The 144,179-nt window shown below is 37.3% G+C and overlaps 1 protein-coding gene across 4 annotated transcripts; it reads left to right on the plus strand.

Moving 5' to 3' along the window:
- The first annotated feature begins 10,885 nt into the window (after positions 1-10,885).
- SLC14A1 (solute carrier family 14 member 1 (Kidd blood group)) lies at positions 10,886-113,141 on the plus strand. 4 transcript variants are annotated; one of them, XM_053701058.1, is made up of 11 exons: positions 48,523-48,630; positions 72,421-72,584; positions 84,367-84,489; positions 88,648-88,804; positions 97,585-97,774; positions 100,996-101,124; positions 103,541-103,733; positions 106,019-106,166; positions 106,920-107,054; positions 108,423-108,472; positions 110,538-113,141. In XM_053701058.1, exons 3-11 carry the CDS (start codon positions 84,454-84,456, stop codon positions 110,724-110,726), a joined length of 1,227 nt encoding a protein of 408 aa, XP_053557033.1. In that variant the 5' UTR covers positions 48,523-48,630; positions 72,421-72,584; positions 84,367-84,453; the 3' UTR covers positions 110,727-113,141. The 4 variants fall into 4 exon arrangements, with proteins under 4 accessions (XP_053557037.1, XP_053557033.1, XP_053557036.1 ...); XM_053701062.1 differs by lacking the exons at positions 72,421-72,584; positions 84,367-84,489 and adding an exon at positions 10,886-10,960 and having other exon boundaries at positions 48,487-48,630; XM_053701061.1 differs by lacking the exon at positions 72,421-72,584 and having other exon boundaries at positions 48,585-48,630.
- Positions 113,142-144,179: the final 31,038 nt, after the last annotated feature.

Consider the following 144,179-nt stretch of genomic DNA (forward strand, 5'->3'; position numbering starts at 1 on the left):
GGAACAAGTACAATGTTCTGGAATGGCCATCCCAGTCCCCAGATCTGAATATCATTGAAAATCTGTGGGGTGATTTGAAGCGGGCTTTCCGTGCTTGTCAACTATCAAACCTAACTGAACTGGAGATGTTTTGCAAGGAGGAATGGTCCAAAATACCTTCATCCAGAATCCAGACACTAATTACAAGCTATAGGAAGCATCTAGAGGCTGTTACGTCTGCTAAAGGAGGCTCTACTAAATATTGATGCAATATTTCTGTTGGGGTGCCAAAATGTATGCACCTGTTTTATTTCGTTTTGATGCATATTGCACATTTTCTGTAAATCCAATAAACCTAATTTCACTACTATATTACTGTGTCTTTTAGTTATTTGATAGATCAAAATGAAATTGCTGATCCAAACACCCAATTATTTATAAATGAAGATCATGGAAATTGTCAGGGGTGCCTAAACTTTTGCATACAACTGTATATGTATATATATATATATATATATATATATATATATATTCTGATGAAGTACAGGTACGCCTGCATGAAACATGTCAGGTGTTTTATGTCTGCTTATGTCTCCTCTTGTGGACGAATAAACCTTACCTGATTGAACAGCAATCTGGCTTGCAGTGTTTTCTTCTTCGTTGTTATTGTATATGTATATATATATATATTTATGAATAAATAGAACATATTCTGCTACGTGAAGAACATTGGAATGTGAAATATTAATATTTCATGTAAGATTGGCGCACTTGAATAAATGCAATTGGGTATGTGCCACTTGTTTAGGTTTGTTTTAGGACTTGTTAGTTTTTTTTCCAATTTTCCTGCTCCATTGAAAACTATAGCAGAATACGTTAATGAAGTTGGTATATTCAAAGTTTTATTTTTCACACGTCAGGTTAGTGCTCATGCAAATCCTTTTTACTTTCAACTTGTACTACATGCACTACCTGATGTGTGCAAAAAGCCTCTATCTAAAGAAGTTATCGCACGAGCGGGAGTGATAAATTGCACTCCAGTTATAATTCAGCCGTTAATGGCTGCCAATTTCCAACTTCCATGTTCAGTACTAACTGTTACTTTATTTATACACTTGTGGGTATAAGTTATGCTTGCACAAATGTCATGTGTAATTATCATTCACCAGATTGTTAGTAATATATTTAGATTTCACGGCTACTAGGTTCCAAAAGTGGTCCATGTAATTCAAGTTATACTTCTCCCAGTGAGCCATATCTACATTATTAGAAGTCCAAGAGTTGCTTCAGTAGGTGTTTAGAGACATTTATATTAATATATAAAAGAGGTTTGATTTAGATATTTCATGTTGGTTACCTATAGCCAATCAATGACTTGGATATTTGTGTGCTATACCCAATAGTTATACTGCAGTATTTAGGATGTATATGACTGGATTTCCTGATGAGTTGACTATAATATTTGTATATGTATGATGACCATGTAGACTTGTATTCTGCTTCTGCTTTGAAACCAAAATAAAAAGATTTTCAAAAATGTAATATATCAATTTGAATTACTGGATTCCTTTCCTTATGGATCTAATAATTAGCTGTTTATGACGGACCAGTTTAGTTACAGTGTTTGTTTGTCCTAATCTTGTTAAGTTACCACTAAGTGACCTAACAATAATAATCATGGTAACCTGTTCTTCAACAAAGCTAAGAATATGAGTCACTTACAGACCAAATAAAAAGCTGGTGTATACGCTGGTCTTAAATCACATTAAAATGTCAAGTAAATGACAAGTAAATGCATAGCACAATACAGGTACATTAGCACTCCGAATGCACCTTGATTAAGCTCTACCAGAGACAGACACTAAGGGCTTGATTATCTAAACCTCGCTAGATCAGACATGGTTTTTCTCACAAGGGCTACCTTGGTGGACTGATCGTAAAAAAGGGGCGCTGGTATTAGAGAGACAATTTTATACACCCATGGAACCCCAATGATCAGCCCATTTTATTTTTTTCATATAAGTACGAATTTCTGTGCATATTTAATAAAATTTATTCCAGTGTAATTTACATACAAATTTAACATTTCTGGTAAAATACTATTTTTGGTGAAGAATTTAGCTAATACTTTGAGATAAACGTTAAATTACTTAAAGAAAGAGAACCGAGGTGGGGGGGTGGAACTACCATGGGTGAAGCAGGGGCAGTGGCATCAGAGCCTAAGTGCTGGGGAGGCCATAGCAGCCAGGCTATAAATAGGTATGTGCTGAATATCTGCAACCTAATGCAGGAGAGCCTTTTATTAGTGCAAGTTGTAGGTCCATCTATATATCCAATTATCTATCTTGTCTCAAAATCATTATGCAGAGCAGCATGTATATTATTAATATTGCTACTGAGTTACCTTTGGGGGCCCCAAAAATAATTTTGCACCAGGGCCCTCTGTTGAGTAGGTCTACTAGAACCCTGACATTTATGGGGATTTCAAGCACAGACTAAACACTACACCCTAGAACACTGTTTTCCAAACTGTGTGTCGTGACACAGTGTGTCGGCAGCAGTGAGTAGGTTTGTCCCTGCTTCAATACAAATTTTGGGGAATTTAACATTTTTTTTTGGTTTCCGACTTTATGCCTGCGTGCTTCGCATATCACGTGGTTGACACCTAGTGGGTCACAGATCATCTTTACCTATTGGCGCAGCCCAGCGGGAAATGAAACTATTCCCATTGGCGGCTTTGGTGGCACATTGGCTGCTGACTGCACGTGTAGTCTCCTCAATCGGCTCGTGACTGCATGTGTAGTCAGTGAGTGGGACAGCAGGGTGTTTGCAGCGCGGGCAGTAGTCATTAAGACTCGCAGAGCTCTAACGGTGGCAGCTTAAATGCTGAGCTGAAGTCAGAAGTCAAAGGGTTTGTTTTTTTGCAGCTAGCTCCCAGTAGTGCATTGCTGCTCTTGATATATGGATAGGAAGTGGAAGCTTAAAAATGCTTGATGATAAAATGCGAGTGTCTTTATCTAATATTCCACCAAATATTCAGAAACTGTGTTCATTCCATCAACCTCATACATCCCATTAAAATATTAAGTAGCTATTGGTGTTATGGAACTTTTTTTTTTTTTTTGAATAATTTTTTATTGAGGTTTTATGATACATACAAAAGAAAAAGAAAAACATACATCGCCTCATATTGCCAACAGTAAACATGTCAATATATGTAGAACAAAAACAATTGCAATACAGTGTACATATATAGGAGAGCGAGGCTAACCAAACCTCTAATTTATAATTTTTAGATCTTAATTTGACAGACTGATTAGTAGGCCACTCATGGACCCTTTTAGATATGATAAATGAATCGGTATATTAGTCTGAAGGATAGCCGCTTTTGGGCTATATGATAGTTGGGGGGAAGTAGGGAACAAATCAGCGGGTAAGCACCGCTCGGAGCATGGAAGGGGGAAAAAAAGGGGGGGGTGGAGGTATCAGAAAAAAAGTTCCTATGACACTAGTTCAGAAATAGAGTGCCTATGACATTATAAGGAGTCATGACAGAATATGTTATAGTAGGTGATATGAAAACATATAAATATATTTTGTAATAAGGAGCCGCTCTGGGCACTTTATAGTACCAGTTGAACTGTTGATTATAGAACATACTGTGTGATAAAACAAGCGGTTCTAAATATAAAGATTTAAGACTATAGGTTAGTTAGCTAATCTAGTTTCAGTAGGCAGTACACCTGAACATACTGCACATATCCTGCTATAGCAATACATATATATAAGCCCTAATTAACATCACCAGTGTATAATATAGTAGGTAAAAATGCCTACTCAAACATCACATTTTAACATGAAACTACTGTCTATATATACACCTGTAAGTATACAGACCTGTGCACATCAGGTAATAAGAAAAAATTGATGCATGCATCCGCATCACTGTTGGAAACTAATAGCATACTGGAATATGGTACATAGTTATATAGCACAGGGAAGAAAATAGAAGTGCACAAGTTAGTAACAAAGTGGAGTTTAACACAGCTTTGTATTTATCTCGAATCCTCTATGCTTGATAGCAAACACTGGGAATGTCTCCTAGGAGGGTATATTGAAGAGGACCTAATGGAAAGTCAGGGCGCATAAGAAGCTGCCCAGGATATCTATGTGTCGGACATTGATAAACCTATTGACAGTGACCTATAGCCACAGGTATCATAATCCATATATCTTATAAATAAGAAAGTAAGAGAAGCCTGATATATGCCACAAAGCAGCAGCCCATGTGAAGTAGGTCAGGCGGAGTATGTGGGGGTGGAGTTGTATATCTCAGATCATAAGACAGTATTGGTAACAAAACCCCACTTATAAGAGGCTTACCAGTATTTCAGTAGGGAAAGCAATGAACTTATAAGCAAGACAGTGGTGTATTATCCTGGCTACGAGCACCACTCTATCTAAACTAAACAGAGGGGTATAAACTTATTAGTATTGGGAAATTACACTATGCTGAGAGTTTTTAGAGCTACTCATGTCAAGCTTAGGACATTACTATGTTGCATATATAAACATGTGTATACAGCTTTCTCTAAATCTATATAAAGTTCAGCTGTACATTAAATAGACACCTAGTTCAGCCACCCTGCATACTAATGTAGTACTTTGGAATATTAGACCCTGTCCTATGTGATATAAGCATGCCTGTTAGTACAAGGGTAAAACTGTACACATCTCTAAAAAAAAAGTACGTAGTGAACTAGGCAGTAAAATAAGCTAACATCAGCTAGATAGTATCTAAACATCTCCTTTCCACTATAAAAAAGAAGGTAGTCATGCGTTGCCACATATAAGTATTAGTTAGACCACACTTTGTAATATTTGGTCTAGAGTGAGAGAGCCAATAGAAAATTTTTCTGGCGTCCTGCCATATACATCATATAATAGGCAATTCCCACAATTATAGCATGGGCAAAGAAAAATAGCATGGGGAAACATATTTTCTATATATCAAAGTATAACATATAATTATAGAACAATTAACTTTCTCAGACAGCCCCTCAAACACAGCTAAAGAGGAAAACATTTAGGATGTAAACGAAATGGAACAACTAGTCAGGTGTTTAAAGTAGCGACTAAGAGCCTTGTCATACAGAACATTATCACTAAAGTGCTAGCTCAGTCTGTGGTGTCAGACTGTTAAGTATTTATATGCGACCAAGACCCTGATATTAAGCAACAAGTCTCTGCTGCTGCTGAACTAACAGCATAGTAAACATTTAAAACAGGTCGCTATTAATGTTAACTTGTAGGGAATAGGACAGTGCAGAGAGATGTCAAACTTAAGGGGTTAGCCCAAGATTCCAACACTGGCCAGTTTACATATTCTAACGGCTCAATAATACAAAACTGTAATTGCTATAAACCCAATTGTATTAGCTGGGTACTATAACGGAGGCTAACAAAAATGGAGTTGAGAGTAAAGTCTTGCATGTCTGCAAGTGCGTGTAAAACTATGTCATGCTTTCATAATTATAATTGAGACTGTTGCAGCTAGTTAACTCGTGGAAAACAACATTAATAAAACATCCATCTCAGAACTATTTATCATATTTTTCCCCTGAAAAGTAAGATATATCTGTAGGGAAATGATGACCCAATTTATAGCATTGTCCGATGCTGAGAGTTCCATAAGAAAAAAAAAAGTCTATTCATATCACAGTCTACAACTTGAAGGGCTGTCAATCCCCAGTAAATACCTGAGTCACATAGGAGACCGGCTAGGGGTTGTGTAAATAAAAAAAAAAGAGAGAGATTAGCCGATTCCCATTCTAATATGGCGTGGCTCTGCAGTTAATGTTCCAGAAAGGGGCAGCGCACAGAGAACAGAAACCATTCTCCTTCCTACAGCAGATGCGACACAGCTCGGATGGGAAAGCCTGCACTCCACTCCAGCATGGAACATCTGGGCATCCAACAAAAGGGCTAGTTCTTTCCTTATCCGGCAAGAAATAACAGACTTCGGTAATGGGCCATGTGACACCCGCTCGTGGCAGGGTAAGTAAGCCAACTTCCATACGGCCATGTTTTCACTCAGATCGCCCGACTTCATCTGGGTCTTCTCACGCCACCCTTCAGTAACATCCTCTGGGGCCTAGGTACTGGGACAATTCCCACGAGTAGTGTGTGAGGGAGCAACTGGGGTCTGACCTGATTCGCTGCCTGTTAGAAGCAGCGGAGCTAAACTTGGCTCAACCTCCGGTCTCCATATAGAAGGGGCCTCCGCAATATCACAGCTTCCTCCAGATAGCGCCTGTACTGTACACTTGAGCTCCTCTTCTTGTGGCTCCGATAGGCAGTACAGCATTGACATTAAGTCTTCAGTTATGTTCCGGTAATGTTTCTCCAGGAGTCTCTGCATGTTCAAATCCCATGTTTGTAGAGCGTCTATAGCGGTCGACGCAGCCATATGTAAACTGTGTCCAGAAGCTCCTCGTGGCTTAGCAAAACATAAAGTTTTCGTAGAAATAGCTCAATAATGATCGATCTCTTCTTGCTTTAAATGTGGAGCAGTTAAGATTAATGCTCAGCTGAACAACAGAGTGATTTCAAGCTTTGAAATATAATTTATTTGCAATAGTTTTAGATAAAAGCCAGGAGCTTTCCAAGAGCACGTCTGGTTGCTTCAGTAGCTGGCTCCGCCTCATGGAACTTTTTTTTAATTCTTGCACATACATACTGTTACTTGTAAATACATTTCATTATTATATAATTTATGTGTGTGTCTGTATCTCTTAAAACAAGTTAGTTTAACCTCCTGTTTGATAGCACAACTGAATTGCTGTGTCGCAAAATGATGTAGGTCTAAGAAGTGTGTCACCAACATGAAAAGTTTGGAAAGCTCTGCCCTAGAATAATAGAAATTATTTATTCTGGTTTCTAAAATATTAAAGAAATGAAAATACACATCATCACTTTTCCCTCTTCCCCATTGCACCACAATAATCATTATTAAAACCACAAAAGCAGTAAACAGAATATTATAAAAACAATATTACCAGACTAAGGCATCTATTTATCCAGCCGTCAACCCCAAATACGCTGGAATTCCGCAGCATATCTGTGGCGAGCCTGATTTGCCTTAGTTATCAAACCCTACAAACCGGCAAAAGTAGAATTTAGTGACGTAACATACGATCTGCCGGACTCAGTCCAACACAGATCAATGCTTACGTCACTACAGATGTTCCGAACGCAAGTTCGGCACAATCTGACTACTTTTGGAAGTTATCAAAAGTCTACTAGGTACGCTCGGCACTATTCCGACCCAGCGTACCTGGTTTTCAATGCCATAGGAATCAATGGGAGTCTGAACGCAGCAAAAGCTCATGTTTGCTGCTGCCCGATATCCAATTGATTCCTATGGGAATGTTTACACCTAACACCCTAACATGTACCCCGAGTCTAAACACCCCTAATCTGCCCCCTTACATCGCCACCACCTACGTTATACTTATTAACCCCTAAACCGCCGCTCCAAGAGCCCGCCACCACTCTAATAAACTTATTAACCCCTAAACTGCCGCTCACAGAGCCCACCACCACATACATTATACTTATTAACCCCTAATCTGCCCCCCCTACACGGCCGCCACCTACATTATATTTATTAACCTCTAATCTGCCCCCCTACACTGCCGCCACCTACATTATATTTATTAACCCCTAATCTGCCCCCCCTACACCGCCGCCTACATTACATTTATTAACCCCTAAACCTAAGTCTAACCCTAACACCCCCTAACTTAAATATAATTTCAATAAATATAAATAAATATTCCTAGCATTAAATAAATTATTCCTATTTAAAACTAAATACTTACCTATAAAATAAACCATAAGATAGCTACAATATAACAAATAGTTACATTGTAGCTATCTTGGGGTTTATTTTTATTTTACAGGCAACTTTGTATTTATTTTAACTAGGTACAATAGTTATTAAATAGTTATTAACTATTTAATAACTTCCTAGCTAAAATAAATACAAATTTACCTGTAAAATAAAACCTAACCTAAGTTACAATTACACCTAACACTACACTATAATTAAAAAAATTCCCTAAACTAAATACAATTAAATACAATTTAAATAAATTATCTAAAGTACAAAAAAAACACTAAATTACAGAAAATAATAAAATAATTACACCAAATATAATCCCCCTAACAAAATAAAAAAGCCCCCCAAAATAATAAAAAAAGCCCTACCCTACACTAAATTAAAAATAGCCCTTAAAAGGGCCTTTTGTGGGGCATTGCCCCAAAGTAATCAGCTCTTTTACCTGTAAAAAAAATTACAACCCCCCCAACATTAAAACCCACAACCAACCCTACTCTAAAACCCACCCAATCCCCCCTTAATAAAACCTAACACTAACCCCTTGAAGATCACCCTACCTTGAGAAGTCTTTAACCAACCGGGCCAAAGTCCTCAACGAAGCCGGGCGAAGTGGTCCAGACGGGCAGAAGTCTTCATCCAAGCCGGGCAGAAGAAGTCCTCCAGACGGGCAGAAGTCTTCATCCAGGCGGCATCTTCTATCTTTATCCATCCGGCGCGGAGCGGCTCCATCTTCAAGACATCCGACGCAGAGCATCCTCTTCATCCGGAGTCTTCTTGAACAATGACGGGTCCTTTAAGTGACGTCATCCAAGATGGCATCCCTTCAATTCCGATTGGCTGATAGAATTCTATCAGCCAATCTGAGTTAAGGTAGGAAAAATCCTATTGGTTGATGCAATCAGCCAATAGGATTGAAGTTCAATCCTATTGGCTGATCTAATCAGCCAATAGGATTGAGCTTGCATTCTATTGGCTGTTCCATCCCTTGCTAGCGGCTAATCTGCAGGGGGTGGAATTGCACAAGCATTTCTAGTGAAATGTTTGTTCAATGATTTATTGATGTGCGGCGGACATGATTGCTACAGTGGATCATGTCCGTTCGCACTTTCATAAATCGGCCCCTCAGTTTAAAATGTGTGCACAGAACATAAGTGCTGAGCCAACCCCTATGGTGAAAAGGTAAAATCTTCCACTAGAAATAGTGTAGTCTAATGAATTGTAGTCCAAACATGTTTATATTCACAGTTAAAGTCAATTAATGTACAGTGTATTTCTGAAGGTTATATCCCATTCACAGTTTCACCAAATGATGCCAATGTAACTGTTTTGCAATACTTTTCTAACCAATATAGCTTCAGCCCTCTCTGGTGGACAAAGGGTTAACACATTACTGCACAAGGAAAAATCTCTCATGAATAAGGGCTGGGTTTTATCCAGTAACATTGCTGTTATTGGGAAATATGTTCTAATAACGTACTTAAAGTACTTAATTTTACACAGTCTGGTTAAATCCTGTTATACTATAAAAAATAAAGAGAACAGTTCCCTCCTGAGACAAAGATAGCTATGTAAAAATGTCCTGAATATGTATTTAGTCCGGTGCATGTGACATGTAACCTGCCAATTTCAGCTCTATTGTTAAAGCCAAAGTCACCTCTTCTAATGCGATCTATAATGATGTTGCTCAGCTGATATACATACCACAATCAATACAGGGCATGAATCTCTTCTGAAAGCTGAGCTTGATAATTATTTATTAAATTTCCTCATTAGCCCAAAATGTATAACTAATTGCAAAGCAAAACATAACAGAATATTAAAGGGACAGTCTAAACTTCCATGATTCAGATAGCACATGCAATTTTAAACAACTTTCCAATTTACTTTTATAATCAAATTTGTTTTGTTCTCTTGGTATTCTTTGTGGAAAGCTAAACCTAGGTAAACTCATATGCTAACTTCTAAGTCGTTGAAGGCTGCCTCTTATCTCAGTGCATTTTGACAGTTTTTGACAGTTCGACACAGTTCATGTGTGTCATATAGATAACATTGTGCTCACTCCCATGGCGTTAGTTAAGAGTCAGCACTGATTGGCTAAAATGCATGTCTGTCAAAAGATCTGAGATAAGGGGGCAGTCTGCAGAGGCATAGAAACAAGGTAATCACAGAGGTAAAAAGTGTATTAAAGGGATTCTGAACCCAAATTTTATTTTTAATGATTCAGATAGGGCAGGAATGTAAATCTTACGAGCCGACCCATCTTTGGTCAGCACCAGGGTAGTGTTTGCCAATTGGTGGCTAAATGTAGCCCCCCCATCAGCAAGCGTTATCCATGTCTGTTTCTAAGCCTCTGCAGACTGCCCCCTTATCTCAGTTTTTTTTACAGACTTGCATTTTAGCCAATCAGTGCTGACTCTTAACTAACTCCATGGAAATGAGCGCAATGTTATCTATATGACACACAATAACTAGCTGTGTCTAACTGATAATGCAAATAAATTCTCTAGATTCTCTATCTGAATCATGAAAAAAGACATTTGGGTTTAGTATCCCTTTAATATAACAGTGTTGGTTATGCAAAACTGGGGAATGAGTAATAAAGGGATTATCTATGTTTTTAAACATTAACAATTCTGGAGTAGACTGTCCCTTTAAGTTAAATATTTTTATATCTAAAAAAATTGTAAATATTTGTAAATATTACACATTGCAATGGATAAGGTATTTCCACTGAATGTAAAATGATGTTTAATATAATAATTGAATATACTTTAGCAGTGTTTCCTCTTATGATAAGTCAGTCTAGTACTTTTATTTGATTTACAGAATCTTTCAGCCGCAGATAAACAAAAAAAATCACTGCAAAAAAGAGCTGAGTTCAGGAAGCAGATTAAATCCCTCCTGACACAAAAATGCTTTGTTTTAAGGTTCTGTGAAAATAGTTTCTCATGTGATCGAATTCCCAAATGCTTGAGGGTGCCTTATATGCAGTGCTAGTAGCTGCCATAGCTTGGTTAAAACTTCTCTATCAAAACCTGAAAGGAATAGCAAATAGGATCTAATATTGCTCTGGAGTTTGTAAGTAAACACAATTGCCTTTTTTCACTTGTTTGATTTTTTATTTTAATATCAGTTCCGTTTTTGTGGATTACATTTTATTTGATCTATTTTCCGAAACATTTAAACACCTGAGGGAACTTCCATCTGTCTTCAAGCTTTTGGAAAAATACTGCAACTCTAACATAGATTTTTTTATCTGATAAAGAAGACTCATCATGCATTATTTGTTCTTTTTGTATAAATATAAAACATAAATATATGGGTGCTGTGCACTGAATCCTTGTGTATTCTCCAGTTAACAAGCAAGGGGAATTTGCAGGGGCATAATTATGTAATAGTAATTATATCACATATAACTGATCCAGGGTATACCTAGGGGCATTTTATGGGGGAAAGAAGTAGAGTTTGTACAACTGAAATGTAATTAGAAGCCACTGAGTTTGTTTTGGGTGAAAACCCTTATTTTGTATTTTATTTTTATAATTTTTTTGTAACCTTGCAGCATCCCTAAATAATAGGATTTAATTGTTGCATCATATGCTACCTATTATTCCTCAACAATAGGGTGTTGATTGTAGTTGGCAATCATTTTAATGGTTTGTGAATAATGCAGCTTTACAGTGAAGTGAAGCAAAACTATATAAGAGCAGTTTGGACATGTTTTTTGCAATAGTACAACAACTTTGTGTTTATTATCTAGAGATTATTAGCTTACTGAGGTCCTGAATAACTATGATCTTTTTTATTAGTATTTCATTACATCTTTGTGGGATGTCACAGATTTTTATTTTTTTTTAAATAGTTTACTAATTTTTTTTTTAATTTCTACAAAATTTACTATTACATTTATATGGGAATTTTTTAGCAACATCTTGATACAGAGAACAACGATTGAAACAAAAATAAGAGAATGCAAAACCATCCGTAAGACTGATAGTCTATGACTAAGCTTCACATTATGGCCAAAACATGTGGACACCTGACCATCACACCTATTGGAGCCTGCTGGAAATTCCATAACTATGGATATTAATATGGAAGCAACCCCCCTCCACCTTGCAGCTATTATGGCCATAACTCTTCTGCGAAGGCTTTTTGCAGATTCTGGATTGTGTCTGTGGGAATTTGTGCCTATTCAGCCAAAAGAGCATTGCTGAGGTCAGGCCACTGGTGTTAGACAAGGTCACAATGGACTTCCAATTCCTCTCTGTGAGTTTGTATGGTCTAGCACTTTGTGGCTAAGCTGTTGTTGCTCCTATATGTTTCTACTTCCCATTAATAACACCTACAGTTAATCTATAAGGGCAGAAGTTTCACAAACTGACTTGTGGCTAAGTTGGCATCCAATGAAAATGTCATGTGTAAAGTCACTGAGACCCATTGTACTGTCAATGTTGGCTTATATAGATTTCATGAGTATGTGCTGGATCTTATGCACCTGGTAACAATGGATGTGGCTGAAACACGTGAAGTTAATAATTAGTGGGGGAGACCACATACTTTTGGCCCCACATTTTCTTTCACAATTCAGATAAAGGATTTTTTAAATTTTTTTTTATAATTTTTATTAACCAACAAAAGGCGCATTTATACAGTAATGCAGGATAAAGCAGAACATAAGAGACGTCATTATCTGCAGACATTATTGCAAAGTTGCAGGGCAGAATGTCATACAGAGCAAAATGTCACAAAGTAGAGTCAGCAAAACAAACATCTTTTATATAAGTGTGTTTAAGATTCATTCAGAGTCTGTTATTATGGGTTAGAAATTTGACACCCATATTAGCTATAACCAATATCCCATACATACCTATTGTTGAAATTTTTCTTATTTTAGCAAAAACAAAAATACCTTAAAACAAAACAAAAAAACAGTACATAGGCAAAACATTTTGGAGACGCAACTCTGCATTGATAAGAAGCTTGGACAATAGTCAGGAGGCGCAACTCTCCTGTTACACGGAATAAGCTAAAGAAATACCTCAGGTAGGAGTCCCAGCTCAACATCGGTACGCATATATTGGAGATTTTCAACCTATTTGGGTCCCACTAGATATCTTTTTTTGCAGTGGAGTGGAAAAGAAAGAAAGAAGAAGAAAAAAAAAAGAGGAAAAGGGGGAGGTGATATCTATATAGAGATACTTGAGAAACTTCTATTTTCCCTTACCTCATTTCTCTCTCTCCTCTCCCCCCTACAATGGTCTAGCTTCTCTATGGCTTAAAATAAATGTAAATAAAAACAAATGTACAAGATAATAGAATAAAATAAGCCTTTAGTGTATATCACCACAAGTTGTCTGCTACAAGCCAAGAGAATGTCTGCTTGCAAACCACTTGATCCTTCCTGCAGTTTTAGCATAAACGGAAAGCCCTTTGGTCTTGAGGAAGCACAGACACTCCAAGATGTTAGTATTTGTGTCGGCAGTAACTGTGGACTTGTTTAAGAACCTCATGTTGTTCTCTATCATTCCACTGCTTATGTTGTTTGGGATTAGAACTATTATGTTGGGGTCTAGCCCCCTGTCTATCATAATTGTGATAGTAATTAGTTTGATTATCTCCTAGTGCATGGTATCTATTGCTAGTGGGAAGAGATACATGCTGATGAGGAAATTATTTCTTAGTATTACTAATGTAATTATGCTTATTATTAGAGTGATAGGTTGTGTAATTACAATTGGAGTAATTACCCTCTGGTTGTGCCTGGAATTCTTGATAGGAGAATATCTAGCATTCTAAACGTACAAATGATTCCCAGAAATCAGTGATAGGCAAGGTGTCCGTGACTAGCCCTTGCAGTGTCCGCCACAACCTTAGTATATATGTATTTCTGATGAAATAAAAGGAATAAAAAAAATATGTAGTGTAAATAAAGTTAGTGGCTTGTCAAGAGACTGCTAGAGATATTGGGTGATAAGCTATGGAATAAATAAAGCGTGAGTGAAATACTGGATGTGTATCTGCAGCTGTATAATAACACCCAGCTCTATACAAAGACACAGTAGTGACACTGGCACATGTGTATAGCCAGACAAGGGCTGGTTATATGGTCAGTGGTATCTGCATCAGTATAATAACACCCAGCATTATATAATGACACAGTAGTGACTCTGGCACATTGGTATAGCCAGAGGAAGGCTGGTTATAGAATGAGTGGTATCTGCATCAGTATAATAACACCCGCTATATAATGACACAGTAGTGACACTGGCACATTGGTATAGCCAGAGGAGGGCTGGTTTTATAATCAGTGGTATGTGCATCAGTATAATAACACCAAGCACTATATAATGACACAGTAGTGACACTGGCACATTGGTATAGTCAGAGGAGGGCTGGTTTTATAATCAGTGGTATCTGCATCACTATAATAACACCAAGCACTATATAATGACACAGTAGTGACACTGGCACATGGGTATAGCCAGAGGAGAGCTGGTTATATAATCAGTGGTATTTGCATCAGTATAATAACACCCAGCACTATATAATGACACAGTAGTGACACTGGCACATTGGTATAGCCAGAGGAGGGCTGGTTTTATAATCAGTGGTATCTGCATCAGTATAATAACACCAAGCACTATATAATGACACAGTAGTGACACTGGCACATGGGTATAGCCAGAGGAGTGCTGGTTATAGGATCAGTGGTATCTGCATCAGTATAATAACACCAAGCACTATATAATGACACAGTAGTGACACTGGCACATTGGTATAGCCAGAGAAGGGCTGGTTATAGAATCAGTGGTATCTGCATCAGTATAATAACACCCAGCACTATATAATGACACAGTAGTGACACTGGCTCATGGGTATAGCCAGAGGAGAACTGGTTATAGAATCAGTGGTATTTGCATCACATAATAACACCAAATACTATAAAATAATGTTTTTAATTTCAAATGTACCTTGGTGTCCTTCACTAAGGTCTGTACTTTGGAAAATGTCAGCCAGAGCCTTTGTCTGTTCCTAACCCTGCCCAGAATCATGATGAAATCATACTTTATTGTGATGTTGGTTTTTATTATTATCATGTGGATTTTTATTTTTGTTTTTATTGTTTCCATATCTATTATGATATGTTCTTTTCTGATTATAAAAAGATGTAGATTTATTTTGAGGTTTATTCTCATCTGGTGTTGGGTCTACATACATTTTGGCAGATCATTCATAATTACCATTCTCCCTATTAGTATTATTGGCCTTTTTCTCTTTCTTATATGTGAAAACCTTGTTATTTTTACATATAAGAAAGAGAAAAGGGTCAATAATACTAATAGGGAGAATGGTAATTATGAAAGATCTACCAATGAGCAGGCGGTGTTACCCCCTCGGCTTGCCGAGGTTTCTTACCTAAGTTGAGCTTACAACTACTTGACGCCGATATTACCACATATACTTTGCTCAGCACAAAAAAAATCAGGAACTTTTGAACTTCAAAACTGACTGAACACACAGTTGGGAACTATGTAACACTAAAAGAAAGTGGCGACTATGGCAGACGCAGATCTATCAACACATCTTAGCTCGCATTTTGAACAAGTTGATAAGCTTATGAGTATGCTCATGGAAAGAACTTCATACGATATCCTGCTCAACACTGCCCAAAACTACAAAGAGTACCGAGAAGCAAGGAACTCAAAATGGCGCTCTGAAAAATGTGCACACCTCAGAAATAGTTACACAGCAACAAGAGCATACAGAGTGTAGCCATTCTACTCCTGCATCAGGAAATTCGGACACCGCTATGGAGCTACCTCTAAAACGTCTCAACCTACTTGATATTACATCTGATTCCAGAGAAAGGCGGCGACACACAGGAGATCCCTGCTCAGACATGACACCATCGGTGTACAGCAGCAGACTCCCTCCGGACTTTCAGCGACAGGATCATACAGAGCACAGTCTTATTTTCTCTACACCAGAACAATTAGATACCGCTATGGAGTTGTTTCTCAATCCCATCAATTCGCTAGACAACATCACAGGCACCAGAGAAAAGCAGTTACATGCAGGAGATCCCTGCTTAAACACCAGGAGACTACTGGTAAGCTGCAATAGGCCTTTATTGGATATGCAAACAAGCCAGAACTTAAAGCTGAGTAAGTTTTTGGGGGAGCTAGAGGGGTTCTCCCTACTAGTTAAGATTACTAATTTGCTAAGCCACCTGTCATACTCCATTCTCCTGACTGGCAGACAAAGCGACCTTGAGTTGAACACATCAGACTCGGCAAGTATAGTCTGATTATAAATGTGGTGCTACAGCATTCTGTCATACCAGAGACGGTGCTTGCTCAAATGAACTGGCCTAATACTATCCTAATAATAGCGTCATTGACTTTTATAGGTGCTGGTCTGTGTGCTCAGTCAAAAACAGGGGACTAATCTTGTCTAATCTTCACAACCGAGTTACAACATCATAATACAACTATAGCTGATTTTAGTAAAAGGCTTTGACCCTGTTTGATTGTGTATACTTAGTTTTTAAACTGTTTTTTGTTGCCATATATCTTTCTCCCTTACCATGCAGTGATAGCTGATATCTTATCATGATAACTTGGCAACCCTTCTTTTCTCAAATCTAAATATTCCCTTTGCAGCCTGCGGCCAGGACCGCAGGGGAGAGGATAGTTGAAAACATATACTTGAGGGGTCGCCTTTTTCTCTACATAGTTCTAAAACAAGATTATTGAATCGTAGTTTTATGTGTTCCCCTTTCTCTGTGTACCAAAGTTTATCGATGTTTAAAACCAAATGTTTAAACCATTTCATATTTTTAGCCCTTAGGCAACTGATAGCACAAGGTGTTAAGTATATTCCATGTTTCTTATAACACTCACTGATGACTCACCCTAGGTCTTTAGTTCTTTTTTTTTTAAGTATTTTTGGATTATTCAACTTTACTATTGTATATCTTATTTCAATAAGTAACCCCACATAACATTCAATTTTGCTTTCTCTAAGGACCCAAGAGAGGCCCATTAAGACAATAGGGGAAAGATAAAGGTTTATAAAATATTTTTCGTACTTTTTAAGCAATGGATATTATGGGGCCTATCTATCAAGCTCCGAATCTATCTATCACAAAGACCGCTGCTCAATAACCTGTCCGCCTGCTCTGAGCAGGCGGACAGACATCGCTAGAAATCAACCCGATCGAGTATGATCGGGTTGATTGACACCCCCTGCTGGCGGCACATTGGCCGCGAGTCTGCAGGGGGCGGTCGTTGCACCAGCAGCTCTTGTGAGCTGCTCGTGCAATGCTGAATACGGCGAGCGTATTGCTCGCCGTATTCAGCGAGGTCTGGCGGACCTGATCCGCACTGTTGGCTTGTTATTTGACTTGTGGACTTTTTATTATTTTTTGCTATGAATAAAGGTGTGATTATTTTTGCATTTCTCGTCTCAGTCTGATTCCGGGCAGCCTGACAACGATTTCATCATGATTCTTGGAATCATTTGTACATTCAGAATGCTAGATATTCTCCTATCAAGGATTCCAGGAACAACCAGAGGAGTAATTACTCCAATGGTAATTATACAAAGTATCACTCTAATGATGAGCATAATTACAGTAGTTATAATAAGAAATAATTTCCTCATCAGCATGTATCTCTTCCAACTAGCAATAGATACCATGCACTGGAAGACAATCAAACTAATTCCTATCACAATTATGATAGACAGGGGGCTAGACCCCGACATAATAGTTCTAATCCCAAACAACATAAGCAGTGGAATGATAGAGAACAACATGAGGTTCTTAAACAAGTCCACAGTTACTGCCGACACGAATACTAACATATTGGGGGTCTATTTATCAAAGCGTCAATCTCAGTGCATTTGTCAGCGTCAATACGCTCGCCAGACATCGCTGATGCTGATCTGAATACGATCCCCTTATTTATCAAATATTGTAAGCTGTCAAAAACACGCTCATCAAGTACGGTGCGATTAGCATTGGACTGTTGTTAACTAACAGTCATCAATGTCGCGGTTATTCAGGTTTTTCCCAATTTTATACCATTTCATTACTGTCCATGAACAAGCACATTTCTCTAAAGCTAATCTTTTATTTTTCATATGTTAATGTACAAGAAATAGCTACATTTATACCTCAACAAACAATATCTTTTATATAATACTTTCACATAAATTAATGTGTATTTGGATTTCTAGAAGTCATGATATGCTTTTATCTCATATTTTTTTTATATAAATTATTATTAATGCTATAATTTGTACATATATCTTTGCACATACTTGTGTGTATATATATATATATATATATATATATATATATATATATATATATATATAAAACAAACAGAGTATTACAGCGCTATGAACCTAGAAAGTCCCAATCAGTAAAAATGTGTACCAGTACTGTCCTATGTGTATAGGTCTCCCTTTCTTTCTTCCAATGAAGAAATTTAGCAAACATTGCACAAGAGTCTTGGGACATTGATTGACATTTTACCACTTAAACCGGTCATATGCGGTTTTTTAAAGAGACTTTTTAATGTTACAATTATGCATGAGATGCTAAATTAAAGCACACTTTTATTCAAGATCTCTGTGGTGTGTGATACCCATTCTTTCTCCCTCCATACACGCTTGACAAAGGATTTCCTCCAAGACAAACTTTGCAGCCACCTTTCAAAGTGGTTAATCTTCTGCTGGGGAGGTGAGGATTGCATTCAAGGAGAGAAATAGAAGTTTCAAGCACAAGGGGATCGGATTGCCTTGCCTAGTGGATATTCACTACTCAGAGTCTTATCTATACCTCATAAGGTTGAGGTGAAAACACGTGAGTTTGCATTTGTCACTGCACTACTAAAATTATAATAAGTGTCTTGATATACTACACCAGGAGGTTTCTTTTGCTGTGCGCCCCTCCCTCTTCTGTTCCAGAATATATATATATATAGTATGTGTGTGTTATGTCAGAAATCTCTTGCAAGCACATGATGTCCCTAAATTCCTTTTTTTGTTCTAAACAATGTTGTCTTTCATATTTCTGTGTTTATTATTTAAAAAATGTATTATTAAATTTATTATTATTCTGACCAGAAATAATTGCAAATATAACATGTAATCAGGAATATCATATGTATTTATTTGCAAACAATATATATTTTAAGAGCTGGGACAGTTTTCTCTCTGTACCTGTGTAACCCCTCCTGATTGCAATCTAGTTTTATAAACCACCTCTTCACAGGTGTTAGAAAATGGGCTGGCATATAAGATGACATTTCTTACCGAAAAAGAAATTCAAGAGAAGGAAGAAATACACTGAAAATAACATGAAAATAACAAGAGGTGATTTTAATTTCTGCTGTATCTGAATCATGACAGTTTAATGTTAAGTGGGCTATCCCTTTGAGCGTACAGTTTAAGATTATATTGAATCAAACATCAATTCGAATTTTAAAATCCTTGTCTAAAATATTACACTGTGTGTCCTAATGTCAGCATCAATGCTTATCTTTAATTCTAAATTCACATATACATACTTTCAAAATATAATACACAATGTAACAAATGGCACAAGTTCTGATAAGAAATCAAATAACACAAGTATCGAGCAATTTGATTTGTTAGTGATTGTTTAAAATGTATATTTGAATCAGATTGGCTGATGTCATAAATCATGTGATTATGCATATTCCAATCAAAAGTGGTAGAAAAATTCACTAGTGTGTGGGTTGTTTTGGAGTTTGCATCATAATTGGTGCGAAAAGTGTTGTTTCAAATTAGGGGCCAAGTGGAGAGTGGGACTTGTATTACATGGCTTAAACAAAAAATATAAAAGGAAGTTAGCTATATTATGTTGTGTATTTCATTTTTATGTCTATATATATTAGTGCGACAAGTTTGGGGCAAAACTTTTCAACAAATTTGTAGAAATAATATTGTCCCCTTGCTTTGTAATGAGAGACAAATTTGTAGCATAATCCATAAGTAGTAGTGTATTTTTCATTTTTATCCCTATATCTACTAGTGCACCAAAAAGGGAGCAATAATATTGTTTGATTTAGAAAGGGTATACAATTTTAATAGAGTTTCTAATTTACTGTTATTATGTAATATACTTCATTCTCTTGCAGCATCGAACATAAGCTTTCTGTGTTTTCAGACTCCCACATCTGTAATGACGCAAGCGTCAGATTGAGATCGCGGGATCATATATTACATCACAAATTTCAACATTTGCCGATCTTGACACTTTGATAACTATGGCGGATCAATCTTGCAAAAAATACGATGCAGAATTCAAGCGTATTTTCAGTTGACGCTTTGATAAATAGACCCCTTTGAGTGTCTCCGCTTCCCTGAGACCAAAGGGCTTTCCGTTTATGCTAAGTCTGCAGGAAGGATCAAGCAGTTTGCAAGCAGACAACTTGTGCTGATATACACTAAAGGCTTATTTTATTCTTTTATCTTGTACGTTTGATTTTATTTGCGCATTGTGATTTATATATTAAATACTTTTACTCTTATAGTGGTTGCGCTCTTCTCTTCTTTTGTTTTTCAAGTTTCCCTTGAGAGGTGGATCACAGTCTTCTCTGTGTTATTGGAGCAGCACCCACTGGTAACACTACCTGAGGCCACTTCTTTGGAGTTCAAACATTACTCCTTTGGAAAAAACATTCCATATACATCAGCTGTAAGGTGTTAGTTTCAGGGGGGGAGTTTCAGGTCAGGCCGAAGCCGTGGGCCCACTGTACCACCTGAAGCAGATGTAGATTATCTGATAAGGATATCCTTAGAACAGACTCAGACCACGCAGCAATGATCCAAAAACTATTCATCTTTATTGAACAGTGCAAGCATGTCTTATAGACTTCAGTAACAGCATATAGGGTTAAGGTTATGACCGTGACATTTTACACAGTTAAACACAGTGGGATTCTGGAAATTTACTAGCTCATAAACAATATCTGAACAACATTATATAGTCATAATAAGCCATGCATCTGTGAAGACAACAAGGTCGTTTGACCATCTTATTGAGATAATACTCTCCTGGGCCTAGGTCTAGGAACATTTACAAGGTTAGCTTGCTTTGCAGAATAAAATAACAAGCATGGGGGGGCGGGTCCGAACACCGACCAAGATGGCTGCTTTTCACTGAGGCTGAATTCTGGAGCTGAGGGAACCGTTGCCTAACGCTTCACAAGCATCTGACTCAAGCTCTAAACTACAAGGGTATTATAGTTTAATATACAGAGAACGGATACATATGTTTTTTAACTTTGAATTCCAGCCAGGCAGACTGGAATAAGTGAGGTGCACAGCGGAGGCCTAGCAATAGACCTGACTCCGCATTTACCCTCCCTGAATCCTGATATGTCAGGAATAACAGCCGTATGAGCTGTCTTGCTTTAGGTTAAATACAGTGAGAATTCCCAGAACACTGTAATAACTTTGAACACTCGCCCATTTACTGAACATAAGCTGCAACTTCTTATGGTCGCACTACAGGACACCGCTAATATGGAGGCAGTTGATAGATGGGAAACTTCCATAAAACAGGCGATTGCCGAACACCTTGAAGAGTTGGAACATGACATGTCCTTACTCTTATTGCGCCACAAGATCACAGCCAAACTACCTCTGCTGGATTGTAGCACAGCTATAGTCCCTGAGCTGGAAAAAGAGAAATATGGTGACTCACATTCCAACTCGAGAGGAAATGGTAAGGAGAAACCTGAACTCCCGACAGATGACACCTCTACTGTGAGCCAAACAAGCAACTTGCCTGAACAGATGTGTTGGGCAGTCAGAGAAAGTACAGAGGGCTCTATGGGCAATCGGACTGCACTAGCTTTTCCACGCGAGCTCCGTGAAGCTAAGAGGCCCCTACAGGTCCATTTTGTCAAAGGCAGCCTTCCTTCCCTGCAACGTCTTCCAGATGATAATAGTTCTGTGAAAATTGGCACGGGAGAACAAGTAGCTGTGGGTATTTATCTATCACACCCTACAACAATGGAGCCTGCTGAACATACCGAGTGGAGGGAAGTCAGGTTACTGTGTTTTTTCCAGCCCGCGGAGCCTCTCCTGAATCGCGGATCTGATCCCCCCAAGCTCTCAGCTTCCCTGAAGAGCATAAGTGGAGCCGTGGATGGCAGATTGCGACTATATGGTGCTTACATGGGACTTCACCTATGGAGAGTCGGTGTGAGGTAAGACAATCCTCTTTTAATCGCCACTACAGCTTGCCATACCCTATTCCCTTACTAAGACTCATTACGAAGCTGTCTTGCTAACAGAAGATTTCTCAGGAGACCTGACAGTCTGCATTTTAAGATCAAGACTGTTTTTGAGTCCAATGCCTAAACTGAGCGGTACTGGTATGATATATGGGGAGTGATTTGTTGTGCATCTGGAAGTGTACATTATACCTATACCCTTCTTAATTCACCAATTCTGTTATGTCTATGTAGGCACTGTTTGTTTCTCATAAGTGCCCTGTATACTGTACTGTTTTAGATGGCTTAGCATTCATGCCTGTGTTCCTACTGTGTTAGAAGTGCGCACCAATATCCCAAGCTAATTTACCATTGGTTAGAAATAAGCCCTACATACAGGACTTTAGTTTATATTTGGTACTCTGATTTTCAAAATAATTTTATGACCCTATATTTTTTGATTACTTAGAAGGCACAACACTACAAAACACCAGAGCTTCTCCCGTTTTTGTTGCTTCACATTGCGGGTTATTGTTTAAGGTAACTGGTTATAGGGGGTCTACCTAGCAACTTCTTGTTCTGTCGTTATGTTTTAAATGTTTAATAATACTCCGGGGCCTAGTTATCAAGCCGTCAACCTCAAATACGCTTGAATTCCGCAGCGTATTTGTGGCGATGCTGATACGCCTTAGTTATCAAAGGCTCGAGACCGGCAAAAGTAGAATTTTGTGACGTAAGCATCGATCCGCCGGACTCAGTCCGACACAGATCGATTCTTACGTCACTCCAGATGTTCCGCACACAAGTGCGGCACATTCTCACTACTTTTGCTAGTTATCAAAAAACTAGCAGGTACGCTCGGCACTTTTACGGCCCAGCGTACCTGGTTTTCAAACCGCCACCCCTGGATGCGGCGGATCCCATAGGAATCAATGGGAGTCTGACCATAGCGAAAGTACAAGTTCGCTGCTTACAGACATCCCATTGATTCCTATGGGAACTGTCTACACCTAACACCCTAACATGTACCCCGAGTCTAAACACCTCTAATCTGTCCCCCCCTACACCGCCGCAACTAAATAAAGTTATTACCCCCTAAACCGCCGCTCCCGGAGCCCACCGCAAGCTACTCTATACATATTAACCCCTAAACCGCCGCTTCCGGAGCCCACCGCAACTATAATAAATGTATTAACCCCTAAACCGCCGCTCACTGAACCCGCCGCAACCTATATTAAATGTATTAACCCCTATCCTGCCCCCCCTACACCGTCGCCACCTATAATAAATTTAATAACCCCTAATCTGCCCCCCTACACCGTCGCCACCTATAATAAATTTATTAACCCCTATCCTGCCCCCCACTACACCGCCGCCACTGTAATAAAATTATTAACCCCTAAACCTAAGTCTAACCCTAACCCTAACGCCCCCCTAACTTAAATATTAATTAAATAAATCTAAATAAATTAACTCTTATTAACTAAATGAATCCTATTTAAAACGAAATACTTACCTTTAAAATATACCCTAATATAGCTACAATATAAATAATAATTATATTCTAGCTATCTTAGGATTTATTTTTATTTTACAGGTACCTTTCAATTTATTTTAACTAGGTACAATAGCTATTAAATAGTTATTAACTGTTTAATAGCTATCTAGTAAAAAAAACCTGAAATTTACCTGTAAAATAAATCCTAACCTAAGTTACAATTACACCTAACACTACACTATACTTTAATAAATTATTCCTATTTAAAAATAAATACTTACCTGTAAAATAAACCCTAAGATAGCTACAATATAATTAATAATTATATTGTAGCTTTCTTAGGATTTATATTTATTTTACAGGTAACTTTGTATTTATTTTAGCTAGTTAAAATAGTTATTAAATAGTTATTAACTATTTAATAACTACCTAGCTAAAAGAAATACAAAATTACCTGTAAAATAAATCCAAACCTAAGTTACAATTAAACCTAAAACTACACTATCATTAAATTAATTAAATAAACTACCTACAAATAACTACAATTAAATACAATTACATAAACTAACTAAAGTACAAAAAATAAAAAAAGCTAAGTTACAAAAAATAAAAAAATAAGTTACAAACATGTTAAAAATATTACAATTTTAAGCTACTTACACCTAATCTAAGCCACCTAATAAAATAACAAACCCCCCCAAAATAAAAAAATGCCCTACCCTATTCTAAATTAAATAAAGTTCAAAGCTCTTTTACCTTACCAGCCCTTAAAAGGGCCTTTTGTGGGGCATGCCCCAAAGAAAACAGCTCTTTTGCCTGTAAAAGAAAAATACAACCCCCCCCAACATTAAAACCCACCACCCACATATCCCTAATCTAACCCAAACCCCCCTTACAAAAACCTAACACTAATCCCCTGAAGATCATCCTACCTTGTCTTCACTCAGCCGACCAGCGATGGAACCGAAGTGGACATCCGGAGCGGAAGAAGTTAATCCTCCAAGCGGCGCTGAAGAAATCTTCCATCCGATGAAGTCATCATCCAGGCGGCGCTGAAGAAAAGTCTTCGATCCGGCCGATGTCATCTTCAAAGAGGCGCTGAAGAGATCTTCTATCCGGGCGATGTCATCTTCCAAGCCGGGTCTTGAATCTTCCTTCCGCCGACGCGGAACCTCCTTCTTCACCGACGGACTGCGACGAATGAAGGCTCCTTTAAGGGACGTCATCCAAGATGGCGTCCCCTCAATTCCGATTGGCTGATAGGATTCTATCAGCCAATCGGAATTAAGGTAGGAAAAATCTGATTGGCTGATGGAATCAGCCAATCAGATTCAAGTTCAATCCGATTGGCTGATCCAATCAGCCAATCAGATTGAGCTTGCATTCTATTGGCTGATCAGAACAGCCAATAGAATGCGAGCTCAATCTGATTGGCTGATTCCATCAGCCAATCAGATTTTTCCTACCTTAATTCCGATTGGCTGATAGAATCCTATCAGCCAATCGGAATTGAGGGGATGCCATCTTGGATGACGTCCCTTAAAAGAGCCTTCATTCGTCGTAGTCCGTCGGTGAAGAAGGAGGTTCCGCGTCGGCGGAAGGAAGATTCAAGACCCGGCTTGGAAGATGACATCGCCCGGATAGAAGATCTCTTCAGCGCCTCTTTGAAGATGACATCGGCCGGATCGAAGACTTTTCTTCAGCGCCGCCTGGATGATGACTTCATCGGATGGAAGATTTCTTCAGCGCCGATTGGAGGATTAACTTCTTCCGCTCCGGATGTCCACTTCGGTTCCATCGCTGGTCGGCTGAGTGAAGACAAGGTAGGATGATCTTCAGGGGATTAGTGTTAGGTTTTTGTAAGGGGGGTTTGGGTTAGATTAGGGGTATGTGGGTGGTGGGTTTTAATGTTGGGGGGGGTTGTATTTTTCTTTTACAGGCAAAAGAGCTGTTTTCTTTGGGGCATGCCCCCACAAATGGCCCTTTTAAGGGCTGGTAAGGTAAAAGAGCTTTGAACTTTATTTAATTTATAATAGGGTAGGGCATTTTTTTATTTTGGGGGGGTTTGTTATTTTATTAGGGGGCTTAGATTAGGTGTAAGTAGCTTAAAATTGTTGTAATATTTTTAACATGTTTGTAACTTATTTTTTTATTTTTTGTAACTTAGCTTTTTTTATTTTTTGTACTTTAGTTAGTTTATGTAATTGTATTTAATTGTTGTTATTTGTAGGTAGTTTATTTAATTAATTTAATGATAGTGTAGTATTAGGTTTAATTGTAACTTAGGTTAGGATTTATTTTACAGGTAATTTTGTATTTCTTTTAGCTAGGTAGTTATTAAATAGTTAATAACTATTTAATAACTATTCTAACTAGCTAAAATAAATACAAAGTTACCTGTAAAATAAATATAAATCCGAAGATAGCTACAATATAATTATTAATTATATTGTAGCTATCTTAGGGTTTATTTTACAGGTAAGTATTTATTTTTAAATAGGAATAATTTATTAAAGTATAGTGTAGTGTTAGGTGTAATTGTAACTTAGGCTAGGATTTATTTTACAGCTAAATTTCAGTTTATTTTAGCTAGGTAAGCTATTAAATAGTTAATAACTATTTAATAGCTATTGTACATAGTAAAAATAAATTGAAAGGTACCTGTAAAATAAAAATAAATCCTAAGATAGCTAGAATATAATTATTATTTATATTGTAGCTATATTAGGGTTTATTTTAAAGGTAAGTATTTAGTATTAAATAGGATTCATTTAGTTAATAATAAAAATATTATTTAGATTTATTTAATTAATATTTAAGTTAGGGGGGCGTTAGGGTTAGGGTTAGACTTAGGTTTAGGGGTTAATAATTTTATTACAGTGGCGGCGGCGTAGTGGGGGGCAGGATAGGGCTTAATAAATTTATTATAGGTGGCGAAGGTGTAGGTGAGGCAGATTAGGGGTTAATAAATTTATTATAGGTGGCGACGGTGTAGGGGAGGCAGATTAGGGGTTAATAAATTTATTATAGGTGACGACGGTGTAGGGGGGGCAGGATAGGGGTTAATAGGTTTAATATAGGTTGCGGCGGGTTCAGGGAGCGGCGGTTTAGGGGTTAAACTATTTATTTAGTTGCGGAGAGGTGCGGGATCAGCAGGATAGGGGTTAATAACTTTATAATAGAGGGCGACGGTGTAGGGGGGGCAGGATAGGGGTTACTAGGTATACTGTAGGTGGCAGCGGTGTCCGGGAGCGGCGGTTTAGGGGTTAATACATTTATAAGACTTGCGGCCGGGTCTAGGAGCGGCGGTTTAGGTGTTAATACATTTATAAGAGTTGCAGCAGGGTCTAGGAGCGGCGGTTTAGGGGTTAGTAACTTTATTGAGTTGCGGGAGGCTCCGGGGGCGCCGGTATAGGGATAGAACAGTGTAGTTTAGTGTGAGTGCTTAGTGACAGGCTAGCAATAAAGCTGGGAAAAAGCCGAAGGGCAGCGAGATCGGATGAGTGATAACTGTCACAGTCCGCTGCTCATCGCCCCGCGGCTTTTTGACAGCTTTATTTGATAACTTAGGCGTATTTTTTCAGGTCCGCGGCGGCGATGTGAGGCGAGCTTAGGCTGGCGTATTGGGCCGGCGAAGCCAGAAAAGTAGACGGCTTGATAACTACCCCCCTCCATGTGCAAACCCTGTTTAGAGGTGCTGAATAACAACCTCACAGTTAACCCTAGTGCTAATACGCTGATATAGATGATTATAATGGCCAGCAATGTTCAGATGGAGGAACAAATAATGTGCTATTACTGAGCATCTCATTTATAGCTCTCAATGTTTGCCTGCCAAAAGTTTATGTGTATGTTTAGGGCAGTCTTGATCCATATGTGCCTGTTATTTTGTTATAATATATACTTTAATAATACCAAGCCCAAGAGTGGCTATGGATCAATTTACCTCCATCAAATGTTACTGTTTTATTAAGGTCCAAGAGTGACCTACTATTACCAAAGGAGTATTATATAATTGGAAAAATTAGGTTATTATCTTTGTCCACTTAACTTTTGAATATTATGTATCCAAAACTGTACATTATTCTATCAATGTGAACGTTATCGCAAGGTCTGTAATCTTTAAGTTTTGTCAATTTTGCTAATAATGTTTATGTATTTATTTGCCTCAATAAAAATATCTGAAAAAAAAAAAAATAACAAGCATGTATTTCTCACTACAGAATAACCCATTATAATAAAGTTTAATCATTACAAGATGGTTGCAAAAGACAAAATGGCGCTACTTACGCTAACAATAATTCCTAATATCAGTTTATGCAGAAATTCACTCACCCACAGGTGTGACATTTTTTAACTGTTTTTCTATATACAGATCGGTTTATGACTTTATGACCTTGTTCACTTTTAGCATTTTATGTTTTAAATATTTTCACGCTGTAGTTGGGAAGCGCAGCCTATATCCATTTCTTTCTTTTTTTTTAAATGTATGGCAAAAATCACATGGGTTACCAGATTCCCAATAGTACTATCTCCGAGTTTCTAAAGGGATAGATCAATTGATCAATTTCGCCAGGAGATAATATTTTAATAAATGGGGCCCATTTCTTGAAGAAAACGGTTATATCCCAGTCTGAGTTCATATCTGTATTGAATTGTTTAATAATGCATTGTTTTTCAAGTAATTTTTGATTTTCGTTAAAATGGAAATTCCACTTTTAAAATATTAAATTTCTCACTACTAAGATTATAATGTTGACGTAAGTGAATTTCCCCTTTAAGGAAAATTATTCTTGAACGTGTAGGATCCACGGATTGATCTTCAGTACCTTTGTGGCCCAATAGTTTACCTTTGACCATAGCTGTCTTATCTTGGGGCAAGCCCACAGCATATGTAGTAGGTCAGCTCCTAATAAAACACATTTCTGACATTTATTAAAGTTAGAATTATGCAATTTATACCCTTTTAATGGTATATAATATGTTTGGTTTAGCAATTTTAGGTGGGATTCTCGCCATGATGCAGCAAGAGATTGAGTTATTAGGTGTCAGGGTGCCAGGAATCAGACTGAGACGAGAAGTGCAAAAATAATCACACCTTTATTAATAGCAAAAAATAATAAAAAGTCCACAAGTCAAATAACAAGCCAGGAATCAAACCCAGAGCTGGTAGTCAGACGAGCCGAGTCAGGAGCCAAAGCGAGTAGTCAGACGAGCCGGAATCAGGAACAAGGAGAATAGCAGAGTCAGGAACAAGCCAGAGATCAGGAACCAGGAAGGACGTCAGCAGCCAAGTAATACACAGGAGCTCTCACAAACAGGTCTGAGACAATGCAAGGGCAAAGCATACTGAACAGAGGCCCTTTAAATAATAAGTGATGACATCACAATTCTGAGACTGCATCCTGTCTCACACGGATGATGTACACCAGTCTGGCCATAAAAAGAAGTGCAGGAAATCAGCCAATCAGATTGAACTTGAATCTGATTGGCTGATTCAATCAGCCAATCAGATTTTTCTACCTTAATTCCGATTGGCTGATAGAATCCTATCAGCCAATCGGAATTCGACGGACGCCATCTTGGATGACATCATTTAAAGGTACCTCATTCGTCGTTCAGTCGTCGGCCGGGATGGATGCTCCGCGTCGGAGGAGCGACGAATGAAGATTGAAGATGCCGTTTGATGGAAGATGCTGCCGGATGGAAGAAGACTTTGCTGCCGCTTGGATAAAGACATCGCCCGGATCGGATGAGGAGTTCGGCCCGGTGTGGTGAAGACAAGGTAGGGAGATCTTCAGGGGGGTAGTGTTAGGTTTATTTAAGGGGGGTTGGGGTTAGATTAGGGGTATGTGGGTGGTGGGTTGTAATGTTGGGGGTGGTATTGTGGGGGGGTTTTCAGGCAAAAGAGCAGTTTTCTTTGGGGCATGCCCCCACAAAAGGCCCTTTTAAGGGCTAGTAAGGTAAAAGAGCTTTGAACTTTTTTTAATTTAGAATAGGGTAGGAAATTTTTTTTATTTTGGGGGGCTTTATTATTTTATTAGGGGGCTTAGAATAGGTGTAATTAGCTTAAAAATCTTGTAATCTTTTTTTTATTTTTTGTTTGTTTGTTTTTGTAATTTAGTATAGTTTATTTAATTGTATTTTTAGATAGATATTTGTAGTTTATTTAATTTATTGATAGTGTAGGTGTATTTGTAACTTAGGTTAGGATTTATTTTACAGGTAATTGGGTAATTATTTTAACTAGGTAGCTATTAAATAGTTAATAACTATTTAATAGCTATTATACCTAGTTAAAATAATTAACAATTTACCTGTAAAATAAATATAAACCCTAACATAGCTACAATGTAATTATTAATTATATTGTAGCTATCTTAGGGTTTATTTTATAGGTAAGTATTTAGATTTAAATAGGAATATTTTAATTAATAATATTAATATTAGATTTATTTTAATAAGAGTTTAGTTAGGGATGTTAGAGTTAGATAGGGTTATTATACTTAATATATATATAATATAATAACGATATTAACTATATTAACCCTAATATAATTAGGGTTAATATAGTTAATATAGCTGGCGGCGGTGTAGGGGGATTAGATTAGGGATTAATGTATTTAATATAGCTGGCAGCGGTGTAGGGGGATTAGATTAGGGGTTAATACATTTATTATAGCTGGCGGCGGTGTAGGGGGATTTAGATTAGATGCAAAAGAGCTGATTATTTTGTGACAAAGCCCCGCCAAAAGTAAAAGAGCAGTTTTCTTTGGGGCATGCCCCGCAAAAAGCCCTTTTAAGGGCTGGCAAAAGAGCTATTTACTTTGGGGTAATGCCACGCAAAAAGCCCTTTTCAGTGCTATTTGTAGGGTTAGACTTAGGTTTAGTGGTAGGGATAGTTTAGTATTTTAGGGGTTAAATAATTTAATATAGATGGCGGCGGGGTAGGGGGATTAGATTAGGGGTTAATAATTTTAAAATAGATGGCGGCAGGGTAGGGGCTCACTTTAGGGGGTTATAGATTTAATATAGCTGGCGGGGGGTCTGGGAGCGGCGGTTTAGGGGTTAATAACTTTATTAGGTTGCGGCGGGGTTTGGGAGCGGCGGTTTAGGGGTTAATAACTTTATTAGGTTGCGGCGGGGTTTGGGAGCGGCGGTTTAGGGGTTAATACATATTTTATTGTTAGGCTAGTGAGGGGGGATAGCGGATAGAGGGTTAGACGTGTCGGGCTATGTTAGGGAGGCATGTTAGACGTGTCGGGCTATGTTAGGGAGGCGTGTTAGACAGTGCGGGTGATTTCATACTTTAGTCAGGTTTTGTAGGCGCCGGCAGTTTCTAACGTGGCGCAAGTCACTTGCAACGCCAGAAATTTGTACTTGCGCAGATTTCTGGACATCGCTGGTTTATCCGACTTACGGCACGTTAGCAACTGACGGCGCCGTATATTGGATAGCTCGAGTTGCGAGCTGAAACTGCGGGCGACGCGGTTTCCCTCGCTTGCGCCGCAAACTACGCCGTATATCGGATCGCGCCCCTGGTTCCCATTAATTCTACAGATGCTGCCAAAGTCAGATCACAGGGACAATTAACCAGACTAGGGACAGCTGCTGTGCTATCTGTAACTGGCATGTATATGAGTTAAGCATAGCATATAATATATGTATGATATATATATATATATATATATATATGTGTGTGTTTCTCGGGAGTATCAGCCAGTGCCTCACCAGCCTCTGACCTCACCGCACGTCACTGGAGCTAGTACACTGCACTGACACTTTTATATACTGTTGCTCCTTTCTCTGATAACCCCTTCCTCCCTGTTTTTTTTCTTCCTTTGACGTTCATTTACTATCCACAGGTCCTCTCAGCCTCAGACAGGGATTAAAGGCACATTGTAAATATGTCTTTTTAAACAGGCTCATCCACAGCTGGGCTAGAAAGGGAGGTCTGTCTGTTCAAGGTTTGTTTATTTTTACAGGTCGTCAAATGTGCTGAAATGCTTTCAAGCAAACACCCCCTCCTGTGTCAAACTGCAAAGTTTTTGTTGCAGTCAGACTCAGGATGGAGGAGAGGATGAAACACTGGCAGCTGACCTCTGCTGTATAATATATTACTAGTACAGCACTATGCTTCCTTCATCCCTCCCCCATGGTGACCCTGCAGACCCACTGAACTTTTACTGAATCAAGTAAGTCTGTGCTGCACGGTGAGTATATGGCTCTCCGGGGAATTTATTTTGTGCACTCTGTCTCCCTTCTTTAAAATACACAAAACACATATTTATTTGTCATCACAGGCCATATATTATGTTTGTTGGGGAAGAACAGGGAAATACAGCAAGCAAGGCAGTCATTTAGTGAGTTAAAAAAAATAAAATCTTGAAAAAACATGTTGATGTTTATAATAATGGCCACTGTAATGTTCATCATACATACTGTACATACACATTCTCACACACACATATACATACACTCACTACACAAACATACATACACACACACACACACTACACAAACATACATATTCATACACAAACACATATACACACTACACAAACATACTGTAAATATTCATACACACATATACTCTACAGATACACACTACACACACACACTAAACAAACATACATATTCATACACACATACACTCTACATATACACAATACAGACTACACACACACACTACACAAACATAAATATTCATACACACATACACTCTACATATACACACTACACACACACACTACACAAACATAAATATTCATACACACATACACTCTCTCTACATATACACACTACACACACACACTACACAAACATACATATTCATACACACACGTATACACACACACACTACACAATATATATATATGTGTGTATGAGAAGCTGTGCAAACATATGTGCATTTTTGTAAAGAAAGAGCCATCATAGCAGTGCTTGCTACTTTAGTGATTGTCCATTCTTTTGCCAACTTTTTGTGTTAATGTAGAGACCCCTACAAATATATATACACAGTAACATATTTCTATGATATTTTATACTTTTTTCCAAGAATTTAGATATGTTTGTGCAGCTTGATATTGTTATGTAGACTACTACACTGATATTTTTAGATCACTCTAGAATATACAGTATGTTTGTACAAAAGCATCCATATTGAAGTCCTCCTTGTACTAGTAAGTCTGCAGTGCACTGAAAATGTCTGCAAGATTTGATAGTGAATTGAATAATGAAATTAAGACATTAAAGGTGAAGTAGAAAACAATTTGCAATTTTGGAAGCCTTTAAGTGGTTATGTGGATCTGAGGTATTATCAGCTGTTTCAAGTTGTCAGAATCCTTTGTCTACACTATTTTGGTGAAAAATATTTGACAGCTTCAATTATTACAAATAAATAACCCATCTCTTAAGCAAACTGCTTGCTGGGAACTTTCCAGACACAACGTATTTTACACAAGGAAAAAGCTTATTTTTTTTTTTTAAATGGCAGCAGACAACTTGCATGAATGTTCCAAATTGGAAGCTCAAATCTGCTGTCCTTTTACTTTCTATTTATTTGTCATTAATTACCATTCAGTACAGGCAAATTGTGGATATTTCTGGGTAATAAATAACAAATAAATAGAGGGTAAAAGGATTGTGTTCACTCAGCTGATAATACCTCATATCCACATAACTACTTAAAGGCTTCCAAAAATGCAAATTCCTTTCTACTTCCCCTTTAATGCCTTAAATCATTCAATTCACTGTCAAATCCGGAAGATATTTTCAGTGCACTGCAAACTTAACTACAAGGACTTCCAAATATGCTTGCTATTGTACATAAGCTAAAAATGAATTGTTTTAATTTATGTTGTGGAAATCATTCTGAAGATTAATTATATCTTAAATTGTACTCTTAGGACCATACTCTGTACAGATCTTTTCTTAACATTCAAGCATTCTAAGAATCCATTATTCTTTATTTAGCTTTTATATGAAACTATTCACACAGCTATCTACATATCTACAGAGTTGAAGAAGAAAATGTATGCAAATATTTTATATTAAAAACTGGAAACTGGAATGGATTCCACAACAAATAATCAACAACAGGATAATATTTTTTTTTTTTTTTTTTTTTTACTGATGTTGACGTATGGATGCAAATAGAAATCTGTCCTCTACTTAGTAGATCATTTAAAGTTAGTACCAATGGGCAAAATATATAGAAAAATAACCATATTCTAACTATAGTTTTAATTTAGTTTGACTGAATCCACATTGATTATTCTGGATCAATAAGAGCTCTAGTTCCCATTAACCCTACAGACGCTGCCAAAGTCAGATCACAGGGACAATTAACAAGACTAGGGACAGCTGCTGTGCTATCTGTAACTGGCATGTATATGAGTTAAGCATAGCATATAATATATGTATGATATATATATTTATATATGTGTGTGTTTATCGGGAGTATCAGCCAGTGCCTCACCAGCCTCTGACCTCACCGTATGTCACTGTTTTATAATTGCACTCCGCTGGAGACAATTTCTTGGAGAAGAAACCACACAGATGAAAGGAACCGTCAGGCATAGTACATTGAGACAAGAGGGCACCTACACCAGTCTCAGACGCAACGACCTCAAGAATGAAAGGCAGGACAGTGTTAGGATGAGCCAGAACTGGAGCGGCAGCAAAGGCAGTCTTAAGACTATCAAAGACCTTAATGGCAGTAGGTGACCAATGGAGTAAATCATTCTCTTTACGGGTCATGTCTGTGATAGGTTTGACCAAGGAAGAAAAGTTTTTAACTTTCTTTAGTAATTGGCAAACCCCAAAAAACGTTGAATAGACCGAAGACCAACTGGGCGAGGCCACTGCAGAACTGCAGATAACTTGTCAGGATCCATGGAGAACCCTGCAACGGAGATAACATAACCTAGGAAGGTTACTTGAGTATGATGGAACTCACATTTCTCGAGTTTACAAAACAAGCCGTTCTCACGTAGTCTCTTAAGAACCTGTGTAACATCAGAACGATGAGCCACAAGTGTGGGTGAGTGAATGAGGATGTCATCTAAGTACACCACAATACACTGTTGCAGCATATCTCGTAGGACATCATTAATAAATTCCTGGAAAACAGCAGGAGCATTACATAGGCCAAAGGGCATTACAAGATACTCATAATGCCTGCTCCTGGTGTTAAATGCTGTTTTCCATTTGTGGCCCTCCTTGATCCTAATGAGATTGTACGCTCCTCTCTAATTAAGTTTTGTAAAGACCATAGCTCCCTTGAGGTGGTCAAAGAGTTCCGTAATGAGCGGAATAGGGTAAGCATTCTTAATGGTAAGATGATTAAGACCCCTATAATCGATGCATGGTCTTAACTCGCCACCCTTTTTCTTCACAAAGAAGAAGCCAGCCCCTGCAGGAGAGCAGGATTTGCAGATGATCCCCCATGACAGAGCATCGGCAACATACTCCTCCATAGCACAATTCTCTGCAACAGACAGAGGGTAAACCCGGCCCCGAGGAGGAATGGCTCTGGGTTGCAGGTCTATGGCACAATCGTAAGACCGGTGAGGAGGCAACGTACCGGCACGCACCTTGTCAAAAACGTCTCTAAACGCTCGGTACTCCTCTGGCAATTGAGATACCGAAGAAGTGCACAAGACTTTAACTGGTTTCCGAAGACAAGTGGAAATACATTGCGGAGACCACAACAAAATTTCGGACCTGCGCCAGTTGAGACTGGGATTGTGCTTTTGGAGCCAGGGATAACCCATAACAACCGGAAAATGCAGAGAGTTTATCACCTGGAACTGAAGGGTTTCAAAATGGAGAGCCCCAACAGCCATGGATAATGGAGCAGTTTCGTGAGTAACGAGTGCGGGCTGAAGGGGCCTGCCATCAATGGCCTCAATAGCAAGAAGAACGGACCGAGGCAAAACAGGAATGGATTGCTTTGATACAAAAGCACTGTCAATGAAATGGCCCACAGCACAGGAGTCAACAAGAGCCTGGGTGACTATGGAGGAGTCCACCCAGGAAAGGACAACCATGACCAAAGGTTTCTCCTTTAGTGGTTGCGGGGACAAGGATAAACCACCCAAGGTCTGCCCCCGACAGGACCTTAGGTGTAAGCGTTTCCCAGCCGTGTAGGAAAAGACTTCAAAAGGTGGCCCTGTAACCCACAATAGAGGCAGAACCCCTTCCTCCTCCTAAAGGCCCTCTCTGCCATGGAGAGATGTGTGAATCCCAACTGCATCGGCTCAGCAGTACCTGGTGACTCGGGACTAGGAGGCATGGGAGGAGAGGGAGGCATGGGTGGGAACAAACACGTAGGAGACAATGGAACAGGAGGCTTCCACAAGCGCTCCTTGAAAGAGGGCCTCTCACTTAGTCTGATGTCAATTAGAATAAAAAAAGACACCAATGCCTCAAGATCTTCTGGTAAATCTCTGGCAGCAACTTTGTCTTTAATCGCATCAGAGAGACCATGAAAGAAGGCGGCAACAAGGGTGTCATTGTTCCAACCTACCTCTGCGGCAAGCGTACGGAACTCAATGGCATACTGAGCAACAGATCTTGTACCTTGATGAATGGACATGAGTCGTTTAGCAGCAGAGGAGCTTTCCGGAACATCAAATACCCTTCCAAAGGAGGCCACAAATTCAGGGTAATTTGAAATCACAGGTTTATTAGTCTCCCACAAGGGATTAGCCCAGGCAAGAGCTGTGTCAAAGAGTAACGAGATGAGAAATCCCACCTTAGCTCTGTCAGAGGGAAACGCCTGAGGTAACATCTCAAAGCAAATGCCCACCTGGTTCAAAAACCCTCTGCACTGATTAGGATCACCTCCATAATGCTGAGGTAGCGGTGCAGAACTGGACATGCTCCTGGTAGGACTAGGTGCAGCAGTGGAAACCGGAGCAGCCATAACTTGCGGGACACTTTGGTCCAAATGTGCAGTGCGAGTCAGCAGGGTTTGCAGGGCTAGTGCAAATTGATCCAAGCGGTGATCCTGTTCATCCATCCTGGAAATTATGGCAGGTAAAGGTGGATTATTAGCACCATCAGGATTCATGGCCCTTGCGTAATGTCAGGGTGCAGGAATCAGACTGAGACGAGAAGTGCAAAAATAATCACACCTTTATTAATAGCAAAAAATAGTAAAATGTCCACAAGTCAAATAACAAGCCAGGAATCAAAACCAGAGCTGGTAGACGAGCCGAGTCAGGAGCCAAAGCGAGTAGTTAGACGAGCCGGAATCAGGAACAAGGAGAACAGCAGAGTCAGGAACAAACCAGAGATCAGGAACCAGGAAGGATGTCAGACAGCCAAGTAATACACAGGAGCTCTCACAAACAGGTCTGAGACAACGCAAGGGCAAAGCATACTGAACAGAGGCCCTTTAAATAATAAGTGATGACATCACAATTCTGAGACTGCACCCTGTCTCACACGGATGATGTACACCAGTCTGGCCATAAAAGGAAGTGCAGGAAATGAGCAGCATCACACAGTATGCACCAGACAGCAAGAGAGGTGAGTAAAATGGCTGCCATCAGCACATAGCAAACAAAACAGGGAAAAAACCCTGACATTAGGGCTGGGTCTATGATAGTCTCAGGGAATAAGATATTCTAGTTATTTGCAATATACATTAAGTTTGTTTCACCCTTCTGTGAAACTAGTAACTCATACCATGGTGAATCCGATAAAATTCCGTTCTTTGCTAAGAGCATCCAGTTGTCAATTGTACCCTAAGACCAACTGCACCCAAACTCAAAGACAAATTTATATAAATAATGTCGGATTTGGAGATAGGCGAAGAAATCTTTATTGTCTATTTTAAATTCTCATTTTAGGGAATCACAAAATGTAATAGATTGTAGTTGGTGGTCTAATAATTGGCTCATATATGTTAATCCTAATTTTTCCCAGTTATGAAATACTACTGCCCGTGTTCCCTCCTGAAACTCTGGGTTGCCTAAAATTGTTTGAAATTTAGGTATGTTGGAATTATAATTCAATAAGGTTCTTATTTTTCTCCAGGCCCAAATAACGGTATACATAGTTTTGATCTGTTTCACCTGCTTGGGGATTAGCCTGGATGTACAATGGATGAGAGCCACTGGAGAAAATGGATAGATCAAATTAATTTCTAAACTGTTGTTTGTGAAATAGTCCATGTTCAGGATCCAGTCTATAACGATACGACTCAAGAACACTTAGTTATACATTTTCAGGTTTGGGAGGGCTAAGCCTCCAAATTTTCTAGGTTGGAACAATTTCTCAATAGAGATTCTAGGCCTCTTATTCTGCCATATAAAAAAATTGTAATGCCGTGTTTAGGCCTTTAATATCTCTACTTTTAAGCCCAGAGGCAGAACTTTTTTCATTTTCTGCGATGAGAATTTTTTAGTGAATTTTTTTTTGCAGTGTCTCTAAGGAGCCGGTGTTGCAGTGTTTGTTGCCCTTACTCAGTGTGCATGAGGACAGGTTCATGTACAGCCTCGCTGATGTCTGCTGTACGATCCCACAGTGTCAGTCTGCCTGGGAACCTGCTCTACTGTACTGCTGGGGTCTATATGCTTATTTTGGAGGGGCTGCTGCTCCATGCTTATACTGCTGATGTATACTATATGCTTCCTAAAGGATGGCACTTAGAAATTAGTATATACAGTATATATATATATATACACACACACACACACATACTGTATATTATTTATTTATTTATTACAACCTCAGAGTTAATTCCAGTAAAGAGATCTTAAAAATAAAAAAACACTGGAAGAACAAATAATATAATATTCACCCATTTAAAAAAAAAAAACTGTTATACATGACAAAGGCTGAAGCTTTTCCCAAATGAGTTAAAGGGATATTCACAGTATTCTGAAAAAGGCTTGGTAAGGGTCCACAACCCCATTTTTCCAATACTGTGCATATCCAATTAACTTATTTGGTAAAGTTTCAGCTTCTGTGATCTCTACACACACTAAAATATATATATACACACACAACATATATACACACACACACACAACATATATACACACACACAACATATACACACACACAAAACATATACACAACATATACACACACAACATAAACACATACACACAACATATTTACACACACAACATATATACACACACACCATATACATACACACCATATACACAAACCATATACACACCATATACCCACACACACCATACACACCATACACACACACACACCATATATATACACACACACAACATATTTACACACAACATATATACACACACACACACACAACATACACACACACACACAACATATACACACACACAACATATACACACACACCATATACACACCCACCATATACCCACACACACACTATATACCCACACACACAACATATACACACACAAAACATATATACTGTACACACACACACACACAACATATACACACACACCATATACACACACACAACATATACACCAGGGATAGGCAAGGTGTCCGTACACGGACACTAGTGTCCGTGACTGGCCCTTGCAAGGTCCAACACATAGTTTGCAGTGGGGAGGGAGGGGTAGGACAGATTAATGCTGGTCCTGACTCTTCTCCACATTTCGCAAGATTGAGCCCGGGCCCGTGCCCATGTGATGCTACACAGTAGCGAAAAAATGAGTGAAAGAGAGGGAAGAAGCAAGCTGCCTGCAGTGCAGCCTGTGTCAACCACCCATGAGTCATGACCCGCTCTCATTCCTTGATCTGTGCGGCAGCGTTGGTGCTGGGGTCTGTGTGTAGAAGACCGCTGTCTACTGTGAAAAACCTTACCTAACCTACGGCTAGATTATGAGTTTTGCGTTATGAGTGAAAAAGCTTCATAACGATGCTTTTTGACTACCACTGGTAATACGAGTCTTGCAGGTATATCTGTACCGCACACCTTTTTGGCCGTAACGCAATGTAACTACCATAGTGCCGGTATTACAAGTTTGCCTGTCCGGCCAAAAAGTGAGCGGTACAGCCCATAACTACAAGATCCGTACCATAAACTGAAAGTCAGTAGTTATGGCTTTTATGTTACAAAGCCGTAACATAAAACACATAACTAAAGTGTTAAAAAGTACACTAACACCCATAAACTACCTATTAACCCCCAAACCGAGGCCCTCCCGCATCGCAAACACTAAAATAAAATTATTAACCCCTAATCTGCCTCTCCCGACATCGCTGCAACTATAATAAACATATTAACCCCTAAACCGCCATACTCCCACATCGCAAACACTAGATAAATATTAACCCCTAACCTGCTGTCCCTAACATTGCCGCAACCTACATTACTGTTATTAACCCCTAATCTGCTGCCCCCAAAATTGCTGCCACTATACTGAAGTTATTAACCCCTAAACCTAACCCTAAGTCTAACCCTAACACTCACTAACTTTAACATAATTAAAATAAATCTAAATAAAAATTACAATTAATACCTAAATAATTCATATTTAAAACTAAATACTTACCTATAAAATAAAACCTAAGCTAGCTACAATATAGCTAATAGTTACATTGTATCTATCTTTGGTTTTATTTTTATTTCACAGGTAAGTTTGTATTCATTTTAACTAGGTAGACTAGTTAGTAAATAGTTATTAACTATTTACTAACTACCTAGTTAAAATAAATACAAACTTACCTGTAAAATAAAACCTAACCTGTCTTACACTAACACCTAACATTACACTACAATTAAATTAATTACATTAATTAAATACAATTAACTAAATTATAAAAAATATAAACACTAAATTACACACTAATCTAATAGCCCTATTAAAATAAAAAAGTCCCCCCAAAATAATAAAACCCCTAGCCTACACTATTATTATTATTATTATTATTATTATCGGTTATTTGTAGAGCGCCAACAGATTCCGCATCATTGCCCCAAAGAAATCAGCACTTTTACCTGTAAAAAAAATACAAACAACCCCCAACAGTAAAACCCACCACCCACACAACCAAACCCCCCAAATAAAATCCTATCTAAAAAAAACCTAAGCTCCTCATTGCCCTGAAAAGGGAATTTGGATGGGCATTGCCTCAAAAGGGCATTTAGATCATTTTCAGCCCAGACCCTAAGCTAAAAATAAAACCCACCCAATAAACTCTTAAAAAACACTAACCCCCGAAGATCCACTTACAGTTTTTGAAAACCGGACATCCATCCTTAACGAAGCCGGGAGAAGTCTTCATCCAAGCGGCAAGAAGTGGTCCTCCAGGCGGGCAGAAGTCTTCATAAAGACGGCATCTTCTATCTTCATCCTTCCGATGCGGAGCGGCTCCATCTTCAAGACATCCGGAGTGGAGCATCCTCCTCTTTCGACGGCTACTGAAGAATGAAGATGGCGTCCCTTGAATTCCAATTGGCTGTTAGAATTCTAACAGCCAACCGGAATTAAAGTTGAAAAAAATCCTATTGGCTGATTGCATCAGCCAATAGGATTTTTTCAACTTTAATTCCAATTGGCTGATAGAATTCTATCAGCCAATCGGAATTCAAGGGACGCCATCCTGGATGACGTCCCTTAAAGGAACCTTCATTCTTCAGTATCCATCGAAAGAAGAGGATGCTCCGCACTGGATGTCTTGAAGATGGAGCCGCTCCGCGTTGGTTGAAGACTTCTGCCCGACTGGAGGACCACTTCTTGCCGCTTGGATGAAGACTTCTCCCGGCTTCGTTGAGGACTTCTGCCCGCTTGGATGAAGACTTCTCCCGGCTTGATGAGGATGGATGTCCGGTCTTCAAAAACTGTAAGTGGATCTTCGGGGGTTAGTGTTAGGTTTTTTTTAAGGGTTTATTGGGTGGGTTTTATTTTTAGATTAGGGACTTTGGTCAATGGAAAAGAGCTAAATGCCCTTTTAAGGGCAATGCCCTTCCAAATGCCCTTTTCAGGGCAATGGGGAGCTTAGGTTTTTTTAGATAGGATTTTATTTGGGGGTTTGGTTGTGTGGGTGGTGGGTTTTACTGTTGGGCAGTTTAGTTTAGGCTAGGGTTTTTTTTTTATTTGGGGGGGGGTATTTTGATAGGGCTATTAGATTAGGTCTAATTAGTTTAAATATTTGATCATTTCTTTTTTATTTTGTGTAATTTGGTGTTTATTTTTTTTTGTAATTTAGTTAATTGTATTTAATTAATCTAATTTATTTAATTTTAGTGTAATGTTAGGTGTTAGTGTAACTTAGGTTAGGTTTTATTTTACAGGTACATTTGTATTTATTTTACCTAGATAGTAAATAGTTAATAACTATTTACTAACTAGTCTACCTAGTTAAAATAAATACAAACTTACCTGTGAAATAAAAATAAAACCTAAGCTAGATACAATGTAACTATTAGTTATATTGTAGCTAGCTTAGGGTTTATTTTACAGGTAAGTATTTAGTTTTAAATAGGAATTATTTAGGTATTAATTGTAATTTTTATTTAGATTTATTTTAATTATGTTAAAGTTAGTTTTGTTAAGGTTACGTTAGGGTGAGGGTTAGACTTAGGGTTAGGTTTAGGGGTTAATAACTTTAGTATAGTGGCGGCGACGTTGGGGGCAGCAGATTAGGGGTTAATAAGTGTAATGTAGGTGGCGGCGACATTGGGGGCGGCATATTAGGGGTTAATAACTGTAATGTAAGTGGCGGCGATATTGGGGCAGGCATATTAGGGGTTAATAACTGTAATGTAGGTGGCAGCAATGTCGGGGGCGGCAGATTAGGGGTTTTTAGACTCAGGGTTTATGTTAGGGTGTTAGGTGTAAACATAACTTTTCTTTCCCCATAGGAATCAATGGGGATGCGTTACGGAGCTTTGCGCTCCTTTATTGCAGGTGTTAGGCTTCTTTTAGCCGGCTCTCCCCATTGATGTCTATGGGGAAATCGCGCATGAGCATGTAAAACCAGCTCAAAGCAGCGCTGGTATTTGGGTGCGGTATGGAGCTCAATGGAGCTCAGCGCTGCCATATTGGCTGCTAACGCCGGGTTTTTGCAAACCTGTAATAGCAGCGCTATAGGGAGGTGAGCGGTGGAAATAAATTGCAAGTTAGCACCGAGACGCTCATAACGCAAAACTCGTAATCTAGCCACAAGTAAGTAACCAACCATGATGATCATTCGTTTAACATCAAGGTGGATGGGTTTGGTCAGGAGTTGCAGAGCCCCCCAGCAGCCTCTTTAAACTGGCTGCTCTGTCTCCAATCATTCTCAGACAGTATCCTGTGTCCCAGCAGCAGGAGCCTCCAGGATTCTATTTAAACAGGGGTCCCAGACTCCCCCCAATTCTGTGTCCCAGCAGCAGGAGCCTCCAGGATTCTATTTAAACAGGGGTCCCAGACTCCCGCCATCCTGTGTCCCAGCAGCTGGAGCCTCCAGGATTCTATTTAAACAGGGGTTTCAGACTCCCCCCAATCCTGTGTCCCAGCAGCTGGAGCCTCCAGGATTCTATTTAAACAGGGGTCTCAGACTCCCCCAATCCTGTGTCACAGCAGCAGGAGCCCCCTGGAGGCTCCTGCTGCTGGGACACATGATACTGTCAGAGAAGGATTGGAGTCAGAACAGCCAATTTAAAGAGCCTGCTGTTCTGTTTGCACTGTGACCTCCATTTAATTTGTTAGCAGCCAGGGTATCTGCATGCTGAGACCACCCAGGGGAGAGTGAAGGGATTAAGCATGCTCTCTGCAGGGAATAGATCTAGAAGAGCTGGTAACAATGTTGTCCTGCTTGCACTCAGGTGGAATTCAGTCCTGCTTCACCACAGATACATATTTTATTTCTGCATGCTGATGGGAGTACATGAAAAGTGCTGCCTATGCTGTATGGAGCATTGCTATGCTGCAGGGGGGGAAGCATCGCTATGCTGCAGTGGGGGGAAGCATTGCTATGCTGCAGTGGGGGGAAGCATTGCTATGCTGCAGGGGGGGGAAGCATTGCTATGCTGCAGTGGGGGGAAGCATTGCTATGCTGCAGTGGGGGGAAGCATTGCTATGCTGCAGTGGGGGGAAGCATTGCTATGCTGCAGGGGGGGGAAGCATTGCTATGCTGCAGGGGGGGGAAGCATTGCTATGCTGCAAATATACTCCCCTGACTAGTTAATTGGTGTCTGTAATGCCGCTCTCCTGACTTATAGAATCATAGAAAGTGTCAGCAGATAGGAACCATTCTGCCCATCTAGACTGCCCAATTTTCTGAATACTTTCATTAGTTGCTGGCCTTATCTTATATCTAGCATAGCCTTATGCCTATCCTATGCATATTTAAACTCCTTCACTGTCTCTACCACATCTGCTGGATGACCATTTAACCATGCATCCACTACCCTCTCGGTGGAGTGTTTTTTATGTTTTTAATTTGAAATGTACCTTGGTGTCCTTCACTAAGCTCTGTACTTTGGAAAATGTCCACCACAGCCCTGATATGTGCCTATCACTGATATACACACACAACATATATACACACACAACATATATACACGCACAACATATATACACACACAACATATATACACGCACAACATATATACACACACAACATATATACACGCACAACATATATACACACACAACATATATACACACACAACATATATACACACACAACATATATACACACACAACATATATATATATATACACACACAACATATATACACGCACAACATATATACACACACAACATATATACACACACAACATATATACACACACAACATATATATATATATACACACACAACATATATACACACACAACATATATATATATATATATATACACACACAACATATATACACGCACAACATATATACACACACAACATATATACACACACAACATATATACACGCACAACATATATACACACACAACATATATACACACACAACATATATATACACACACAACATATATACACACACAACATATATACACACACAACATATATATACAAACACAACATATATACACACACAACATATATACACACACAACATATATATACACACACAACATATATACACACACAACATATATACACACACAACATATATATACACACACAACATATATACACACACAACATATATACACACACAACATATATACACACACAACATATATACACGCACAACATATATATACACACACAACATATATATATATATATACACATACAACATATATACACGCACAACATATATACACACACAACATATATACACACACAACATATATATATATATACACACACAACATATATACACACACAACATATATACACACACAACATATATACACACACAACATATATACACACACAACATATATACACGCACAACATATATATACACGCACAACATATATACACACACAACATATATACACACACAACATATATACACAACATATATACACACACAACATATATACACACACAACATATATACACACACAACATATATACACACACAACATATATACACAACATACACACACAACATATATACACACACAACATATATACACACACAACATACACACACAACATATATACACACACAACATATATACACACACAACATATATACACACACAACATATATACACAACATACACACACAACATATATACACACACAACATATATACACACACAACATACACACACAACATATATACACACACAACATATATACACACACAACATATATACATACACAACATATATACACACACAACATATATACACACACAACATATATACACACACAACATATATACACACAACATATATACACACACAACATATATACACACACAACATATATACATACACAACATATATACACACACAACATATATACATACACAACATATATACACACACAACATATATACACACACAACATATACACACACAACATATATACACACACAACATATATACACACACAACATATATACACACACAACATATATACATACACAACATATATACACACACAACATATATACACAACATATATACACACACAACATATATACACACACAACATATATACATACACAACATATATACACACACAACATATATACACACACAACATATATACACACACAACATATATACACACAACATATATACACACAACATATATACACACACAACATATATACACACACAACATATATACACACACAACATATATACACACACAACATATATACACGCACAACATATATACACACACACAACATATATACACACACAACATATATACACACACAACATATATACACACACAACATATATACACAACATACACACACAACATATATACACACACAACATATATACACACACAACATACACACACAACATATATACACACACAACATATATACACACACAACATATATACATACACAACATATATACACACACACAACATATATACACACACAACATATATACACACACAACATATATACACACACAACATATATACACACACAACATATATACACACACAACATATATACATACACAACATATATACACACACAACATATATACATACACAACATATATACACACACAACATATATACACACACAACATATACACACACAACATATATACACACACAACATATATACACACACAACATATATACATACACAACATATATACACACACAACATATATACACAACATATATACACACACAACATATATACACACACAACATATATACATACACAACATATATACACACACAACATATATACACACACAACATATATACACACACAACATATATACACACAACATATATACACACAACATATATACACACACAACATATATACACACACAACATATATACACACACAACATATATACACGCACAACATATATACACGCACAACATATATACACACACAACATATATACACACACAACATATATACACACACAACATATATACACACACAACATATATACACACACAACATATATACACAACATACACACACAACATATATACACACACAACATATATACACACACAACATATATACACACACAACATATATACACACACAACATATATACACAACATACACACACAACATATATACACACACAACATATATACATACACAACATATATACACACACAACATATATACACACACAACATATATACACACACAACATATATACACACACAACATATATACACACACAACATATATATACACACAACATATATACACACACATATATATATATACACACAACATATATACACACACAACATATATATACACACAACATATATACACACACAACATATATACACACACAACATATATATATATATACACACACAACATATATACACACACATATATATATATACACACAACATATATACACACACATATATATATATATACACACACAACATATATACACACACATATATATATATATACACACACAACATATATACACACACATATATATATATATATACACACAACATATATACACACACAACATATATATACACACAACATATATACACACACAACATATATACACACACATATATATATATATACACACAACATATATACACACACAACATATATATACACACAACATATATACACACACAACATATATACACACACAACATATATATACACACAACATATATACACACACAACATATATATACACACAACATATATACACACACAACATATATACACACACAACATATATATACACACAACATATATACACACACAACATATATACACAACACACACACACACTTATTAAAGAACAAACAAAAAAATCTGTGTGCTAAGTGTTTTGGTTGGCTCCTACACTCCTAGAATACATTTGTTAAGCCCTGACTTACCTTTTCTGCAATGTGCTGTTACCCTGTACCCTGTACCGCACTGGAGATCAGGAAAATGGGAGGAAAGTAGCAAATATTTACATTGAGATAGAACGGAACAGTGACACCTGCAGGTAGAAATTAAAAGTGCAGGCAAAATAATAATTCTAACTGCCACTGCCGTTCTTTCTGCTGAGACCCTTCAGTTTCTGCGATAAGAACGCAGATCGCACAGTGTTCTGCCTTGGGGCTTTTAAGTAGGACAGGGACATTCTGTATCATATATAAGAGAATGGAATTTTAAACAACTTTCTAGTTTACTTTTTTTTAATCATTTTTCTTTGTTCTTTTAGCATCTTTTGTTGAAAAGCAGGGATGCAAGCTCAGGTGTGTGCACTTGTCTGGATCACTATGTAGCAGCAGTTTTGCAAGAATGGTCTCCATTTGCAAGAGCACTAGATAGCAGCACTTTGTCCTGCCATGTGATGCTACAGACACATACCTAGGGATCTCTTCAACAAAAAATACTATGGGAACTAAGCTAATTTGATAATAGAAGTAAATTGGAAAGTTTTTGGGGGGGTTAAATTGTATGCTCTGTCTGAATCAATTTGAGATTTTTGGGTTTGATATCCTTTTAATAATGTTATAGCTGAACATCAAAAATGATTATAATATTACATGTGTGGTTGAATTAGAATTTCATAACAAATGATTCTAATGAACCAAAAGAGTATCTAGCAGTGCAGAGCTAATGTAACATGATATAGCAAAAAGCAGAAATATTTACCTCTTTACTTTATTAACAGAATGCACCAATTGTCATTAATATGAAGCTGATCCCCACTGGTTCCAATAACTACTTTTTTAAAGTTGGCAGGAAACCTACAAAAAGTAGCATATCTACAAACCCAAGCAAATGGGCTGGGCAGCCACTGCTGTATAAAAAGCTCTCTAAGGCATTAGAGCATCAGAAACCTCATGAAGACAGACAGCAACTTGATCATATTAGGCAAAGTAAGTGTATTGTACAATCCTTTATTTTATTTTCAAAAGTATTTAAGAATTTTCATTATATGTATATAAAGAAATAGATACAGCATATATATATATATATATATATATTTGTGTGTGTGTCTGTATATAAATATGTATATGTGTGTGTGTGTGTATATATATATATATATATATACACACAGTATATATGTATATATATATATATACAGTATATATATATATATATATATATATATATATATATATATATATTTATATTATGTGTGTGTGTGTGTGTGTATAAATATTATTTATAAGTGATATATATATATATATATATATATATATATATATATATATATAAATATATATATTTGTGTGTGTGTGTATGTATATATATATATATATATATATATATATTTATTTATTTATATATGTGTGCGTTTGTAGGTGATTTTGCATACATGACTTATTGTAAGCATATATATTTTATTATATGACATATTACATTTTAATGGATTGTGTATGGAATTCTTTAAATCATGGTGTTGCACAGTTTTTAACCCCTTGATGACCAGCGGCATACCCTCTACGTCGCTGGTCTTTCTATGGGGGATGTTTTTTAATAGCGCGGTCTTGCCGCGCAATTTTAACAAGCTTGTAGGAGGGAGGAAGGCAAGACCTGCGCTATAACAGCAAGACAAACCCTTAAAGGGACATTAAACCCATTTTTTTTCTTTCTTGATTCAAATAGAAAATACCATTTTAAACAACTTTCTAATTTATCTAATCTTCTATTATCTAATTTGCTTCATTCTCTTGATATTGATATATTCACACATATTTGCCTCATGTGATTGGCTCACCCCTGTGCATTGCTATTTCTTTAAAAAAGGATATCTAAAGAATGAAGCAAATTAAATAATATAATTAAATTGGAATGTTGTTTAAAATTGTATTCTCTATCTGAATCATGAAATATTTTTTTTTGTTTTTTTGGGTCTTTAGACCCCTGCTTCATAACTTCTTCATAACTTCTGTTTCCGGCGAGCCTTCAGGGGGGCCTCAAGCTCTATACAGAGCTTGATAAATATTCCCCAATGAACTCAATCAAGCAGATTGTGAAATGTATTATTATATTCACAGCTGCTACAGGAACGCTCATTGAAATAGGCTGCCCCTCCCATTTGGAAGTTGATTTCTGTTGTGGCTTCTTATTTATAGGTAGTTTTAGCAGTGTAAATATTTTCAGTGCAGATGGCTTTTTAAACAAGCAAAATACTATGCCACTTTTTCCATACAGAATTTGATTAGTGTTCTTTCAGGAGTATTATGTCTGTGTTTCAAGGTTATATTCTATTTGTGATTTGGCTTACAATTTCATTGTAAACATGCAGTTATTGTAAAAACAATGCAGTACAGATAGCTTTAGGATATTGCTTTTAATGTTGCAAAATCAGATGGCAGCATCTTCCCACTGAATTTTATAATTATATATCCAAAATAAATATTGGCTCTTTTGTTTATAAGGGCATAATGCAAATGCATTTATTTTGGGTGTCATATATACTACTTATATGCAATGAAAAGCAACAAGGGCTACTTAGCTGGAACCAGTATCTTCAATAGGACCTCACAGTAAAGTGTAATCCTTATTTTGGCTCTCAGAGTATTTATATTCACATGGCTTGTGGGAGAAAACAGACTAAATTGCCCAAAACAAGTGAAGAGAACATCAATGTGTTCTGGGATAAAAATTTGGATGAAATATGTGACTCAAAGTAGTAGAAAAGTTGGCTGTTAATATGACCAGAAAATTCAGTAGAATAGCATAATAAAAAGTGCATAATATAAAAGATAATGCAATAGCACTTATTCTGAAGTGGTAGCAGTGACGTGCGATGAGGTCAGAGGCCGGTGAGGCACTGGCTATGATACACTGGAGAAAAACATATATGACCCCAATAGAGGTAGTTTAAATTAAAGTAAAGTATTGTTTCTCAACCATGGTCCTCAAGTACCCCCAACAGGGCAGGTTTTCATTATAGCTGAAACAGTTAAGAGATTAAATAATTAGCTGATGAGTGAGAGCCCATGTTAGTAACTATGGTGTTACTGATCAGCTGATTACTTCCCCTGTGCACCAGTTTAGCTATACTGAAAACCAGGGCTGTTTGGGGTGCTTGAGTACGTGGTTGAGAAACACTATTCTGTGGCACAGTGTTAGTTAATTAGCAATTATATTGATACACAATCTCTTCTCTACTCATTACTGTGTTGTAAAAATAAAAATAAATTACCATACTAAGAGGGGCCATAAATCCACTCCTATTTTTCTATTAGGAGTGTGAGACATTGGAAAAGACATTGCATGCAGCCCTGCTCAATGGAGCACACACAAACTGCCCTTGCATAACTTTCAGCCTAACAAGGGATTGCCATATAGAGTTTAAAAGGTGCATACCCCAATACCAGCAGATACAAGCATGTTGTAAAGTAATAAATATATCTCAAATACAGCTCCAATACCAGCAGATAAATAATAAAACCATGTAGTAAAGTAATGCATATATCTCAAATACAGCTCCAATACCAGCAGATAAAACCATGTAGTAAAGTAATGCATATATCTCAAATACAGCTCCAAAAACACCAGATAAAACCATGTAGTAAAAAAATGCATATATCTCAAATACAACTCCAATACCAGCAGATAAAACCATGTAGTAAATTAATGCCTATATCTCAAATACAGCTCCAAAACCAGCAGATAAAACCATGTAGTAAAATAATGCATATATCTCAAATACAGCTCCAATACCAGCAGATAAAAGCATGTAGTAAATTAATGCATATCTCAAATACAGCTCCAAAATCAGCAGATAAAACCATGTAGTAAAACAATGCATATATTTCAAATACAACTCCAATACCAGCAGATAAAACCATGTAGTAAAGTAATATATATCTCAAATACAGTTCCAAAACCAGCAGATAAAACCATGTTGTAAAGTAATAAATATATCTCAAATACAGCTCCAATACCAGCAGATAAAACCATGTAGTAAAGTAATGCATGTATGTCAACTACAGCTCCAAAACCAGCAGATAAAACCATGTAGTAAAGTAATGCATATATCTCAAATACAGTTCCAAAACCAGCAGATAAACGCATGTAGTAAATTAATGCATATCTCAAAAACAGCTCCAATACCAGCAGATAAAAGCATTTAGTAAAGTAATGCATATATCTCAAATACAACTCCAAAACCAGCAGATTAAACCATATAGTAAAGTAATTCATATATCTCAAATACAACTCTAATACCAGCAGATAAAACCATGTAGTAAATTAATGCATAAATCGCAAATACAGCTCCAAAGCCAGCAGATAAAAGCTTTTAGTAAAGTAACTGATATATCTCAAATACAGCTCCAAAACCAGCAGATAAAACCATGTAGTAAATTACTGCATATGTCAAATACAGCTCCAAAACCAGCAGATAAAACATTGTAGTAAATTAATACATATCTCAAATACAGCTCCAAAACCAGCAGATAAAAGCGTTTAGTAAAGTAATGCATATATCTCAAATACAGTTCCAAAACCAGCAGATAAACCATGTAGTAAAGTAATGCATACATCTCAAATACAGCTCCAAAACCAGCAGATAAAACCATGTAGTAAAGTAATGCATATATCTCGAATACAGCTCCAAAACCACCAGATAAAACCATGTAGTAAAAAAATGCATATATCTCAAATACAACTCCAATACCAGCAGATAAAAACATGTAGTAAATTAATGCCTATATCTCAAATACAGCTCCAAAACCAGCAGATAAAACCATGTAGTAAAATAATGCATATATCTCAAATACAGCTCCAATACCAGCAGATAAAAGCATGTAGTAAAGTAATGCATATATCTCAAATACAGCTCCAAAACCACCAGATAAAACCATGTAGTAAAAAAATGCATATATCTCAAATACAACTCCAATACCAGCAGATAAAAACATGTACTAAATTAATGCCTATATCTCAAATACAGCTCAAAAACCAGCAGATAAAACCATGTAGTAAAATAATGCATATATCTCAAATACAGCTCCAATACCAGCAGATAAAAGCTTGTAGTAAATTAATGCATATCTCAAATACAGCTCCGAAACCAGCAGATAAAAGCATGTAGTAAATTAATGCATATCTCAAATACAGCTCCAAAACCAGCAGATAAAACCATGTAGTAAAATAATGCATATATCTCAAATACAACTCCAATACCAGCAGATAAAACCATGTAGTAAAGTAATGCATATATCTCAAATACAGTTCCAAAACCAGCAGATAAAACCATGTAGTAAAGTAATAAATATATCTCAAATACAGCTCCAATACCAGCAGATAAAACCATGTAGTAAAGTAATGCATGTATGTCAACTACAGCTCCAAAACCAGCAGGTAAAAGCATGTATTAAAGTAATTCATATATCTCAAATACAACTCTAATACCAGCAGATAAAACCATGTAGTAAATTAATGCATAAATCTCAAATACAGCTCCAAAGCCAGCAGATAAAAGCTAGCCAATAGAATGCGATCTCAATCTGATTGGCTCGGATTGAACTTGAATCTGATTGGCTGATTCCATCAGCCAATCAGAATTTTCCTACCTTAATTCCGATTGGCTGATAGAATCCTATCAGCCAATCGGAATTCGAGGGACGCCATCTTGGATGACGTCCCTTAAAGGAACCTTCATTCATCGTCTAGTCGTCGGAAGAAGAGGATGGATCCGCGCTGGAGGTCTTGAAGATCAGCCGGTCGTCATCGGATGGAAGAACATAGAAGATGCGGCTTGGATGAAGATGTTTGCCGGTCCGGATGTCCTCTTCTGCCCGCTTGGATCAAGACTTCAGCCGGAGGATGGATGTATTTAGCCCCCCGCTTGGGCTTGGATCAAGACATCGGAGCCTGGACGGATCGCTGATACCCGGTGTGGTGAAGATAAGGTAGGAAGATCTTCATGGGCTTAGTGTTAGGTTTATTTAAGGGGGGTTTGGGTTAGATTAGGGGTATGTGGGTGGTGGGTTGTAATGTTGGGGGGGGGTATTGTATGTTTTTTTTCCAGGCAAAAGAGCTGAATTCTTTGGGGCATGCCCCGCAAATGGCCCTTTTAAGGGCTGGTAAGGTAAAAGAGCTTTTCTATTTTAATTTTAGAATAGGGTAGGGCATTTTTTTTATTTTGGGGGGCTTTGTTATTTTATTAGGGGGCTTAGAGTAGGTGTAATTAGTTTAAAATTGTTGTAATATTTTTCTAATGTTTGAAAATATTTTTTTATTTTTTGTAACTTAGTTCTTTTTTATTTTTTGTACTTTAGTTAGTTTATTTAATTGTATTTAATTGTAGGTATTGTATTTAATTAATTTATTGCTAGTGTAGTGTTAGGTTTAATTGTAACTTAGGTTAGGATTTATTTTACAGGTAATTTTGTAATTATTTTAACTAGGTAGCTATTAAATAGTTATTAACTATTTAATAGCTATTGTACCTAGTTAATATAATTGCAAAGTTGCCTGTAAAATAAATATTAATCCTAAAATAGCTACAATATAATTATAATTTATATTGTAGCTATATTAGGGTTTATTTTACAAGTAAGTATTTAGCTTTAAATAGGAATAATTTATTTAATAAGAGTTAATTTATTTAGTTAGATTTAAATTATATTTAACTTAGGGGGGTGTTAGTGTTAGGGTTAGACTTAGCTTTAGGGGTTAATACATTTATTATAGTAGCGGCGAGGTCCGGTTGGCAGATTAGGGGTTAATAAGTGTAGGTAGGTGTCGGCGACGTTGAGGGGGGCAGATTAGGGGTTAATAAATATAATATAGGGGTCGGCGGTGTTAGGGGCAGCAGATTAGGGGTACATAAGTATGACGTAGCTGGCGGCGGTGTGCGGTCGGCAGATTAGGGGTTAAAAAAATGTAATCGAGTGGCGGCAATGTGGGGGGACCTCGGTTTAGGGGTACATAGGTAGTTTATGGGTGTTAGTGTACTTTATAGCACAGTAGTTAAGAGCTTTATGAACCGGCGTTAGCCCAAAAAGCTCTTAACTCCTGTATTTTTTTCTGCGGCTGGAGTTTTGTCGTTAGATTTCTAACGCTCACTTCAGCCACGACTCTAAATACCGGCGTTAGAAAGATCCCATTGAAAAGATAGGATACGCAATTGACGTAAGGGGATCTGCGGTATGGAAAAGTCGCGGCTGGAAAGTGAGCGTTAGACCCTTTCCTGACTGACTCCAAATACCAGCGGGCGGTAAAAACCAGCGTTAGGAGCCTCTAACGCTGGTTTTGACGGCTAACGCCAAACTCTAAATCTAGCCGGTAGTAAATTAATACATATCTCAAATACAGCTCCAAAACCAGCAGATAAAACCATGTAGTAAAATAATGCATATATCTCAAATACAACTCCAATACCAGCAGATAAAACCATGTAGTAAAGTAATGCATATATCTCAAATACAGTTCCAAAACCAGCAAATAAAACCATGTAGTAAAGTAATAAATATATCTCAAATACAGCTCCAATACCAGCAGATAAAACCATGTAGTAAAGTAATGCATGTATGTCAACTACAGCTCCAAAACCAGCAGATAAAACCATGTAGTAAAGTAATGCATATATCTCAAATACAGCTCCATAACCAGCAGATAAACGCATGTAGTAAATTAATGCATATCTCAAAAACAGCTCCAATACCAGCAGATAAAAGCATTTAGTAAAGTAATGCATATATCTCAAATACAACTCCAAAACCAGCAGATAAAACCATATAGTAAAGTAATTCATATATCTCAAATACAACTCTAATACCAGCAGATAAAACCATGTAGTAAATTAATGCATATATCTCAAATATAGCTCCAAAGCCAGCAGATAAAAGCTTTTAGTAAAGTAATTGATATATCTCAAATACAACTCTAATACCAGCAGATAAAACCATGTAGTAAATGAATGCATATATCTCGAATACAGCTCCAAAACCAGCAGATAAAAACATTTAGTAAATTACTGCATATGTCAAATACAGCTCCAAAACCAGCAGATAAAGCCATGTAGTAAATGAATACATATCTCAAATACAGCTCCAATACCAGCAGATAAAAGCATTTAGTAAAGAAATGCATATATCTCAAATACAGTTCCAAAACCAGCAGATAAACCATGTAGTAAAGTAATGCATACATCTCAAATACAACTCTAATACCAGCAGATAAAACCATGTAGTAAATTAATGCATATATCTCAAATATAGCTCCAAAGCCAGCAGATAAAAGCTTTTAGTAAAGTAATTGATATATCTCAAATACAGCTCCAATACCAGCAGATAAAAGCATTTAGTAAAGAAATGCATATATCTCAAATACAGTTCCAAAACCAGCAGATAAAACCATGTAGTAAAGTAATTCATATAACTCAAATACAGCTCCAAAACGAGCAGATAAAACCATGTAGTAAAAAAATGCATACATCTCAAATACAACTCCAATACCAGCAGATAAAACCATGTAGTAAAGTAATGCATATATCTCAAATACAACTCCAAAACCAGCAGATAAAAACATGTAGTAAAGCAATGCATATATCTTAAATACAGTTCAAAAACCAGCAGATAAAACCATATAGTAAAGTAATAAATATATCTCAAAAACAGCTCCAAAAGCAGCAGATAAAACCATGTAGTAAAGTAATGCATATATCTCAAATACAGCTCCAAAACCAGCAGATAAAACCATGTAGTAAAGTAATGCATGTATCTCAAATACAGCTCCAAAACCAGCAGATAAAACCATGTAGTGGAGTAATGCATATATCTCAAATACAGCTCCAAAAACAGCAGATAAAACCATGTAGTAAATTAATACATATCTCAAATACAGCTACAAAGCCAGCATATAAAAGTATTTAGTAAAGTAATGCATCTATCTCAAATATAGCTCCAATACAAGCAGATACAAGCATGTAGTAAAGTAATACATATCTCAAATACAGCTCCAATACCAGCAGATAACAGCATTTAGTAAAGTAATGCATATATCTCAAATACAGCTCCAAAACCAGCAGATAAAAGCATGTAGTAGATTAATACATATCTCAATTCAAATACAGCTCCAAAACCAGCAGATAAAAGCATGTAGTAAAGTAATGCATATCTCAAATACAACTCCAATACCAGCAGATAAAACCATGTAGTAAAGTAATGCATATATCTCAAATACAGCTCCAATACCAGCAGATAAAACCATGTAGTAAATTAATGCATATCTCAAATACAGCTCCAAAACCAGCAGATAAAAGCATGTAGTAAATTAATACATATCTCAAATACAGCTCCAAAACCAGCAGATAAAACCATGTAGTAAAGTAATGCATATCTCAAATACAACTCCAATACCAGCAGATAAAACCATGTAGTAAAGTAATGCATACATCTCAAATACAGCTCCAATACCAGCAGATAAAACCATGTAGTAAATTAATGCATATCTCAAATACAGCTCCAAAACCAGCAGATAAAAGCATGTAGTAAATTAATACATATCTCAAATACAGCTCCAAAGCCAGCATATAAAAGTATTTAGTAAAGTAATGCATCTATCTCAAATACAGCTCCAATACAAGCAGATAAAAGCATGTAGTAAAGTAATGCATATCTCAAATACAGCTCCAATACCAGCAGGCAGATAACAGCATTTAGTAAAGTAATGCATATATCTCAAATACAGCTCCAAAACCAGCAGATAAAAGCATGTAGTAAATTAATACATATCTCAAATACAGCTCCAAAACCAGCAGATAAAGCCATGTAGTAAAGTAATGCATATCTCAAGTACAACTCCAATACCAGCAGATAAAACCATGTAGTAAAGTAATGCCTATATCTCAAATACAGCTCCAATACCAGCAGATAAAATCATGTAGTAAATTAATGCATATATCTCAAATACAGCTCCAAAACCAGCAGATAAAAGCATGTAGTAAATTAATACATATCTCAAATACAGCTCCAAAGCCAGCATATAAAAGTATTTAGTAAAGTAATGCATCTATCTCAAATACAGCTCAAATACAAGCAGATAAAAGCATGTAGTAAAGTAATGCATATCTCAAATACAGCTCCAATACCAGCAGATAACAGCATTTAGTAAAGTAATGCATATATCTCAAATACAGCTCCAAAACCAGCAGATAAAAGCATGTAGTAAATTAATACATATCTCAAATACAGCTCCAAAACCAGCAGATAAAGCCATGTAGTAAAGTAATGCATATCTCAAATACAACTCCAATACCAGCAGATAAAACCATGTAGTAAAGTAATGCCTATATCTCAAATACAGCTCCAAAACCAGCAGATAAAACCATGTAGTAAAATAATGCATATATCTCAAATACAGCTCCAAAACCAGCAGATAAAACCATGTAGTGGAGTAATGCATATCTCAAATACAGCTCCAAAACCAGCAGATAAAAGCATGTAGTAAATTAATACATATCTCAAATACAGCTCCAAAGCCATCAGATAAAAGCATTTAGTAAAGTAATGCATATATCTCAAATACAGCTCCAATACCAGCAGATAAAAGCATGTAGTAAATTAATACATATCTCAAATACAGCTCCAAAGCCAGCAGATAAAACCATGTAGTAAAATAATGCATATATCTCAAATACAGCTCCAAAACCAGCAGATAAAAGCATGTAGTAAATTAATGCCTATATCTCAAATACAGCTCCAATACCAGCAGATAAAAGCATGTAGTAAATTAATGCCTATATCTCAAATACAGCTCCAAAACCAGCAGATAAAACAATGTAGTAAATTAATACATATCTCAAATACAGCTCCAAAGCCAGCAGATAAAACCATGTAGTAAAATAATGCATATATCTCAAATACAGCTCCAAAACCAGCAGATAAAACCATGTAGTAAATTAATGCATATATCTCAAATACAAATCCAATGCCAGCAGATAAAACCATGTAGTAAATTAATGTCTATATCTCAAATACAGCTCCAAAACCAGCAGATAAAACCATGTAGTAAAATAATGCATATATCTCAAATACAACTCCAATACCAGCAGATAAAACCGTGTAGTAAATTAATACATATCTCAAATACAGCTCTAATACCAGCAGATAAAACCATGTAGTAAATTAATACATATCTCAAATACAGCTCTAATACCAGCAGATTGTTTTGTTAAAGTTTTTCTGAATATGTTTTTCATTTTTGAATGTGAAACCTGAAACTGTATGCACTTGTCTCTTCAAGTCTTCAACAGTTTAATTTCAGCTGCCACTAGCCGCCCTTAGATGCCTCTGCTACTGTGCCTGATATCAAGCAGGTCATAGTTTGTGCTGAAGCTGGAAACAAAAATAAATAAGTACTGACTAGTCCCACTTCCTTCCCGAAGGCACCACTTGAGCTCCTCTATTTATTATTATTATATTATTTTTTCTATTTATTTATTTTTTCAAATGTACACATTATTACAATACACATGGCTGCACTTTGTAAGAATTAAAGGGACATTATAAACTAGATTTTTTTGCCTAAATGTTTTGTAGATGATCCATTTATATAGCCCATACAGCTTTTTTTTTTTTTTTTAAATGTATAGTTTTGCTTTTTTTAAAAAAAAAGATAACATTGCACTATTTTTCAGACTCCTAACCAAGCCCCAAAGTTTTAGGAGAATACTGATGTATACCTACTCCACCTTGCTCCTGTTTGTGTAAAGGGTCTTTTTATATGCAGAGGAAGGTGGAGGGGTGGGGGAGTGTCTGCTTTTTTGCTATAGAACAAATTTGCAGTGGGTGTTCCAGTTAACATTTTCAACAGTGCTAATCTGTGAGCTCCTAAGTATGGCCTAGTTTCCATTGATGTGGTGGTGAAGTTTGGAAACTGGTGATAACATTTTAGTCTATGTTGAATTTTTATGTAACCACCAGTTTCCAAACTTCACCATCTCAATGAAAGCTAGGCCTACATTTTTAAACAGTTTTATACTGGATTTTTAGATCAGTATCTGTGCACATTATTCTTTATAGTAGTGTCTATTACATGCATTTAAATAAAAATTGATGTATACTGTCCCTTTAACAGGATTTTATTTATGGAACCTACTGAGCACTTTAACATCAAACTTTCAGGCAACATCTGGCAGCTGTGGAATACATCATATGGTCAGAAAACTAAAAAGGACTTTAAATACTTTGTCCTATGACCCATAAAGAAGCCAAAAAGCAAATTGTATATCCTGATAAATAGCTCATTTAGCATCTTGAAAATCTAGTTCACAGGTTTGTGCTCTTTGGCATCTATTGGGGTGTGGGACAAAGCACAAGTTTTAAAAGAAGGGGTGTTGTCCCTTAAATAACCACTTTCTTTATAGAAGACTGATTTATTACCCTTAGATCATGCAATTAACCAGTTTGCTGTGAAAACCAAAGCACTAATCTGCATAACTATATAGAACCTGATCATGATTTCTCCTCTATACTCAAGAGTATGGTATCAGACCAGCTGAAGATTACTAGACTACCATGTTTGCCTAGGAGTATAAAAATACTAAAAAATTGAGGTTCAAGCTGGATCAGAATACACTAAATATTCCTGGCACCTTGTTAATGTTTTACAAACAGGGGCTGGGCGTTCACACCATTGAAAAGAATACAGATGTAAAACTGTAGAAAGTGATTTTTCTTCTATAGTCTTGCTATATAAAGTGACAGTCAGTAAATCCATATCACACTGCAGAGTATCTTCATTTTCAGGGATCAGTCACCAACAGGAAGTGCTGTTGTAATAGTTTTAGCAGATGATGCCCAGCTTTATATGTCTATGACTGGTGTGATTCTCTCTGGTCTGTTCCCTTCCCCTTTATCCAAACAGTAAAAGCAGTACATATTATTTTTATTAGTAGTAGTATTACAAGTTTTTTTTTTATAGACATGTCCTTTTTTAATGAAAAAAACTCTAGAATATTTTTTTAGTACACACACACACACACATATATATATATATATAATATACACAGTATATATATTCTCAAAGCTAAGACTTTTGTGGTTATTTATAAATGTAAAATATATTTTAATGGTGGTCACAATCACATAAATAATGTCAGTGAATAAATAAATGGGATTATGTGAAAATTAAGCTGCAATGCTTTGCAAATTATAAACGTATTGTAGAGTTTTGCAATTAAAAAAGGCACATTTATTAAAAAAAAACTTGTAATAATAAAAATAATAATAATGCATCATTTCAATGAACAAATTAAGAAATTCTTCATAGAAGTGTTTATATAATAATCCATTAGGCACACACCACACACAGGGCTCCATGTACTAAGCTGTCTGCGAGGTCTTCGTGACTATTTCCGTCTACATTTCTGCGTGCGGATCAATAACCGTATGTACTATGCCACGAATCCATTGAAAACCTTACATTAACAAATGTCGGGTGAACTTGTCCGCAACTCTTGAATTCTCGTCTTTTTTGTAGCTAGAAAATACTCGCTCGACATAAATCTCGCACAAAACAGTAACTACTAAACTATCTATTTATACGCTCGTGAATTTCTCCGCATCTACCTCGTTAAAAATCCCTCGCCAGCTAATAGGTGGCGAGCCCCATAATAAACAATAGGGTCTATCAGATCAGCTATACAAAAATAAAGCAGTAATAGGACTATATTCTGCATAATCAAAATTGTCGCCAATAAAAATTGTTTTTCAAAAATATATTTAAATGTTAATTATTTTTATAAACCGACTCCACTGGAAAATTACAATATGATCATCAGTCAATTTAAATAATAGTAATTCGATTAATGTTTTACCTCTTCGGTCGCTATCACAATCATCTGTGATCCTGACGATTACATTACATACGTTATTGGTTAAGCTATACAAAAATCTAGCAGTAATCTGCATTGATTTTACGTATTCAAAATTGACGCACAAAAAATTGATTTGACAAAATATCTTTACAAGATAGATATTTGGATAAACCAACTCTACTGGATAATTACAATATGATCATCATTCAATTTAAATAATAGTAATTTGATTAATGTTTTACCTCTTAGGTCGCTATCACAATCATCTGTGATCCCGACGATTACTTCTGGGCCTAGACGCTGCACCAGTCTCTGCTCGTAATCATTAAGATCAGCGACATAAGCTGTTCCACCTCCGGTAGAACGAGTTGAATTTTTTTCTTTTGCCAATTTGGCTTTTGCAAATCTTTTTATGTCGTTGTACCGTTTTTTGATTTGGTCAACGTCCTTTTTGCCAGGTCCCTGAGCACTGACAGCATCGCTTATCCGGGTCCATATAATTTTTTTACGGATACTAGAAGTTTGCTTCGCACAACAACCAAATAAATAGTCATACGAGTCTAGCACCATATCGACAAGAACCAGGTTCTGCTGATGTGAAAAGTGTGGATTCTTCGATTTGAACTGTGAATCAGATCGAGAAGTAGCCATACTTAATTTATCGATAAGAATAACAGTCAGTTCTTGAAATATGCAGTCTGAAAAAATTTATAAAATCGACTTTATATAGTGCTGCAATATGTTCCCGCGACAAAGCTGACGTTTCTGACACCTTACAGTCACGTGGGACAAACATGACTGACAGGTTGTAAGCGATTAATAGTACATTCGCAAATAGTGAGGCGTCATATGTATGAATGCGAATTAGACGCGCCTTTTTTTGGAATAGTTTTTAGTACATATGGCGGGCAACATCTCGCTAGCTGCGAGTTCAAGCGAGTCGAGAAGACACGTTGTCGGCGAGAAAATTGACGCTTTAGTACATGGAGCCCACATACTTGCTTTGTAAATTAAAAAACATATTGCAGAGTTTTGTATTACAAAAATGTATAAGTGCATCAAATTAAGAACTGCTTCACAGAAACAGATTAGTTGTTATAAAATCACAGCACTCACATAGGCACTACCTGCACTCAGTCATCCAGCCAGTGATATATTACTAAACTAGTATATACTATAAAATATACTGTCAGTCTGTGTCTCTGTGACCACCTCCCTCATGCAGACTTCATCTATATCAATGCTGGAAAGGAATCTGATTATACACTGCAGCTGGTGTAGTGTTGAAATCTGCGATCCAACAGAATGTGCGACTGTGATGTCACCACATTCCTCAGCGCACACGTGACTGGTTGACCACCAATCACCTGCTAGAGACACCTCCTTCCGTCACGGTCGCACATTCCTTCGGATTTTCCTGTAAAAAGCTTATACTGAACTACAAGGAACTGAACTATATGTCTGGCAGAAATGAAATCTTAGCTCTGTAATAAGAAATAATCATCCGCATTCTCCCTTACATCACTAGTCACACAGCAGCAGGTGTAGCCCAAAGAATATGCATATACTTCTACTAAGTACTAATGCATGCCTTAGAATGTTAGCATCTTTAGCAGAAGTGTCAGGGTGCTGCATGGACCATAATTTCTGTCTACCTTTTCCAGCTTGTAGAATTGTCCTAAGGCATGCATTAGTACTTAGTAGAAGTATATGCATATTCTTTGGGCTACATCTGCTGCTGTGTGACTAGAGGTGTAAGGGAGACTGCGGATGATTATTTCTTATTCAGAGCTAAGATTTCATTTCTGCCAGACATGTAGCTAGTTCCTTGTAGTTCAGTATAAGCTTTTTACAGGAAAATCCGACGGAATCTGCGACCGTGACGGAAAGAGGTGTCTCTAGCTGGTGATTGGTGGTCAACCAGTCACGTGTGCGCTGAGCAATGTGGTGACGTCACGGTCGCACATTCCGTCGGGTCGCAGATTTGCGACACTACACCGGCCACACTACAATAACTTTCAGACTTTGTTCTATCTCCTTCTAATCTTCTGCTATCCGGAGGCTTTGAGGTCACATGACATGTCCCTACCCCCAGTCCAGACTCCAGAGTGTAACATGAGACAGACACACACAAAACAGTTTGCTGCAGAAGCTGCTGCTAAGACTGAGAGGCGCCTCATCGGGCATGGCTGATTCCCCACCCCTGGTAGATTTTTTTTTTCTGAAAAATGTCAACATTTCTTTCCATTTCACTGCCCTTTGTATCATGTGACATCCATCAGTAAATCATAAATTGTACGTGAAGTACACTGTGAACTCACATTCTCAGTAGTAGCTGGTGCCTCACAAAATGTGCATATAACAATATTGCACACTTTGATAATGGAAGTGAATTGGAAAGTTGTTTCTTTAACTGCAGGCTCTATCTGAATCATGACATTTTAATTTTGTGCCCCATTAAAATATCTGGCGACAATGGGGATACATAAATATATCACCAATGGACTTGAAAAGGAAAATGTGTTCTCTTATACAGCTGTATTTATGAGAACAGAAATGTCACCCATAACAATGTGCTAATACCCAGTAGCAGGAGAGCTGTGCTATACAGTGAATTATATTATCGCTAGAATTCACATGCTGTTAAAATGCCAGTTGCATTCCAGGAACAAACATAATTTAAAAAGTACATTCCTAACATAACCCTAAACCAGAACAAATGTGCCAAGCTACCTGGACAGGAATCTGTGACCATAATAATTTGTACAAAAGGAAATTGACAACATTTGGTGAAATATACTTAAGGACTGAATAGCCTACTCCGGGATACCAGTGAAATAACACAAACTTACTCCAAACTTTATTACCCGTCCCCCCATCAGTTCCCGAAAAAATGGACACAACAACAGAGCTGGGAGGAAGACCAACAGGTTGCATTTATTTACATCACCAGGGCCGCCACTAGAATTTTTGGGGCCCTGACTTAACCATTGATCAGCCCCCCCCTCCCCCTTTGACATGTGCAATTTTTGACCAAGTGACTAAAACGTATATGCACTTTATTCTTAAGTGTCTATTTAAACTTAGAAATGTTGTAAAGGTAGTAACATACAAACACACACACACACTCATACACTGAAAAACACACACACACTCACACATAAGGATTCACATATAGACACTCTAGCAGACACGTAAAGGAACACACAAACGCACTCAGACACAGACACCCAAACAGACACTCAGCACTTGTTTACATTGACCTGACAAGTAATGAGGTAAACTACAGTTTTGTAGAAAACAAAATATGGAGTTCTGATTATCTTTTTGTAAAGGAAGATGCCAACTAAATGATGCCAACAGCATGCAGTTGCTAAAAGGAAGGGCCCTGAACTGCCTAAACAATAATTTAAAGGTTAAACGGTAGATTGGTGACTTCCAGAAAGGTCTCATTAGTCTCAGAAAGATGTGAATAATCAGTAGTAAGGTGTCAGGGTGCCAGGAATCAAACTGAGACGAGAAGTGCAAAAATATTCACACCTTTATTAATAGCAAAAAATAATAAAAAGTCCACAAGTCAAATAACAAGCCAGGAATCAAAACCAGAGCTGGTAGTCAGACAAGCCAAGTCAGGAGCCAAAGCGAATAGTCAGACGAGCCAGAATCAGGAACAAGGAAAACAGCAGAGTTAGGAAAAAGCCAGGGATCAGGAACCAGGAAGGACGTCAGGCAGCCAGGTAATACACAGGAACTCTCACAAACAGGTCTGAGACAACGCAAAGGCAAAGCATAGTGAACAGAGGCCCTTTAAATAATAAGTGATGACATCACAATTCTGAGACTGCATCCTGTCTCACATGGATGATGCACACCAGTCTGGCCATAAAAGGAAGTGCAGGAATTGAGCAGCATCCCCCACAATGCACCATAGGCAGGAAGATAGGTGAGTAAAATGGCCTCCAGCAGCACATGGCAAACACAACAGGGAAAAAACCCTGACATAAGGTCAAAATGTCCTAAAAAGGAACAGACAATTGACACACACGCACTCAAACTTGCACATACACCCAAGGAAACACCGACAGAGACAGCCTCAGAAAACACAAAGACATACACACACACACATAGACACCCACAGAAAACACACAGACATACACACACACAGAGACAACCACAAAAAACACAGAAAGACATACATACACACACCCTCACTGAGACATCCACAGAAAACACACACCCTCACAGAGACATCCACAGAAAACACAGACATACACACCCACCCTCACAGAGGCATCCAGAGAATATACACAAAGACAAACACACACCCACCCTCACAGAGACAGCCATAGAAAAATATCAAAGACATATGCACACACCCTCACAGACATCCACAGAAAATGCACAAAGACATACACACCCACTCTCACAGAGAGATCCACAGAAAAAAATACATACACACTCATAGAGACACAAACCAAAGCACAAAGACATAAACATAGACACCCACAGAAACACTCACAGGAGGAAACATTTATGCATCTTGCATCCCCTAAATCAACAGTGTGTGACATGCATGAAAAAAAAATGCAGACATTAAGAGATCACTTTTTAAAGAATCATATTTGTAAATGTGCAAACAAAAATCTGGAAAACCCTTGCAAACCGACATCTGTTCCGGTTTGGTAAAACCCAATATTCTGTAAAGGTGGAACGAGCAGGTAACAAATCACTACACTATGGCCATTCACGCTAAAGGTAATATCGAAGCACTGAAGTTATGCTGAAATAAGGTAACATGGAGGCGAATTTTCATTCACACTAATGTATGATACTGAAGTGATAAAAGTATCTGCCTGAAAGTTGGTTACGCATTGGCATATTAAAGGCTATTACCTGTGTGATCTACTGGCATAGTGGGACACTTGCATTAACGTTTTTTCCTTACACTTGGATTACAAATACACATCTTATGTATCACAGCCTTGATTTTGGGACATATATTTACCGGAACTATAAATGGACTTGAATGAGTCGTCATCACAACCCGGGTTGTTCAACACAAGAATTAATTAGATTCCTGATGTGGGGAGATATGATTATGTTGTTTATGAATATATTTAAAATATAAAAATGATGTGGCATATCATACTGTGTTAGGGTCTCTTTATTTGCACTACTTTGGGAATGTGGTCCTTATCTATGATATATATGGCCTGTTGCTGGAACTAAAAGGGTTATATTCTCTCTATTTAATCATATATATATATATATATTTATATATAAATGCATATCTGCCAAAAGGGCACCTACCATTTGTGTATTGAGGAGGAAACATTTCTGCTTGGTTTTAAATACAGAATTTCTACAGCATTGTCAAATAATCATAAATACACTGCTGCTAAAAAAATGTGTTTTTATGGACCCCTGGCCCCACCATACAACTACTACACTGAAGTTACAATCTGAAATTGCACAAAGAAATAAAAAACATTTGCTAAGTAATTCCTACCTCCTCTGCAAATGATATTGATCTGCCGTCTGACTCAGGCAAACACTGTACAAACAAAGTGCCAAGTCTGTCTCACACTGTGCATAGTGATTTAGTGCACACTCAGAAATCCTCTCAAATGCTAATACTTTACTCCTTGTAATAACATTTCCCATGCTCAATTAGCACTTTGCTGTAGTACCCACTGGTGGCTGCCAAACTTTTATTTTAGTTCTTGCCCATTGGGCCCCTGACAGGAGTCACCCCTGTCACCCCCTGATGGCGGCTCTGTACATCACTAGTGTGCATGGTCACACTAGCAGGTTACTCAGTAACCAACAGCATATGCAAATATGCCTTGCATGCATGAGTCCCTAACAATAACTCCTATATTAGTTTCGGGATAGGATGGAGTCCCCCGGATGACTCCGCCCCATCAGATGTTAGCCAAGGGGGTTAGGATGATTTTCTGACCTGCCTGCCTGCGAGGAGAAGGCACCCTAGGCTCAGGCCTAGTGAAGTCGCCTCTCCTCCAGCCTGACCAATCACTCCACCCCAAGGCTTCAAAATTAGGCCGCTACCTCTCGCCTCCATATCCACAAACAGGGATAGGCAAGGTGTTCATACCTAGCCCTTGCAGTGTCCGCCACAACCTTAGTATATATGTATATCTGATTAAATAAAAGGAATAAAAAAATATGTAGTGTAAATAAAGTTAGTGGCTTGTCAAGAGACTGCTTGCAATATTGGGTGATAAGTTATGGAATAAATAAAGCCTGAGTGAAATACTGGATGTGTATCTGCATCTCTATAATAATACCCAGCTCTATACAAAGACACAGTAGTGACACTGGCACATGTGAATAGCCAGACAATGGCTGGTTATAGGGTCAGTGGTATCTGCATCAGTATAATAACACCCAGCGCTATATAATGACTCAGTAGTGACACTGGCACATGGGTATTGCCAGAGGAGGGCTGGTTATAGGGTCAGTGGTATCTGCATCAGTATAATAACACCCAGCATTATATAATGACACAGTAGTGACTCTGGCACATGGGTATAGCCAGAGGAGGGCTGGTTTATAGGATCAGTGGTATGTGCATCAGTATAATAACACCAAGCACTATACAAAGACACAGTATTGACACTGGCTCATGGGTATAGCCAGAGGAGGACTGGTTATAGGATCAGTGGTATCTGCATCAGTATAATAACACTAAACATTATAAAATAATGTTTTTAATTTCAAATGTACCTTGGTGTCCTTCACTAAGGTCTGTACATTGGAAAATATCCTAAAGGAATGCGTCCCTATACTGCCTGGAATAATGCCTACCTTGCCAACCACCGCTTTTAGCACCTTCTTGAACTGGTAGACTGACAGCGAGGAACCATCCACATTGACTAAGAATTGACTCGCATCTACTGGCCGTATCCCTAAGAACTCAGACAGCACTCTGACTGGACAGGCTACACCACCGCCTTTCCCAGCCAAAGTCACCCAAGTGCCCTTACCCTCCTGGTCCGTCTTAGACCGGGGAACAAAAAGTAGAACTGCCGACTCATACACTAACGTGCTGAAGCAGAACACCTTTTCCTGACACCTTAGCTGCCGGCGCTACCAATTCGCTCACGCGCAACGCACCTGCAAATGCCATAACAAAAGCTGCCAACGAGCACTCGTACGAGGATGAACAAACCTCATGCAACCCAAGCAAAAGCTGCTCTTGTAGCTCGCTCGTTATCGGCTCCCTGAAATCGGGCACCTTGATCTCCGTGCGCCCCCAACCCCACACTATTTGCTTCACAAAGAATGACCCCGCCAGGTCAGGGACAGCTGCCAGCTTATAAAAATATGAAAGGGCTGCCAATCGTGCCTGCACGGCCTCTTTGCACATTCCCTGCGCCCTAAGTACAGACAAACATCCCAACAAGATTACCTGTGAGTCATGGCCTGGCGATTCTCACAGAATTCTTCCCATGCTCTCCAATAGGACACATAGGCCGCCCACATCACCAGAGCTAAGGCCGAGCCCACTAGCGACAGAATGGCTCCCCCAGTTCTGCTAGCTGCCAGAGAAAATTAGGACAGGTCAGTCCCACTGCAGCAGCATCTGGAACTAACTTTCTAAACTGATCCCATTTGAAATGCGACAAAGCATCTGCTACTACATTATCCACCCACAGCATGTGACACGCCAAGACATGAATATTGCCACGGAGGCAACGCAACACCAGAAAACCCAGATACCGCACCACCAGGAAACACAGCCCAGAGCTCTACCGCCACTACACTGGGGAATTGCTCAAGCAGGGTCAAGTTTCTAGTGAGCCCCCGCTCGTGACACTCAACTGGCCATGGCCCTGCGCACCACTTGCCATTGAAGAAGGTACCAAAGCCAAATGCTCCAACCGCGTCAGTAAAAAGCTGTAGCTCCTGACTAGTCACTTTCTGCCTAGGTCACAGCCACACCCAATTGAAATCCGTCAGGAACCTATCCCAGACCTGAAAATCCTCAATAATCTCTCTGGAAACCCATACTCTGTCTGCCCTAGCTGGTCCCAAACAACCCTCCATCTGCCAGTTGAATACCATGCCCATAGGTATAAACCTGCAGGCAAAATTCAACATTCCAAGCAATGATTGCAGCTCTTTCTTCTGCAACCATTCTCCTGCAGCAGCCACCCTAACCGCTTTCCAGGAGTTTATGAACATTCTCGTTTGCAGGTGGCACAACTCAGCCTCCGTGTTGATTTCTATCCCGAGGTACGTCAGGCACGTGCAAGGCCCCTGTGTCTTATCCTCGGCTAGCGGCACCCCGAATTTAGCCATCATAAAGCGCATGGAGCCTGTCATAACTTCCTGATCCAGATAATATGCCACTGCATGATCCCCCGCTACCGAAACCACCACCCAGTGCAAAAATGAGCTGAACATCTCAAATAATGCACACGACAGGGAACACCCATGGGTAAGCACCTATCTACTTAATACTCCCCCTGCAATTTGCACCCCATTAACTAAAACGGAAGGTGGATGCAATGGCAACAACTGAAAAGCTGACTCAATGTCAAATTTCGCCAACTCATCACCCCTCCCAGCCCGCAGCACCACCGTCAGCGCCTGGTCAAAGGACTGAAAATGCACTGAGGCCAACCCAGGGTCAATGGCATCATTGACTGATGCGCCTACTGGATAGGACAGGTGCTGAATCAAGCGAAACTTCCCTGGCTTTTTCTTGGGTACTACCCCCAGCGGGGAAACAACCAAATCTGCTATTGGCAACTCCGCAAAGGGGCCTAACATTCTCCCTAGCCGCACATCCTTCATCAGCTTTTCCCACACCACTTCAGGAAACTGCTTCACTGATTTCAAATTGTGTTGAGTCGCCGACCCCTTCACGTAACATGTGACAGGAATCTTGAAACCCTCCTGCAACCCTTCCAGCAGCACGCTTGCTGCCTGTAAATCCGGGTACAAGTGTAGCCAAAACTCAAGGACGTCCACCCTCAGCGGGGTGAGTGCCCTTAGCCCCAGCTGCTTCCTTAGGCTGACCTCTGTGCCCCTATCGCACTGACGGTCCTGGAACTTCCAGCACTTGCGGCCCCGGCTTCTAACCTTAGGAAAGGACCTCTATGCACCCGCAGGAGATCTGGGGGGGGGGAGCGATCGCTCGGCCCCCAATCTGGTCCACAGGCATCATAATCGTGCCACGCCCTTTCCTTGTACCTCTGACAGATCCAGTCAAAAGTATCCATATACTTGATGACTGCCTGCATCTGATCAGGGTGCTACTCCAAATAGCAAGCGCCCAGGACCCTGAAACAGTGGTGCCATTCCAGGTATGTGTATGGGCGCTTAAACTTCTTTGGACCCGTCCCATCCTTACCTACGCACACCTGACTGGGCCCTGCCTGCACCGCTAAAGCACTAGGGGTTTCTGCCTGCCGGGCCACCCATTTCTGCCCTAATGCCTGCACCATCTGACACTAACTCCCATGGTTGACGTAGAGGGTACTACCTCAGACATCCCTGCTACCTCTTTGGTCGCCTTGCTCAGCGAAAGGGACCTGGCCATCCTAGAATCCTCCACTCGACCATCTGCTGCCACTGGAGCCTGCAAAACAACGGAAACTTCGGGAGTACCAGGGTCTCTGAGCGCTGCCCCACTAGCACTCACAACCTCAGCAACATGCACACTCCCGGGTGACGCCAGCTGCCCTCCCAACGGTTGCAGCAACTGCAGCAGAGCTGCTGGAATGACCTGCTGCCCCCCTGCTTGCACAGGGTACCCTGCTGCCCCCTGCTTGCCCAGGGTGATCCCAAGTTGCCCCATTCATGCCCTCAACAGACGCTGCCACCACATGCTGATCAGTCATAGAGCTATGCCCACCATGCATTTTCATCCCTGTAGGCCAAGCAGCCCCTGCCATGCTGCCCCTAGACCCTTCACCAGCCATACTGCCGCCTTGTGCCTGCTGCACCACATTGCATCACAACTACCACCCACTACCGGAACAGACCCAGAGCCTCTGACACTTCTAGCATCACCCGCAGGGAAGGCCCTCAACTCTGTACACCCGATTCACTAGCTCGGGCACCGCGCGAGGACACACTCCTGCGAGCTCGGGGGAGGGCTATGGCACACACTGAAGATCGCGCGCAACTTCACCAGAAGGCCAGGACCCAGAGCCACCTTGTAAGGGCTGCTGCTGGCCACAGGCATAACCGGAAGTGGCCGCATGACCGGGCCCAGGTAATGACTGGCACCTGGCCCAGTAGGCCCGCCGCTCGCTCCCCCACTAGGCCCTGTGCTAGGCCCGCATCGTCCTGCCAACCTGCCACACTACCAACAGGCCCTGGACTGGGCCAGAAGGGCCCCGAACTAGGCCACACTTGCCCACTAGGCCCCAAATCCACCAGGCCACCATGCGGACCCGCATAAGACCTGACCCCAGGCTGGCTAGGCCTGAGGCCATGCCCTACACTAGGCCCCGGACTAGGCTCCAGCACAGGTGGACCACTCCGGGCATAACCACTGCCACCAATGCCTGCTGGAGCGACACCACTCCAGCAGCTGCCTCAGTAGGCATGGCCTGCCCTCCCAATACTGCAGCATTGCTCAGCATGGGATCCACTCCAGCCGGATAGGCCCCAGACACTGGGCCACTAGGCCCAGGGTCTTGAGCCTCCTCCAAATCCCCTTCCTCCTGATCTTCCATCCCCTCACCTACTTCATTATCCCCCAGGCTTGACTCCGCCACCTCATTTAAGGAGGGGGAACCAGGGGGAATGGGAGAGGGGGCCCTCGAACCCTGACAACATGGGATATCTGCCCCTTGAGTGGGGAGGGCCATCTCCTCACTAACCCCTCTCTTCTCCTTTACAGGAGCCCTGCTACCAACTGGGGACCCATCCCTGAACCATTTAGGAGGAATAGACACTCGTATGGCACGATCCATGATGAAGAGCAATCTCACAACTCCAACTTCTGGAAGAAACACCCGAGGAAAGAGGCAAAACTCTCCAGAGCATCTGCTCTTAAACCCCCAGGTGAGTCACTCCCCTTAAACTGCAACATTGTTGCATCTCCATCTATCTTTCACATGCCCATCCCTGCCAGGCTACAGCCCTTAATACATTCCATTCCCACTAAGGGTCACTACACTATCATTAGTAATACTTTTGTAATGCTCATATACTAACACATACTGTAGCTTGTGAAGCAGGGTGAATGAATGCACAAACCATTTAACATTCACATTATTATGCATGTCAGGTGACTATGTGTTGGTAAAACGATCAGCCTTACTTAAAGGGATACTAAACCTAATTTTTTTTTTTAATTTTTTTTATGATTCAGATAGAGCATGCCATTTTAAACAACTTTCTAATTTACTCATATTATCAATTTTTGTTCCTTCTCTTGCTATTTCTATTTTAAAAAGCAGGAATGTAAGGTTAGGAGCCAGCCCATTTTTGGTTCAGCACCTGGATTACACTTGCTGATTGGTTTGCTACATTTAGCCACCAATCAGCAAGCACTACCCAGGTGTTGAGCAAAAAATGTGCCGGTGTTCTGTCAAATCAGCAAATTCATCAGACTAGTGAATGGAAATTACATTCCTTCAGTTGTCTGATAAAAAAACATATGGCGCATGCGCTCCTTAGCTTAGTCACTTTCGAATGTGACTACTTCCCAAAACAGCAAATTCTTTAAGAGTGAACGGCCGAGCACAATGTTTAGTGCTATAGCTGAATAATATTGCCAAACTTTTTGTACAATCTTGCTGATAGTACAAAACAAATAGCCCGTGTCTGAATCCAGTGTTATTACGTTACTTTGTAATTCTTTTGAAACATGAGGGAGCAATATATTGTGGCTATTTGTTTTGTACGATCAGCAAGATGGTAGGGAATTGTATTAGTGCTTCGGTTGTGTAGTTGCCCTCTGTGGCTCACAAAAGGTTAATTACAATGCTGCAGATCATTTCTCACTACAAACCAGGGACACATTTAAAAAGTATTTCATCATTTACAGGATTCTCGTGGGAATGTCTATAACACACTGTTTGTATATACAAATAGCATACAATAATGTTTATTTGACAACAAATGTATTTATATATCTATGACAATTACGAAGTTCGGCAATATTATTCAGCTATAGCACTTAACATTGTGCGCGGCCGTTCACTCTTAAAGTATTTGTTGTGTTGTGAGGTAGTCACATTCCAAAGCGACTAAGCTAAGGTGCGCATGCACGGTATGTTTTTTTATCAGACAGCTGACTGAACATCATTTCCGTTCGCTAGCCTGATGAATTCGCTGGTCTGACAGAACACTGGTTCTTAAGCTTACATTCCTCCTTTTACAAATAAAGATAGCATGAGAATGAAGAAAAAGTGATAATAGGAGTAAATTAAAAAGTTGCTTAAAATTGCATGCTCTATCTGAAGAATGAAAGAAAAAAATTGGGTTTAGTGTCCCTTTAAAGGGACATGAAACCCAACATTTTTTTTATGATTCAGATAAAGCAATTTTAAACAACTCTCTAATTTTTATCTCTATTATCAATTTTTCTTTCTTCACTTGGTATCTTTTGTTGAAAAGCAAGGATGTACATAAGCTCAGGACATGCACTTGTCTGGAGCACTATTTGGCAGCAGTTTTTCAAGAATGGTCTCCATTTGCAAGAGCACTAGATGACAGCACTAATTCCTACCATGTAGCGCTCCAGACACCTACCTGGGTATCTCTTCAACAAAGAATAACACGGTGAACAAAGCAAATTTGATCATAAAAATAAATTGGAAACTTTTTCTTTAAAATGTAAGTCCTTTTTAAAGTCAGATCAAAGTGGATTAATAACCAGAAAAGAAAATGCAGCCAAGTTATAATGATGCCAATCAGACTCAGCGGTCAGTCAGTAAGATATTTTTTTAACTAGTAACTGAAAGGAGTGGACCAGCCACAGAGAATACATTCATGCTGTGTGTTGCAAATGAGAAATTGTAGATGATTAGTAGAGTGAAGAGGAAAATAGTGGGGAAGGCACTTTCTATCCCCTTGGCATTAAAATGTGTTCTGTCTACAGATGTTTAGGATTAACAGCATTTCTATTAAAAAGAAAATGAATAATCCAATACATTTTTGGGGTTTATTGATTTATTTATTTTTACAACATCTGTAATTAAGAGGATTTTGTTCCAAATGCACCATAAATAAATAAATAAAGTCATTTTGTGGCCATTATTAGGATCACATATAATAAAAGTCACTTGGCACTTGGAATAGCATTTTGGCTGACAGATCTAGTATCCTAGTTTCACAGTTAACATGAAGAGGAGTAAGCAGTCAGCCAAAATGTTAAAGACACCGCGATAAGTAGGAAGCATTCCTGAAGCCATGATTTGATTGTGATCATTAAGAATTTGAAAAACACAGACTGGGAACCTAAAAAATGGAAATGATTGGAATGGACCCCAATGTGTCTCTTGTCCCCATTTGTATTATTGGGTAATAGGTGTATAGAATAAAATTGGGGTTATCCTCTCTATGTTTCTGTCCAGTGATCATTGTTCCCATGGTCATCACTTCATAGATAACTAAGCGCGTGCCAATTTGAAGTCTTATATGGTGAGCTGGGGTCACTTATAGATCAGTGACAGTAGCGGACCTACTCAACAGAGTGCCCTGGTGCAAGATTCTTTGGGACCCCCTAAAGCTAACTCAATAAAAAGCAAAAGTAGTAAAAATTCTTTATGCTCAATATAATGATTTTGAGGACTGATAGATGGACCAGCAACTTGTACTAATAAAAGGCTTCCCTGCATTAGTATTGTACACTTTCTGCAGCTGCTGCGCCAATGGTAGTTCCGTCCTTGATCACAGAGCTCAATAAAAATCACCTAGCAGACAGCTGATTGCAATTTCTATGTAGAAGAGCATGATACCCTCACTTACAAAAAGGATAATACAGTCTTTCTTCTGTGCAGTGTTTTCAACACCCCTGTGTGTTAATGTTTAATGAAGCTACTATTGTCCTTTTATATCCCTTTAATACTTTACACTAAAATATGCATTAAAATGCCATGTGATAACATTAAATAATAATAATAATAATAATAATAAAGAAACCTACAAGTATTTTAGGCATAAACCAATTCTGACATCAGTGTGTAACAGTATTATCCTGCACAACCTCTCAGAGTCTTATCACTTGCTAGCATACAGAACAAGGAATATGGCACTGTGATAAACAGATAACAAGTCCTTATTCAACCTCACTTCAAGTGTAGAAACAATTTTATTCATGAATTAGACAAGTAACCTAACAGAACAGTGTGTAAAGCAGGTATATATTCTCTGTGTTCTACATGGAAAATTACTTGCACTAGTCTGAAAGATTTTCCATAAGACTTTAGCAATGTTTCTAAATTAGATTGTGACTGACAGCTGGCAGCTGTTTTGTTTAGGCTAAAGCATATATCTGTTGGTTACCATGCACATTTTTCGTTTATAACCACCACCAACGGCTCAAGTTGAATAAGGTATAGTAATGCTAGCAATTTTTTCTCAGAATTTAAAGAAAAATTACTTAAAAGAAATATTTCTAACATGAAATGGACAATATTATTTTGTCAGTACATTTTAAATTGTGTTGTAATTCTTAATTTTTAATTTGTTTGCTTTTCTTGCTACACATAAAGTCCTTTAAAAGATACACAATCAGATCGGGTTGATTGACACCCCCTGCTAGCAACCGATTGGCCGCGAATCTGCAGGAACGGCATTGCACCAGCAGTTTACAAGAACTGCTGGTGCAATAGTAAATGCAGAGAGCGTATGCTGTCGGCATTTATCGATGTGCAGCGGACATGATATGCTACATCGTATCATGTCCGCTAGCACTATGCTAAATCTACCACTTAGTCTTTACATGTTAATAGAAGTATATTGCAAAAATAATGTTTGTAAAAGTTATCACTGGTTTTCAGTGGCATACACACATATGCTGTGAGGGCCTGTGCACCAGCATTCAACACCATGCATGCTCCGAGAGCTTGATAAATGGGCCCCAAAGGGTATCATTGCAATGTATGCACCTTTTAAAAATGAATGTGTTTTTTTCTTTATTTTCACTTCAGCTACCCTATACCTATAAATCACATGTGGGGAATAACAGCTGATCTTAAAGGGACATTAAAGCGACAATCTACTCGAAAATTGTAATTGTTTTAAAAGATAATCTCTTTATTACCCATTCCCCAGTTTTGCATAACCAACACAGTTATATTAATGTACTTTTTACCTCTGTGATTACCTTGTATCTAAGCCTCTGCAGACTGACCCCTTATTTCAGTTCTTTTGACAGCATTGCATTTTAGACATTCAGTGCCCTCTCATAAGCTAACTCCACAGGCATGAGCACAATGTTATCTATATGGCACACATGAACAAATGCCCTCTAGCTGTGAAAAACTGTCAAATGCATTCAGATAAGAGGCGGCCTTCAAGGACTTAGAAATTAGCATATGAGCCTACCTAGGTTTAGCTTTTAACTAAGAATACCAACAGAACAAAGCAAATTTGATGATACAAGTAAATTGGAAAGTTGTTTAAAATTGTAGGCCCTATCAAAATCATGAAAGTTTAATTTTGACTAGACTGTCCCTTTAAGTAAAACATGTGCTTTGTCCAACTCTCCCTAGAGAGGCCAAGAAACAAAATCAATAATCTTGCTTAGGTTTTAAAAATGCTGCAAAATCTTCCAATCAGCCATTTGTTTTGCAGCATTTGTAGTTTACATAATTTAGTTATTGACCTCCCTAGGGAGTGTGAAGAACACACAAGGTTTAAACAAAAGCAAAATAGTGACTATGTGTATGATAATATATTAACCTGTTCCTTTTCATGCTACATCTTTACGTAATTGTTCTTGCTGGGGGCTCTGATGTAGAACCAGGGCCCTAAAACACATGTAGATACTTCTGTTTGTGTGTGCCATCGTCTTGGCTCTGTTTGCCTCAGGAAGCAGATGGGGAACTTTTGTGGTCTTTGTGGTTTTGTCAACAACAATACCAGATAATGTGTTCCATTTAAGAAGCACCAGACGGGTGACCACCCGGTACCGTGGTTAGTGGGCAGCAATATGCATTAAACATTGTTTAATATGCATTAAACATTACACAAGCATCTGCTTATGACAAATAGCAGATGAGCAGGAGCTGTCAATCACCCCAGATGGACAAATCCAGGGGGATTACAAAATGTCAACTCAAAGCTGGCGTATATATAGGTTGTAAAGCAGTGGTCTGATGAAGCTGGAGCCCAATATGCCTGTACAATATGTGACAGATTGCAAGAAATATTTAAAGGGACACTGAACCCAAATTTTTTGTCTTTTGTGATTCAGCTAGAACATGACATTTTAAGCAACTTTCTAATTTACTCCTATTATCAAATTGTCTTCATTCTCTTGGTATCTTTATTTAAAATGTAAGAATGTAAGTTTAGATGCCGGCCCATTTTTGGTGAACAACCTGGGTTGTCCTTGCTGATTGGTGGATAAATTCACCCACCAATAAAAAAAAGTGCTGTCCAGAGTCCTAAACCAAAAAACGAAAACTTAGCTGCTTTCTTTTTCAAATAAAGATAGCAAAAGAACAAAGAAAAATTCATAATAGGAGTAAATTAGAAAGTTGCTTAAAATTGCATGATCTATCTAAATCACGGAAAAAAAAAATTGGGTTCAGTGTCCCTTTAAGTTAGGTCATAATAAGTAGGGTCATGTCATATGGATTTATATGTTGCAGTACTAATAAAATAAATATTTCCTTTTACAAAAAGTGCATTAGGAGGAGCAGCAGCTAATACAACAAGACGTTTGCAACGTGATTAAGATAGGCAGAGGGTTAAAGAGCAAATAAGTGTCTATAGAAGGTTAGAACATGATCCATATTAGATGACCATGAAAGGCAATATAAATTTCCACAAAACAATGCTTATCCCATATAGTTAGTGTGTGAAGGATTTTAAATAACCTACCTTATAATGCAAACAAAGTTTCATATTGAGTACATTTTTAATACGTTTATGTTGTCTGTTTGTTGTTGAAGTACAGCCCTCCTTTTGTGTGTGCCTCCTTATTTCGAATGCATCCAATCACGAAACAATAACTAATGAGCAATTTAAATATTAATTTCAGTATTGCGCATTCAACCCAGCAGTTTTACTCAAGCGCATTTGATGTAAATTGGCGCAATTAGCAAATTCTAGGCTGCGCACGCCGAGCTATGTGAAAAAGTAACGCTGCGTTTACAGTGACGTATGAAAATAAACATTGCACATGCCACAGGATGAGCGCTGCCGATATTGCCTATCCCGATAGATGCCAGTCATAGGAGTGCATAATTAGTAAAAAAGAGGGCTTGGAAATTGTTGACAATTTATATTAATAATACAAGAAAATGGCAATTAATAGGTAAATTAAGTGATTTGTTTAGTTGTTTGTATAAAGATAAACCTTCCCATAATTAAAATATAAAATGTGCTTTTCATGTCCTTTTAAGGTTTATAGGGAAAGTAAAGTCAAAATGTAGAGTGTGCCATTTTAAACAACTTTCATCTTTACTTTTGTTATCTTTGTTCTCTTGGTATCCTTTGCTGAAGAGTAGAGTTGCATATGCACAGGAGCAGCAATGCACTACTATTTACTATTGGGAGGTATACCTAGCTGTGCTCTTCCATAAGAACACCAAGTTAACAGCGCACATCTGATTAAATATAATTGGAGAGTTGGTAAATTGTTTAAAACTGGGGACTCCTCTCTCTTGACAGTATTGCTCCTTTCTGTTCCTAGGCATATCCTCTATGCTACGCAGCCTACCTAGTAGACAGTAGACTCACATCTCAGTATCAGGGCAATCTGTCTTTTGGTAGTGGTGACTGACTGAGACCTTTTTACAATTTTTTACATATCTAGTCTACCTAGAACTTTACCATCTTCAGCAGCTGTGACATCTCTCACAACATATATTCTCCATTTCCCCTCTTTTAGTGTATTGAGGTGTGACTTACATCAGACATATGACTTTCACACCACAATTGGTTGGAACTATGGGCTCGTTTCTATTGAGCTGTTATTAGGTTTGTGCAAGGTCGCAAACTGTTAAATATGCTGTCAGAAGCAATTTAGTTTATCGACTTCTTCAAATGGCGCGTTATACCTCCATATCGGCAACTGGTGTCCGGATGTCGAAAATATTGTTGTGTCCCATAGAAAGTATTAGAAGCCCTTAAAGGGCCATAATACCCAAATGTTTAAACACTTGAAAGCGATGCAGTATAGCTGTAAAAAGCTGACTAGAAAATATCACCTGAACATCTCTATGTAAAAAAGAAAGATACTTTACCTCAAAAGTTTCTCAGTAGCCACGTCCCATTGTAAAGGACTTTTAAGCATTAAATCAGTATGTCTGTCCCGGGACAGTGGAAGGAGCGAGCTTTCGTGCACACTGATCTTTTTTCCCTATTCAGTGCAAGGAAGTTTACAATGAAATCTCATGAGGGTTAAGTCAAATCTCATGAGATCACAGTAAAAGAGTTCATGACCTCAGCACTGCTGATTCTCATTTCTTCATTTTTTATTTTTTTTTACCTGCAGCTGGGCTGCAGCCGAGCATAACTTTTTACACAGAACTTACTCTGCTGAGCTGAGGAGATTGTGAGGTAAAATATCTTCCTTTTTTACATAGAGATGCTAAGGTGATATTTTACTGTCAGCTTTTTACAGCTATACTGCATCAGTTTCAAGTGATTTAGCATATGAGTATTATGTCCCTTTAAGCGATAATTTACACCAGGTTTCCACTGAGAGCGCAAACCGTTAACACATTGTCGGAGGCTGTAGATATTTAAAAAGCTCAACTATGTGTAAAAAAGGAAAAAGGAGCTTTTTGAGACTTATTTCCCATTAAAATAATGCAAATTGTAATATCTAATATTTATTGTTGTCCCATGTATAGGAATAGTTGCACTTATGTTCTTAAAGGGACATTAAACACAAAATAAATGCTAGATAGAATGAAGCATTCAGAGAAAAGATTAGTCTTAGAATAACAAGTAGATGTATTTGTTAAAGTTTCATTAGCTGCTTAAATAGTGACAAAATAAGTGTAAAGTTGTAGTGTCTATAAAACAACAGGAGCTGCCATTTTGTAACTTGTGTTACCTTCTATGCTGTGGCCAATTAATGACAGTTATAAATAGGTCACTAGTGTGCAGCCAATGGCTGTGTAGAATATAACAGTGTTCTGTACTTCCATTTCTAACAAGAACTGAAACGCTCACAATTTCAGAATGGAATTACAGGAAAAGGGGACAAAATAAATAATGAAAGTATATTGCAGTTTTTTTATATATACAATTTAGCAATTTATTACCATCTCAAAGTGTTTAATGTCCCTTTAAGGAAATATCAATATGTATTTACATATAAAAATATATGCAAGCTCATATCTACAAAATTCAAACTAGACCTATGCCTAGGGCAGCAATACATAATACATACAGTATATTAATAAAGCGGAAAATATAATTATAATAAAAAATAGTATTTGCTTATAGTTAAAAAAATATGCATTATAAATAAGTGTATCTTTGTTTTTATTTCTCTTTAGCGGTGATCACAGGTAAGGAGTACATTTTATAGTGTAAGGTCGGGTTATAATAGCAACTAATTGATTTTCAAGAAACCTGGCGTTGGATGGAAGCGCTAACAGAGCGTTAACGTTAAGATCAACTGCACACAATGCACACATTATTTCAATGGAAACCTGGTACTAAAATGCAGCCGTAAACTGCTATTAGCTGTCGGCAACTTCAGTAGCTTACAGCTCCATTTTTTATGGCTCAATGGAAGCGAGCTCATCGTTGGGTGACCACTTAGTTCAGGTCTGTAACCAAAATGACAAAGCACTTTAATTTCGCAACTAAAGATTCTCAGACTTTTGGGTCTGTTTTGCTTTTCCTTGGAACACACAGTCTATATATTTATTCCAACAGCCATGGTACCCTTTGTTCAGTCAAACATACATATGACTCTGCCCTGTTCTAGCGCCCAAACCATTGTTTTTGTATCTCGTTTCACTCTATAGAGTTTTCCTCATCTTCCTTACATTCTATTTTACCAAAAGGTCCTTTTCTTTACCCCAACATATAAGACTGGTTTATCAGCTTCTAGTCTAGCCTATTCACTTTTATAAGACTTGTTTGTTGTGAATACAAATTCTCCTCCCATCTATACGTTCTGCAGACTTTCAGATAGATACATGGTATTTGGTCACAAAAAGACTGACAGGTTAGATATTCACTTTCCCCCTTGTTTCATGTTTCAAATAGAGCATGCAATTTTAAACACGTTTCTATTATTTAATTTCCTTAGTTCTTTTTGTATCCTTTGTTGAAGGACTACTACTGGGAGATAAATGCTTATTAGTGGCTTCACTTATATGCTTCTTGTCATTGGCTCACCTGATATGTTCAATTAGCTCCCAATTATGCATTGCTGCTTCTTCAACAAAGGATATCAAGAGAATGACGCTTGTGTAATAATTTATTTTAAAGTGTTTTGTATGTCTATTGTGTATCTTTTTTTTTTAATCCTTACACTTTGCTTCAGGTCTCAAGACGCTCTATTAAAGTACAGTTTTGGCTTTTGCTTGAGCACAAACTATAACTTTCAACTTGTAATAACAGCGCTATTTAGTGCTGTCGCGATACCCATTGAAAGTATAGGTTACGCTCAAGCGATGTCGGATGCGCTAACCCTTCCCTGGTGAATGCACTTTTCCAAGGACTTTAGTGCAGTCCTGCAATACAGAGTATTGTGACTCACACTATCATTAGCGCACTACTTGTATTCTGGCCCAATATCTTTTTAATTTATTTAATTGTAAAGGGGTAGCAAACACCTTGTGATTACAAGACATCATAACATAGCAGACAAGTCTGAATGTTTCTAAAACAAATTAGCATTTAGATTATTGTAATTATTTTTCAATAGCCAAAAATCTACCCTCCATTTGACTTATTTGGAGGAGGCAATCTGGGCTTTAGTCTGTAAATAACAAGGCAAGCCATATTCATAAAGTATAAAATTATTTGTTTTGCAGTTTTCATTTAAAACCAATTAGGGACATACTGTCTATGTAGCAAGGTTAGCCTTGAGAAGGGTGCATTTCAACTTCTGAAAATTAGATTTTATTTAAACTAAATTGTATGAAAAAGGGGTAAATAAAAGTATTAAGCAAAGTTTCATTATGCATAACTAAACATTTTCTATAAGTATCTCAAGCTGTTATTGTCCATATAATGAGTGTATGAGACAAAAGTTATGTATTGGTCATTCTGGCATAAATGACTTAGTAATTGGCATTTGAGTTACAAATTGAACATTGTATATATGTATCTGTATAAACAATTGCTTTCAGGAAACTTAATTGTGAAATGAAATGCAAATTATAGACAGATGTAGATTTTCTAAGACATGAAAATTAAATTATGCGAGAATACAGTGGAATCCTACCCAGGAAACAATACAAAAGGCACCTCCCTTATTTACTACTATTCTAAAGCCTTAGTACATGTAGGACATTTGAGAACCCTGTTGTCTTGTCACTTAAAATGTGACAATGACAGAGACTCTAGGCACGACAGTCTAAGTTTGTCAGCATGGCGAGTTAATCACGCCAACAACAGCACTGATCACGAAAGCACTGATAGCAAAATGTTTTAAAGCACATAAAAATCAAATGATGGCGTTTTTAGCATACTTCCCCTTGCATTCATTTCTATTTCTTTTTAGTTGAATAAGTGCACTATGTATTTTGAAACAAACTAACCAGCTTACTTTCGGAAAGAAAATGTAAATGTAATTTAAAGGCGCATGAAGCCCAACATTTTTTTATAGTGATTCAGATAAAGCATAGCATTTTACACTTTCCATTTTGCTTCATTCTCTTGGTATTCTTTGTTGAAGGAGCAGTAATGCACTAGTAGGAGCTTGCTACGCATATTGAGTGAGCCAAAATGCACAGCCACCAATCAGTAGCTAGCTCCCAGTAGGTCATTGCTATTCCTAAGCCTACCTAGGTGTGCTTTTCAACAAATGATATCAAGATTGCAAAGCAAATTGGATATTAAAAGTAAAATGTCTGAATCATGGTTTGCATGGGCTTTTAATACAAATACTAGTGTGTAAAACAAATTGTTAAGCATAATTCCTTTACGATTTCTACATCATATATTCCACACAATTTTAAAATGCACATTTTATGGATTACTATACTATAATGTATGTGTTTCGCCTTCACAACTGTAGGTTATGCAACTTTAAGAAATACAAAGGTAAAGTTTGCCATTCAAGAATCCTGTGAAGGACTTTAGAGAATCACGCCGTTTGTGTTTAATTAGACATTTAAGTCTGAATTAAACTTTCAATTTTTTTCTACTGTCTAATGTGCTTCTATCTTGTATCCTTTGTTGAAAATTATACCTATCTATAACTCGTATTATTAGCTCAGCTGGCTCCCAGTGGTGCATTACTTTACCTTCAACAACATATACCAAAAGAATAAAGAAAAATTGATATTAGGAAAAAAATTGGAAAGTTATTTCAAACTGTATACTCTGTATAAAAGAGAAATGTTGGGTTTCATGTCCCTTGAAATAAAACAACTGCAGACAACACACTGTTTTGCAAATAACTTAAAAAGTCAAGATGTCTTCAAGCCATTCTTTACAATCTTACCATTGTTCATTTTTATAATAGACACAATGAAAGGGAGGAACACTCAACTTTACTATAAAAATCCAAGTCAAATGTGTAGAAAGCAGTAATCCAGAGGTTGTCTGCCGAATGCTTACTCCACAACTGCACAGATTTTGCAGAAGGGTAACTATATAGCTAATTTTTTTACTATCTTTACACACGTTAAATATTGTTCTGCTTAGGACATTGCTGGCTTATACATCGGATTTTAACTTATTAGGCTGATGGATGTGTCTATTTATCTAGTTTGTTTGTGATTTGTATCAAAACGTCTCAGCTGGTATAAGTGTGAGCAAGTGGTATTAAATGGAAATTATACACTAGATTTTTCTTTGCATAAATGTTTTGTAGATGATTTATATAGCCCATCTGGGAGTGTTTTTCTAAAAATGTATTGTTTTGCTTATTTTTAAATAACATTGTGCTGAGTTTCAGACTCCTAAACAAGCCCCAAAGTTTTAGATGTTTACTAATGTATACATACTTCAAACTGCTTCTGTTCCTATAATGGGTCTTTTCATATGCAGGGGAGGGGGAGATTCTGCTATCAGCCCCTTTCAGTGGGTGTCCCAGGCTTATCTCATTAACAGTGTTAAATTGGGAGCTTCTAAGTAAGTTTTTAAAAGGTTTTACACTGGATTTTTATATCAGTATCTGTGAATATTATTATTTATAGTAGTGACTATTACATGCAGTTAAAGGGACACTGAACCCAAATATTTTTTTCTTTTGTGAGTCAGATAGAGCATGCAATTTTAAGCAACTTTCCAATTTACTCCTATTAGCAAATGTTCTTCATTCTCTTGGTATCTTTATTTGAAAAGCAAGAATGTAAGTTTAGATGCCGCCCATTTTGGTGAACAACCTGGGTTGTTCTTGCTGATTGGTGGATACATTAATCCACCAATAAACAAGTGCTGTCCAAAGTTCTGGACTTTCTTTTTCAAATGAAGATAGCAAGAGAACAAGGAAAAATTGATAATAGGAGTAAATTAGAAAGTTGCTTAAAATTGCATGCTCTATCTCAATCACAAAAGAAAAAATTTGAGTTCAGTGTCCCTTTAAATTAAAATTGGTGTATACTGCCCCTTTAATATCCAACTATTGTGGTTGTTCAATATTTTGAGTGTTCCTCTCTATTGTGCTTTGCATTATTTTAGGGGAGATAATAGCATATTTTATTAAAATTTAGGGTCAGATTACTAATGGAGAGCTCAATATCGCTTGCGTGCAAACAATATTAGACCTCTACTTTGTAATACCAGCGCATAATAATGTGCGCTGGTATTACAAGTAAATCACAATGCGAACGCAAGCTCGCATTCGCATTACTAGGAAGCATTGTGCTCACAAGAGTGCAATGCTTCCATAGGCTCCTATGGGAGCCTCGTTCTGATGCCATCAGAACCTTGTGCAGCCTAAATATATATGTTTATGATTATATAAATATATATTTATGTGTTAATATGTGTATATACATAAATATATATGTATAAAATCAAATATATATATATATTTACATTGCGTTCTATGGGAACACACAGTTCCCAGAGACCGCAGTGTAATAGCACTTTTCACTCTGCAAATGGGTAAAAACATAGTTAAATGGACAGTCAAGTCAAATTACATTTTCATAATTCTGATAGGGCATTTAATTTTAAACAACTTTCCTATTTACTTTTATCCTCAGATTTGCTTTGTTCTCTTAGTATTCTTTGTTGAAAGCTAAACCTAGATAGGCTCCTATGCTAATTTCAAAAACCTTGAAGGCTACCTCTTATATCAGTGCAGTTTTTTTTTTTTACAGCTAGACAGCTCTAGTTAATCTGTGCTATATAGATAGCATTGTGCTCACTCCTGTGGAGTTTCATAGGGGTCAGCACTGATGGCCTAAAATGCAAGTCTGTCAAAAGAACTGAAATAAGGGGGCAGGCAAAAAAGTTAAAAAAAAATTGTTGGTTATGAAAAACTGGGGACGGGGAAATAAAGGGATTATCTATATTTTTTTAACAATAACAATTTTGGTGCAGACTGTCCCTTTAAAGTAATATTCAAAGCAACAATGCACTACTGGGAACTAGCTGAACACATCTATGTAAGCCAATGACAATAAACAAATGTATAAAGCCACCAATTACCAGCTAGCTCCCAGTAGTGCATATGCATGCTTTTAAACAAACGATATGAAGAGAACAGAGTACATTTGATAAAAGAAGTGCATTTAATAGAGTTTTAAGATTGCATGCTCTATCTTAGTCATGAAAGTTTAATGTTGACTGCCACATCAATATAAGACCATCTATATTTTGTATTTGTTTGTAAACATGTGGATTTATAGTTAAACAACCATGTTTTATTTTATGTTGTGTGTTTTTCTTTATGGTGATCTCGGGTTATTTTAGGATTGTGCTCTGAGGTATTTTAATTGAACTAATTGTTTTGCACATTTATTTTACATCTTTTCTTTCTTCACAGTCATATATCAGTGTTTTAATTTTGTACACAATACAACATAACTTACTTTTTAATTAATTGCCAACTTAACTTTTTTATGAAAGAACTTTGTTCAATATCTTTGTGTATTATATATATATATATATATATATATATATATATATATATATATATAGTTTAGCTTTTTTTTGGAAGTGACATATTAAAAAATATCGTATTCCTCAGATGCTATAGACAATACAAATATACAGCCATTCATGTCTTCAATTTTCACTTTTGAATAAAAAATAAGTTTAAAAATGATGAAATATGTGATTTTTTTACATAAGTGTATCCAAAACCAGTTAATAAACAATACTGAATCCAATTTTTTTTTGTTTCAAAATGCTTTAAAAAGAAAATGAGGCTTGAAATTATAGTTGCAGATATCACTGTTTTATGTACCAAACTAAAAGTGATCAAACTGCATCAATATACCCAAAACACCTATAGAAAGACAGATTAAAGGGGCAGTATACACCAATGTTCATTTATTTGCATGTAATAGACACTACTAGAAAGAATAATATGTACAGATACTGATATAAAAATCCAGGGTAAAACCTTTTAAAAACTTACTTAGAAGCTTCCAATTTAACACTGTTAATGAGATTAGTCTAAGACACCCACTGAAAGGGCTGATGCATCTAAAACTTTGGGACTTGGTTAGGAGTCTGAAAATCAGCACAATGTTATTTAAAAATAAGCAAAACTATATTTTTTAACAAAAACACACCCCGATGGGCTATATAAATGGATCATCTACAAAACATTTATGCAAAGAAAAATCTAGTATATAGTGTCCCTTTAATATAAAATAGAGGCGATTCTAAGATCCTATACACTGTAAAATTGTATTGGCTGCAGTATTTCATTTTTAAAAGCTCACCCCATGTACCCTGCTAACCACTCTTCTCTTCGTTACTTTCTGAGGGAGGCTTCTTGTAACTCACAGGGAATAGCCATTTTGAGAATTCCTTGAGTATCAGTTTGCATCTGATCTGCTAAATGTTAGATGATTTAGCCCTCAGTCTTGAGATGCGTGTCAAGGGTGGAAAAAAAATATAACCAAGAAATATTTTAATAAGGGCATTGGAGGACAAGTTAAGAATTTAGAATTTCATTCTCCTGGTTATAGAAAACCATGGGAGCGACTGTGGAGACAGATCAGTGAGAATAGAGATTATGTTTGCATTTGTAAAAAAATTAACCAATTTTTACAGATTTTATTTTATAAAACTGGTTTGGTCTCACGTGTATAGAACTGGAGAACTCTTGTCTAGTTTGGTATTTTACTCATGATAGTCAATCAGTACTCAAAGACTCTGTATTTTGTCAGATTTAAATGTTTCTTCTAAGTTAACTTCATTTTAAGAAAAAGGACGAAAAAAATATATTGAGTTTTATATTGATGCAATAATATGTTTTTAAAGAATTCTTGTTGTGTATCATGTTTATTATCAAGTAAAATGAAATGGATTTTAAATTTCCAAAGGCCCATTATTCCTAGTTTAATTGTAACCATCAATGTAATTTTTTTTGAGTTGGAGTTTAACAGCCGTATAGCCATTGAAATAAGCTGGTAAGAATACCGGAGAAAACTCTGGAGTACTTTAGCTAGATTGTATTTCTGTAACGTCAACTTTCTGTTCTAATCATGTGTATTTGACCTTTAAAAATGTGTATAAAAATCACAAATGCCAATTTAATGTACTTTCTATGCTCTACAATTAATGTCTAGTATGGTTTATTCTATTTTTAACATTTTCTTGTTTATTTCTCCTTTAGAATTCAGAAAATATGGAGTGTCAAGTTCCAATGAATGTTTCGGACAGTGTAGAAAACAAAAACACGAAAAAGAAAGCTGGCAACTGTGTGAATTATTTGTTCACTGCCATACATTACATTTCAGGGGAAATGAAAGAGTTTGGGAACTGGATGAAAGGTAAAGAAACCACCACAAGTGTCTTACAGCAAACTGTAGTATTTTTCTAAGAATGCAATTTTATCATGAGTTTTGCTTACATCATATGTTTTTTTGTTTTTTTAATGAAGATAATACAAATACAAATTAAATAACTTGGAACAAAGATGGTTTCATAGCTTGTATTTGAGGATGTTGTTTATTTAGGGCAAAGCCTCCATTGTGCCAATTTTATTTATTTACATAGGAAAACGTTCCTCTACTATGTCAGTCTTACCCCCTTACAAAAAGGGACATTCCATCTTTGAGATCCCAGGAAAACCTTCTCTGAATAAGAGACTTGTACCACCAAACCCATTTACAAGACAACTAGACTCCTATATTACAGGAATATTCTCCTCTTTGAAAAGTAGAAGTTTACTAAAAGTGGCTGCGCTTTGGGTGGGCACACAGAAAACACTGAATACCGGATTTATTTTGTCTCGTAGTTTTGGTTTTGTTTTGTTATTTTTTTTACTGCCTTGAACTAAATTGCTGAAACCCCAGTGGGAAAACACTTCATAAACAATTCACAAACCCACATTAAAATATCTAAATAACAATACTGAAAGGGAACTTCAGATTCCAAAGGGAACAATACATTCGATATTACAAATATGTAAACCTGTTGTCCTTCTTCAACTCAGGGTGGAACCTGGCTTAAATAGGCTCTGATTCAATGGACAAGGTTCACACGCATGCCCCCCCCCCTCGTTTTTGCAACCATCCAGATTAGATCTGATCAGAAAGCTTTAACTCCGCCACCTCTAGAGTCTCAAGATTGCAGCTACTTAAGGGGACATTCCAGTCAAAATTGAAATGCTGGTGCACTGAGAATATCTAGCTGTTCTTCACATGCACGTTCAGAGAAAAATTTTAACACAAAAACAGCAATAACTTTTTCTAGAAGCATTTTTGCTAATCCATGATTATTGCAAATATGTTACTATTCAAAGGTGTAAGCCATCAATGTGATTGGCATTTTGACTGGAATGCCCCTTTAACTAGATTAATAATTGGAGTCCATTGTGCATAAAACTCCTATATTTCCTAAGGGCAGGCAAATATACATATTTATTCACGTATGTTACAACATTCACTCAGAACTATTTAAATATGCACAGGACTTGTATGATACCCCTCTACCTAGAGGGGACAGGTCACTCCTTCACAACAACATTCTTGACTTTGTTACTTTTTTATGCAGAGTCACCTGAGAAAATCACATAATTCAGTGAAACTTTTTAAAAAGCATCAATCATACCACTATAGCACAAAACCCTCTTGTTTTTGTAGAACAGAAAAGAAAACGTCACATTTTTCTTCCATGATTCCGGTACAGCATATCACTTAAACAATTCAATTTGCTTCTATTAACAAATGGTCTTTGTTCTCTTGGAATCCTTTGTTGAAAAGCAGGCAGGTAGGCTCAGGAGCTTGCATGTGTCTTCAGCACTAAATGGTAGCAGCTTTGCAAGAATACTTTAAACAATGTTTAAAGGGACAGTCTACACCAGAATTTGTATTGTTTTAAAAGATAGATAATCCCTTTATTACCCATTTCCCAGTTTTGCATAACTAACACAGTTATAATAATATACTTTTAACCTCTGTGATTATCTTGTATCTAAGCCTCTGCAAACTGCCCCTTTTTTCAGTTCTTTTGACAGACTTGCAGTCTAGCCAATCAGTGCCTGCTCCCAGATAACTTCTCGTGCACGAGCACAGTGTTATCTATATGAAATACGTGAACTAACACCCTCTAGTGGTGAAAAACTGTTAAAATGCAATCTGAAAGAGGAGGGCTTCAAGGTCTAAGAAATTAGCATATGAACCTCCTAGGCTAAGCTTTCAACTAAGAATACCAAGAGAACAAAACAAAATTGGTGATAAAAGTAAATTGGAAAATTGTTTAAAATTACATGCTCTATCTGAATCATGAAAGATTATTTTGGCCTAGACTGTCCCTTTAACTTTTGCAGGATCAATAGATGGCAGCAGGGTTTGCTGACATGTAGTGCTCCAGACACGTTCATGCTTTCCTATATAGGTATGCTCTTTAACAAAGAATAATATGAGAATTAAGCAAATTTGATAGTGTAAGTATATTGACATTTTTTTTAAAATTGTATCTTCTGCCTGAATCATAATGAATAATGTCCTTTTAATACATACAGTATATATCCCCCTTCATACTGTATATAAATGTAGGTAAGCTTCATTTGTATATCAAACTTCCAGATGTAGGAACCTCAGTGTCCCGAAAGCTTACAATTTTATTCCCTATTAGTTAGCAATTAAAAGTATCCCCTGTACATCACTTTGTTTTTGTTTTTTTGTTTTTTACAAAAGGGTATTTGCTATTTAATACACTTCAGCAGGTAAAATGGATCATTGGCCACACATTTAAAGGGAGAATATTTATTTTACAATCACCCTTCAATTGCAGTTTTTAACAGCAGTAGGTCAAACAGTGTTGAGATTATGGTGCTTGCAAGTTATAGGGATTCAGATAGAGCATGCAATTTTTAGCAACTTTCTAATTTACTCCTATAATCAATTTGTCTTCGTTCTCTTGCTATCTTTATTAGAAAAATAAGACATCTAAGCTAAGGAGCCAGCCAATTTTTGGTTCAGTACACTGGACAGCACTTGTTTTTTTTTGTGGGTGCATTTAGCCACCAATCAGCAAGCACAACCCATGTTGTGAACCAAAAATGGGCTGGCTTCTAAACTCACATTCTTGCTTTTCAAATAAAGATAGCAAGAGAATGAAGAAAAATTGATAATAGGCGTAAATTAGAAAGTTGCTTAAATTGCAAGTGCTATCTGAATCATGAAAGAAAAAATTTGGGTTCAGTGTCCAATTAAGTAATATGTATTAAATAAATGTACAGATATTGTTTACAAAAATATAATGAAATAAGCGACGTAATATAATAGTGTTTCAAACTTACTTTCATTCATATAAAAAAAAAGCATTTAAACAAATATTGTGGGCACGTTAATTTGCGTTCGTATTACAAGTTGAAAGTAAATGCATTTCCTCAGGCACAATCACATTTAACGTGCTTGAGCATCTGGTTAGCACTACTGAAGACCTAGCACAAAGGGTTACGGCTAAAATAAAAGTTGCACCAAACAACATAAATACACTAAAATAAACAGTTACACTTATATAAACATTATCTGAAAAAAACTAGTCATAAAAATATTAATAAAAAATATTTATAAGGGTTCAAAGGTAAATGGAAATTTGTGTGGCCATGTATTTAACTGCAAAGGGCTATAATATATATCGGCTAGATTACGAGTTTTGAGCACTATAGGGAAATTAACGAATGCAACAAAAGTTGCGTTATTTAACCCCCTATAGCGCAGCCATTACAAGTTTTAAAAATGTGGTTATGTGATATGGTTGCGTTGAGCTCTATACCGCACCAAAATACAAGGGCTGTTTTGACGTGGTCGTGCACGCTTCCCCCATAGACATCAATGGGGAGAAGGTGTCAGAAAAAAACCTAACACCTGCGATCGCACAAAGAAGCTCCGTAACGCCGCCCCATTGATGTCTATGGGGGAAAAAATAACGTTTAAGCCTAACACCCTAACATAAACCCTGAATATAAACATCCCTAATCTGCCCCCCCACTGACATCGCTGCCACCTACATAATGTTATTTACCCCTAATCTGCCGCCCCCGATATCGCCACCACCTAAATAAATCTATTAACCCCTAGACTGCCAGCCCCCCACATTGCAAAAATCTAAATTATTCTATTAACCCCTAAACCTAACGTAACCCTAGCCCTAACACCCCCTAACTTTAACATAATTAAAATAGAGCTAAATTAAAATTACAATTATTAACTAAATAATACCTATTTAAAACTAAATACAAACGTACCTGTGAAATAAAACCTAAGCTAGCTACAATATAACTAATAGCTAAATTGTAGCGATCTTAGGTTTTATTTGTATTTCCCAGGTAAGTTTGTATTTATTTTAACTAGGTAGACTAGTTAGTAAATAGTTATTAACTATTTACTAACTACCTAGTTAAAATAAATCCAAGCTTACCTGTGAAATAAAACCTAACCTGTCTTACACTAAAACCTAAAATTACAAAAAATAAAAAACGAAATTTAAAAAATAAAAAAGAATTACACCTAATCTAATAGCCCTATCAAAATAAAAGAGCCCACCCAAAGTAAAAAAAAACCCTAGCCTATAATAAACTGCCAATAGCCCTTACAAAAAAACCCGAAAAAAACGCGGGTCTTCAAAAACTGTAAGTGGATCGTCGGGGGTTAGTGTTAGTCTTTTTTTAAGGTTTTTTTGAGTGTTTTTTTTTTTAGTTTAGGGTTTTGGCAGTAAAAGAGCTAAATGCCCTTTTAAGAGCAATGCACATACAAATACCCTTTTCAGGGCAATGGGTAGCTTAAGTTTTTTTAGAATTAGGTTTTTTATTTTGGGTGGTTAGTTGGGTGGTGGGTTTTACTCTTGGGGGGTCTTTGTAAGAGCTGATATCTTTGGGGCAATGTAGGCTAGGGTTTTTATTTTGGGTGGACATTTTTTATTTTGATATGGCTATTAGATTAGGTGTAATTCTTTTTTATTTTGGATTATTTAGTTTCAGATAGATTATGAGTTTGGGGTTGCATCTTTTAACGCTGAAAATATGGCATTTTCAGCATTAAAACAGCACCGCCGCTATTACAAGTCTTGTAGGTATGTAAAAATGATGTCATGGGATTCCCATAGCACTGCTATTACGAGTTTTGCGGTGAGACTAAAAAGTGAGCGGTACACCCTAAAACCACAAGATCCGTACCGCCATCTAAAAGCAGTAGTTATGAGTTTTATTCTACAAAGCCATAGCATAAAACTCATAACTAAAGTGCTACAAAGTACACGAAACACCCATAAACTACCTATTAACCCCTAAACCGAGGCCCTCCCGCATCACAAACACTATCATAAATTTATTAACCCCTAATCTACCGCACCGGACATCGCCGCCACTAAAAAAAAATATTAACCCCTATTCCGCCGCTCCCCGACATTGTCGCCACTATACTAAAGTTATTAACCCCTAAACCGCTACCCTCCCGCATCAAAAACACTATTTAAATATTATTAACCCCTAATCTGCCGTCCGCCCATACCACCGCTATAATAAACCTATAAACCACTAAACCGCAAGCCCCCCACAACGAAATATACTAAAATAAATTATTAACCCCTAAATCTCTGACCTCCCGCATCACTAACTCCACATAAATATATTAACCCCTAATCCTAACCCTAACATAACCCTAAGTCTAACCCTAACCCTAACGTAACCCTAAGCCTAACACCCCCTAACTTAAATATAATTAAAATAAATCTAAATAAACCTTAAAATTATTAACTAAATAATTCTTATTTAAAACTAAATACAAACTTACCTGTAAAAAAAACAACTAAACTAGCTACAATATAACTAAAAGTTACATTGTAGCTATCTTTGGTTTTATTTATTTTTCCACAGGTAAGTTTGTATTTATTTTAACTAGGTAGACTAGTTAGTAAATAGTTAATAATTATTTACGAACTATCTTGTTAAAATAAAATAAAGTTACCTGTAAAATAAAACCTAAGATACCTTACACTAAAACCTAACATTACAATAAAATGAAATAAATTAAAATAAAATACAATTTACTAACTTACAAAAAAAAATAAACACTAAATTACAAAAAAACAAAAAAAGAAATTAACAAAAATAAAAATGAATTACTCCTAATCTAATAACCCTATCAAAATAAAAAAGCCCCCCCCCAAAAAAAAACCTAGCCTACACTAAACTGCCAATGGCCCTTAAAAGGGCCTTTTGTGGGACATTGCCCCAAAGATACCAGCTCTTTTACTTGTAAAATACATACAAACCCTCCCAACAGTAAAACCCACCACCCACCCAACCGAACCCCCCGAATAAAAACCTATCTAAATAAACCTAAGCTAAACATTGCCCTGAAAAGGGCATTTGGATGGGCATTAGCCTTAAAAGGGCATTTAGCTGTTTAACTGACCAAAACCCTAACTTAAAAAAAACACCCAAAAAAACCTTAAAAAAACCTAACACTAACCCCAGACAATCAACTTACAGTTATCGAAAGTCTGGACATTCATCCTCATCCAGCCAGCAAAGTCTTCATGCAAGAAGCAAGAAGTCTTCATCCTGGAGGCCTCTTCTATCTTCATCCATCCGGCGAAGTCCTCATCCAAGCAGAAAGAAGTCTTCTTCCAGAGGGCATATTCTATCGGCGCGGAGCGGGTCCATCTTCAAGACATCCAATCAGCCAATAGAATAAGAGCTCAATCCTATTGGCTGATTGGAACAGCCAAAGGGATTTGTTCCCCTTTAATTCCTACAGCCAATAGGAATGTAAGGGACGCCATCTTGGATGACATCACTTAAAGGGCGGCCGTAAGAAGAGGATGCTCCACGACGGATGTCTTGAAGATGGACCCGGATGGATGAAGATAGAAGATGCCGTCTGGAAGAAGACTTCTTGCCGCTTAGATGAAAACTTCGCCGGCTGGATAAGGATGGATGTCCGGACTTCGATAACTGTAAGTGGATCGTCGGGGGTTAGTGTTAGGATTATTTAAGGGTTATTTTGGTGGGGGGTTTTTTAGGTTAGGGTTTTGGACAGTAAAAGAGCTAAATGCCCTTTTAAGGGCAATGCCCATCCAAATGCCCTTTTTAGGGCAATGTTTAGCTTAGGTTTACGGTTTACTATTTCTGATGAGCAAACAGCGTAGCGAGTTGCGCATGTGCAGTTCTTTTTGCAGAGTTACAAGCACGGGAGTGTGCTGTAAATACTTTACATGGGGCGCATGATGAGGCTCTGATTGGCTAAAACAAATGCCAGTCAAGGAAGCCAATGAGAAATTCTGTGACAGAGGCTGCATTACAGCAGTTAACGGAGACATAGAAAAACCTTAATTATTAAAGGTAGATTGGAATTTTTTAATGCTAAAAGCAGATCGATATGCTAGTTAGCACAGGAGGTTTCATTATATGTGACTTTATGCTGGAGAATTTACCATCACTTTAAATAATGAAATACCGTAAATGTAATCTTTGTCATTAAAAAAGTATATGTGTACCTTTTTTGTTTTTAATCCATCTGTAAAAGGGTTCAATTAGTTCATATAGTAATGCCTCTATTGCAATGTTATGCCGGCCCACATGGATGAACTCTATTTTTGTTTTATGACAAATCCAGTGAACATCCAATCAACATGTGTGTCATATGACAATCTTGAAGTCCAGCCCCTTTAAAGCCCTTAGAAAGCCTATATAAAGAGTGGATGTGACAGCTCTAAATATCACAGCCCAGCTAAAAGAGGAAATAAAGGGGGGGGGGATACAGACAATACCAATTAGGATTATAAATATTTTATTATAAAATATTGATACACTTTAAAAAAAATAATTATGTGGTTATACTTGCAAACTAATATATTTTTTATTGCAGCATTCTTATAGTCTGAAGTTTACCTTAACTTAATGTTCTTTCAATAGGGGGAAATGTTCTTTGTATTTTTAAATTAATATTCCTATATATACAGTATGTATATATCTATGACTGTATATTCATATTGATATTTAGGTATAGATATATATTTTACATTTACATTATCAGATATATATAGAAATATATATTGTGAAGAACATAGGAATGTAAAATATGCGTAGCACGCTTTGGGTTGCACACTGTAGGTCTAATACAGTGTCGGGTTAGTGCACATGAAGAATTTGTTATCGTAGGGCGCATTGTGTAAATATTACATATATAATATTGAAAAAATGGTAATAATTATTATTAATAATGATTAAAGTTACTGTAAAATATACGTATATATATATATATTCTATTGTTTTTTAGAATATTTTAGTACATCTATAAGAATTATTTATATTGGTTATTAATATTTTTTCAATATTTATATGTAATATTTAGCGCACCTTAAGATAATCATATTAGACATATTTTACATTCCAATTTTCTTCACATAGAAAAAATAAATATTTATTTTTAAATATATATTTATATATATATATATATATATGATAATTTGAATGTAAAATATATACGTATAGCTATACTTTTTATATAATTGTATATGAATAGATATACAGGTATATAATTTTCTAATTAAAATAAAAATAATGTTTTCCTGTATGTGAAGCATATTGGTATGTTAAATATTAATAACTCCTGTTGGGTTAGAGTACGAGTGATAAGTGTTAGGTTTTTTTCTTCTGCATTTACCATTGAAGTCTATGGGGAGAATAAGCACGGTCACGGTATCCGCAGTTCTGAAGTTAGCGAGTGTCAGGTTTTGCTTGCACAAAATAGTTTTACTTTCAACTTCCTAACCCACACACACAAAATCTTTACTTCTGGCGATGGTATTGCTCGAGACAAAGCGCTAAGCTCCACTTTCTATCTGGCCCACTATCTGACGAAACTCCTAAACCAGTCTTTTATGATATAAATTCCAGATTTATTGGTTCAAAATGATTGTGGTTGCCCTATTCAGAGATTCAAAAATATGGACTTTGAACATGTTTCAATATAAGTTTTAGTTGTGTTGCCTGTTTTATAACAAAAACTTTTGTTAGTTGGAGCTTCTTCTGACTATTTACAACATAATTTATCCTAACCATTACTGCAGGAGTCTAACATTTCTGCTATAATTACAGATAAACCTATCGTTTTTCAATTCATTGATTGGGTCCTTCGTGGAACATCCCAAGTGATGTTTGTCAACAATCCAATCAGTGGTCTCATCATTGTTGCTGGACTTTTTCTCCAAAATCGGTGGTGGGCAATCACTGGTTGCTTAGGAACAATTGTGTCCACCCTCACTGCTCTTATTCTTAGCCAGGACAGGTAAGCCATATGTAAAAATTACTTTTTGAGTTAAGTTATTTAAAATGTTCAGATCTCTAAAGCTAGTCTACTAATGATGATGGTTAGATTTTTCAATATGTCATTAGTATACCTTGTTTATAAAGTATCACCAAATTCCACATTTATATAAATGGGTCATTACATCAAATGGCCCAAACCAAATCTACTACCATATATATTGCCATATTGGTACAGGAGGAGTTGTGAAGGGAGAGGGAGGGACGAGGAGCTACACTACAGAAAAAAGGTGGAGTGAGGTGGTGGGGGCCCTAGCTAGCAATCACTGGAGAGGGGGAGGGGGGAACCACTACACTACTGAAAACTTAAAAAAAATGATTTTATAGGTATTGGCAGACAGCTGCCAGTACTAAAGATTGCAGCAATTAGTTGGAGGGTTAGAGAGCTATTTGGGGGGACCAGGGATGTGGGAGTTTTGAGGAGTATCCCTATACTACAGAAAATATAACAAATATATAAAAATAATAATAATAATTAAAAACCACATAAACTGCATATTAATTCATAAGAGTGCCAATAAATGTGGCACACATATATTTAACAGATTTTTGTTTTGGTTAAAACTGTTTTGAGTTTGCAATTGTTTGATACCCATGAGAGCAAAGTATTTTTGTGTATTTGTTGAACAATAGATCAAAAGGTTAAACAATAAAGGCAATTTTAACAGCCTTCTTTGCTCATATTTACCAAGGGTGCCAACATTACTGAAGGGCCCTGTATGTCTATATATGTGTGTATATGTATTTAAATGTGTCTATCTGTGTATATGTCTGTAAATACATATAAACACATAAATACTTATGTGCATTGCAATGTATATTTATCTATACCTATATTTAATCTCATATATATATATATATATATATATATATATATATATATATATATATATACTGTATATATATATATATATATATATATATACAAACAGAAGCAGGGAACCAGCACTCTTTGTTTATCATCCAGCTGCCGGGGTGCACTTGCAAACAATCAAATATCAGCACAGTAAAGAAGGCACTCTCCGTTTAACTCAATCGTTTAATGGTAAACGTTTTCGGGGTCTCCCCCGTCCTCAGACCACTTACAGACATTCAGTACCACACATCTTAAATACCTACTTACCCTCACCGTGACAAACCACCATCAGACTCCCAGCTTCCGTGTAGCGCAACTGCGCATGCGCGCCTGGAACTAAGGAGAGCCGACGGGGACCAACTACCAAAAACCAAAAGCAAAAGTGAAAATCAACATCACGCAAAATAATGCAGCAGTATAGAAAACTAACTAGAGATGGTACTGTGATGCATATTAATATTTCTACCCTATACTAGGCATACTGTAATTTGCACAAATCGTACCTACCCCCCATGCTTAATTCAAACGTTACACATACAATGTTTTACATATACTGATATCTTATATTCTAATCCCTGCACAACTTTATGCGAGAACATATTTTCATATTTACATAAAGGGGATATTTTCATATTTACATAGAGGGGATACCTGTGCTTGCTGACATTACTCTTCATGTGTTAAACTCATGCCCCCAACTGGACTTAAGTACATAGTCAAACCACTAACATTTCCTTGGGTTCAATGTCTTTGAGTCTGTGAAAGAGGTACTGTGTTAGTGGTTTGACTATGTACTTAAGTCCAGTTGGGGGCATGAGTTTAACACATGAAGAGTAATGTCAGCAAGCACAGGTATCCCCTCTATGTAAATATGAAAATATCCCCTTTATGTAAATATGAAAATATGTTCTCACATAAAGTTGTGCAGGGATTAGAATATAAGATATCAGTATATGTAAAACATTGTATGTGTAACGTTTGAATTAAGCATGGGGGGTAGGTACGATTTGTGCAAATTACAGTATGCCTAGTATAGGGTAGAAATATTAATATGCATCACAGTACCATCTCTAGTTAGTTTTCTATACTGCTGCATTATTTTGCGTGATGTTGATTTTCACTTTTGCTTTTGGTTTTTGGTAGTTGGTCCCCGTCGGCTCTCCTTAGTTCCGGGCGCGCATGCGCAGTTGCGCTACACGGAAGCTGGGAGTCTGATGGCGGTTTGTCACGGTGAGGGTAAGTAGGTATTTAAGATGTGTGGTACTGAATGTCTGTAAGTGGTCTGAGGACGGGGGAGACCCCGAAAACGTTTACCATTAAACGATTGAGTTAAACGGAGAGTGCCTTCTTTACTGTGCTGATATATATATATATAGGTAGAGCTATATATTGTACAAAAATCATCAATATATGTACAACTATTTATTTATGAATAAATACAACATATTCTGTTATGTGAAAAACATTGGAATGTGAAATATTCATATTGTCATGTCGGGTTAGCGCACATGAGAATATTCAATCGGGTTTGCACGCGAGTTGGGTGTTTGTCTTCCACTTTTTTTTCCATTGACTTCTATGGGGGACTACATGAACGTGCATGCAATATTCTAAGTTCAGCTTTTTGCGCTTTTTGGGTTAGCGCACAAGCGAAAACAGTTTACTTTCAACTCATAATACAAGCGCAACCCAACAACCACAAAAAGCTTACTTCTAGCTCAGTTAATGCTCGAGCAGGATCGTTAATTAGTGCCCCACTTGTAATATGGCCCTTAAATGTTTGAGCAGTGCACCAGCCCATTAGCAGCTACTGCAAATAGGCCACAATCTAGGGAAATATGTGCTGAACAGGCAACTTGGCTCCGGAAACAGACTTCCTTCTTCTAAAGTAGTGTGGGATAAGCACAATTTTTGCAGCAAAAAGCAATATAAATAACTAAGGAATGTATAATGCAATATTGATTCATTTTCATTAATTAATAAATTTATTGTTGAAGTGTAAACCAAGGTAAGCTCAGTAGCAGCAATGTACTACTGGGAGCTAGCTGATCACATGTAGTGAACCAATGTCAAAAGACATGTGTGAAGTGTTCACCAATCACCAGCTGCTCATGAACATACCTAGGTATGCTTTTCAACAAATGACAAAGCCCTGTCTGAATCACAAACGTTTTGACAATTCATTTTTACTTTACTGTCCCTTTAAAGGGAATGAACTGTTCCTTCTCCCTATTATTCAGTATCCACATAACTGAACTGTATGAATCTGCTTTGAATTTCTTTTACATATTAAATTGATTTTATTGGTATTTTTCCCTCTACCACAGATCTGCAATTGCCGCAGGACTTCATGGTTACAACGGCATTCTGGTTGGTTTACTCATGGCTGTCTTTTCCTCCAAGAGCGACTGGTACTGGTGGCTTCTGTTCCCAGTTACTATCATGTCAATGACCTGGTATGTTTACACTCAATGCAAGCTTTAGTGGCTCCGTAAAAACCTACTGAAACCAGAGTAAGCAACATCTAACATATGTTTATGTGCAATATAACGTACACACTTTCTGTAAGTTATAGACTTTGCTCAGTGTCAGCTAAATCTATAGAATTTTTTGTTCTCAACCACTTTGTTCTGACTAATTGATGCATTATGTAATAAGCTTTAAATCAGGGCATCCAATCATGAGATTTTTTTTATTTATCTGTAGATAACTATTCAAGGCTATCAAACATACATTAAAGTACATGAAAGTCAAAATTAAACATTTATGATTCAAACAGACAAAGCTTTTCATTTTAAGAGATGTTTCAATTTACTTTTGTTATCCAATTTACTTTGTTCCATGTAATCCTTTGCTGAAATGCATACATAGGAATGTCAGAAACAGCAATGCAATACTTAGAGCTAGCTAAGGCCTCTTGTGTTAAGATCACCAGATGTAGGGCATTGTTGCTTTGGCCTTCCTTTTCATGTTTTAAACAAATAGTTACATACAAAAGGGAATTCTAAAATGTTTTAACACGTTTTTGCATTGTATTTAACAGATTCTAGCTATTCTTTCCACCACTCAATAATATAATTTATTTAGTACAAAAGCATCATAAAAATGCAACATTTCAAACCTCACAGGTCCTTAATCAGGCATGATTAAGGACCTGTGTGGTTCAAAATGTTGCATTTTATGCTTTTGTACTAAATAAATTATATTATTGAATGGTGCAGCTGCTTTCTGGACTTTCTATATGTTTTATGAGTTTGGCGTGTGGACCCTGTAGCAAGCACATTTTTTGACACTGGTGCTGAACTAGTCTGTCTTTTATACTCTCCACCATCCCAGATTGATTCAATTGGGATGATTGACAAGCCCTGTTGTTCCCCGATTGGTTGTACAAGAGCAGGGGGTGGGGCTGCACAAATAGTTGCTAGGTTTATTTATTATTTTCTGGGATGATTGACAAGCCCTGTTGTTGCCTGATTGGTTGCACAAGAGCAGGGGTGGGGCTGCACAAGCAGTTGCTAGGTTTATTTATTATTTGCTAGGATCATTGACAAGCCCTGTTCTTGCCTGATTGGTTGTACAAGAGCAGGGGGTGGGGCTGCACAAGCAAACATTTCAAAATGTTGCATTTTATGCTTTTGTACTAAATAAATTATATTATTGAATGGTGCAGCTGCTTTCTGGACTTTCTATATGTTTTATGAGTTTGGCGTGTGGACCCTGTAGCAAGCACATTTTTTGACACTGGTGCTGAACTAGTCTGTCTTTTATACTCTCCACCATCCCAGATTGATTCAATTGGGATGATTGACAAGCCCTGTTGTTGCCCGATTGGTTGTACAAGAGCAGGGGGTGGGGCTGCACAAGTAGTTGCCTAGTTTATTTATTATTTTCTGGGATGATTGACAAGCCCTGTTGTTGCCCGATTGGTTGTACAAGAGCAGGGGGTGGGGCTGCACAAGTAGTTGCTAGGTTTATTTATTATTTTCTGGGATGATTGACAAGCCCTTTTCATGCCTGATTGGTTGTACAAGAGCAGGGGATGGGGCTGCACAAGTAGTTGCTAGGTTTATTTATTATTTTCTGGGATGATTAACAAGCCCTGTTCTTGCCTGATTGGTTGCACAAGAGCAGGGGTGGGGCTGCACAAGCAGTTGCTAGGTTTATTTATTATTTGCTAGGATGATTGACAAGCCCTGTTCTTGCCTGATTGGTTGTACAAGAGCAGGGGGTGGGGCTGCACAAGCAGTTGCTAGGTTTATTTATTATTTGCTAGGATGATTGACAAGGCCTGTTCTTGCCTGAGTAGTTGCACAAGAGCAGGGGATGTGGCTGCACAAGCAGTTGCTAGGTTTATTTATTATTTACTATTCTATTTTTATAAACCATCTTTAAACATTTTTAGTTCAGTAGATTTTTAACTAAGACTTTAAACGGAGATAATAAAAGTGAGGATTGAACTTTCATAATTCAGATACAGTTTAAAAATCTAAATCTCTTCTCTTTTAAATTGACCTCTTTCTTTTGATATCTTTAATGAAACCTTTTAAATCTTTTCCTTGACAACATATTGAGGTAGGCTCAGGAAAGTTCACGTGCTTTGAACACTATATGGTAGCAGTGTTTTTAGCAATGTTATACAACCTCTAGTTGGCACTTTGGCCACTGTATGGTAAGACTTTAGTCAACTAAGTTAATGTTCTATAGCTGGAAGCACTGTTTAATTAAGGAGGCTGATGGCACGTCTGTCACTCAGCACTTCCTGCTGCAGCTATAGCTCCCTCTACAGGTTGCTTTTATAATATTGCTACACATTTTCAGTATGACCTGTTCTCTCAGTCATATTAACAATATATTGTTCCTTTTCATATCCAGTCCAGTTCTGTCCAGCGGATTGAGCTCTATCTTCAGTAAATGGGACCTGCCTGTGTTCACGTTGCCTTTCAACATTGCTGTCTGTCTACATTTAGCTGCCACTGGACACTACAACGTATTTTTCCCCACTGTGCTTATAGAACCCATCAGTGCTACCCCAAACATAACCTGGCCCGATATAAAGATTCCCTTGGTAGGTGTTTATATATAACTATGATTTCTTTACTGAAGTTATATATATTTGTAATATTTTACTTATATTAGATGGAATTACTCATCCTGTAAATGACACATAGGGCCAGATTTATCATATGATCCAAGCTGTAGGCTTTTATGTGCTGTATCTCAATCCCCCCAGACTTTTCTGACCGGGGAGATTTACCGCCCATGCTAGCCCGTGATTTGCTATGGGGATGTGATGCCGGACGGACAGGGGAGAAGGTGTACACCCCTGTCCACTAGACTTTCATAAATCTGGCCCATACTGGTTACAGTAACTTTACACATTTTATTACACTGATGCACTCAAATATCTTTTGGTTCCCTATAAATGTGACTTCAAAATGAATGTGTAAAGTTATCAGAAATAAAAAATAATCAAAATATATCTGTCATAAAGATAAATGAGATAACATATCTATAACAATGTGGAAGGTATTACACTTATATGTAAAAGGATACACTTATATAGTAAATAAATAAATATATATATATATATATATATATATATAAAAATATATATATACGGTATATATATATATTTATTTTTTACAGGGTAAGTTCAATTATTTTACCTTGAAGGGGTATGAAACAAAAACAATATTTTGTGATTAATTCAGAACATACCATTATAAAAAAACTTACAATTTACTTCTATTATCTCATTTGCTTTGTTCTTTTGGTATCCTTTGTTGAAACAAATATCTAGGTAGGTTTTGGAGCTGGGATATAGCTGCTGATTGGTGGCTGATCATATATGTTTTTTGTGTTTGGCTTACAGGTGTGTTCAGCTAGCTCTTGGTAGTGCATTGCTGCTCCCTCAATAAAGGATACCAAGCAAATGAAGGGAAAATGATAATTGGACAAATTGGAAATTTGTTTAAAATGATGTATTCTGTCTGAATTTTGAAAAAAAATGGGTTTCATATCCCTTTAAGAACAGAATGCAATACACTGCAATATATTTCAGAGCACTACAAATCTATATCCCAATTAGTAATAGAGATTGTTTTTTTTTTTGGGGGGGGGGTTTGCGGATAATATGCCTGTGTGCCTAAGAAAGTAAACTATTAAATAAGTATATCCCTTTTCTTTAAATGGAGATATATTAAAGGGGCAATGTACATTAATTTCCCCACACACTTTAAATGGCTCCCTATGATCTATTTTACCTGCTGGAGTGTATTAAATTTTTTACAAATAACTAATTTATGGTTATTTTGTATTTGAAATAGCTTCTTTTGCCTTTTGAAACTTGTACCTATACTGCAAATATCAGGACAGCAGTACCGACTATAACAAAAAAGCTATGTAAGCAATAAATAGCATTTATTTTTACTGGGAACTGGGAGTTATTTGTGCTAAAATGTTCATTTTCAATCACTTTAACTAGGTATTAGCCTTTGTGTATACAGAGATAAGATAAGGAGGCATTTGTGTATAGCCAGAAAAGATAAGGAGGTCTCAGCTTCCTGCAATCCCAGCCCACTTGAATGAGTTGTGGTTTCAACGAGCAAAACCAGTTATGTCAAATACTAAAATTAACCCAAAGGAGCGCTTTCCCATACGTTTTACACTCTGCAGCTGCCATAACAAGTCATTAGAAACATATTAAAGCCAAAGGATTTATCAGTAGTGAACATAAATAACCACAGGGTGCTTGATGAGGACCAATAGTGGTGATGGACCAAGGTCTTAATGCACAGTTAAAGGGACAGTAACGTCATAATTAGACATTCATGATTTAAACAGAGAACACAATTTTAAACAAATTTCCAATTTACTTCTATTATTTAATTTGCTTCCTTCTCTTGTTATCCTTTGATGTAAGGTTTATCTAGGTAAGCTCAGGAGCAGCAAAGAACCTAGGTTCTAGCTGCTGATTGGTGGCTGCATATATATACTGATTGTCATTGGCTCACCCATTTGTTCAGTTAGAAACTAGTAGTGCATTGCTGCTCCTTCAACAAATGACACCAAGAGAATTAAGCAAATTTGTTAATAGAGTGCGCAGCCAATGGCTGTGTGGGATATATCAGTGTTCTAACAGGAACTGAAAGCTTACCATTTCAGAATGTAATAACAGGAAAAGGGGACAAAATAAATAATGAAAGAATGTTGCAGACTTTTATATATATATATATATATATATATATATATATATATATATATATATATATATATATATGATTTATCATTTTATACTACCATCCCTTTAAAACCAGTAACCAACATATTTTTGTATTGTTTGCTTTACAGCTCTTAAAGGCTATTCCTGTAGGGGTCGGCCAGGTTTATGGATGTGACAATGTCTGGACTGGAGGAATGTTTTTGGTAGCTTTGTTTGTATCTTCCCCAATCATTTGCTTGCACGCTGCAATTGGATCCACACTGGGAATGTTAGCCGGTAAAAGTCTATTTTTTTCTAACTAGTGAAATTGTTTTACAAATGATTTATTATATAAATATGAGTGCTGCACTGTATATTTGTAAGGCGATAAGATTTAATTTCATGAACTATGTTTAACCCAAGAAATACTTAAAGGGACAATAAAGTTATAATTAGAAATGCATGATTTAGACAGAACATATAATTTTAAACAACTTTCCAATTTACTTCTATTATTTATTGTGCTTCCTTCTCTTGTTATCCTTTGCTGAAAGGTTTATCTAGGAACAGCAAAGAACCAAGGTTCTAGCTGCTGATTGGTGGCTGCATATATATACCGATTGTCATTGGCTTACCCATGTGTTCAGTTAGAAACCAGCAGTGCATTGCTGCTCCTTCAACAAACGATACCAAGAGAATGAAACAAATTTGATGGTAGAAGTAAACTAGAAAATTGTTATAAATTGTATCTTCTACCTAAATCATGAAATATTTTTTTGGGATTTCATATCCCTTTAATACATAACAATTGACACTTGATAGCTCGTTGCCTCCTCAAGTATTTCCTTTAAATGATAGAATGGGCCATTTGAAGTTTTCGATCATTCATATGAAATTGGCATAAGCCAAAAGGTTAACCATTGTGTCTATTTAACTTAATATAATTGTATAGGTGAAATAAAATATAATTAAAGTCCTTGAACTTCCAATTTAATGGAAAAATCACAACAAATGAGTATATTAATCACTGAAAAACATTCTCTCTTCCAGGCTTGAGTCTTGCAGCACCATTTGCCAATATCTACTTTGGTCTATGGGGCTATAATTCTGTCCTCGCATGCATAGCGGTGGGCGGCATGTTTTATGCTCTTACGTGGCAGACGCATTTACTTGCAATTGCATGTGGTACGTACATTTTCATCCAAATAAACAAAAAAATGACCTTTTTTCTGTGTATTTTTTTTTAAATCTGCATAAACTATAGTGCCAATGTACATATAAGAAGGCAACAAAAGAATAATTATTCTCTAGGTTGCTGTACTAAATATTGCATAATTATATCTGTACAATGCTAAACCAACAGATATTAATGATTCAGATAGAGCAGCAATTTTAATCAACTTTCTAATTTACTCCTATTATCAATTTTCTTCGTTCTTTTGCTATCTTTATTTAAAAAGCGTGAATGTAAAGCCGGTTAATTTTTGGTTCAGAACCTGGGTTACGCTTGCGTATTGGTGTCTAAATGTAGCCACCAATAAGCAGGCACTATCCAGGATGCTGATCCTAAAATGGGCCAGCTCCTAAGCTTAAAATAAAGATAGCAAGAGAACAAAGAAAAAATTATAATAGGAGTAATTTAGAAAGCTGCCTAAAATGTCATGCTCTATCTAAATCATGAAAGACAAAATTTGGGTTTAGCACAAAATCTAACTTGAAAAATGTAAAGTTCATAAGAAGTAAAGTGCCAGTTTTTTTTTGTAAATGCATTTAAAGGGATATAAAAGTCAAAATTAAAATGTGCATGGGTACATTTCTATTTGAATTAAAATCATTATACTTCAAAAATGCTTCTATTTCAAATTAAAATGCACCCATACACATTCCATTTTTTAACCTTTATCTTTAAAGGTTTACTTTATTAACACTTGGGGGGAGATTAAATAAAGGGACATTGTACACTAGATTTTCAGACTCCTAACCAAGTCCCAAAGTTTTAGACTTCAGATTGCTTCTGTTTGTATAATGCATCTTTTCATATGCAGGGGAGGGGAAAGGATCTGCTCTCAGCCCATTTCAGTGGGTGTCCGAGCCTTACCTCATCAACAGTGCTAAATTGGGAGCTTCTAAGTACGTTTTTTAAAAGGTTTTATACTGGATTTTTAGATCAGTATCTGTGTATATTATTCATTATAGTAGTGTCTATTACATGCAGTTATATGAAAATGAGTGTACACTGTCCCTTTAAGCTGAATTCACTGCATAAGCGAGCTTGCATACTACAGGAGAGATCGGGGGGGGGGGGGAATTGCATAAGAGAGCTCTTGTGCAGTATTACATTTTGTCACATGATGCTGCATTGCATGTGGTGATCATAGATGGAGAGATTCTCTACTTGAAAATTTTTCCATCTGAAATTTTGATAAAGTTTCCTTTCAGAGTATATGGTTTTATGTCTGATGATGATACTATTTTTTTATTTGCAAAAATATTATATAACTGGAGGACACTTCATATGGCTTTATATTAAAGGCTTTATTGTTATATTTGTAGGTCTATTTTGTGCATATCTTGGAGCCGCTATTGCTAATATGATGTCTGTGGTAAGTAGACTCAAGTTGTAAAGGAACTTACATAATCTTCTGCTAATATTTGTACTTTATATGAACAACACACAAAATTGTTATCAGTTAATAATGTGAGCTAGCAAATTGCAATACAGTTTTTGAGAACCCAGTTGTCATTAATGCAGATAACATAGTGGTAGCTTTTAATCAGTTCTTTATATTATGTTTGCCCCAATGACATTATCATGTCTGTCATATTCACGCTGCAGGGATATTGCAGTAGCAACAATATGACCAGAGACAACATATACTTGCAGCAACACCCCCCAGTGCATGTTGCAGGCCACTACAGGGCAAACCCCTATTTGTAATCTGGGTACCAGAGAAAAAAAATTGCATTACAGCCCTCTCTGGCATCCACGATTTTAACCCTATTCCCACCTGAAAAATTACAGAGGCTATGGGGCCAATTTATCATGTGTCTGTCCGACATGATCTGCTCAGCGGATCATGTCCGACAGGCATCGCTGAATGCCTACAGCATACGCCGTAGGCATTTAGCATTGCACAAGCAGTTCTGGTGAACTGCTTGTGCAATGCCGCCCCCTGCAGATTCACGGCCAAACAGCCGCTAGTAGGGGGTGTCAATCAACCCAATCATATCTGATCGGATTGATTGTTGTCTGTCGTTCATAGGAGGCAGACTAATTAAGGAGCAGGGGTCCTTCCGGCGAGCCTAAAGATGTATTAGGCACCATACAGTGCTTAATAATTTGGCCCATATGTATCAACTCTGCACTGTTCCTTAGTTTAAAGTAAATTTTATTTCAGGCAAAATATAAATATTTCATTTGCTTATAATATTAAAAAAATACTGTTTAAACTACCTTAATAGTTGTTTTTTTTTTGTCCTTTCAACACAAAGTTCACAATGTACAGTCTTTTCACAATATACTTTAGTCTGTTCAGTAAGGAATCTTAGTGTTTGATTAACTTCTATTGATCAATGTGAGAGGAGAATAAGCAATATGTACAAACTGTTGTCTATTAGCCAATGAAATCAATACTTTTTGTAAGCATAAAGGCCTATCACCTTCTTTTGTTATTGAATTTGACTTCTAAATCTTTAATTCTCAAAAGGTTTCATCTTTAAGTTCCAGGCAAAAAATATGCTGTTTCTACCTTGTATATATCTATTTCATTCTTCTAGCTTTGCTGATTATTTTGGTACAATTTGCAACCTTGTTTTTAATTAAATATTTGTATATCTTTTGTATTTTAACAATTTATGCACTAAATCTAAATTAAAACATAACCCACAAATAAATCATTTTTAAATTTAACCAAAACTAATATAATTATCTATGACTTTAAAATAATAATTTAAAGTAACTAGCAGGAACAAAGACATTTTGTGAAACGTTAAAATGAAAGTTGTACAACAGTATTTGTTTTTTTAAAGCAGAGTTTTGTTTCTATGCTTGTGTTGTATGTCACCAACCACAAATAAATCAGTAAAAGATCTGCTTAGCAGCCAATAAGCAATCAGGCCTTAAGGCCCAGGTGCACTTCCTGTAAAATTTAAGATCAAAATTAAAGGAGCATAAAACTCCAAATTCTTCTTTTATGATTCAGATATAACATACATTTTTAACCATTTTTTCCACTTACCTTCTATTATCTAATTTTCTTAGTTTTCTTGTTATCCTTTGTAGAAAAGCAGGAAGGTAAGTTAAAGAGTGTGCAGTTTTGCAACAATGTTATACATTAGCAAGAGCAGTAGATGGCAGCACTATTTCCTGTCATGTAGTGCCCCAGACATGTGCATGCTACCTATATAGATATCTCTTCAACAAAGAATAACAAAAGGAACAAAGCAAATTTGATATTAGAAGCAAATTGGAAACTTTTTTAAATGGTATTTTCTATCTGAATCATGAGGTTTTATGTCACTTTAATAACCTTTTCTTCATAAAAAATAAAAAATATATATTTTAACATGTTTAAATGGTGCTCTTTTCTATACATTAAATATAATTTTAGAGTTTTCTGCACATTTTTAGAATTTAAGCTTAAACAATGTCATTTTTTTTCCTTATAGGTTGGCTTACCATCATGCACGTGGCCATTTTGCTTGTCTGCTCTACTCTTCCTGTTAATAACAACCAACAACCCTGCGATTTACAAGCTACCCTTATCAGCAGTCACCTATCCTGAAGCAAACAGAATCTATTTCCTCAATCTAAAAAAGGAAAAAAAGGAAAGAAAGGAAAAAAATATGAATATCTAAAAGCTCATTTGCTATTTGTTGAACATTTTCCTTCACACTATTACTAATGCTTATTCCACAGCACAGACCTTGAACTTTAAGACAAAAAAAATGGATTTTTCTGCAGGTTTGAACTATTCATAAAAGGGAACTAAAAACTGGATATCCATTACTATTTGGCTTTTCTATACTTGTAACATTTTAAATACTGCCAGTAAAGTTATTCTCTATAATATTATAAAAGGAGTAATTACTTATAATTACCATCTAAGAAGCCATCATTATTGTTGTGGTTTAAAAAACAAAGATATGATTAATGGAGAATTAACTGAAGTTTGTTATTCGCAGTATGGAATCTGTTTGCTGGAACGCATGCTAAAGTCATACAAATAAATCCTGTGTTCAGTATACTGTGAATTAGGGCCAGTTAAACAAAGTTTTGCGGGGTCCCATGTGAAAACCTATGCTGACACATTGGCACGGTCTGCCCTCAGGGAATTATCTAAATAAGGCGGGAATCCCCACGAGTCGCGAGTTGCCTCCTATAGAAAGTAATGGAGCTCGTTGTAAGAGGAGATTTCACAGGGGAGAGTGAAGTTAGAAGGGAGCACGAAGTGCACTTTAAAAATGAAATCCTGCAGTCAATACAAGTCATATTACTCTGTATTCAGTATATAGTATTTTACAATCACCTCTAATTTTATACATGTTTTTTTCTGTTAGGCTATTAGGGTAGTAAGTGTTTTACGTATTTTATCACCATCTTGCCACCTTTTATGAGATCGGCTGGGGGAGTAAAGTTTAGCCATAGGCTAGCTCGGCTATTGGCTAAGAGGTGGAAACATCACATGACTGAGAAACTGAGCTGCGCACTGAAGCCACGAAAGATTAAAGATACCTGTTCAACAGGTTTTTTTAAAAATGTTTAATGAAGGTGACCGTTATTTTAGTGATGGTAAATCCTGGCGGTTTTTAAACGCTAGAATTTACCATCACTTTAACCAAATTCGGAAAAAAAAAATTCGAAAAAGAAAGACATTCAACCAAGTAAATTTTATACTAGATTAATATTTTTGTGCAATAGAGGCAGCTTCTAAGAAAGTACATTATAATTTAAAAAAACAACAACTATGCATTAATAATAAATAGTTGACTAAGGTCTTATACCAAGCAACATATTTAAATCGAATGGACTTTAATACAGTTTATATTAATCTCCATAAATAACCAAAAACTTGTTCCCCTTTCTCAGACATTTTACAGTGATCTGGGAGTAAATGTTAACTTGGTTTGCTGTATGTCAATAAATAATGCATCATCACAACCATTGTCATATTGTGCAACAAAATATTTGTAACTGTATATCATGGGTTGATTTTTGATTACCATTAAATAAGCTACTTATTGTTTGTATGAGTGCATGAAGTTGTACAAATAACTCCTTTATTCCATATACTGCAAATTTTATTTCATGTTTGTTTTTCTGTAGACTTGGTAAATCTTTATGGAACAAACTCATAAACAAGCTAAATAATTTGATACTAAATTAAAGTGATGGTAAATTTTAACAGAGCACAAAGCCAAACATTTTTAATCTTTAAGCCGGCTCCACCTGCCCACTACATTCATTGCTTTTTTTGTTTGTTTGATTTTTTTCCTGAGGTGACATTTTCACCTCTTATTCAATCAGCTCACTAAAAAAAAAGGTGTTGCAGAACTGCCGTGTGACTAGCGAGCTGATTGGATGGGAGGTAAACACATCACCTCAGGAAATTTACATTGTGCATTATGTATAAAATACTATACAGATTTGGAATTTGGGTTTTTTGCTTGTAAAATTTACCATCACTTTAATAAGACAGGTATTTGCTAATGGTTTAACTAAAAAACCTAATAATAATACAAAAAAAAACACGTGCTTTTAAATGTAATGTTTCTATGAACACAATTATGAGAATTTGGAAGGTTTGCCTTTATAAATATATACAACTATTTTTCTTAAAAGTAAATGTCTGAAATAGTTTTCCTTTTTTTAAAGGATATGCTGTAAAATGAAAATAAAAATGTAAATAAATGTATATTTTTGTTCAAAAAATGAATATATATAATATATATATTCCTGTTTAAAAGCCAATAAAAATAGCCGAAGGTAAATTTCAATTAAACAATGCACTTGAATGAAGAATAATACAATTTTAATGTAATCTATGTTAATAACCAAAAATTATTTTCTGTGTTCAGTGTGTTTCTTAAATATCCTTTCAATTTTACCACATACTAGAATTAAATAATAATTTGGTTTGCTGTACAATAAATCAATAGTAAATCACCACAACTATTTTCATTTCGTGTAAAAAAAATATAAATGTATATCTGTGCATTGGTTCTATGACTAAATATGAAATAAACAACAACAAAAAAATCTTGATTATTTAATTTTTTTCTAGTCTTTTATTCTTTTTGCTAGAATTTTTTTTGCTTTAAAACATTTATTCACATTATATTGCAAGGCAGTTACTTTTTATGTAATTTGTTCTACATAAAGCGTATATGCATAAATATATAAAAGGGAATATAAATATAAGTGGGTACAATTTTTTTAAAAAAAGATGGATCCTCTCCCCTTAGACCTATATTAAACTTTTAACGTATTCACACATTTTTGTTGTGGTTATTTGTAAAGTTACTGCCAGATTCTCCTATCTGTAAATAGGCTATTGCATTATCTCATATACTGTACACATTAATAGAATACAAACTATTTTGTAAAATGTGATTCTTGTGTAAAACTTTTGTAGAACTTAGTTCAGCAACCACACCTATATTAAAGGTACAGTAAAGTCAAAATTGAACTTTTGTTATTCAGATGGAGCACACAATTTTAAACAACTTTCCAATTTACTTTTATTATTACATTTTCTTTGTTGTCTTGTTTGTTCTCCTTTGTTGAAGAGTAAACGTAGATAGGCTCAGGAGCATCAATGAACAGCTTATGCTTGCTCAATACATTTGGTAAGCCATTGACATGAGTAATATGTGTGTAGACATCAACCATGCTGCTTCTGAGCCTACTAAGGTATGCTCTTCAACAAAGAATACCAAAAGAACAACGTCAATTTGATAATAGAAGTACAATTGTTGTATAAAATTTGCATACTATTTGGATCATGAAAGTTACATTTTCACTTTGCTGTCTTTTTAAATGTGAAATATGAAAAAATACAAGGCAAAAGCGCCATCCATATAAGTAATCTACCTAATGGTATAGAAAGTCTGTAAGTCCCAAAAGCTGTATACCCAAATTTAATGGGAATGAGGGCTGCTCCTCTTCAGTAGTACTCTTATAAGACAAGCAGTAGCCAATCTAGAAAACAGGGCGCAGAAGAGACAGGACAGAAAAAGACTCAGACTTCGGCACAAACATTTATCTCCCAGAGGGATGCAACTCTTAAAATCTGGAAGCAAATAAATGCAACTGGTACCAGGATATTCCCAACTTGATCAAGTTGGGAATATCCTGGTACCTCGTCTGCTCTCGTTGCCTGAGTTCTTTCTGAGAGAAAGTGGATATCGTACTTTGAGCAGTGTCTGTTTTGGGCCACCTTTTTCTTTCTGGATATCTGTTTTGGGGATTGGTACCAGCTTTCCAGCAGTGGATTCAAGGTTTCACAAGTCAGCAGTAATGGTTTTGGTCCTCTTTCCCTTTCCTAATACTGGCTGTGGGTCATTCTTCCTGTACTGGGTTAGAGACCTCAAACAAGTCAGCTGGCCGACATCTTACGGTCAAGCCTGCTTCAATTGCACTGTTTGAGTGCATATCAATCTGTGAGTATGTTTATTTTGTCACTTATCACATCTTTGAAGTCTAAAGATATCACACCATTGGGGCGCCCTGTTTTCAGATTAAATGTAAAATGCATGATTGTTAAAATAGAACTTTAGATAACACACAACATGGTACTTTGCTGATATTTCATTTCACCATTTAAACTTGTCATCAGCTTCTTCTCTTAACTAATCTAAAATGTTCATTTAACAAAGACACGAGTGTGATTGGACAAAGAGGCTTTTTCAGAATAGCGTTACGGAAAATTGCACTGTTCCATAAGTTATTATTATTATTAGCAGGTATTTGTAGAGCGCCAACAGATTCCGCAGCGCTGTAAACATAGTCGGTGTACAGGATAGCTTTGTAGGGGTCAAGTGGGCAGAGGGCCCTGCCGAGAGTTTCACTGTTGTAGTCGGCTCTTATGAAGCGATCTGTAAACAGCTGGGCCCATAGGCTTACAATCTAAGGGGTTCAAGGGGAAAGCAATGGTGTTAGGAAAGGTTAGTGTTGGTTGTATGCATCCCTGAATAGTAGAGTTTTTAGGGAGTGCTTGAAGCTGTTAAAACTAGGGGAGAGTCTTATGGAGCGAGGCAGGGAATTCCACAAGATGGGGGCCAGTCTGGAGAAGTCCTGTAAACGTGAATGTGAGGAAGTAACAAGAGAGGAGGAGATCCTGAGATGATCGAAGGGGACGGGAGGGAGAGTATCTAGAGACAAGTTCTGAGATGTAGGGGGGAGCAGTGCAGTTGAGAGCTTTATATGTCAGGGTGAGGATTTTATGTTTAATCCTAGAGGCAAGAGGAAGCCAGTGAAGGGATTGGCAGAGAGGTGCAGCAGATGAAGAGCGACGAGTAAGGAAGATGAGCCTGGCAGAGGCATTCATAATGGATTGTAAAGGAGCTATGTGGCAGCTAGGTAGACCAGAGAGGACGGAATTGAAGAAGTCAAGGTGGGAAAGGATGAGAGAGTGGATTAAAATCTTGGTTGTATCTTGTGTAAGGAAATGTCTAATTTTAGCAATGTTTATAAGGTGGAAGCGGCAGGCTTTAGCCAAGGACTGAATGTGAGGAGTGAAGGAAAGATCTGAGTTAAGTGTGACCCCAAGACATCGGGCGTGCGGGGTAGGGGTAATGATGGAATTATCAACAGTTATAGAAATTTTGGGGGTGGAGACATTGGAAGAAGGGGGAAAAATAAGGAGTTCAGTTTTGGAGAGATTTAGCTTAAGGTAGTGAGAGGACATCCAAGATGAGATGTGAGAAAGACCGTTAGTGACACGGGTTAGTAAGGAAGGAGGTAGGTCTGGTGCAGAGAGGTAGATTTGGGTGTCATCGGCATACAAATGGTATTGAAACCCATGGGACTTTATTAAGGAACCTAGTGACGACGTGTAGATTGAAAAGAGAAGGGGACCAAGGACAGAGCCTTGAGGTACCCCAACAGAAAGTGGTAACGGGGCAGAGGATGTTCCGGAGAAGGCTACACTAAATGTACGGTTAGTCAGATAGGAAGAGAACCATGAGAGAGCTGTGTCACAGATGCCCAAGGATTGGAGGGTTTGGAGCAGAAGAGAGTGGTCAACAGTGTCAAAGGCTGCAGAGAGGTCAAGGAGGATAAGCAGAGAGTGTGGCCTTTGGATTTTGCTGTAAGTAGGTCATTGGTAACCTTGATAATTGCTCTCTGTAGAGTGAGCTGTGAGGGGATGGGGTCGAGGGGACAGGTAGTGAGATGGGAGGACAGTATAAGGGCAGAAACTTCATCCTCATTAACAGGGGCAAAAGAGCTGCATTTTTTGGATATTTGGGTTTTGGGTGATCATGAGCTTTTGAGGGGGTGGTAGATTGGAAGTTTGTTGAGCGCTGATTTCACTTCTGATGGAGTCAATTTTGTTTTTGAAGTGGCTTGCAAAATCTTGAGCTGAGAGACAGGTTGTGTTAGGAGGTGGGGGTGGGCGGAGAAGAGTGTTGAACATGGAGAACAGACGTTTAGGGTTAGAGGAAAGAGTAGAGATGAGATTAGAAAAATATTGTTGCTTATAAAGATTAAGGGCAGAATAGTAGGAGTTCAGGATGAACTTGTAGTGAAGTAAGTCAGCTGAACTCCGAGATTTCCTCCAATGTCGCTCAGCAGTACGGGAGCATCTGCATAGATATCGTATCAGAGGAGTATGCCAGGGCTGAGGATGAGAGTGTGGTTTCTGAGCTAAGGTTAGAGGGGCCAGAGTGTCAACTAACGATGTAAGGGTGGAATTATACTGGCAAACAGATTGGTCAGGGCAGGAAAAGGAGGTGATGGATGAGAGGAGAGGTTTGAGAGAGCTAGCGAGCTGATGCAGATCTACTGACTTAGTGCTTCTGTGAAGTTTGGTGTGAGGGGTAGAGGGAGGGGTAGTTGTAGGTAGGGAAGTGATGTTGCAAGTTAGGAGATGATGGTCAGAGAGAGGAAAAGGGGAGTTTGTTAAATTTGAAAGAGTGCATCGATAGGTGAAAAATCAGATCAAGGGAATGACCATCTTTGTGAGTGGGAGAGTCAGTCCATTGTGACAGGCCGAAAGAGGAAGTCAGTTGAAGAAGTTGTATTGCAGAGGTGGCGTTGGGATTGTCATGAGGGAGGTTAAAGTCGCCAAGAATGAGGGCAGGGGTGTCTGAGGAAAGGAAATAAGGAAGCCAGGCAGCAAAGTGATCTAAAAATTGAGTTGGGGAGCCAGGGGGGCGGTATATGACTGCAACACGTATAGATAGGGGAGAAAATAACCGAATCATGTGTGCTTCAAATGAAGAAAATGTGAGTGAAGAGAAGGGCTGTATTTGTTGGAAGGTGCAACAAGAGGAAAGTAAAATACCGACACCACCTCCTTGTCTATTGCCAGACCTAGGAGTGTGGCTAAAATGGAGACCCCCATGTGACAGTGCAGCAGTGGATGCTGTGTCTGAAGCAGAGAGCCAGGTTTCTGTAAGAGCCAGAAGGTTAAGAGAGTGAGAGATAAAGAGATCATTGATAGAAGTGAGCTTGTTGCAAACAGAGCGAGAGTTTCAGAGTGCACAAGTGAAGGGGGAGGGGCTTTTAGATGTAAGAGGAATGTGATTAAGGTTACCAGAGTTTAGTTTATGAAGTCTTTTGAAAGGCACACAAGGATGTGAAAGGTTAGGAGGTTGTGAGGGACCAGGATTAGGGGAGATGTAGCCAGCAGCTAGTATGAGCAAGAGGGAGAGTGACATGAGATGAGAAGCAGATTTGCAGTAATGATTTGGCTGAAGTGCAGGGGGGGGGAGAGAGTATTTAGGAATAGGTAGAGTTCATGAGTACAAAAGTAAGGTGAGTATAAGAGAGATGGGCTAATGAACAGTGCAGGTGGAGAGGGAGAAGGAGTAAGTGAGTAATGTAGTTTGTTATAGAGACAAGAGGTAGCAAAAAGGAATATGAAGATATTGAGCATTATTCTGAAAGTGGGAACCAAGTAAACACATAAGACACAGTGTTACAGCAGCACTTGCAAAAGGATACAATTAGATACATAAAACACAGTATTACAAGAGTACTTGCCATGTGTCTTTCCCCTTGCCCAAACCTTGTGTAATTCTTGCATAATTCTTAAAAATTAGTGCCTCACTTATAAAATGTTCACTTGGAAAATGTGAACATTTGCTTTTGTTAAAAAGTAGACAGTCCTGTAAGTCCACCAAATTTAGTTAATTGCTAATCAAAGACAGTTGGTAAGGCCAATTGGAATGTTAGAATCTGGTTAGGGTGAGATGAGTTAAGTAAACAGACAATAAAATTTGGAGGGGGTTAAAACTGTGACATAAGAAAACTATACATTTTAGAGTTATAGCAAGTATTGATAAGGATTGAGCATCACATGACAATTAACTAGACATTAGAATTGAGACATTGGGAAAAATCATTACAAAAAATGCAGGACTTAATTTTAACAGCCTAAGTTCATGCGCTCAATATATATATATATATATATATATATATATATATATATATATATATATATACAGGGAGACTTGGTGTAAAATGACAGATAAGCAGGATTTCAATGCAGGGCCTTAATTCACGTACCAAAAAGAGAGACAAAAAGAGAGACTTGGTGTAAAATTACAGAAAAGCAGGATTTCAATGCAGGGCCTTAATTCACGTACCAAAAAGAGAGACAAAAAGAGAGACTTGGTGTAAAATGACAGAAAAGCAGGATAAGTAAACAAAAGGCTGGCTGTAAATCTCATTTAATCTTGGCACATCCTTTCTGTAGACTTCATTATATGTTTGGACTGTGTTACCTTAATTCCTTGGGTCTTTTCTTTTATGTGAATCAGGATATCCCCAGGAAAATTATATTTGCAGATGGATGTGATCTGAACTTTGAGAACAAGTCCCAAGTTGTAACGTTCCAAGTATAGTTTCTTACTTTTACTTAAGTTGCAGGATCTTTTTATTGGTTCTCAACCTCAAGAACAAAATTGTGTTATTTGCTACAGAGATCAATTAAAAATAGTAACATACGGCTAGATTTAGAGTTTTGTCGGTAAAGACCCGCGGTGCTAACAAGGCTTTTTTTTCCAACGCACCCTTAAGCCAACGCTGGTATTTAGAGTTGTCTGAATGGCTGCGTTAGCCTCAGAAAAGGGAGCGTGGAGCAAATTTAGCTCCACTTCAACCCTCAATACCAGCGTTGCCTGCGGTAGCGGTAAGCTGGAAAAACGTGCTCGTGCACGATTTCCACATAGGAAACAATGGGGCTGAGCTGGCTGAAAAAAAAACCTAATACCTGTAAAAAAGCAGCGTTCAGCTCCTAACGCAGCCCCATTGTTTCCTATGGGGTAACACTCTCTAAGTCTACACCTAACACCCTAACATGAACCCTGAGTCTAAACACCCCTAACCTTACACTTATTAACCCCTAATCTGCCGCCCCCGCTATCGCTGACACCTGCATTATATTATTAACCCCTAATCTGCCGCTCCGGACACCGCCGCCACCTACCTACACTTATTAACCCCTAATCTGCCAACCGGACCTCGCCGCCACTATAATAAATGTAATAACCCTATACTAATGTTTAACACCACTACTTAAAATAAATCCTATTTCTATCCTGTGAACAGTAGAAGTGACGCAATTTAAATGTTTCAAAATCTAGTGGAACAGGACATTACTAGATTACACAATACCATTCATGACAACACATACACATTCAAAGACAATCTTACCATAGAAGAACGAGATTCATTACAAACACTACGAACCAACCCAGATATAGTCATCACCTTGGCGGATAAGGGAGGTGCAATAGTTATTTTGAACAAAACTGACTACAGAGCTGAAGTCCTCTCCCAACTAACAGATCCCAAAACATACCTTAAATTAACCTTTAAAGGCACAGTTTACTCAAAAATGTTCTCCCCTTTAATTTGTTCCCAATGATCCACTTTACCTGCTGGAATGTAATAAATAGTTTAAAAGTATTTCTATTACCCTTATATTGGCATTTAAAATAGTTTATTTAGTCTCTGGTATGCCCACCCACCCTGAAAGTTCAAGGCCAAGCAGTGCTAATACAGCCAGTAGAAGAAATTACACTCCCAGTGGGATATAGAAGAGATAAGGTAATAAAATGTTAATTTTCCATTGTTCTCTCCAAGTATTGGTGATTTGTTTACGTACAGATATAAGATAAAGAAGCAGGTATATGTACACAATGTGATAAAGTAATGAGATCTGATAATACCTACAAGCTCAACCCATTTTCTTAGGTTGTGGCTTCAAAACACAAAATCAGCTAATTCATATACAGAAAAAAGCCTTAAAAACGCAAATCTCATACATTTTATACCCTGCAGCTGGTAAAAAAAGTTATTGGAAACACATTAAGGGAAAAACAATATTACAGTATACTGTCCCTTTAATCCTACACTCAAATTTAGGAATGAATTGAGGGATCTATTAGACACAGCTTGTGAAAAAGGCTTAATGAAATCTACCCAGATACAACATTGCTTGGTTGATCACCCCATCATCCCAGCTTTTCGCATAGTACCCTAAATCCACAAAACCCTAACAAAACCACCAGGCAGGCCCATAGTGGCCAGCAGGGGTTCCCGATGCGAAAGTCTGGGAGACTGGCTAGACAATGTACTCCAACACATAGTAAGATCTTTACCAGGCTATATCAGAGATAGCACACATCTAATCAATAGAATAGAAAATCTAAAATGGCAAAAAAACTACAAATGGCTGACTATAGATGTTTCCTCCCTCTATTCAAGTATCCCTCATGATGAGGGACTCAAAGCACTCAAATACATGCTTGAAAGATTTACTGATTTTCCCAATAGCTTCATACACTTTTTTGCTAGAAGTAACACAGTTTCTTCTCACACATAATTTCTTTGTATTTGAGGGAACCTATTACCTCCAGAGATGTGGCACGGCGATGGGGGCAAAGTTTGCCCCCTCATATGCGAACTTGTATATGGGTTACTTTGAAGCCTGCCACATCTTTGGAGGTAACTGTCACCTCAATAAGAATATCATCACATATGGCAGGTACATCGATGATTTGATCCTAATTTACAATGACCAGGAAAACACAACCATTTCAAGCTACATCCAATACTTGAACAAAAACAATCTCAATCTAAATTTCGCATATAAAGCACATGACAAAGAGATGGAATATTTGGATTTACATTTGTATCATGATGAGGATAACAATATCCTCATCTCCAACTATAGCAAACCCTTAGCGAGAAATACTATTCTCAGAGCAGATTCCTGCCATGCACCACATATGCGTAAGGGCATACCCAAAGGACAGTTTCTCCGATTACGCAGAAACTGTTCTACTCTACAAACCTATTACAAAGAAGCTAACACATTAATAGACAAGTTAATAGTAAGAGGCTACCACAAGTCATCACTTAAGACAATCATGACTAAGGTAGCCAAAATGGATAGACAAACACTACTGAACAACACAGAGAGGAATACACAACAAAGACGCAAACCGGATATATATCCTATGTCACCTAACCAAAATCAAACACGATTGAACACAATAAATAATAAAGATCCAATATATTTTATTACAAAATATAGTGGCCAGTTTTACCAAATTTGCAGAATCATTAAGAAGTACCTACCAGTTTAAAATGGAGATATAATTCTAAAACATAAGATGGACAATACAGTGAAATTTACCGCCAAGAAGGCAACGAATATAGGTGATCTAGTAAAGAAAAAATGTAACAAGAAAATTGACCCCCGCACCAATTGGCTCACACCATCAGCAGGCTTCTACCGGTGCGGACACATCCGTTGTAAAAGCTGTGACTATACCAACCCTAGTCCAACCTTCACCTCAACTCAAACAGGAGACACATACCACATTAAAAACAGGATCAACTGTACCTCTACATTCATCATTTACCTAATCACATGCAAAGAATGTGGCTTTCAATATGTAGGCATCACCACTCGCCCCTTAAAGGATAGGGTAAGAGAACATCTGGCACCCATAGAAGATAGCACACCAAAAACACCAGTAGCAAGACATTTTCATACACACACTAACCTTATCAAAAAATTTTCCTTTCAAGGAATAGAACATATAGGTAAAGACCCACAAGGAGGAGATAGGGTCAAAACACTTCAAAAGAGAGAAGTCTATTGGATTTTCACTCTAGCAACTAGAACACCTACAGGGATCAATAGAAGATATGATGTAAACTTATTCATAGAGTAGAAATACTAGCAAATTCACCACAGAATATGATACAAGACTCTCCAAAATCTAAACTGTGCATTAACTCAGATTTAATAATAACACTAATTAAACATGAGATATGTCCCCCTTATGCTCACAACATTCATATCTATCTGTAAATCGGGAAGTAGAAACATAATCTGTTGATCTTCTGATTCTTAAGTGTATAATAGCCTTATTTTTGAAACCTAGCATTCTATATCATCTTTTTATGCAAATTAGTGAAGGAACATGAATTATTGACATTCATAACTTGTCCTCTCACTCTATACCCTCTCTCTTATTACAAAATATTAGAACTTTCAAGATAGTACAAAGAAGCAAAAATCTGCATAAGTAGGAAATTTGTAACTTATATAATATTAACTACATCTATAAAAGTCATTGTGTATAATCCTCTTGTATTTTCTGTAAAGTACTAAACTATCGGATAAAAGAGACAAAAGTAAACAAAACAGCTATTTTAGAATGCTTAAACACTCAGTAACACTGAAGTTTTTATACTTCGATAAATAAGCAAACCAACTTGTGTCATTTTAAGTCAACTCAAATCTTTGTCAATGTCTAAATTTTTTTTATATATATATATATATATATATATATATATATATATATATATTTATATTTATAAGCTTTGTGTATGTCAGATTGTATTCACTAAAAAGGAAAAATACCTTTACTAAAGCAAAAAAAATTGAAAATGTCATCCTATATAAACAGTACCTTTGGCTTCCACAGCTGGGCTTAATAGTTCCACCTGCTACCTGGATCAATCCACTTTTCCAATAGGCTGGAAGTGCCTATTTAAGCTCACCTGTGGCAACCAAAAAACTAACTCTGAAGAAGCGCATGAGCCATGCGCGAAACATGTTAGCTAGTTCAAGCTACCCTTGTTAATTCTACTTAACAGAAGAATAAACCTATTGCACTGGCTACCTGTCCGGAATTGTTCTCTTTTTTTCTTCCAAATAAATGTATTAACCCCTAAACCGCCGCACTCCCGCCTCGCAAACACTATAATACATTTTATTAACCCCCTTATCTGCCCTCCCTAACATCGCCGCCACCTGCCTACAATTATTAACCCCGAATCTGCCGTCCCCAACGTCGTTGCTACTATAATAAAGTTATTAACCCCTAAACCTAAGTCTAACCCTAACACCCCCCTAACTTAAATATCATTTAAATTAATCTAAATAAATTTAATATAATTAAATAAATTATTCCTATTTAAAACTAAATACTTACCTATAAAATAAACCCTAATATAGCTACAATATAACTAATAGTTACATTGTAGCTATTTTAGGATTTATATTTATTTTACAGGCAACTTTGTATTTATTTTAACTAGGTACAATAGCTATTAAATAGTTAATAACTATTAAAAGCTACCTAGTTAAAATAATAACAACATTATCTGTAAAATTAATCCTAACTTAAGTTACAAATACACCTAACACTACACTATCAATAAATTAATTAAATAAATTAACTACAATTAGCTAAACTAAAATACAATTAAATAAACTAATCTGATTGGCTGATTGAATCAGCCAATCAGATTGAACTTCAATCTGATTGGCTGATTCAATCAGCCAATCAGATTTTTCTTACCTTAATTCGAGGGACGCCATCTTGGATGACGTCCCTTAAAGGAACCGTCATTTGTCGTTAGTCCGTCGGTTGAAGAGGATGGCTCCGCGTCGGCTGTATGGAAGATTGCTCCTCTCCGGATGGATGAAGATAGAAGACCCCACTTGAATGAAGACTTTTACCGGATGGAGGACCTCTTGTTGCTCCGCTTGGATGAAGAATTCAGCTCGGCTGGGTGAAGACGACTCAAGGTAGGGAGATCTTCAGGGGGTTAGTGTTAGGTTTATTTAAGGGGGGTTTGGGTGGTTTAGAGTAGGGGTATGTGGGTGGTGGGTTTTAATGCTGGGGAGGGGGGGTTGTATTTTTATTTACAGGTAAAAGAGCTGATTACTTTGGGGCTATGCCCCGCAAAAAGCCCTTTAAAGGGCTGGTAAAAGAGCTGATTACTTTGTAATTTAGAATAGGGTAGGGCATTTTATTATTTTGGGGGGCTTTTTTATTTTATTAGGGGGCTAAGATTAGGTGTAATTAGTTTAAATGTCTTGTAATTTTTTTTTCTGTAATTTAGTGTTTGTTTTTGTATTATAGATTAGTTTATTTAATTGTATTTTAGTTTAGCTAATTATAGTTAATTTATTTAATTAATTTATTGATAGTGTAGTGTTAGGTGTATTTGTAACTTAGGTTAGGATTTATTTTACAGGTAATTTTGTAATTATTTTAACTAGGTAGCTATTAAATAGTTATTAACTATTTAATAGCTATTGTACCTAGTTAAAATAAATACAAAGTTGCCTGTAAAATAAATATAAATCCTAAAATAACTACAATGTAATTATTAGTTATAATGTAGCTATATTAGGGTTTATTTTATAGGTAAGTATTTAGTGTTAAATAGGAATAATTTATTTAATTATATTAAATTTCTTTAGATTAATTTAAATTATATTTAAGTTAGGGGGGTTAGGGTTAGGGTTAGACTTAGGTTTAGGGGTTAATAACTTTATTATAGTAGCAGCGACATTTGGGGCGGCAGATTAGGGGTTAATAATTGTAGGTATGTGGCGGCGATGTTAGGGAGGGCAGATTAGGGGTTAATAAAATGTATTATAGTGTTTGCGAGGTGGGAGTGCGGCGGTTATGGGTTAATACATTAATTATAGTGGCAGCGAGGTCCGGTCAGCAGATTAGGGGTTAATAAGTGTAGGTAGGTGGCGGCGACGGTTGGGGGGTAGATTAAGGGGTAATAAATATAATATAGGTATCGGCGATGTTAGGGACAGCAGATTAGGGGTTCATAGCTATAATGTAGGTTGCTGCGGTGTCCGGAGCGGCAGATTAGGGGTTAAAAAAATTATTATAGGGTTTGCAATGTGGGGGGGGCCTCGGTTTAGGGGTTCATAGGTAGTTTATGGGTGTTAGTGTACTTTACAGCACAGTAGTTAAGAGCTTAATGTTCCGGCGTTAGCCAATAAAACTCTTAACTACTGACTTTTTTTGTGGTTGGAGTCTTGTCGGTAGAGCAGTGACGTGCGGTTAGGTCAGAGGCTGGTGAGGCACTAGATATGATACGCCGGAGAAACACATATACCGCGGTCCGCAAGTACCCCCAACAGGCAGGTTTAAATTATAGCTGAACCAGTGCACAGGTGAAATAATCAGCTGATGGGTGAGAGCAAGTTAGTAACCACTGTGTTACTGATCAGCTGATTACTTCACCTGTGCACCGATTCAGCTATAATAAAAACCTGGCCTGTTGGGGGTACTTGAAGAAAGAGTAAATGCCGGATATGCATTGAAGTTCACTGATGAAGATTCTAGAGACTTACTGTTTCTGTCCAAACTATATATTTTAAAATCAGAAGCCACATAGGACCTAGCTACAACATTCTAATCATAAATTACCATACAAAGCTGTATCTTTACTAGCTACAGAATATGCACCTCTACCCCAAGAGCGCAGAATCTACCCTACATAGTGCTCCACCAATCAAAACAGGGGATACTAAACATATCTGCTCAACAATGAACTCCAGAGACAGTGGCCAGAGGACACCGACAGTAGTTAACTTACTGGCATGAGGCGTCCTCCAGCTGTCCAGGGCAGTCATTCAGTGGCACTGGTCATGTGGTCTGGCTATTGGCACTTCTATTTCTACTAGGCAGTAGGGGCATTCACTAGGGCTGGGCAGGCTCTGTCTGAGCAGCTCCTCTTCATCTGAGTCCTCCTCAGGCCTTGTGCATCACAATCTTGAAACCTAAAAAAAGTAAATTTATGCTTACCTGATAAATTAATTTCTTCTATGGTATGACGAGTCCACGGATTCATCCTTTACTTGTAGGATATTATCCTCCTGCTAACAGGTAGTGGCAAAGAGCACCACAGCAGAGCTGTCTATATAGCTCCTCCCTTAGCTCCACACCCCAGTCATTCGACCGAAGGTACAGGAAGAAAAAGGAGAAACTACAAGGTGCAGAGGTGACTGAAGTTTAAAATAAAAAAATATAATCTGTCTTAAAATGACAGGGTGGGCAGTGGACTCGTCGTACCATAGAAGAAATTAATTTATCAGGTAAGCATAAATGTACTTTTCTTCTATAAGGTACAACGAGTCCACGGATTCATCCTTTACTTGTGGGATACAATACCAAAGCTACAGGACACGGATGAACGGGAGGGACAAGACAGATGGTTAAACAGAAGGCACCACTGCTTGAAGAACTTTTCTCCCAAAAATAGCCTCCGAAGAAGCAAAAGTATCAAATCTGTAAAATTTGGAAAAGGTATGAAGCGAAGACCAAGTCGCTGCCTTACAAGTAAAACTTCAAAGCACAAACCACTTCCAAGTTGTGCAACAGACGCTCCTTCTTAGAGGAAGCATTAGGACACAGAGAAGGAACAACAATTTCCTGACTGATATTCCTATTAGTAACAACCTTAGGAAGGAATCCAGGTTTGGTACGCAAAACCACCTTATCAGCATGTAAAACAACATAAGATGAGTCGCATTGCAATGCAGATAATTCAGAAACTCTTCGAGCCAAAGAGATAGCAACTAAAAAAAGAACTTTCCAAGATAGAAGCTTAATATCTATGGAATGCATATGTTCAAATGGAACCCCTTGAAGAACTTTAAGAACTAAATTCAAACAACATGGCGGAGCAACAGGTTTAAACACAGGCTTGGTTCTAACTAAAGCCTGACAGAACGACTGAACGTCTGGGCCATCTGCCAGACGCTTGTGCAGTAGAATTGATAAGGCAGATATCTGTCCCTTTAAGGAACTAGCTAATAGCCCCTTCTCCAATCCTTCTTAGAGAAAGGAAAAAATCCTTGGAATCCTGATCTTACTCCATGAGTAGCCTTTGGATTCATACCAATAAAGATATTTACGCCATATCTTATGATAAATTTTCCTAGTGACAGGCTTTCGAGCCTGAATCAAGGAATCTATGAACGACTCAGAAAAACCCTGCTTGGATAAAATCAAGCGTTCAATCTCCAAGCAGTCAGCCGCAGAGAAACTAAATTTGGATGCTGGAATGGACCTTGAATCAGAAGGTCCTGTCTCAGTGGCAGAGTCCATAGTGGAAGAGATGACATATCCACCAGGTCTGCATACCAAGTCATGCGTGGCCACGCAGGTGCTATCAAAATCACCAAAGCTCTCTCCTGTTTGATTCTGGTAATCAAACGAGGAAGTAGAGAAAATGGTGAAAACACATAAGCCAGGTTGAACGACCAGGGTACTGCTAGAGCATCTATCAGTACTGCCTGAGGATCCCTTGACCTGGACCCATAACAAGGAAGTTTGGCATTCTGACGAGACGACATCAGATCCAATTCTGGTGTGCCCCATTGCTGAATCAATTGTGCAAACACCTCCGGATGGAGTTCCCACTCCCCCGGATGAAAAGTCTGATGACTTAGAAAATACGCTTCCCAGTTCTCCACTCCTGGGATATAGATTGCTGATAGATGGCAAGAGTGAGTCTCTGCCCATCAAATTATTTTGGTAACCTCTATCATCGCTAGAGAACTCTTTGTTCCCCCCGATGATTGATATATGCTACAGTCGTGATATTTTCCGACTGGAAATTTATGAATCTGGCCGAAGCCAGCTGAGGCCACACCAGAAGCGTGTTGAATATCGCTCTCAGTTCTAGAATATTTATCGGGAGGAGAGCCTCCTCCTGAGTCCACAAACCCTGTGCTTTCAGGGAATTCCAGACTGCACCCCAGCCCAATAGGCTGGCGTCCGTCATCACTATGACCCATGCTTGCCTGCGGAAACACATTCCCTGGGACAGATGATCCTGTGACAACCAACAAAGAAGAGAGTCTCTGTTCTCTTGATCCAGATTTATCGAAGAAGATAAATCTGCATAATCCCCATTCCACTGTTTGAGCATGCATAGTTGCAGTGGTCTGAAATGCAAGCGAGCAAACGGAACTATGTCCATTGCCGCTACTATTAGTCCGATTACCTCCATATACTGAGCCACTGACGGCCGAGGAATGGAATGAAGAGCTCGGCAGATGGTTAAAAGCTTTGATTTCCTGACCTCCGTCAGAAAATTTTTCATGTCCACTGAATCTATCAGAGTTCCCAGGAAAGGAACTCTTGTGAGAGGGGTAAGTGAACTCTTTTTTACGTTCACCTTCCACCCGTGAGATCTTAGAAAAGCCAACACGATGTCTGTGTGAGACTTGGCTAGTTGGTAAGGACACCTGAATTAATATATCATAGATAAGGCACCACAGCTATGCCCCGCGGCCTTAGAACCGCCAGAAGGGACCCTAGCACCTTTGTGAAAATTCGGGGAGCTGTGGCCAACCCGAAGGGAAGAGCCACAAACTGGTAATGCTTGTCCAGAAAGGCAAACCTGAGGAACTGGTGATGATCTTTGTGGATAGGGATGTGTAGATACGCATCCTTTAAGTCCACGGTGGTCATATATTGACCCTCCTGGATCATTGGTAAAATAGTCCGAATGGTCTCCATCTTGAAGGATGGGACTCTGAGGAATTTGTTTAGGATCTTGAGATCTAAAATTGGTCTGAAGGTTCCCTCTTTCTTGGGAACCACAAACAGATTGGAGTAAAACCCCTGCCCCTGTTCTGTTTTCGGAACTGGGCAGATCAATCCCATGGTATATAGGTTTTCTACACAGCGTAAGAACTCCTCTCTCTTTGTCTGGTTTACAGACAATTGAGAAAGATGGAATCTCCCCCTTGCAGGAAAATCCTTAAAATCTAGAAGATACCCCTGGGTTACGATTTCTAATGTCCAGGAGTCCTGAACGTCTCTTGCCCAAGCCTGAGCAAAGAGAGAAAGTCTGCCCCCTACTAGATCTGGTCCCGGATCGGGGGCTACCCCTTCATGCTGTCTTGGTGGCAGCAGCGGGCTTCTTGGTCTGTTTACCTTTGTTCCAAATCTGGTTAGGTCTCCAGACCGACTTTGATTGAGAAAAATTCCCCTCTTGCTTTGCAGCAGGGGAAGAGGTAGAGGGACCACCTTTGAAGTTTCGAAAGGAACGAAAATTATTTTGTTTGGTCCTCATCTTATTCATCTTATCCTGAGTAAGGGCATGGCCTTTTCCTCCAGTGATGTCGGAAATGATCTCTTTCAGTTCAGGCCCGAATAGGGTCTTACCCTTGAAAGGGATGGCTAAAAGCTTAGATTTTTATGACACATCAGCAGACCAGGACTTAAGCCATAATGCTCTACGCGCTAAAATGGAAAAACCTGAATTCTTTGCCGCTAATTTAGCCAGTTGAAAAGCGGCATCTGTAATGAAAGAATTAGCTAGCTTGAGAGCCCTAATTCTATCCAGAATATCATCTAATGGGGTCTCAACCTGAAGAGCCTCCTCCAGAGTCGCGAACCAAAAAGCAGCTGCAGCAGTTACAGGAACAATGCACGCTATAGGTTGGAGAAGAAAACCCTGATGAACAAATATTTTCTTTAGGAGACCCTCTAATTTTTTATCCATAGGATCTTTGAAAGCACAACTGTACTCTGAGTATAGTTGTACGTTTAGCCAGGGTAGAAATAGCTCCCTCCACCTTAGGGACCGTCTGCCACGAGTCCCACATGGTGTCTGATACAGGAAACATTTTCTTAAAAGTAGGAGGGGGAGCGAACGGAATACCTGTTCTATCCCACTCCTTAGTAACAATGTCCGAAATCCTCTTAGGGACCGGAAAAGCATCAGTGTAGGCAGGAACCTCTAGATATCTGTCCATTTTACACAATTTCTCTGGAACTACAATAGGGTCACAATCATCCAGAATCGCTAAAACCTCCCTGAGCAATAAGCGGAGGTGTTCTAGTTTAAATTTATTAGCCGTCATATCTGCGTCTGTCTGAGGGAACATCTTTCCTGAATCAGAAATCTCTCCCATTTGTTCTCACACCAGACCTACTGCGCTTCCCCTGCGACCCAGGCAGCTTAGATAAAACCTCTGTGAGGGTAGTATTCATAACTGCGGCCATATCTTGCAGGGTGAAAGAATTAGACGCACTAGAAGTACTTGGCATCGCTTGTGCGGGTGTTAATGGTTGTGACACTTGGGGAGAATTAGATGGCATAACCTGATTCCCTTCTGACTGAGAATCATCCTGCGACATACTTTTAGTAGCTAAAATTGTTCTTTGCAATATATTGACCTTTCAGTTCATGAGGGACACATTCTAAGTGGGGGTTCCACAATGGCTTCTAAACATATTGAACAATGACTTTCTTCAATGTCAAAGTGAAAAAACAAGTACTGTGGGCGCCTTAAAGGGCAGGTCAAAACAATATATATGAGTTGATTATGTCCTAATACATATGAAAAAAAATCTTTTAACAAATGATAGGGAAATGATCAAGGAAAAAAAAATAATAATAATTATTTTAACAAATGATAGGTAAATGATCAAGAAAAAAAAAAAAAGAAAAGAAAAAAACTACTTTCTTCACACTATTGTGGCTCACTAAGGACACCGTACTCCAGGAAACACTGAAGCAAAAAACGGACATCACACAGCTGAGGGTGAAATTCCAGAGAGTGCAGGGGAGAGGAGCTCGGCGGCTTTCTTCCCATCACACACAGAGGGTTCCCAGATCTGTTTCATGCTGGCGGTATAACCGCTACACTGGATTACAAAAACAAAAAACAAATTAAGGTACTGTTTCTCCACGGCTATAACCTGCGTAGGATTGCCGTTTTACACCAATCCTAAAACTTTGAAATTGAATTGAGCATCATTGTTGCAGCTCATTGTTATTTTGCTTAAATAACCAGGATTCGTTTTCTCTCATTAGTACTGCTTTTTTGCTTCCTTAACCCTGTCTGCAGCAGAGGCTAAGTATTTTGAAGTGTCTTTAGAGGTCTTCTCTCTACATAGATAGGTCACTTACAGAGAATTACTCATTTTATATAAACAAGTTTGTATGCATTTATTTATGTACATTTAGTATTGCCTTTTTATATTTATCTCATTGTATGAATTATTTCGCTTACAACTCTTTTAATACATTTAGTAAAGTCTAATTAAATTATATTTTAACATTCATTTCAATTGGCTGTTTTTTGTTTTTTTTTTCTTTTTTTTTCTTGATCATTTACCTATCATTTGTTAAAAGAATTATTATTATTATTTTTTTCCTTGATCATTTCCCTATCATTTGTTAAAAGATTTTTTTCATATGTATTAGGACATAATCAACTCATATATTTTTTTGACCTGCCCTTTAAGGCGCCCACAGTACTTGTTTTTTCACTTCAATATTCCTTTTGCTAGTTTGTAGGGAACTAGTATCCATCTGTGGTGCTGGTCCTTGCTGTTGGATTTATAGCGCAAGAAGTTTAATCTCTTTTCCAATATAGTCAGCTTTCTTCAATGTCAGACATGTTGAACAGCCTAGTAATGACTACAAACAAGCATGAAAACACTTTATTTAGTGAAAAAAATAACAATCTTAAAAAACAGTACTGCGCCTTTAAGAGAAAAAAAGCATACACGTTCTGCAAAACTGCTTTAAAATGCACCAAATATTTCAAATTTTTGCAAGCAGACTCAATATGTTTAGTTAAGTTTGCCCCACAAGGAAAATTGACATTTAACCCCTTAATGTGCAAACCGGATTGAAATTATGCCTAAATCCGGAAGAAAAAAACACCCCCAGCACCTTGCCACAGCCCTGCTGTGGTCCTCAGGGATAGTAAATATGTGGTTAAAGCTTTGATTTGGCCCAAAACATCCACAAGGGCCCTCAGGAGTTGGAGCTTGCTGCTTGCTGAGTGAAAACAACTGCGCATCTGAGGCGCTAAAATAGGCCCCGCCCATCTCACTCGATGTCTCTACAGTCTCAAAGAACCGCACCAGATCGGTTTTAAACTAGCCATGTGGGTTCTGAGACCCAAAAAATAAGCCAAATGTACCCTCAATAAAGTTGCCCAAAAAACGTTATTGCCTACAAAACGTTAACAGCACTCCCAGTTCATAAAACGTTTGCCCACAAACATTCAAAACTCAGTGTCAACCATTTTTGAAATTAGCCCCTTATGCAAGCTTAGTAATGCCTTTCTATAGCTCTTAGGATTACTGCTTACCCTTACCCTCATGGGGATACTGTCAGCCTTTCTGAAATACACAGTCTCTACAGAAAAAATGACTGAACATACCTCACTGCTATATAGCATGAAACCGTTCCTCACACTGAAGTTTCCTGCACTCCTCAGCCTCTGTGGGAACAGCACTGGATCTTAGTCACAAATGCTAAGATCATCATCCTCCAGGCAGAAGTCTTCATCCATCTGCTGCCTGAGAGTAAATAGTACACATCGGTACCATTTAAAACAAAAAACTTTTGCTTGAAGAAATTAAAAAACTAATATTTTATCACCTCTTTCACTTTACCCTTCCTAGTACTTAGAGTAGGCAAAGAGAATGACTGGGGGTGGAGCTAAGGGAGGAGCTATATAGACAGCTCTGCTGTGGTGCTCTTTGCCACTTTCTGTTAGCAGGAAGATAATATCCCACAAGTAAAGGATGAATCCGTGGACTCGGCATACCTTATAGAAGAAATAGCCAGTAACAGTTCTAGAGTGGTGCTTAAAATCAGTTGTTATTTTGGCACCTCAGCCACAAATTTGCCAACATATGGGAATTTTCCAGACCCATTTTTGTACATCCAATTCTACCCAGCCATCTTACTGGGGGTCCAGTGCCAATATTGATTAGTCCTATGCCTATCCTACAGACAATGAGATTAGAAAGGGCAGGAATCTAGACACTCAGGGCAGAAAGGGCTAATGCAAGTACTAAAGGAAGAAAAAAGCAGGTGACTGTACAGCTAAAATATAATAGAGGAAAAACTAGGAAAGATGGAAAGAGTAATACATTGGGGTTTAAACACAGGAGATAGGATAGGTAATAGAGGATGATGACTTGCTTTGTAATATGTAATTCAACACTATATTACAGCCAGATACATGTAATCACTGTAGTTAATTTACAGACTTGAAGAAACATTGCAATATTTCAAATATTGCAATGTTTCTTCAAGTCTGTAAATTAACTATAGCTGTAATATAGTGTTGATTGAATTACATTTTACAAAGCAAGTTAGTCATCATCCATTACCTATCCTATCTCCTGTGTTTAAACCCCCATGTCTTGCTCTTTCCATCTTTCATAGTTTCTGCTTTTTTTCTTCCTTGGACCTTTAATGCTTGTCTTGTATTAACCCTTTCTGCCCCGAGTGTCTAGATTCCTGAACTTTCTGATGGATAACACTAATCAATAACTGAAGAGTTTAATTAGAAAATTTAAGCAAGAGTAGGCTTTATTATTTTGAATAAAAACATGCCTTTTCCAATTTCTACACATATATTGTTTATGTATGCATGTATTTAATTTAATAATGTCTAAGCTTTAGTTGCAAGTGAAATATTATATTTCACTTGCAGCTAACTTAGCTAAGACATTATTAAATTAAATACATGCATACATAAACAATATATGTGTGTACTGTAAAATGCATGCTTTTTACTCAGAACATTTAAGCAATGAGGCTTTATTATTTAATTAAACTATTCAGACTATATCATCATACTGCTACTTAGCATGAAAATGGTTAAAAGGTATTAGGCAAAAAGGCATACTTTGCTGTTAATCTGGAGACTGGTAATGGGCACTGGCAGCTCCAATTCGCACCGCAAGTCTGTTAGTACGCATGTACAAACAAGTCAATAACACATTTTATGTCAGCACATAATAAAAACTTCTTGTGACACGTGTAAAGGTTTTTTATTTATAGTAGCAGTAGCACTGCATGTGTTGATTCTCTATGGCTAATATGGTAGACTATATGGCATAACTGCCCCTTTCCCTGTGATCAGCTGTTCTCCATTCTCTGAGGAGTGGGGAGGACAATAGCAGCATTCATGCCCGTGCAGCAATGCCTTATATGTTTGGGCTTTACCTGCTAACCTAAACCTAGTAACCTTTACCTTGGTATTTGTTGCAATGCCCCAGTCGCACTGTGCAGGATGCACCTTGACCTTTGACCTTACCCGCAGCTGTCAGGCTTGAGGGCATTGCTCACCTCTGACATATGTCAATACTGTAAGTGTTGATTTATGTTTTGTTAAAGCATTGATCCTTTAAAGGTTAGACTTTGGTTTATTAACCTAGGCGTACCAGAGGACTTTTTTGCAGGAAAATATATATGTATTGCTTATTCTGTCAATCATAGGCACCTGGCTTGGTCTAACATATTTATTAGTAGAAGATATGAATAAGCCCCTAGGGAGAATCAATCACATATTTTTAAAGAACAATTGATTTTTTTAAATCCAAGCTGTACATACTTCTTAGGTGGATTGATGGTAATTTATAACTATCAATGAAATATTTAACTATAAGCCTCATGTGTGTCACATTAATATAGACACATGGAATAAATGTACCCTTTCTCATTGGACATGTCAGTTTGTGATTGTTTTATTAGTCTCTTGGGAAAAATATACTTTAAGTGCTGTACTTGCCACTTTCATGGAAATTAAAATATGGCCATGCCAATTGGCATAAGTATGCAACAGAATTTAAAAAACTAAAGATTATATGGGTGATTTAAAAAAATGTATTTCAAATGCTCACATACCTATAATTTTCACTATAACAGTCTTTATCTTTTTATTATTTGTATCTATTTTGAACTGAACCTTAAAAATACTGGCCACCCTATAATCCCAACTAGCAATGACAGCTAGCAATTGACCCATTCCTAACTTGTATGGAGAGAACAGTGGTTATCACATTGCAGTCTGGGTCTGGCATGGGCAGAACAGCAGGTAACCAATTCATAATGAGACTAGAGATTCCTTTAACTCATTCCTGGCAGTTAAGGAAAGTCCAGTGAGTAACTCATCCCTGACTTGCAGTGAGAAATTCATTCATGACAGAGAGAGATTAATAATGATTAATCTATTCATGAGGATTACAGACTAATAATTTGCCTTCCCTGTCATGATTTATTTATCTTGTTACACTTCTGCAAAGCCCAATATTTCTTGATGGAGGAAGCTGACTCATTGCTATTTTAGAGCACCTCTGTTTTTTTCAGTTTTTATTAAAATGTATGCAGTTTAAGTCCATTGAATAATGTGAAATGAAAGGTAAAAGGTTAACTGACAGTGGTTAAAGTAACAAGTGACTCTCACCGACCACGGACACGCACTGAGACTGAGTCGGCAGCACTGCAGCTCCCCCTCCCTCCTGCTTCAAGTTCACTTACTTGTACTTGAAGACGTTCCCGCCAGCATGGCCACTATCAGTCCGACTCCAGTCTCCGACTCCAACGGCACTCACGTCCATGGCCACGCCTCCCCACTGCAGAGCCAGATCTAATCAGCTCGCCTCACACCGCACCAGTCCCACCCACTGACGTCCATGGTCCCAGTGTCAGAGACTGGCGCTGATTGGCTGACACTGCAGGGAGATTCAGAAAAATTGTATCAAAATGCGCCAAAAGGGTTATACCACACAAACTTATCTTAATTTAGGCGAGATCTCCCAACAAGATCTCAAAGAGATAAGGAAGAAATGTGCCAAAAGAAAAGCGCTACACTCCCTATTAAGGTGTGTGTTGCTTAAGGTGGTGTCCACGCTATATATCAACGTGTGAGAATTCAATAATAGATGATGTAAGGGTTAAAAATTATTTAATTACAACTCTTAAAATCAGATTAAAAAATCAAAATTACAATGAAAATTACAATGAAAAACACAATTAGTTGTAAGTATACAATCCACAATAGCATTAAATTACAGTACAATATCAATAAAATTACATTAAAATTCCTGTTATATATCTTTTAGAATAGTAATGACATAATTTAACAGCGGATTAGCGTTGTTAAAAGTGGTACAGATAGGCTATGGTTGCAATAACAATTGGAATAGCAAAGATATTAATCTATTGCATGCGTGCTGATCCCAATGTGTGAATAGTGTTCATAAAATGATGACAAAAATAATAAAGCAGTGTTTAAATGGTCCTAAAAAATTATATACAAATATAGTAGTGTATAATAAATAAACAAGTCCAAACAAAAAAAAGAAAAATCAAATATCAAATATTATATGTGCGTGTAATGTCCCAAGAAAAAAACTCAAAATTTGATCCAATTTGCAATCTTGATTAAATATAGTGTCCAAATTATTATTATAATCCATGTCCTAAACGAATAATAGTCACAAGATACACAATGTGTGGGTGGTGAAAAATGAATAAAATTTAAAAATACAAGATATAAAAATCCTCAAGAACTGTGTCAAAAAACAAGGTGTCCACCTAAAAAATATAAAACAATTATATAATATGAAAACTGTGATCCAAAAAAGGTGGTTAAAAAACTAATAGTGAAAATACCATAATTGTCAAATAATTACTTTTTATACATCTATTATAGACTTTTTTCACACATCCATTATAGATATTAACGTTTTCACACTCCTTTACAAATTATTCTAAAATATGGAATTATATTGAGCAAGCAACAAGAAATTGGTATTTCCTAGAACACGGAATTCTAATTTAGGTGAATACTAAAGAATTGTGATTTCCTGAACTAGATTATTCAGGCGTTTGGATGTAAACCAATTGCTCCTGAGTCTGTAATACCACCTGTTTTTTTCCACCGCAATTTTAAATCAGTTCAGATATACAGCGCAAGACCGGAAGTGCGTATGAAAGCCGTAACGCACTTCCGGTTGGTACACTATGGGAGACACGGAGCTAAGGGCTATTCCAATGGAAATACACACCTTAAGGATCTATAATGTAATACCTCTTCATAAAAAGGGCAGTAGAGAAGAATCTGGCAACTACAGGCCAGTTAGTTTAACTTCAGTAGTAGGGAAATTAATGGAAAGCCTCTTAAAGGAAAGAATTATGACTTACATAAAGACAAACAATTTAGAGGACCAAAATCAGCATGGTTTTACTTCAGGGAGATCATGTCAGACTAATCTAATTGACTTCTTTGATTATGTAACAAAAGTATTAGACAAGGGAGGAGCAGTTGATGTAGCATATCTAGATTTCAGCAAAGCATTTGACACCGTCCCACACAATAAACTTATTCACAAACTATATCTCCTTGGTCTAGATTCAAAAATTGTGAACTGGGTGGAATGCTGGCTTAAGGACAGAAAACAAAGTGTCTTAGTAAATGGCGTTCATTCAGCAGAGGGGGCTGTTACTAGTGGTGTTCCTCAGGGGTCAGTTCTGGGGCCTGTTTTGTTTAACATATTTATCTGCGATATCAGCAAAGGGCTACAGGGGAAAGTATGTCTCTTTGCAGATGATACAAAAATTTGCAACAGAGTGGATGTTCCAGGGGGGGTAGACAAAATGAGAAGTGATATACAACAATTGGAGGATTGGACAAACGACTGGGATCTAAAGTTTAACACAGCAAAGTGTAAAATAATGCATTTAGGGAAGAAAAATCCAAATGTTAATTACAGACTCAATGACACTTTACTGACTGTTACAGACGAGGAACAGGACTTGGGAATTATTATTTCAGATGATTTAAAACTTAGTAAACAATGTAGTAAGGCAGCGAGTAAGGCTAGCAGAATGCTTGGATGTATTGGTAGAGGTATTTGCAGCAGAAATAGTAAGGTTCTTATGCCACTTTATAGATCATTAGTTAGGCCTCATCTTGAGTATTGTGTGCAGTTCTGGAGGCCATATCTTCAGAAGGATATTAACAAACTTGAATCTGTGCAAAGGAGGGCTACCAAAATGGTACATGGTCTAAAAAATAAAACTTACCAGGATAGGCTCAATGACCTAAATATGTATAGCTTAGAGGAGAGAAGGGAAAGAGGTGATATGATAGCAACTTTCAAGTACATTAAAGGGTTTAGTAAAACTGAGGCTGTGGGTATTTTACATAAAATGGAAAATTCAAGAACAAGGGGTCATGAGCTCAAGCTAAAGGGTAGTAGATTCAGGAGTAATTTGAGGAAGCACTTCTTTACAGAAAGAGTGATTGATTTATGGAATAAACTTCCTCAAGAGGTAGTAGCAACAAACACTGTGGGGGACTTTAAAAATGCATGGGACAAGCATAGGGCTATCCTACGAACTAGATAAGTTTATACTGTTAGGTAAGGTGGGGCAGACTTGCTGGGCCTATGGCTCTTATCTGCCGTCAATATCTATGTTTCTATGTTTCTATAACCCTATATTGTACTTCCAGGGCACAACATTAGGCCAAACATACGGGATATTAAGTTAAAAACGGTGCAAAATTTTTGGCGCAAAATATTTGGCGCACTTTTCAAAAAATACCATTGGCCAGTTAGGTTAACAAAAGGCCAGCAGTAGATAGAGCCGATACCAGTCTTGAGAAAGGTCTTTACAGACCAAAACGCATAGAAAACTAGTATAACAGCTCAGGAGCACTAGGTAAGCCAAATACTTATCATCCACATTGTTAGAGGCATTATTGCACTATGTCCTTTTCTGTTTTTTCCTTAGGTAACTGAGGGATTATTTACACATCGCAAATCATATTTTGAAATCCATCACAATTGGAAGCAAACAACTATCAGTGATACAACACAATTTTCACTATTAGTTTTTTAACCACCTTTTTTGGATCATAGTTTTCATATTATATAATATTTTATATTTTTTAGGTGTACACCTTGTTTTTTTGACACAATTCTTGAGGATTTTTATATCTTGTATTTTTTAATTTTATTCATTTTTCACCACCCACACATTGTGTATCTTGTGACTATTATTCGTTTAGGACATGGATTATAACGCATAATTTGGACACTATATTTAATCAGGATTGCAAATTGGATCAAATTTTGAGTTTTTTTCTTGGGACATTACACGCACATATAATATTTGATATTTGATTTTTCTATTTTTTGTTTGAACTTGTTTATTTATTATACACTACTATATTTGTATATAATTTTTTAGGACCATTTAAACACTGCTTTATTATTTTTGTCATCATTTTATGAACACTATTCACACATTGGGATCAGCACGCATGCAATAGATTAATATCTTTGCTATTCAAAATGTTATTGCAACCATAGCCTATCTGTACCACTTTTAACAACGCTAAACCGCTGTTAAATTATGTCATTACTATTCTAAAAGATATATAACAGGAATTTTAATGTAATTTTATTGATATTGTACTGTAATTTAATGCTATTGTGGATTGTATACTTACAACTAATTGTGTTTTTCATTGTAATTTCTTGTTGATTTTTTAATCTGATTTTAAGAGTTGTAATTAAATAATATTTTTAACCCTTACATCATCTATTATTGAATTCTCACATGTTGATATATAGCATGGACACCACCTTAAGCAACACACACCTTAATAGGGAGTGTAGCGCTTTTCTTTTGGCACATTTCTTCCTGACACTGCAGGGAGGCAAGGCTGAGGGCTCCCGAGGCTGCTATAGACCAGCCTCTATGGGAGCAGTATAGGCCGCGGAGAGGAGACAATGTTAAATCTTCTTCGCCACTGGGTGGCACTGCAGCAGTCTCTGGCCCATACAAACAAATACATCATATTGCGCAACGGAAGGGCTCACAGCCTCTACCTACTTGCGCAATGTGTATGTATTTGAAAAATTACGGTGCAAAACTCAAAGTCAAAAGTAATAAAAAAAATAGCTGAGTGGGGGGTGGGGGGGGGTCACCAATAAATACAAAAAATTTTTTTTGTATTTATTATTATAAATAATATAATATTAAAGTGTATTCAATCAGGTGTAATTACACACATAGGACGCTGCCTCACCTGCCTCCTATGACTGCATGTCTACCACTCACTTCTTCTAAGACTCGAAATACCAGCGTTAGGCAAATCCCATTGAAAAGAAAGGATACACAATTGACGTAAGGGGATCTGCGGTAGCCTCAAGTCGCGGAAAGAAAGTGAGAGGTAGACCCTTTCCTGCCTGACTCTAAATACCAGCGTTAGATAAAAAGCAGCGTTAGGACCCCTTAACGCTGCTTTTGACGGCTAACGCAAAACTCTAAATCTAGCAGATTTTGAAGGTAGATAAGAACCAGAATACCCATATAAGGTGCCCATATTCCTTCCTGATTTGAAGGCTATTAAGGGCCAGATTACAAGCGGAGTGCTATTTAATGCTCCTGCTCGAGCGATAACTGTGCTAGAAGTAAGCTTTTTGTGCGCGTTGGTTTGCACCCTTATTACAAGGTTAAAGTAAACTGTTTTTGCTTGCGCACTAACCCGACAAGCGTAAAAAGCCGAACTTACAATATTGCTTGCTCGATAATGTATTCCCCCATAGAAGTCAATGGTACAAAAAAAGTGGGATAAAACGTACACCTTACTCACGGGCAAACCCGATCGCATATTCCCAAGTGCACTAACCTGACATAAAAATATGAATATTTCACATTCCAATGTTCTTTACATACAAAAATATATTTTATTTATTTATAAATACATATTTCTTCATATATCTGATGGTATTTTGGTACAATATATATCTATACATATATATTCATGATTATATATAGGTATATATAAATGCAGATATATATAGGAATATTTATTTAATAATACTTAGAACATTTTCTGCAATGTGCATAACATTGGAATGTGACATATTTACAGTAAAAAAACAGTATATAATGAATATTGAATAAATATGAGTTTCCATGTACTTAACTGCAAAGGGCTTCAATGCACTTATATATGTTTATACATGTATGTATTTATGTGTTTATTTGTGTATATACAGTACCCTCCACTAAAATTGACACCCTTGGTAAATAGGAGCAAAGAAGGCTGTGAAAAATTATGTTTATTGTTTAACCTTTTGAAATACACAAAAATACTCTGTTCTCATGGATATCAAACATTCACAAACACAACACAGGTTTATAAAAAGAAATGTTTGCTAAATATACGTGTGCCATAATGATTGGCACCCCTATGAATTCATATGGGAAAATATATTTGAAGTATATTCCCATTGATATTTTACATTTTTTTTGTACACCTGGGTGTCTAGGAACAGGAAATTGTTCAACAATGATTTCCTGTTTAACATAGGGTAAAAATATGAGGCCAAATTCCCTTAGTCATTCATCACAATGGGTAAGAGGGATATAGCTGTAATGTGCTGCAAAAGATTGTTGAGCTTCACAAAATGGGAAGTGACTGTAAGAAAATATTAAACGCTTCGAAAATGCCCATTTCCACCATCAGGGCAATAATTAAGAAGTTCCATTCAACTGGAAATGTTATGAATCAACCTGAAAGAGGACGTGTGTCTATATTATCTCAACGCACTGTGAAGAGGATGGTTCGAGTGGCCAAAATATCTCCAAGGATCACAGCTGGAGAATTGCAGAAGTTAGTTGCGTCTTGGCATCAGAAAGTCTCCAAAACTACAATCTCAAGTCACCTACATCAGCACAAGTTGTTTGGAAGGGTTTCAAGAAAAAAGTCTCTATTCTCATCCAAAAACAAACTCAAGAGTCTTCAGTTTGCCAGACACTACTGGAACTTCAAATGGGATCAGGTTTTATGGTCAGATAAAAACAAAATAGAGTTTTTTTGGCAATAAACACCAGATGTGGGTTTCGCACTCACAGAGAGGTAGCCATATAGAAAAGTCCCTCATGTCCACAGCTAAATATGGGGCTGTTTTTCTGCCAGAGGACATTTTGTTAGGATACATGGCATCATGTACTCTATCAAAAATCAACAGATATTAAATGAACACTTGACTACCTCAGCCAGAAAGCTTAAAATCGTTGGATCTTCCAATGATCCAAAACATACATCAAAATAAACACAAAAATAGTTTACTGACCACAAAATTAAGGTTCTGCCATGGCCATATCAGGCCCATGACTTGAACCCCATAGAAAACCTGTGGTGTGTACTGAAGAGGAGAGTCCACCAGCGTCAACCTCAAAATTTGAAGGATCTGGAGATATTTTTTTATGGAGGAATAGTCTCAGATCCCTTGCCATGTATTCTACAACCTCATTAGGCATTATAGGAGAAGACTCAGTGCTGTTATCTTGGCAAAGGGAGCACAAAGTATTGACTAAAAGGGTGCCAATAATTGTGCCACACATATATTTAATAATGTATTTATTTGTTTTTATAAACCTGTGTAGTGTTTGCAATTGTTTGAAATCCATTAGCACAGAGAGATCAAAAGGTTAAACAATAAAGACAAATTTTCACAACCTTCTTTGCTCATATTTACCAAGGACATCAATATTAGTGGAGGGCACTGTATATACAAATATAAACACATAAATACATATGCCCACTCATGTACACACACACACATATATATATATATATATATATATATATATATATATATATATATATATATATAGTGTATATATGTGTGTGTGTGTGTGTGTCTGTGTGTGTGTGCATTGGAGCCATTTGCAATTAAATAGATGGAAACATGTAAAATCATATTTATTCAATATTCATTTTTAATAAAGTGTTATAATATTAATGGAGGGCACTGTATGTCTTAAAATACATATATACACATATATACACATCAATACATCTGAGCACACATATAAACATATAGATAGATAGATAGATAGATAGATAGATAGAAAGATAGATAGATAGATAGATAGATAGATAGATAAATAGATATATAATCTTTAAATCACATCTCAGTGAGACTTCCAATGGTTGCAATGAACAATCACTCACCTCCAAGGAAGTAGCTGGTGTTCCTCCAGCTGCAAATATACTCCAAGTGCTCACAACAGAGCTAAGTGGCGAAACAGAAGTAGAAAAAAGTGTATCCAAAGTGTGGGATAGTAGAACTCGATCAACTGACGCGTTTCACACCGTTATGGTGCTTTCTCAAGACATAGACCGAGTTCTACTATCCCACACTCCTCTGTGTATGTCCATGAATTTGTACATTTTTTACGCTTTACTAATAAATTGTTGAAGGTTTTACTTTTCAACTAGTGCGGTCCTTGAATTGTTGTCACTTTTTAACTCACTCGCTTTGGATACACTTTTTTTTTACTCATATCCATCTTTAGACATGTATACGGATGTATCTCTATGTTAATGCCCTTTGCAGTCCATTTTTTTCGAACACCTGATACTTCATATCTTTGAGCGTTTGTGAGCATTACTTTTTTGAATACTTTTTATTAGATGGTGTTATTATGAGTGCAACTGTACTTTTTATGTATTTTTGTTTTCAAAAAAGTTTTTATTGTAAATCGCGATTGCACATAAGCAATCGTGTTTACTTTCAACTTGTAATACAAGCAGTAAACCTGACACGTGCAAACACCTTTTTCGCTTGCGCATAACTGTTATAATGCCACTTATAATCTGCACCCTTATTGTAGAATTGCTTGGTTCCTCTGACTACTTTTGCAGCTGATTAATATAACAATACTAAATAAGGGGACGAAGAGGGGTACAGCCTGTTATTATTTGCACAAAATCCACAGTACAGCATATATAGTAGTACCATTTTTTTCTTTTGTGATTAAGATACAGCACGCAATATTTTTGGTGATTGTGATACAGGATACAATTTTAAACCTTTCCTTTTTTTCGTATTAACAAATTTGCTTCATTCTCTTGATATCATTTGCTGAAGGAGCATCAATGCTATGGGAAGCTAACTAAACACATCTTGTGAGCCAATGACAAGATGCAT

The sequence above is a fragment of the Bombina bombina genome, chromosome 2 (assembly GCF_027579735.1).
Source record: "Bombina bombina isolate aBomBom1 chromosome 2, aBomBom1.pri, whole genome shotgun sequence".
Taxonomy (NCBI): Eukaryota; Metazoa; Chordata; class Amphibia; order Anura; family Bombinatoridae; genus Bombina; species Bombina bombina.

Bases quoted from the DNA above. Each gene is read 5' to 3' on its own strand.
- SLC14A1 (XM_053701062.1), top strand. From the start codon at position 48,595: ATGAAGACAGACAGCAACTTGATCATATTAGGCAAA. The intron at 101,125-103,540 runs GTATGTTTACAC...TTTCATATCCAG, and splicing joins ACTATCATGTCAATGACCTG to TCCAGTTCTGTCCAGCGGAT. The intron at 108,473-110,537 runs GTAAGTAGACTC...TTTTCCTTATAG, and splicing joins TTGCTAATATGATGTCTGTG to GTTGGCTTACCATCATGCAC.